This window comes from Anas platyrhynchos, chromosome 2 (genome assembly GCF_047663525.1).
Source record: "Anas platyrhynchos isolate ZD024472 breed Pekin duck chromosome 2, IASCAAS_PekinDuck_T2T, whole genome shotgun sequence".
In the NCBI taxonomy this organism is placed as follows: Eukaryota; Metazoa; Chordata; class Aves; order Anseriformes; family Anatidae; genus Anas; species Anas platyrhynchos.
Window position 1 is genome coordinate 69,268,621 of NC_092588.1, and position 144,179 is coordinate 69,412,799.

The window sequence follows — 144,179 nt, forward strand, 5'->3', positions numbered from 1 at the left end:
TAAAGAATAAATTCACAGCAATATAAACGTCCTCTGGAATTCATTAGCAGAGCAGGAGCTGAAGTCTCTGAATAAATTGTTCACAGGAATTAGCTCACACACATCTCTGTTTGTTAGAGCAAGCCTTCCAGTGTCCTAGCACTTCTAGTTCGATAGTATAACATTGCATTTGCTGGTATAGCAAGGCTGTGGTGCTTTTATTGCTAGTAGGATATAAATTTAAATAAGTTAATATTGCCAACAGTAAGTGTTAGTGGGCAGTCTGTGAATGGTATTTGCTTTGTACACTTACCAATATTTTTGTAGTATCCACCCCCCAAAAAACAACAACAACAACAACAAAAAAAAAAAAACAACTAAACAAACCAAACCACCAAACCAAGAAAACAAACAAGGAAAAACAGAACAAAAGCGGAAGATGGCATCTGCTTGATAACATCTTGTTTTGGTGGTTGGTTGCTAGTCTTGTTTTTTTTTCTTTTTCTCCAAGTGCAAAGTACGAATTCAAGTGCTAGAAAAAACTGATGGGTCTCATGGGTGTGCAAAGCTACTGGGACTGTACCAAGACACCAAGGTCTGTGAGACTCTGCTGAGTGCTACTGTGCAATGCAGGGGACAGGATAGACTGAAAAATTTTAAAAAATAAAATCTAAATTTGCAGATGATACCAAGCCTAGAGAAGGCTTTTGTTTGTTTGGTTGGTTATTTTGACAAGCACAATCTCATACTTCATTTTGCAGTCAGTGGTTTAAGAGTCCAGCTTGGTAGTGGGAATGCTGCAGGGTCCGTGTGTGGGGTCACCAAGAGAAGCATCAGCGCCGTTTTTGTGAAATTCCTAAAAAAGTCATCTCTCTTTTGGAGGGGAAGAAAAAAGACAGGAAAAAAAAAAATACAACTGACGACGATGGGCACTCCATAAATCATGGGCTGGTGAAAGAGGGAGGATAAGAGTTGCGGCAGAAGGCGCCGCAGAGCCCGGGTGCGCTCTGAGCAGAATGTGAATCGCCGGCATTGCAGCGCCTTGAGGCGCACGACAGGGAGCCTGCGAGGCACAGGCTGTAATCCTTTTGCTTGTCAAAGCTTTGCTGAGGCTCGATTTGAATGCTGTGTCTTGCTTTGGGCATTACACTTCTGGACTCTCTCTCAACCTTTCGTGTCTTTCTTGAAGCGAGGCATGGGATGATCCGAGGTGCAGGGAGCACGGACTGTGAGGAGAGGTGGAGAAGCCAAGTTATGTGTGTGGCGTGAGGAGTGGAGAGGTGGCTGGGGGAGATTTCTGCAGAAAAGGAGGGAGCAAACTGTGCTCTGTGCCCATCAGAGACAGTTTTACTAAGCAGTATAGGCTGTTCTTTTGAGACCAGCCATAATCTGTGTGCTATTTTTACTGGCAATGACCCCACTAGAAGAATCTGTTCTGATTTCCGTGACCGTCCCCTGGCCCAGCCTTGTGCCGTTCCCTGTGCCCTGCTATCGGCGACCAGGAGCAGGGACCGGCACTGCCCTCTGCATCCTCTCCTCAGGACGCTGCAGAGATCCACGGGGGCACCTCTTGGTGTCCTCTTCTCCAGACGGGACAACCCAGATGCCCTCAGCCCCCTCACAGGACAGGCCTTCCAGGCCTTCCACCCGCTGCCTTGCCCTCCGCTGGGCCCATCTCTCTCCATGCCTGCAATGATGAAGAAATAAAGGGATTAACTTTGCAGCGTGGGTTATATTCCAGAGAGCTTTTTCTCAGAGGAGGCCAGCTTCGCCGCAGAATAGCTCACTTTTGAAAGCTTTGAAAAACAGGTGAGACACCTGCCACAAAGGATCAAGCGCAGCCGCTTCTGCCAGGAGACAGGCGGGTTGATTAGATGACCTCTCAAGAATTTGTCCAGCTCGGTTTTCTGCGATTCTGTCAATTCCTTCCTCACCCGTACAAGCATGTGCTTTCCCACCGAGAAGGAGACGTGAGGCTGGCTGCAGGGGTCAGGCTGTTTAACTCCACGCGCCACCCTCAGCGGGAGCTGAAAGCAGATGTGCGGGGAAGGCTGCGAGCAGGGCAACTGCACAGGATGCTGCCTCGTGGTTTTCTCCCAGCCCTCATCCACCTGTGGCTCAGGCTGTCGGTGAGCTGCAGATGATTTCTGGGTACCAAATAGCTCTTGGTAGACTCTGCGAATTCAGTGCCCCTTGAATAAGTCACAGCACCCCACAACCAGAAGTTCTTGCAGCTGAATCTCGTGTGTGAGGACCCACCTCTTTCTCCTTGTTTTGAACCCGACTCCCTTCTAGCTTAATACAATGCTTTTTGATTGCTGTTTTTTGGAGAGACCCACCCTTGCCATTCAATATTAAATATTAAATATTAAATATTTCCTCTTTCTAGACTCAAGAGCTGTAGCTTACTCAGCTATTTCTTACATAGAAGATGGTACTTGGGCTCTCCTTGTTGCCCTGCTTAGATCCTTCCCAGCTCTACTTTATCTTTGGGATGGAGGGCACAAAGTGCACACAGCGTTTAAGATGCAGGCACCCCATAGATTGCAAGGCAATGTTCTCTGTTGTACTGCCAATTCCTTTTCCAATAATTGTTTTTCTTTTTGACTGCTGTTGAGCACTTCAGCTTATGTTTCTATAATCTGTCCATCGTGACCTCAAGGTCTCTCTACCAGGGTAGTACTGGTCAGCTCGCTGTATTTTTGAAATTTGGACGGCTTTGTTCTCCTGTGTATCTTTTTTTTGCTTATCTACATCGAATTTCCTCTTGCCTAATTACTAAGTCACGTAAGGTCTCTATGCAGTTCCTCATTACAAGCCCTCACCTCCACTACCCTAAATCATTATTTAGGAGGGGATGCAGTAACAAGAGCAACTTTTGTTGCCCTTTCTTGTTTATGGACACAATGAGCAGCGTAAGTCCCAGCACAGATCTCTCTGGGTAATATTTACTTTCCTAACTCCTGTAGCCATCTATATAATTTAAAATATATATTTATTTATTTATTTTGACAAGTTACCTGTCTGTGTGAGAACCTTCCTTATATTTTGGCCGGTGCTTAGTTTCTTTAAGCCTTCTGGAAATCCAGATACACTGTATCAATTAGATCTCCACTGTCCACATGCTTGTGGGCATCTTCAAAAAATATGACTGCAGGAGAGAATGATGATTCTCTTTCACATGAGAAACTCTATTTCCTTCACCAAACACATTTTTTTTTTTTAAGTTTAATCGCAGCAATACCTTTCTAGTTCTGACCCACAGATTTGCTGTGCTTTTAGATGTTCAGAATACAATGATTTCATCATCCGTGTCTTCGTTCTTGGAATACTGAAATGAATGCATTTTCCTGCTTGAAAAAAGAGTTTGATGAAGAACATTGTTAACAATGTACTGTTGAGTAAGTCATGTCAGAGAGTAAACATATTTGCAAATGCATTTGAAACTTTTCAATAGGCATGATTAGTATTTAAGCAAACCAGATTCTTTTGCAGCACTGTTTAGTGTTTTATTGCTGAGATTATTGACCAAAAAAGTAGGTTATGTCAGCCTGTTGCCATGCCTTTTTCATCTCCTAATTTGTAGTTGAGTACAGCTCAGCAAACGGGAGCGAGAGCAAAGAGAAAAAGTAGCTGCAAGTCAGAATTGTGCTCGTCTCTGCATTAGGTGGGCATATACAGCCCTTTGCAAACAGGGAATTTTGCAAACGATTTCATCGTGTGAACAGGCCAAGATCTCTGCTCCTCTGAATGAAGAGGAGCCCATCACTGAAAATGCAATGCACGGTATTGTGTAATTAAACATGGTGCATCTGAGTACTTCTCAAGGTTTTTCCCTTCCCCCAATTCCTTCCTTCCTCCACCACACTTCTGGCATGGGGGTGTGTTGCTTCCTGTCGCAAATACTAAGTGCTGATATGAACACAAGATAATGTCTTTATCACCTTTCATCTTTTATGATTGTAAGCAAATGTTTGCTTTACTATTTTGATTTAAAAAAAAAAAAAAAAAAAAAGTAAATCATTTAAATTCCTCTCCTGAAAGGATCTAAGGAATCTGTCTCCTCCACCTAAGGATCTGGGAATGCATACAATTATACCTAATAATTTCACCACTGTCAGATTAGATTGATTTTTAGTCACTTTTGTGCAGATTAGATTCAGCTCAGGTGCGCAGAGTGAAAGAAGGTGCATTAATCCACAGTGGCATTCTGTCTCTCCCAATTAGCGGGTGCTGAGAGACGTCAGATACTGCGAGTTGGATTGCGTGGAGCAGTTCTGTTCTCCCATGGATTTTGGTAAAGTTAAGGAGGTTTAGGCCTTCAAAGGCAACCATCAGCAACCTAAGTGTCTGGCCTTCAAAAAAAAAAAAAAAAAAAAAGCATGAAAAGTTAATGGAAATAAAGAATATTCCCAGGCAGCTTTAAAGGCTGGGGACAAGTGATGGTTTTTAAACTGAGGTTTTGAGGGAGAGTGTTGTTTTTTTTTAATTAAATCTCTGGAATGTAAGCCTGTACTGCACACATCTTTGTGTAATCGAACATGTCTGTCAAAATTGTGATTAGGATTTGTGTGCAAGTTTGCACAGGGTGGTTTCTCTGGTGCTGCATAACCTCCTCTGACGTGTGTGTGTTTCAGTGTTGCGCTGAAGGTCACCCACTATTTTCTTCAAACTGCATGTGGTCAGGCCATAATTTTAATTATTTTCAAAGCAATAGTACATTAGCATTACAGAAGTGAGTAGCGAAGGACAAAGTACTGGAAAATGAAGTGCAAATAAATGACATTGCAATGTGTGCATGTCTTCTGATTTGGCAGAATGAATGCTGGCAAGGCTTTGCTGTAGCTCAAAGTATATGTTTATTGCTTAATTATCTCAGTTACTGAATATGCTCATTGCATAATCTGGGGAAGCAGTAATTGAGTCCATTACTGTAGATAAACAATTGCCAATTTATAGTGCTTCAAATAAAATAATCTTGACTGTAAACAGATGTTACAAAACCTAAAATATTGATGCTATCTTACTTTTACCATGATGAAATCTTAAGTGATTTTCTTAATGTGCACCCTGCCAATATTGAAAATTGCCATTTTTTTTTCTTTTTATTTCTTTGACAAAGGACTCTACTCCAGTTATATTAGAATATTATTGCTTTTCACACTTGTCTTAAATTTTGTCAAGCTATTTTGTTGTTGTTGTTGTTTGTTTAATGTTGGTATTAGCTAATGTCAAGAAGCCAGTTCTTTTTAATAACTTAAGAAGATTGGCTTTTGATTAAATGAGAGCAATTCGGGATGCAGTTTTAACTGGCGGAGCAATGATGATTTCATAGGCATGTAGGCAGTTTTCAATCTCCTACTTAAAAGGTGTAATAGCTCCATCCTCTTTGAGGAATATTTGCATAAACCTCAGTTTAGTGTTAAAACAACCAAAAACAAACAAACAAAAACCCTACCTGGTAGGAGCTCAATGTCAATATCAAAATATAGGTTTGAATACCTAGCCAGACTATTAACCCACCTAATCCTGAAGCAGTAGTCAACGTCAGTTTTCCCACTTTCATAAAGCATTAGCGGGTTAACACTGTACATAGGTTAGCAAGAGGGAATTTTGATAGAGAGAGATTTGAATGTGGATTTATTTAACTGGAAGTCACGTATATGCACGCACAAACATATATATATTTAAAAAAAGAAAGATGAAAGTCCTATATACATTTTTATAGGTGTGTGTGAGTGAGTGTATATGAAAAGTAACCCAGAGGGCTCTCCTGCTACCATTAAAGTTTTGCTGTTGCCTACAGTAAGGCTGGGTACGTGCCTCCTGTTAGGCGGAATTATTCTCCCAGTCTCCAGGGGCAATTTTGTGTCTTGTGTCTGCAGAATGAACTTGATCTCGCAAATACTTAGCCCAGAAGTGTTCATTTAATCTTGGAAGTAGTCCCACTGAATTTAATGATCCCTTAGATGGTAAATTCTTTGGGGCTTTTATTTTCCTTTCTGCCTTATTCAGTGGTAAGCGCAACCTCCATTAGCTTTTACATTAACATCTACTGTTACTTACAGTGAAATGCTTTCAGGTTTTGGCTTCAAAATGATAATTCAAACACATAGGCTCAAAATCCACGTGGCAAAAGACAACTGTTAAATTAGAATTACTCCAAAATTATGTTTGAGTAATCGGAGTTGCCTCTGTGAAATTTTGAGAGGTACTTTTTTGTGTTGCTGCAGGGCTCGTCTGATTTGGAAAAAAAGTCTTAAAGCCACGGGGAGTTTAGAGAGGGGAAGGATTGTGGACCGTGGATAGTAAGTACTCCAACCTGCTGATGAACACCGATAGTCAAGGTAACTCTGGCTTGTGTTGAGAGTAAATGCAGAGAAATGCAGCTTTTGTTAGCTCCAGTGGCGATGACCAAAGGTATCCGACCTTTTCCCACTGGGGTCCCCTGAAATCCGTCCAAGTCACAGAATCACAGAATCACAGAATTTCTAGGTTGGAAGAGACCTCAAGATCATCGAGTCCAACCTCTAACCTAACACTAACAGTCCCCACTAAACCATATCCCTAAGCTCTACATCTAAACGTCTTTTGAAGACTTCCAGGGATGGTGACTCCACCACCTCCCTGGGCAGCCCGTTCCAGTGCCTCACAACCCTTTCAGTAAAGAAATTCTTCCTAACATCTAACCTAAAACTCCCCTGGCATAACTTTAGCCCATTCCCCCTCGTCCTGTCACCAGGCACATGGGAGAACAGGCCAACCCCCACCTCGCTACAGCCTCCTTTAATGTACTTATACAGAGCAATAAGGTCACCCCTGAGCCTCCTCTTCTCTAGGCTGAACAAGCCCAGCTCCTTCAGCCGCTCCTCATAGGACTTGCTCTCCAGGCCCCTCACCAGCTTCGTCGCCCTTCTTTGGACCCGCTCAAGCACCTCGATGTCCTTCTTGTAGCGAGGGGCCCAAAACTGAACACAGTACTCGAGGTGCGGCCTCACCAGAGCCGAGTACAGGGGGACGATCACCTCCCTAGCCCTGCTGGTCACAGTGTTTCTGATACAAGCCAGGATGCCGTTGGCCTTCTTGGCCACCTGAGCACACTGCTGGCTCATATTCAGCAATGGTGTTCTTCCAACTAACTTCACCAGCTTTGGATTGGCCTTGTCTTCTGCATGCTTCCCAAATCGCACTCCTACAATGAGCTTCCTGAAGGCTGGATTTGGTCGGTAGACCTGGTGAAGCCTGACTGTATATTTATTAACGTATGTATACTTGAAGCAAAATCTCATTTCCAGATAACTGAGACATCATTTTTTCTTCCCAGATGGTTTCAATGTTTAGTTTTAGGGCAGAGGACAGTTTAACCTTGCCAGAAGAGAGTTTGTAAACTCTGTAAGTACAGCGATTTAGTCAGAACTGCATTTCTATTCTGGTGCTGTAAAACGATGACCCGCACGGCCCAGAGCTCAGCGTGGGGCCGACACCGCGCGACCGTATCGCTTTAGCAGCACACTTGGGAAGAATCCCTGGGAAATGGTGCATGCTTTTTTAGGTATTTTTATCTTGAGGGTTGCTCTGCTAGCATCTCACCCTCTGATTATTTTCTCTTCTTAGAAAACAAAAAAAGAGAGGGGTAGGAGATGGGAGGAAGAGACAGCAGTAATAAATACAAACGTAGCCAATAAACCCAAGCTGGTCTATTATTGCAACGAGAAAATAAGGTGAGATGAGTTGATTTGTGCATTGGTTTTCACTTTAAAACAGTGTTTGAAAGGCACGTTACCTACTGCATTGGTTTTCATGTTAAAAAAATTGTATTCTGGCTCAGCAGTGCTGTCAAGAAGTACAGTATGTCCCACCTCATTAAGTACCATCTTTTTCCTCTCCATCTGTCTAGAACAGCAGGAAAACTAGTTTTCAAATGGAAAAATAATCAGTTTTGTACATTTCCTTTCTTCACCTCTGAATCTGTATTAATCTAAAAATATAACCACATTTCCAGGGAAGTGCCTCTGGAACAACAACCCCAATCAATGTGCAGTGCAGGACATCGGGAGCTGTTGTTTGGGATGAGCAAGGTGAGCAACCGTGAGAAGTGAGAGCCCAAGCGAAAATATATATTGGCCCCGTTAGGGAAGGAAAAGCTGCTTATTTAGTAAAAATACAAGCTGTGGTTGATTGACAGCAGAAGAAACTTAGAAAGGGAGGCATTTCCTCCTCTCTTCGGATATGTGGGCAGGAGCTTGCTGCTCTTTGCGCGTTAGAAGTGCTGTGCTTTATGCCTTAAAAAGCACGGTCTGTATGGAAGTAAATAACTGTGAAAGAGAAATGCCCTGGAGGTTATTTGATTCATTACAGGCAGCCCTATTCAGATTAAGGGCCTTGTCCACCATAACCAAAGTGTAATATTTGCTTAGCTGAGTAGACAGCACCAAGCTACAGGTGCTCGCTTTTCTGTCAGAACAGAGAACTCCAAAACCCAGGGAAAAAAAGAAGAAAAAAAAAAAGCAGCAATACACTGCCTGTGTTTTCAGGTAAGAGCTTTCATGACCGCTCAGCTTCAGGGAACTCCAACGTCCTTCAGGTTAACGTGGTTCTCCTCGTGGGACACGGAGCGATGCCCTCTCCTTATCCTTTACAGCAGCCACCCAGGGGTCCTGCAAGAAATCAATTTTAAGCCTGCATTGTCTTTCTGGTGAATACTCCCGAAGACTGAATGGGGGGCTCTGATTAAACCTTCCGCTTTCAGAGACCTCAGATCGCACCGATAGGCTTCAGCTAGATGGGGTGGCAATGATAGCGAATGAATAAAACCAGGCAACTTGAAAAGGTCACCCCTCTGCAAAGGCAGAGAGGGTGGCCGTTTGCAGAAGTTGGCTGCACACGAGGCTGAAGTCCCACATCAAAGGTTGAGTGGAAAATTGTATTTTGCAGCTGAGGTAATACCAGAGGATGTGTAACAGTGTGTGAATAAATATTGTTTGCAATATAAAAGAAGCAGCTCTTTTTAAGAGTAAATAAATACAGATTTAGAAAAAAAAAAAGCAAATAGGCTGGCAGGATTTACTGTCTGCATCCTAAAACATTTACACCTTTAGTAGCATTGCAGATACTAAAGGTAAGAGATCTCGGCGTGTGACGAAAGAAATCAGCATGCAAATCAGTTTGACAACAAGCATCAGTTACCAATCTGCCATTAGGTGAAGTTTAACCATCTGAGAGTAATGAAAGCAATGTTCAGGGGGCACAATTTATTGTATTCTGGGCTGTGTGTGTGTGGGGATGATGTCAGGAGCTGAAAGGGTAACCGAGCAGACCACGGGCAGTCCTGCAGTCAGGGAGATTTAACACTCACTCTGCGAGGCAGGAGTGTATCTTAGAGGAAACAGGGTTTCACAGAGCCTTCTCTTTGTCCAAAGAAGGGTATCTATCACTATTTTGGAAACGCTGCTGCTGTGCTTACCCTTCGACCCTGAGGGAAGCAATGAGCAGAGAGGCAATGCCTGGGGTTCAGCAGCGGGCAGGTGAAAGCACGCCACCAGGCACCCCACGCTGGCTCGGTCAGACCCACAGGTCCCTTCTTCATCCCACACTGCTGACATCCCCCAATTGTCTCCTCGCCATAGCTTCAAGGCCCCAGTGGGGCTCGTGGTGTTTGGGTGCTGCATTAAGCACTTTAAGCTCCCTGGAAATGCCGACTTGCCCAGCTCTTTGCTCGCACACATCTGCTGCTCGCGCACGCCGAGAAGCTCATAGGCTTTTCCCTTTTGCATGATGGGAAACCATCTCCGAAATGGCACTCTGGAGAGTTAAACCTTTTTTTAGAGCGGGCTGGAGGAAAAGAAAGGTATGAAAATAGATTCATATCAAATTAAATACATGCATTTACTTTAAATGCTGCCGTGCTTGTCTTAGAGCATACGCTCCAGCTTTTTCTCCTCTGCTCCTAAGGGTATAGCTCCCTGCTTGCACAGTCTCTTTGCTTGCTACATTTGATGAAATAATCTCTCTGTACTGTCCACCTGTGCTGGGTCCTCTGAGCAAACACCTAAAAAAGATCGTGGCTTAGTCTTAATTTAGCATCAAAGGGAGCTGGGGGAAAGGGAGGGGACGTTGCTGTGGCTGTGTAAGAGGGAAGAAAGGTTTTCTCCTGGGTCCACAGCGTTACCACCCAGGCAGAACTATTTGCACGGCATAAAGGAAGGGTTAAAAAAAAAAAAAAAAAAAAAGGTGCAGGCAAGTCACAAGGTGGCAAAGGAGAAGCAGCTCAGCAGCCCAAGCAGCCCTTGCTTGTTTTGTCCCTTCCAAGCGGTGCTGCTCAGGCTGCGGCAGCTGCTGTAGCTCCAGGGCTGAAGCGGCAGCTGCCGAGCACTGCCTTGAGGTGCTGGATTTTGTGCCTCTGATCCCTCCGTGTTGGCCTCATGCTCTGCTCCGGTGCACTCGGCTCCAGTGTGGGATTTAGGAATCGGACAGCGAGCGTTAAAACTGTTCTAGATGGAGCGGTTTTTATCCACTTTGTCTAAAACCAGCGCATCTCTGGAAGGGAAGCAGTGAATGTGCGAGCAGCAGAGATCCTGGCGGCACAGCAAGGCGAGCGAAGACTTGTCCGACTCCCCTTATTACCCAAATATCTGGTGGGTGGGTGGGTGAAGGATTTTATGCTTGCCTGTACTTTGAGACTGGGGTGTAGAAGGGTTTAAGACTAAGAGCAGAGCTGTAAGAACGTTAGATGATCTCATAGTACTTGAAAATCGTGAACAAGAAGCCTGCCCGGTGGATTACTCCTTGGTTTTACAGAAAAGCCTCTGTATACTTCAGATAAATTATTAGACCCCGCACACGTCATCCAGCTGGTTCCAGAAATCAAAACCCTGGGGAAAGTCTACAAATCCATATAGTCTGGACGGGACCATAAGGGAGGAACTGAATTAAGACATAGCGGTGACGCTTGCCTTTTGCTTTTGCCAGCAGCCTGTGTGCCTACAGAGCTCATCTGCAGCAATTATGGCCAGTGCGTTCCTATTAAACACGTGCCTACCTGGAGACCCAGCTGAGAATGGCCTACGGGATTACTGCCTCTGCAGACCTCACAGAAGAGAAGTGAACTGCAAATCACCTCTGTATTGGAAAGAGAAACCAACCCGAAGTTCAGCTGGAAGCAGGGGAGGTGCCACCCTGTGTTTGTCCTGGCCCCTGTAATCTCATCCTGGGCACCCACTGGTGGGGCTGTGGATAGGATACGAGGCTAGAAGGACCTTTGCTCTGACCCAGGCGAGCCAGTCATGCAGGCGAAACTCATTTGTAATGTCCTTTAGGTACGTGGTAAACATGAATAAGTCGTTGAGTTGCAGTGGGCGTTGACCATTTTAAAACCTTAATTGGGCAATAAAACTTGAATCTGGCTTATGGGTGCAGTCCTCTGGCTGGCAGTAATATGTGGAAATGCTAAGTGATGCATACTTTGCTGCAGGAATGCCAGCCTAATGGGAAAACCTACCAGGTACTTATTAAGGGCTTGTTCCACCTGAGAAGTAAGTGGGTAAGTAGTGCGTTTTTACCACATCAATCCACTTCCTTTATCTGCCAGCAATTTCTTCTGAAGCTTGTAACTGAAAAAGAAATGTTGCTGCTCTCTTCTGCTGCTTGTGCTTCACAAGCCATATATATAATAAATAGTGCTTTTTTTTTTTTTAACACAACTGTTTATTAAGTTCCAATCGCTGCCTCCGATAGGAACTCGCTGAAGGCAAATGGTCTATTCAGTTGTCACCGAAGGCATAACTCAGTGATGCAGTGTGTCTCTGCGCTGATGAATTCAGCCTTTTTTATTGTGGTTAATCTACGGTGTGCGGAGGAGACAGCGCCTTCGTTTTGCAGACCTGTCTGTGGGAAGCTCACTTCCCCTCCTTTGCTCTTCTGCATATGGGTCTATTTATTGCAGACACCAACCGGATACAAGGTTGGAGCCTGTCGGTGACACTTTTGCAGTCCTTTTTCACAAGGTCCCCATCTCTATCAAGCAACTGCTTTCAAAGTGGCCTTCGGCACCCCCCACAAATTTGCCCTGTTTCACGTTTAGCAAAAACCAAGATCGCTGACCCACTGTGTTAGCAGTGCTGGAAAATAATGAGAGCTAGATGGAACCAGCTGGGAGATAAACCTGTGACGGGCTCTGATGTGAAAACATTTAGTATCTGCTCTCGCTTTAATCACTTACTGTTTTTCAAGCCAGTGACAAAAACATCCTGCTGAAATAGGAACGCTGGGATCCCATCTGCAGGAAGAACGAATGTTATTAGACAGGCCTTACTATCATGTAGACTCAACAGAGTACCAAGCAAACATATTATTTGCTGGTTTTACTGTTGTTTTTAAGACTGCTTGAGAAAAGTTGCTTTAACTGGGCTTATAAACTTTCTAATGGCTACATAAAATTATATCTCGTCTTTGTTTATCCATAGCATAAAGCTACTCTGATAAAAATAAAATAGGGACTTCATCTTTTAGAGGTTTACTGTACCTTTATGTTGCCCTCAGGCCGCTTCTATTTTTCTTGGAAGAAAGCTCATTCATATTTCTTCCAGCATAAGACCAATCCTTTTCTCTTTGTAAAGGCTGGAGCTGTTTGTGATAAACCCCCAGACCTTCGGGTCACATGTACGTTTGACTGAAATGTAATAGTTGTTTTGTGGTCTAAATGCCCACATTTTGTAGCTGTGGATATTCACATCGGATTAAATATTTTGTAATATACTGAAACATTTCATTGTTGTGCCAGAAATATCCTAGAAACACAGCACTCTTCTTTTTTTTTTTTTTTCTCCTGTAATACAATCTTAGAAGTATCAAAACAAATTATGACATATGGAATAACAGCAGGCTGTGTAAGAACCTGTAAGAATATGCTCCAGTTTTAACATAGATGGAGATGGAAGCACTTTTTAAAAGTTTTTTTTTTTTTTTTTCAGGTATAAAACATTTTGAATATTGCTGTTTAGTCTGTGAAATGTTTCTATTTGGAAGCAACCTTGTTTGTTGGCAAACTTGGTTTAAGTCCTCCTGGATCTCTGATGACCAAACTGACAAGTTCACCAATGCTCTGATGTTGTCCTAAAGCTTGTTTCAATAGGAGAATGAACAAAAGTAAAGGCTGAGGACTGGGATTTGAGAAGCTAACTCACGATGAGGAACTAACACACTGAAAATGGTGGGCTCCAGTGGTTTGCCTCAGTAGGTCAAATAGGGAAAGAATAGTATCAGTCAAGATGGATTTTAGGAATATTAAAAAGAAAAAAGTAAAGTAAAGTTCAAGAGTCACCAACAGCATCCTCTTTTACCAGATGCTTTCCTTAATGGTTCATGGACTGGTGCAACTCCCAACCCTTCTTCTCTGGTACAATAGAGAGCAGTAGCAGTAGCACAGTGTGACTGGTGTTCTGTTTGGACAAACGTAGTACCAAATTCAGTAATTACTAGGTTGTCACACTGGTGGGATATCCATAGGGCTAGGCTTACCCAGTCCAGTCTCACTGTTTTTCTTTCCTTAGCTTTCTCCCCACGTATTTAACAGTGTCCTAGTTCCAGTCTGATACTGGGAAAGGAACAGGGCGAAGGAGAGCAGTTCTTCCTCCCTCTTTTCCAAAGAAATAGAGCAAAGCAGAAAAGAGCATTGCACTCTTGGGCTTCGGGAGAATCTATGGGAAGTGAGTGTGCTGGGATCCTTGTACCCTGAGAAATGACAAGGTGCTCTACTTTCTTCTCTGGGGAACCAGAACAGATCCCAGCCATTCCCGCCTCCCACCCTTACAAGTGAAGTGAGATCACAGCAGCCTTGAGGGTAGAAACTGGTTCTTGAAAGTCAACTTCTTGTGTTTTTCTTTCTTTCTTACTTGCCATTCATCCAAAAGAGCATTTTCATCACTGTCAAGAAAAATTCACCCAGTACAGCTGCAGCTCTTTTGGAGGAAATCGATGGTATAGGTGAGGTGTAGAGAGATTACCTGCTCATGTTTGCTAGGTTTGAGCACATGACCTTTACCCATTTTTACTCGTTTCATGTCATTGGGAGAAATGGAGGACATAAAACACTTTCTTCTTGTCTTGGCTGGAGGAGTAAAAAAAAAAGGAGTTTAATAGTCTTGGATTCTGGAGTGGAAGTCATGTGTGGCTACCGCTCAGATGGCACTTCAGTTCAGGAAAGGTAGTGAAAGTACTTGCGTTGGCAATTGTTTTTTGGGTTATTGAGAGCAGCAAGTTGAAAAAATAGAAGAGAAGAGGATACGGGGGATCCCAGCTGACCATGAGAAATCAAATTGCTTTAAAAGAAAACTGATTACCAGACATATTAAGCTTTAATCTTATTTGCAGTTAGTAGCCCCAAAGAGAATGCTTTGTTGGAGACCTTCCAAGAACAGCTATTGCAGACAGCTTGTAAAACAAAGACAATCTGATGGAAATAATGCAAATACAGTACAATGTTTGCTATAATAAAGTTAGTTTATGACCCTCTTTGTAACAAACTCAACAATAAACACCAGTTTCTTCATTGGCAATTAGTTCTAGAGGGACAAACACTTCCCCAATGTTGACGTGAAGGCCGTGTTTACATTCTTCTTTTTCCAGAGGTGATTGTATCTGGTATGTAAATACACTTTTTATTTCTAAGGTTGTTTTTTAAGAGCACCACTTAAACGCCGAATAAGTGCAAAATGACCTCCATTATGGCAATTTTGGTCACTTGCTTGCATTCAGCTCAAATGGGATGCTGCTTCAGGTTCTGAGGCAGCAAATTGCCAGACCCTGATACAGTTACCCGCTTAAGCTGAGGCACAATTTAATGCCAGTCCTGTCACGATGGCAGCTTCCAGCTGTCATTGTGACACTTGACCACTCTATCAGCATGAATTCCAGTTACATGTACCCTGTCAGTGGTGTCCTGGCCCCAGCTGCCTCCGTTTTCCTTGCAGGTAGCCTGAACTTGAGTTCCTCATCTGCCATCAACCTGGCGGCTCTGGGACTTTCCTAGGAAAGCTCATGGGCCATTTTGTCCCCTTCAGTTCACCTTCCTTCAGCTGCCAGCGGGTTTCCCTCTGCAGCATACAAGCTGTTTGTCCCTGGTCTTTTGCGGTCTTCTGGGCGCACGAGAGGAGTGGCACAGCTCGGCCTTAAGCTGACTCAACAAACACGAAACCAAAGCGAGAAAAATCTAATTTATTTTTTTTCCTCCCCAGGCATTGTGCAGTATGTACGTTACCCAGAATAATTTGCGTCTCATGAAATCAGAAGGATAGCAGTGACTATAATTACAAAACAGCACAAAGATTTTTAAAATCTGTTTATTCGTTCTTGTGACTTGAATTTGTACATATATGAAAAGATCCCTCCAATAATAATTTTACAGAGTTGATTTACTAGTGCTGCACAATCCATAAACCTGAATCTCAATGCACTTCTCTTAACACAAAAGCCATAAACCTAGTCCTTAAATTATAGACTGCATTTTTGAATGTACGCTTACTCCAAAATTACATCTTTTCATCTGCATGGTTTAGTGAATTCATTTCACTTCTCAAAGTGTCTTTGGCTGTATCTAGAGGTTTTGCATCGACTTTTCTTTTTCATGAAGCTGATAACATTTTTGCTGAGGGAGTTTCCCAGACTTGGTCGCAGTGCAATAGCACAGATAATCAGGGTGGCATAAAGACATTCCACCAGAGGGATTTGGGCTACATCCTACGGCATCAGCAGCCATCAAGGAACAAGTGTTAAGCTGCTTGCATATGGTAAACTGCTTGCATACAATAAATCATTCTTGCTAAAACTGTGAGCGTAAATTGGAAACACGCAGTTTTGGCACAGGAAAGCCTGATACTTCTTATATTATCCGGCTGTGTATAAACACACTCAGGCTCATCCCTCAGCCTATAAATGCTAAATGAAGGCAGCTCTATGGCTCTTGCACGGGTGTGCGTTCCCTCTGCGGGGGAAGCGGCCTGTCATAATGCATGGTCCCCAGTGGATGTGTGTGCCTCTTCGTCCCGCTTGGTATTTTCTACATGCGTGTTGCCTCTGTCACCTGACTGCAGTTTTAAGCATTTGTCGAAACACACTTTATCTTACCACAAATAGGCAAACTGTTTCAACCAACGTTCGGCAAAGCTGCTCCTGGTGTAATGCCCGGCTTATCTGGGCAAGACATTTCCCCCATTTCCCCTCCTCAGGAACCCTCCGTCTGTGTCTGTCTCTGAAGAATCGTGTCACTGGTTTTGTCTTGGAGAAAGAGTATCCCAGATGGGTGCCTGAGAAGTCTGAGTGCCTTTATAAAGGCTCAAGCCAGGGGAGTTTTAGGTCTGGATGTTAGGAAGAACTTCTTTACTGAGAGGGTTGTGAGGCATTGGAACGGGCTGCCCAGGGAAAAGGTGGAGTCGCCATCCCTGGAGGTCTTTAAAAGATGTTTAGGTGTAGAGCTTAGGGATATGGTTTAGTGGAGGACTGGTTAGTGTTAGGTCAGAGGTTGGACTCGATGATCGTGAGGTCTCTTCCAACATAGACAATTCTGTGATTCTGTGAAGGTGTTTTCAGGGGTGGCGAGAGCAAGTAGCATGTATGCAAGGAGAGCTGGTAATAAATCTTGTGGTTAGATATAAAAAATCCTGTATGCATGGTGGCTGCTGTAAATGCTTTTTGGGTGAAGGACGAGAACCAGTCAGTGGCTGAAGAGAAGGATCCCAAAGGGGAGCAATCGGTGAGGGCATCAGCCCCGTTCCCTGCAGGGCCATGGCAGCAGCGCGGCAGTGTTCAGCTCTCAGCTATGTGTTTGCCTGCACACCTTCGCTTTTTTCCTTTCTCGGTTTAAATTGTACCTACAACACATGGTTGGGTTTGTTTGTGAGGAGCACAGCGTGGTTCCTGGGCTCTGTGAGCAAGTCTTTAAGGATGTGACAGTGACACCTCAGAGATGGAGTTTGCTTGTGGAGGAGACCCAGCGGAAACTCTTGCCGGCCAAGGCACACCAACTTTGACCTATAAACCTTACGATTTGCGACAACACACCCCACACAACTCCAGCCTCAAAAGATTTTATTACTGCCGCTTCCAAACCCGCCTCCCAGCGGCATTACACACCCGGGGGGGGGATGCTCCCCCCACACGGGGCCCGGCGCCTCATGGCCCCGCGGGGCTCCAGCCTCCCTCCCTGCCTCCCTCCCTCTCCCTCCGCCACATCCGGGCCCGGCGGCGGGGCGGAGCGGGGCCGGGCGGGCTCCTCCTGCCGGCCGCCCCCTTCCCTGCCGCCGGTGATGGAGGCGCGGCGCTGAGCGGGGCTCGGCCACGGGCACCGCCGCCGCTGCTGCTGCTTCTGCTGCGCGCAGGGCTCGGGGGATGCGGAGCGGGCGCCGCCGGGGGACCGCAGCTGCCGGCTCCGGGGTGCTGAGGGAGGACGAGGAGGAGGCGGCGGTGGCTGCTGCTGCTGCTTCTTCTCCTCCTCCTCTTGCTGCTGCTGCTCCGCCGGGCTCCGTCTGACCGCGCCGCAGGAAGAGCGGGGCCGAGGCGGCCCCAGCCCCAGCTCCAGCCCCAGCCCCGGCTGCGCCACGGCGGCGGCGGCGCCTCCCCCACGCCGCCGCCGCCGCCGCCGCCGCCGCTGCTGCTGCTGCTGCCCGCAGGCAGGGCAGCGCCGGGCAACCCGCGTCCCTCCCGCCTCGCCGAGGTGAGTTCCTGCCCCAAAAACACCCTAAAAGCCCTCCGCTATCCCCCCCGCGTCCCGCATCCCCGGGGGTGTGCCCCCGGCCCCCTCCTTCCCTGCCTGGGGTCGTGCCCCAGGAGCTGTCAGGCTGTGGGCTTGTGGAGTGCGGGTGTGGGAGCACAAAGCGGGTTTGGGGCGGCAGCTGCCGGGAGAAATAACTTTTATGGCGAGCGAGCCGGCACCTGGTGCCTGTGGGAGCGGTGCTGGCACCGCAGGAGCTGTGCAAAACCCAAGCCGTGCGCCCGCTGCAGCGGCGGAGGGGACCGTGCACGCCTGGAGCACCTCAGGACTCGTCTTTCTGCCAGATACAAAGGGCTGCTTATGCTGGAGAAAGCCTTGGGCTTTGCTGGTGCCAGCCTCGTCGCTTTCCGTGGCTTGGAATTGGGTTCCTGTCCTCCCCGGAGTGGTACGGGTAGCGCCGAGCTCGCTGCGTCTCCTCAGGCTTCCCACCGTGTTGGTGGGAGCACGTCGGGGAGAAATCTCCCTGAGGTGAGTGTCGGCAGGGAGCTGGTGCGCTGTGAGCGTCTCCAGGAGGTGATCCAGCTGGCACCTGGCAAGGACGCCGCAGACGAGCCACCCTTGAGATCAAGGTGATAACACCCAGGCTGTTACAGGACGCTGCCTGGCTTTTCCCAACTGTGGCTCTGTGAAGGAAGACGCCTTCTTCCTTAATTTGGAGCGTGCCGGTTCAAAAACTGGCGTGGAAATGTTTTACGAGCAGCATGTGACAGCCATTGCCTGCCTGGTGCTGCTCCCGGACAAACATCTAGCTCCCTTCTTCCCCCTGCCCTCAGTCATCGCGGGCTGGGTTTGTTAGAGCTCGTTCAGCAATCAGCTATCAGCTGTATATCAGCTATACGGGGGAAGAACGGAGGTGCTTCAGCGTGAATTTGAGTGCCAAGCTGCTGCCTGGGTAAAATAGTACCCTGCTGTCTTCTTGCTGGAAGAACTTCCTTCCTCGTCTCTGCTGCCGTCCTTTCTTTGTTGCATGCGTGTTGGTCAAGCTGCACGCCGGCTGTAAACTCGTGAAATATTTTTCTTTCTTCTGTCACAGAAATAGCGTGGTGTTTATCTTTGGGTTGAGAACAAAAAGTAGCTCCAGGGACACTCGCCTAAAAATAGGATCCTTCCAAACACTTAGCTCGGTTGAATGTAATTTAAATTAAGTGTAGCTCAAGAGACAAGAGATTCTTGCAAGATCTTGCATTTTGTATTTTTAGAGATCTCAAGTGCACGTGGTAAGTCCCAGAATATCCACCTGGGACAGAAGTTTGATTCACCGGACTGAAACGTTATGGTCTTGGTGCTGCTGCCATCCTCAGCCTGTTTCTTTCAGTGTGGCCTACAAAACAGAAGGCACTTTTTGGGGGATGAAAACACCTTTTAGCACCTGGAGTGGTGCTGCTGGGCATGGGGCTCTTTCATGCTTATGAGCCATTTGCTTTGAACAAGAATTCCTGAGTGTTTTTGTTTTTTTTTTAATTTTATTTTATTTGTGTTAAACTGTGAACTGAAATCGGGAGCAGTGCTGAGCAATTCTGTTGTGGTAGGGCCTTACGCTGATACCTGACAGCAGCAGAGGTGAATCCTTACTTGGTGCTCCCCACACCTTAGTGCCTTTCTTTCCCTGCTGGCAGATTCTGGGTTACAAAGGCACACTGTAGAAATCACTTCGGAAATTTATGCATTGTCTATCCCAGAATCATAGCTCTGACCTGCCTCTTAGTCTTTCAGGTGTAAATTTCCAGTCTGTTTGTTGCTTAGTCTGCTAATAACTACTTATATTTTCATGTCTTGCTTCATTATTCTTTATATTACCAGTACTAATTTCTAATCTCTTCATAAAAGTTTTCTTCAGCCACACAATCTAAAACTAGAGCAGCCTTTCTGAGACACTGAGGCTGACCCACTACTTTTCTGAAGATATCCCAGTTTTGCTAGCACTTGCTAGCTCCTCTGGAGTCCTGACGTTTTTCATTTCCAACAGCTCCACTCTAATATCGAGCACAGGTCTTTCTCGCTTTCCACAGGGATGCTCATAATCCTCTTGTTTATGCTAGGTCTACTTAATTTATAAGTTGCTGACCATACTGGTTATTCCGTCTTCAATTTTCAGGGCCACTTCTTCTGCATTTATTACCACCGAATTTTATCTGCTGCCGTGTTGCTTGTACATTGTGGTTGATTAGCTCCCAGTTAGTTACATTTTCGTTCTTCTGTGCTTGCCTGAGCTCCCATCACTGTGAACGTTTTTAACTTCTCAGGTCATTAATAACTGCCTTTACGTGCAGCTTGCTTTATGGATCCTTGAGGCATCCTGTTAACCTTTTGCTGTGCTGAGCTTTGACGATGTGCTTGTAGTCCAAGCTTTCTGCTTCGTAGCTATGAATAAAAGAATAAAGATAGAACTTAATTTCCAGATTTCCGTGATATTTTGCTTTATCTCTGCAGAGTTGTGATCGTGGCTTTTACTCGACTTGAGCACCAAACCTGTTCTTGACAGTAGTATTCTAAATTTAACATCCCCAAATAAAATGTTTTAACTGTATGCGTGTCTTAAAAGCATTTTGACGCCACCTCCCACTAATTCTAGCAAAGCATTTTTCCCCTTTTACAGTCTTTCTAGCCAGCTTAGTCCATTATGTGAAATCAGCCCATCATAAAAATCAATGCAATTGATATACTTTTAGCTAATGTATTAAAGAGCTGGCTAACTGCTCTATTATTCACTTTTTGATCGCTTAAATACGTTTTTGCGCCATGAAATACGGATACTCTTAAGGGGCATTTACTTTCAGTTGAATTAGAGGCTTGTGACTTTGAGCACTGCATAAATACCTCGCGTGTGTGTTGTGCTAACTCCCCCCCAGCTCCTCGAGGCGTGATCTGCCAAGGAGAAGGAACTTGAATTGTTAAAGCTCTGCGGATCACCCAGCGGTGGTTCCTACTTTCTTGTGGGAAATGTGACTCGGGTTTCTTGTGCCTTTGTCTGAAGGGCCTGTGGAGCCAGTGTAAGAAGTTGCATTTAGCTGATAAAACCTCAGGTGTCACTGAAAGCAAGCGCGCAAGGAGATTTGACCTGGCTGGTTAAGAAAAGGCACCCTAGGCAAGGCCATCTCCAAAGGGGGTCTCCGGGTGTCACCTGTCACCATTGCTCCTGTTACCCAGAGCTTTATTTTGAAGCATTAAAAGAATATATTTGTTCTCTTTTCTGCCTTTAAATGGTAGGTATGGAACTATGTTAATCCAACATGACTGTGAAGTGGCTTCAAAACTTTTTTTTGCCAAGGTATTTGATTTTGGTAGTAGAGTGTTTCGCTTTATTTCTGGGGAAATGAAAGTTATCCTGAATAGTCAGAGCTCTATAATGGTGCTTTCTCACTGAAATTCGAGTTTAATGACCGCTGCTACTCTCATTGATGGTTTCAGCTTGTGTATTCTTCCTTTGCTATCAGCTCTCTTCCAGCACTTTGAAGATATACGCAGGTAGGGGTTTTGAGCGCTATCTGTGTTGCAGGCTGCTGTCCTGCCTAATCTGATGCTCCTCGAGCCTGTGCTTATTCCTCCGTGAGAAGTTAAGGTCAGTGAAGAGCAGATAAAGCAGCAGCAGCAGACAGTGTGCTGCTGTGGAAGTTCAGGCTGTAGGATCAGCTGATGGGAAACTCATCCCTAGGTAAGGGGGGAAGTGTTTTCCCATGTTTTCCTCTGCCATGCTGGCATCAACTCTCAGAAACCTCGCTGAGTTAGAAAACTTACTCAGTATTCCTCTGTAACAGGATGCAGTGCTGTTTTCACGCTAAGTTCCAGCAGTTCCCAAATTGCTGCTGAAGTCACGCAACAGAGTTTGTCATCGCAGTTTTGTGGAACAACCGAATCGGGATGATACACAGCATCCGAGTTCCCCGTGGAAAACTTGTTGCAGGCAAGCAAGAGACTGTGTCCTGGTCTTTGATTCTTCTTGTGCTGCATCAGAAAAGGCTCCGGAGCTTCAGCTGGTGCCTCCCAGCAGCCGCGGGAGTTATGGAAATATCACAGCGCATAAATACCTCGTGTTAAGGACTGCTACATGAGAAGGCAATGCTAGCCTCATTTTACAGGCACAGCATGGTCGAGGCCAGCAGAGCCTGCAGAATTTGAATCCGAGTCTGTTTACTTTTCCACAGCCACAGGTCTTCATTATCTTATCTTTCTTCATGCCATCTGAGATTGCACACATGCTAGCAATACCGCGGTGCAGGCTGTAAATGACAACCAGAATTACACGGGGAATTAGAAAGGGTGTGTTAATACCAGGCTTCTCGCAGGGAGAGGGAAGCAAGGCTTAGGTTTTTTGGAAGGTCGTGTGAGGAGCAAACTGGGGAGGAGAGTATTGGCAACAGGTTGGATTTGACTGCCAGCAGGTAAAGAGAGGTTTGGAAGTGCTCATGAGCGAAGGGGCTGACTGAGAAGCAGAATGAAAAATTAATCAAATGTCCACGGAGCTATACGAAGAGAAAGAGGTATCTATTACTGGTCTTAATCAGGTGTCTCCACAAAGGATTCTGAAATGAGTATACCCGCAGTGGCCAGGATGCGCAATGACTAAGACTGACCAGAAAGTCATCTCCCACCCCTGCCAAAAGTGGATGACAAACTGATGCAATCTCATCTGGTCATTTCTTAGCTTTGCTAGCTAATGGTGCATGCGTTTTGTTTTTCTTTTTTCTTCTTACAAGTACGATAGACTTCTGAGTCTTGCGAGGGTTCAAGTGCAAATTAGTTGTGATTGGTCAGAGTTGTGCTTTCACTCTGATGTTCAAGGGTTTGATTGCCATGATGAATAATTTAGCATTCAGAACAACCTGGGATCTTACGCCCATATCCTGCTCGTGACACTTCTGGATTAAATACATCAAAGAGCGAGCATTCAGTATAGAGGCATTTTTTAAGCATCTTTAAGGACTCATTTAGGTTAAGATTAAGCTAATGGATTTATTTAATTTTCTGTTCATTATGTACTCAGAGTAATTGGGATTGATACACTTCTCAAACGCAGAAGCTGAATCCTAATTCGAAGCGCAAAGCTCAGCTTTGACTCCTGTCTCCAGACAGTACTTCTGCAAGAAATTACTGCAATTTGTGCTGACTGGAATGCTGCTTTGCGTGTCCAGTTTGTGAGGTAGTGACTGGTGTTAAAATATTAAGGGCACGCGTCCACAGAACTTTTTTAAAAAAGGCCATTTAGTGGTTTTAAACTCTAATGTCGTGTGAGGGAAGTGAACGTCTGCTATCTTTATCTCTTAAAAATGGTTGAAGGCTGCATACCACAACAGTCCTGTACCGAAGAAGTGTTTGAAATAATAGATAGATGTAGAATAGCCAAAAAAAATGATGGAAACCGTTGTCTTTGTTCATGCCTTTTCCAATACACTCTTACACTTTTTTCTTAAAGAGCTCCCAGACCTTAAGTTTACTAATTGAAGTACCTGCATTTTTTAATAGCTTAGTAAACCTCTTTTATTTTCAGTTTCCAAATTCTGGAGATAGCACGATGTACGCATGTCCACGCTAGAAGATATTAAACTCCTTAAAGTGCGGCAGAGGTACTACAGTTTAAGTACATTTATTTGAAACAAACGTTTTGAGGAAAAATGGATCTGCCACTGAAAGCTCTTTGCCCGCAAAGAAAAGCTCTGAAGTTGGAGCCCTTTGTCAGACTGACATTTCTGAGCGTTTGATTTTGTGGAAAATTTCCTGAAGTGAAGCTCTTGGGAACAGCATGCGGAGGGCTAAGTCGTGCAGCTGGTAACGTTAGGGAGTGGGAAGGGACAGTGCTACCTTCAGGAGCCCTAATGCGGGCCAAAATGGTGTATGCTTTGTATCTTTCTCCAAACTTTAGCAAACCTTTAGGTTCTTATCACAACTTGCTCCAGTGCTAAGCACTTTCTACGTTATCATTTCATGTGTAAAAAGGGTTACAGGTGGGATAGAGAAGTACACTACGTAAAGCTTTCATTTGCTTGGGGTTCGGCTTCATTCTGCCTGTTTGTGGCCTCTTTAAAGAACAGGCTGAGGAAAACAGCTCCAAGCTGCTCCGTGGTCTCTTCTTCAACTTCTGCTGCAGTGTGTTTGGGCACTGGAGTGAACAGGGAGAGCAACATGGTAGGAAGGATGCGCAGGACTTCTTGATTCATTGTAAGAGCTCAGGCTCCATGCTAAAGCACCACGAAATGGAATAGCTGCTGACACATGAGACAGCATACTCATCAGAAATGCTTTTCTTTTTTTTTTTTTTTTTCCACCTTCAATTTAATTTGAACATGACATCAGTGATTTCATGAATGTTGGGCTAAAATATTTTGAAAGAGTATAGATCCACTTCAGGGCTCCTGTGACTGAGCAGAGTCCCAAAGCGAATGGCTGGTAATCTAGCCTTCGGAGTAATTCTGATGGGCTCAGGGCTGAAGGAGCATTGGTCATATGGCGTTAGAAAAACTAGTGTTCATTAGGGGTTTTACATGCTCTAAAATCTGTGTTTGATGTTCAGCTGTGAATAGATTCATTGAATTGCTGGGAACTGCATTAATATTTTATCAATTCTAAAACCATTTGTATGTTCTAGTTGAAGTACTTGCAGAAAAATGTTAGCTTAAAGAGTGAGACCGAATTTGTACTGAGACTGTCCAGCAGCGCCAGCAGACTACCACAGAAAATTTGTGAAGTCTTTTTAGAAAGCAACCCCATAATGTTTCTTTCTTTTAGTTGCTTTTGAATTTTGCAGAGTTGTCAAATCACATCCTCTATTTTGTCTTCCCATGTCCAGGAAAACTAATCACTTTGCTGCAACCAGTTGATGCTTGAAATCTGCTGTGTGAGAGAAACCAATTGTCCCAGTCTCAGCTGTGATCTGATTCACAGAAGTACAATAATGTGTAATTTTCTTGCTCTGGATTATATCAAAGCTTTCTTACACAGCGTTAGACTTTCATGACTATTCCTTTTTTCCCCCAAATTGTGCTTTTCCAAACACAGTAAGAACTCAGGGCTGAAACAATGGTTTCTCTACATTTCATGAGCGTTATGTATATTTGAAAGACATCTAGAGACTTTTGTTTTAACCACATTTTCCTCTTTGTTGAAAATGCCATAAAACATCGCAACTTCTGCTGGGAAAACAATGCCTTTTATTTTTATTTTTTTTTTTGCAGCATACCTCATGTTATTGGAGTTAATGAGTAGCGCGGAGCTGCAGTCGCTAGTCTTTGCTAATCCACTAGTTTGGATTACTAGTGTTTTTAAACAAAGAAACCACAATGGGATGTTTATTTAAACGAACAGGCTTTCTGTATTGCCACTTCCACGCAGAAGAGCCCAGACTTCAATAGCATGCGAGTCAGGCACTGATTTCTAAATCAAATGTTTGACCTTGGGATCTTCCGAGCCGAATTTGCAACATGGAGGCTGTAAATATGTTTGATGCCTAATTTCTTATAATCAAACCATCTTTTGTTGTGGAGGCTAATGAAATTATGATTCACCACCACTTGCGTTTGCAGGGATGAGCTGTGCAATCTATTTCTATGGAGCAGAAACGAGAACAATTTCTTGTTATTCTAAGAGACTGCTTGCTGCTGCGTCCAACACTTGTAACCCATGCTGGCTAATTGGTAGTTTAAAACAGCTCTTATCAATTACTGTTGTGGCATGCCAGCTTAACAGTTTTAGATTCCCATAAGTTGTTATTTCTCCACTTCTTCCGTTTGTATGGGTCTGTAATGTGTGGTTGGATGTGTCACTAGTTTTTATTCAGAAAGATGTGGGTTCAAGATTGGCAGCGGAGAAATGCATCTGAAAGAAGTCAAAATAATAAAAATGGTGTTTTATATATATATGTATATATATATATAGTTTTATGCATCTTAGACCTGGCTATCTGAAACTGAGCTCATCCTTTTTTGGAAAAACCATCACTTTTTTAGAATGACTTGAGATTTTCACTGGGGAGAAAGAAAGGAAATTACCTTACAGTCAAGTTAGGGAGAATGTCCATCTTACTATGCTGGTCGCCCTTGGAGAGTATTCAGAAAATGCCTTACATTTTCCTTTGTATACGAGTTCTTGACATGATTTAATTTACTGGAGATATTTCAGCGTATTTTGAATGACTTAATGAGTTCTTTTGTGTCTTAACAATGTATTAAGCCATTACATAAAAGATAAACAAAGATATGCCAGGGGAGGAAGCCAATACTCACTTAAGGGAGAAGTGATGACCAGTATCACTTGAAGTAAATTGAAATCAACTGCGACTGCTGCTTTGGCATCATGAAACTTGTTGTGGGCTGAGCAGTCTCTTTCAGGCACAAGAAGGAGAAAGTTTAGCCAGTCTTACGCAAATAGTTGTTGAATAATGATCTTCCTTTTCCAAAGGGGATATTTGTTCCAAGGGAGAGGGGGAGGGAAGTATTTATAAATAAAAGCTTGAATGCTTATAGAAGAACACTACTGAAAAAACTCAACATTCAGGGAGTCAAATGCGTATAGGTTAGGAAAATAAATCTGAAGGGGCTTCTGACTGTCTTAAAACTCTGCGTCTGAAAATCTTTATCTGCTGTACATGAAGCTTTCTGGAGAAAGTACATTGGTACTTTCAGGAGAGAGCAGAATTGCAGAAGAAGAACTTTATACAGAGAGTTTTAAAGGATGTTTGGGAAAACGTGAAGGCATTAAAATGGCAACTCTTCTTGTGCCAAAGCCATTTGATACAGTGTGATCTGCTCTGTTCACCTTTGGTCCTCCATCACTCTTCCCCCATGGGCTGTCTCCTCACCCCCAGTTTGTTAGGATGCTTTTAGTCATGTTAATTGACAAAAATATTAAGTTGCCAGAGGTGTGCAGAAAATTGTTGCTTCAGCAGAAGAAAACCATGTTTCGCACTCTCTACGGAGGCTGTAGGGTGAGCTCAACAGTTGCCTGTTCTCTTCTGGTCTGCAAGTTCACCAATTTTGTTTCATATTATTTTGTTTTGACTGACCAGATGGCGCACACAAACCTTGGAACAAACCATAGCATGCGGTACCTCCTGCCGAGCTGGTAATTAAGCGACACATGAGAGAGATGACAGCATCACGTGGGGAACGGAGGTCTGGGGAGCTGAGGAGTGGAGGAAGAGCTCACAAGGGGCTGAGGTTATCATTGGAGGCTGCAGTCTGTGGGAGATCAGGTCACTAATTCTGTGTTTCACAAGGCAGGATAGCTTTTTTTTTTTTTTTTTTTTTTTTTTTTAGCAAGGGCTGCTTGTGGATACACTAATTTATTTCTGAGCATCAGCATTCCACAAGATACTTTTTCAGCATGCTGCTGCTCTTTTTGCAGCTGGTCCTTTTAAATTATTTTTTTTAAAAAAGGGCCAGCCAGCTGTTGCTACAGGGAACTTTTTTAGAAGATCACAGTGCTACAAGTTAACGCACTGCTTGGTTTAATGAATAGTTGGTCCTGTTTCTTCTCCCCAACACAAAGCTTCCATAGTTTGCTTATGAACCTTTAAACCTGAATTTATTGCAGACATACATGTTTAAATGGGAATAGTTTGCTCTTTGAAGAGGTAATTGGTGTATAATCTGGCTATTTGGTGGGTACACTATCTCCTGTTCTGCTTTTGAGAGGGGAAAAAAAAAGGCAGGAAAGCAGACTGTAGCAAGATGAAGACAAGATTAATGTACTGTTCATACGTGAACGAACATAAGGTGATGCGGTTAGGGATCGTGATAACCTAGATTACTTACTTTCTGAATACCACGAGGAAAACAAATGTTTGAAGCTCAATTCACCATCTTTGTACGAGTATTTCCTTCATTAAGAGTAAACAGGGTACCTTACAGCATTAGGAGAACTGAGGTTGACTTTTTAACTGGGGGAGCTACTTGCACAGAAAGGAGGCATGAGAAAATGAATAAAGAAACTGCTTGGACTTTCTTTAAATTCAATTATTAGATATTTAATTATGAACTAGTTTCTCTGGTGGGTGTATAGTCTGCACATCGGTGTCCCAGAAACTATTAGGGAACACTTTTACGTCCCATATTACAAATAAGTTTAACTGTTTATAATGTTCTCTCACTTTCCTGAAAGAGTGTGGCTAAATGATGTGATTTTTAGGGGCTTCTTTGGTAGTGAGAAACCCAATGTTAACATAAGAGCGGGCATATTTTTAAGTGTTCTTACCCTTACTTTCTGTTTTTACCTGAATTCTTTGCTATTTCTACATATACTACATAACATAACATCCTTGTCGTCAAAAAGCTTATCACCAAAGGAGTTGGTAGTTTCAAGCCATGAAATAAGCAAATCATAAGGAAAAGCATAGGTTGTCTTAAGGTGTTCATACATTGTTACGTTCAAACTTCCCTTCATTCTGGTAGTCTTTGTGGTTTGTTAACACGCTTTTCGGGGCCTTGTAAAGTATATGACGGGGTCACAGGATACTGAAATATTGATGTTGGCTCCTCCTCAGCTTGTGATAATTTCAGTGAGTGTGCAAGCTGTAAATGGTCAAATGCTGGAACTCCGGTCAAAAAAATATATATATATAAAAAGGAAGATTGCACTGATGAGACTAAAACCATGATCTCCAGGCTTCCTTGGATGACTGCAGTGAGCAATGTGAAAGGAGCAATGACATCTCCCTTCTCGTCGTCTGAAGTTGCAGGCTCCAACTGCAGCTGAACAGGAGGCAGGCAGCAGAAAACCAGGCAGAGGAGGAAACAGAAGAACTGAAAGGAAATAAAATGTAAATCTCCTGCTCTAGAGGATACCACAAGTACTTAAATGGCTAAATAGGATGTCAATAGCTGTTTTGTCAAAGAGCAACAGCTATCGTTGTATAGCAAACTAATTAGTAAAAGAGAATTTGCAAATCCCCAAACTATTAAGAGACTGTAGGCAGTGGGGAGAATCTCCCCGTTGGCAGATGAAAGTTTTGACTGGTATAATTAACCTGTCTGGACAATGTCAGGTAGAAAAAAAAACACTTTGACCTCCTTTCTCACCCCTCCTGACTCACTGACAAAAGTCCAAAATTTACTAGCTGGAGGACTTGGTTTCCTTTTAGTGCTTGCTCGTGCTTTCTGGAAATGCAACAAAAAGTAGAGGTAATTACTCTAAATGCTAGAGAATTTGATATAATTCCAGCCCAAGATGGTGAGCTGTGATATTGAGGAAAATATCAGCGGGATCTTTGCAAAAAATGGGAGGAACTTGTACACTCCAGTGAAATGCGGTACAGGGATCATACCGTCTGCCTTCATTTACAGCACAGGGCACATCGTTACAGCCCTGGGGTAGGTTGGAGTAGTCTTTGAGGAGATGGGTGAGAGAGGTGATCTGTTTGGATAAGAGATGATGTCTCCTTAGCAAAAAATTACACGTTAGTCCCAACCAGACAGACAAGGTAATTATGTAAGAAGTGAAACGTTCGTGCTCTCTAAATAATTGGAGTTTTCTGTCTCATACACGTGCTGAAGATATCACTGAATTTCAGCCTTTTGCGATCTTATTTGCTGTGTCCCTTCTTGATAAGCAGAATATTGTTGAAATAGTATGAAAAACAGAATAGAAATTTCTAGTCTGTATGCCATTTTCCCATGAGTATGAAAGGTGCTCAAGGGTATTGCTGAAAGGGATTATATTTAATTCATCTTTTTATTTAGAGTCTGTTTATAATTCAGTTTCTGGAAGCTGAAGTGTTGTGTAGCAGGAATACCTACTTATCAAATAAAATGTTCAGATCTTATTTTTGTGGTAGTTCTCACTGTCCTTGCCTCTCCTTACAAAATAGCAGGTACCTATCCTAGCTGAGGCGCTGGTTCTTTTAGCTTTAGGATCTTTATTTTTAGGGGTTGATTTGAAACTTAAACGTTCTGCATTCACGTTACAACTTTAACTTTTGGTGTACCTTAGGGCAGGTTTCTGTATTGAAGGAGCCTGTTTAATCCCTTTCTAGAGCATTCAAACCCAAATCATTCCTTACCCTTGAACAAGCCCAGGTGTTTTGGTGAAGTGGGCGTTGATAAAACTGGCGTCTTTCCAGCTGTGGAAAATGCTAAATGGTTGGAGTTGTCAGAATAGTTGATGAGGATTGCCAACAGGGGAAGTTTCTCAGAGCCTGAAGCAGCCTACCAGGTATCAGATTAATGGTGCTTCCCTCTCGCTGTTAGGATCTAATTCACAGCCTGCCTCGCCCACAGCAGCTGCTGAAGAGCATCTGAAAGAAGATGAGCTCAGATACAGAATAACTGAAGAAAGAAACGTTTAGAGAAGACAGAATCACCAAGCAACAAGTGTGCTGAAATTTAGTGAAAGAAACAGTGGGAGATCACAAAATTGAAGATGTTGCTTCATGAGCATGTCACTTGGGCACTGCTGCTGAATCACAGAATCAGTCAGGTTGGAAGAGACCTCCAAGATCACCTGGTCCAACCATCCCTACCACCAGTGTCACCCACTAAGCCATATCCCCAAGCACCACGTCCAACCTCTCCTTGAGCACCCCCAGGGATGGTGACTCCACCACCTCCCTGGGCAACCCGTCCCAAGTGAACAGAGAAATGGACGTGGCCACTCTTTCCCTTCCCAAAGCCTGTATGGTGACAGAGATGGTGGGGGTTTCTGGATTACAGGTCATTTCCGTGTTAAATTACCTTTAACCTGTATCCAGAGGGGGCGTTTCCAGAAAGGAGGAAGCATTGTGGGGACAATAAACAAATGCTGAGGGGCTGCGGGACATTACAGTGCTTTCCTTGAGCCGCACTGCTGATTTTCTTTTTTTTTTTTAAACTTAATTTTAGGCATGATGTGTATATAAACTGCACGCCTTCCTTCCTGGATACTGAAATATCTTTCGGGTTTGTGTGTGTGAAATAGAAATGCACTGCGAACAGCTGGCTGCCTGGCTCAGCAACTAGTAAGCTCAGTGAAAATAGGGTATTTCTAGGAAGAAACCTTAAGATTTGCAGCATGATTTGGGAAACTATAGCCTGTGTTGCTGCGTTGCCAAAGGCTACGTTCAAACAGCAGGGATTTTTTTTTTCTTTCTTCTTTTTTGTAGGAGAGCTAATTCACTGCTTTGTTGTTACAGTTTCCTCATCCTTGTTATGACAGCGCTAATAGCTCCAAGTCTTCTGTTTCAACTGCCTGCTCCTGATTTTATAGAAAAGGGCGAGAAAGGAGCTGGGATGGGTATTACCGAGCGAATCCATTGTTTCTGGAACTTGATAACGTAACGCTTCCTGTGTTCCTTTGCAGCAAACACAGCTTCCTGACATAGGGACCATTATCTCACCTGAAGCCAGAACACGTTTGCCTGCCTGCCTGCACTTAGAGGAACGGAGGAGCGTTTTTAAAGTGATCTCCCTGCTCTCGCAAATGAGAAATGATAGCCATTTGTCAGCTCAGCCAAATTTCCCATCCCGTCGCAGGCAGCAGGGCTTTGCCGGGAGACAGATGAAGATATCCCAAACTAGAGTTTCTGTGGGAGGGTTAGTATTTATGTGTCTGAAGACATATGCTCGCTTAAGCAGTTTGTTGTTTTAGGGCATGCAGGCTGCTGTTGACACTGACAGACGGCCCTACTGAAATTTTTAAAATCCGACAGAAGGCAGCAAACCATTCCTTCTCCACTCCCATGGATTTCCCTCCCACAAATTGTTTCGCTGAAGCATCAATCTTTTCAAAGAGCTGGATCCATAGCCCAGACTTTTTTTTGGTAGTGGAGATTCTAGATATTATTTTTGTGTTCTGTGCCAAGTTTTATTTTTTTTTGAGGTTTACTTTCATGTTCTGTAAGCTTACCATTCACTGAGTTAAAGTCCTTCTAACAAACAGTAAATTATTTTGGACTTCGGAGTTATGATCTGCTTGTTCACCTCTTGGACAGCTGACTCTAGTCCCCCAGTATGTAATGGAAATATTAATGCTCCAACCTGTGATAATTTAGGGCTTCATAAAAGCTTCTGGACAAGAATACTATTTTCTCCTTTTCCTCTTGATTAACAACTGCTAATTATACCTTCCAAGAGAATACTTCCTATTTTATATACGAGTCTTTTATGGTTAGATTTAGTTCCTAAGTTAGTAAATATGTAAGCAGCCTTTCTTAGCTCTGTACACAGCCATAAATTATATAGTTTGGAATGAGCACTCTCTGCTATTAATATTTCTTTCGCAATTAAGGTAGAGAGCTGAATAGAAAGTAGTGACTTTTATGCCCGTGTGCTGGGGGAAATGATTTCTCAGCATCTAAGCAGACAATTAGATGTGTGGAGCAGTGGCTTTACATTGGGGACTTTATACCACTTAGCGCTCCGTTTATGATCTTCATGACAAAATATTATGTTGTCGAGATCCTTTGTAAATGTTGAGAAGCGTTGTGTAAATCTGACATTTGCTTGTACGAGATGAGCAGTCGATTTATCTCAAGTGCTGATTGTTGTGAGTGCTAAGTCTTAGGGTCTCGCGTAGGTATCCCCTCCTCCCACTCTTTTTTGCGTTCATTAGTGTGCTATAGTCTACACTAAAATTGGATTGGGGGGGATTTTGGAAAAATAAGCTTTTGGTTAGAAGTAGAACAGCTCAGTTGTTCCCTTTCCCTACTGATAAGACAGAATTGATACCATTTTATTATCCCATTATTGCCTGTTGCTAATGCAAGCTGACTTCTTGGTCTGTGGAAGGCTGGGGCTGTGATCTCTCAGGCAGCATGTTGTGACATAGTTGGTTGAACTTCTGTAATTTTGCATCCCCCCTGTCATCACTGACGTAACAGGAAATGTTTGTAGTTACCTCATTCTCTCTAGTTCAATTTAAAAAAAAAAAAATCATCAGTGGGAATGGAGAACTTGGGTATGACAACAACTAGGGTACATTTTTTTTTTCCCCAAAGCTATTCTCCCACATCATTCCCCTGTAGCTTTTTATTCTGTTGGTTTTGTTTGCGTGTTCTTCACTTGGATCGGATCGGAATACAAGGCGTTACAAATTATTTGGTTGGTTATTCAACCTGAGAAGAGAGCACACGGCTTTCCTGAAGCTCTGCTGGGCGTTGCACAAAGCACCGATCACCACAGGACACGCAATTTTGCGAGGTTGGCCGCGAGTGATTTTAATACAGCTGGCATGCAGGAAGGGGTTGAGGTTCTCCCTGGTTGCTGCTGCTTGGTTTAATGCCGTTGCCATTCTGGCTTTTCTGGCTTTTTCCCCCCCCCCCTGCTGGAAGGGGACTTCTTGCTTACTTCCTCACTCCTCCGGCCTGTCCTCGCGGCCGCTGTGTCAGCTGGAGGGACCGAGAGGTGCCGGTTGCGTTTTGCTCTGTGGCTCACGTCCTCCATATGAATCCGGGCTGGTTGTTTTGCCTGCTGGCGGAACAATGCGGGCAGTGTTTCCTGGTGGCTGAAGAAAAGGTGCAGGGGGTGTCTGCCAGCTCCCGGCAGCCAACACACAGCTCTTTGTTGATGGCCCTGCTGAGAGCAGGCAGGCCGGGGCCCTCGATGCTCCAGGCTCGTGCTTCAGGCTCATATACGTTAGTGCTATCAAAACAAACTGGTTATGCTCATTGCTTTGCTCGCCTTTTTGTGTCCTGAGAGTTGAGAAAGCCTCTCCTGACCTGCAAATAATTCGGATTTTTTTTTTTTGGAGAGCGGTTGTGGGGTTTGGAAAGATACCTTTTATCATTTTAATTGTTGTGCAATTCTGCCTGCGTACTGTTGCAGTTTAGAAAATAGGTATTTCCCAAGAGATTTGCTAGTAATGATGGTGAATGTGATAGCAGATGCCTTAATGCTGAGAATAGTAGATTGTCTGGTGTGTTTTTTGTTTTTTTTTTTCTTGTGCTTTCCAGGAGCGTAGTACTCTCAGCAGCGTGAAAATGAGCTTTGCTCTAGTCCTGATTGGGGATGGGGGAGTATTTTACAGTTGACTTCTAAAAAATAATATTTACTTACAGAGGAATCTGTGGGTTGGCTTGTGTTGCTTTGAGTCAGTGTCCCCAGACAACAGGAGAAGGCAGGAGGCCTGTGAGAGGAAGGCGCTGCTGCGCTCTGCGCGGCTCTGCTTGCCCAAATTCTTGCTTTCTTGGTGACCAACCTACTGAGGATGGCCAAGAGAAGTAAGGGCATATGCTTCAGATATCAGCCTGAGTAAAATGACTGTTACCTTGACAGTTTTGTACAAGTTTGGGGGAGGTAGCGTGATAGCAGCATGTACTTTACATCTCCTAAAAAACACACCAGTATTTATGATTTGTTGATTGTAATTTAAACGATGCCTCTAAATCTTTACTTTTTTTTTTTCTGACAAACTGCATGCAAAATAAGTGCTTGTGTTGTCTCCGCTAAGAAAGGCTTACTCAGCTGATTATTTTCCTTGCCCTCTTTCTATATAAGATGAAGCCACGGAGAATTATGGAAGTAAACCACAGTTTGCGCTGTACGTTCTGCTTTTATTTGTATTGTCGGTCACTTCTAGACCAACAGGTAGAAGACGCAATTTTCTCAGCGTTATAAATCTGGTCCCTCTCTGGAGTTTCATGGCAGGCTAATAATTTTTCTCTTTTTGTACTTTCCTTTTCACTCCCTTGCTCTGGTATTTCGGACTGTGTGCAGGGCAGTGCCACTGGCCTGAGCCTGTAGAAAAATAAGCTGATAAAATAGACTTGGTTATGTTCTTCATGGCAGGTGTGTGATTATTTTTTTTTGGGGGGGGAAAATGTCATTGAATAAACATAAATTGACTGTACTGACTGCAAGGATAATGGAGTGCCTGTGTTTTTTAGTGATGCGTATTGTGTTTAGGCAGAGGTGAAAGTGGGATAACGAGGGATGGTTAGGAACAGACATCTCGTTGTGCAGAAGTAGCTCGGCATGATTGTTGCTGTTATTAACTTCCTTCTGGCACGGTTAATGTTTTCTGAATAATAGCAATGCAAATATTGAGGCTGTGTAGTATAGAGGCTTGAATGGGAGACAATTATTTCTTGTGGTCTGCAAACACCGTGCCTTCTGCTGTCTGCATCAGGCCAGCGCATTGAAATGTCTGGCTGAAATTTGTTGAGGCTTAAATAAAAGCTCCAAGTACTGGATTCCCTGACACACCAATTCTCGTTGCCCAAAATAACCTTTCGTCAGAGATGGGTGCCCTTTCCAGCGGGTGCCTCAGCTGTTCTGCAGAGGGGCTTGTGCATGGGCTGGCAGAAGGTTTAGCTGGTAGTAATGGGGTATAAAACAGGGCAGTAAACGTGACTGGTAAGGGAGATCGCTGCCACAAGTCATCCTTATGTAATTTTCATTCTGCCAAGCACTTGGACCCCATGTGGGAACTTCTTACAAGCAGAAGCTGCTCGGGTGCCATCTTTCCAGATTCTAACATCCCAGCTCCAAAAACTTGGTTTTATTCTGTAGACTGCTTTTAAGCACAGTTTGAAGAGCAAGAAGTCTTCACTTTGAATGGTGCAGCAGTGTAACATGGTACAGAGCATTGAAAACTTGTGCTTACGGGTAACCCTAGCGTAAGTACTCGTGACTGCTGTGGCAGTAGGAGCTTTATTCTTTTTGCTCACCTGTATATTCTCACTTCCCGGTCTCCAAAGCCACTTGCCTGCCTACATCAACAGTGGGTATAGGTTGTGACTATTTTCTGGGTTACTTAAGTTTTACATCAAAGAAATGGAAAGTCACAGTGCAGCTTCTTCAGACTGGTTTCTTTTTACCCATTTCGGGCTGAGATTGCTTTTGTTTTAAGCCTGAACCATGAGAAAATTATCAGCTAGTTCTACTGTGCCTTAATTTTTGTTCTTGGCAGAATGTGTTGGAAAATCCAGAGAGATAGGGAAGAGGCGTAGTGGCAGGTAAGACAGTCTTCTCTTTGACTGTGCAGTTTGGGGAAGCAAACTTGGAAGCCTTATTGTGAGTCTCAGAGACACATGATCAAACCAATCTGACTTCCTCCACAGCAGGAAGCTTGTGGACTGGAGAAAGCCACATGTGATGCTCTTACAGAGCAAGCTAAGGAAACATGGCCTAGATAAAAAAAAGGCTATTTTAGGATGTGTGCAAAATCGTTCAGTTAGCAGTAGCCGGGGTTCTTTCTCAGTGGTTCGCTTTCAGAGGGGGAAAGGATTTTCTGTGGGGGGTTGTGTAGCTCTTGCAGTTCATTGTTGTTGGTGGTGAACTGGGTAACAAAACTTGAGAACTGGCCTTTGGGAATAAATTCGGGTACATCTGAAGTCAAGATGACAATTCAGAAGAATCTCAAGTGTTGGAAAGATGGCCTGAAAGAATAGGATGTGGTTTAGTAGAATAAGTGAACTGTTTCAGTTTTAGGTAAAAATAACATAAAAGTAGAAGACGGGAAACGACTGTTGAAGTAGTTCCTGCCACTACATCATCTACCCCAGCCTAGGACAACCCGTGGATTAAGAATTAATGAGTGTTAACAATGCAGTGTTGCTCAGGAGGAGAGGTGTGTGTGTGTGTATTAGTACGAATATAGGGCGGTATAATCTGTAGGACACGTGTAGCTGGATCTTCTGCTCTGTAGTTTATTGCAAGGTTAAAGTGCTGTATGAGTTTGGGCCATTGTACTTGAGGAAGGTTGGAGGCACGGTTAATTTGCCTCAGGAGACCAAAGCTAATGACTGGAGATTTAGAAAAGATAGCGTGCGGAAGGAATGATTGAACTGGTATTTTTGTAACTCAAGGAGAAGATCAAGGGAAACTAAGCTTTTAAGCACGTGGAAGTTCACTGCAAGAAGGCAAACATTTGCCCTGGTAGGTGTGCCGTGCTTGGTAATGCCGACACAACCCTTTCTTTGTGTGTTCTGCTCTCCTTGCTAGCTTCTTGTGTGCTTGCTTGTTTTGTAAGAGCTGTTTCTGTCCAGTTATTGATGGGCTGACACCTGACAGCACTGAACAAAGAGCGTGTCATCTTCAGATCCTCTGAACAAATATATAAATCAGCCATGTCCCTAAAAGATGAATATTCATCTAACCAGATAGACATATAGGTAAATATTTAGGTTAAAACTTCTGACCAGAGAGAAAGCTTGATCCCAGCACGGCCAAAGGCTTATCCTGTAATGGACAGCAGCTAATATCTCTTCCCAGTTTCCCCATCTCTAAGGATGGATCATATTCTCCACCTGTGTAAGGCACCTAAGTTTTACTGCAAAAAGTGATATAAAAAAGCTAACTTACTGTGAATGACACTGATTTTTGTATTGTATATGTTGCGGTTTAACCTGGCTGGTGGCAAAGCACCACACTGCTGTTCGCTCACCCTCCTCCCTCCCTCTCTGGGATGGGGGAGAGAATCAGGAAAATGAAGCCTGTGGGTTGAGATAGAGGCAGTTTATTAGGACAGAAAAGAAAATAATAATAATAATGATAGTAGTACTACTACTAATAATGTGCACAAAACAAGTGATGCACAGTGCAATTGCTCACCACCCGCTGACCGATGCCCAGCCTAACCCTGAGCAGTCTGGCCCCCTCCCCCGGCTAGCCACCCCTATATATTGTTTAGCATGACGTCAGATGGTATGGAATACCCCTTTGGCCAGTTTGGGTCACCTGTCCTGGATCTGTCCCCTCCCAGCTCCTGCTGCACCCCCAGCCTGCCCGCTGGCAGGACAGAGCAAGAAGCTGAAACGTCCTTGGCTTGGTGTAAGCACTGCTCTGTGACAATTAAAGCATCGGGGTGTTATCAGCACTCTTCTCATCCTAAATCCCAAACATAGCACCCTACCAGCTACTAGGAGGAAAATTAACTCCAACCTAACTGAAAGCAGGGCGTAAATTATAGTGATGTATAGAACCTAGTCTTTGTATTTAACCTTCTTGAAGGCTGTGACTAATTTGCTTTAACAAAGATGGTTAAGTCTCTTTGGATTTATGTCATGATCTCTTAAAGCAAACGCTTTCAGAAAGGCACCAGTTGTTATTGATTGTCCTGTTGGGTGTGCCTTGTGCCATCTTGGGAAGCTTATTCTTCTGGCTCTTTGAATTATTATTTTTCTTTAAAGGATTGTTGGTATTCTTTTTACTCCCAGAAGATCTGGAATCAGTTCTTTTGAAACTCGGACTGCAAGCTATTTCTGTGAATGTAGATCTGCTTAATGCATGCAGATAGAATAGGAATAGTACCGATATTGGGGTAATTTATTCTGAAATGCAGCAAAAATTTGAGTTGATACATTTGCCTTTTCTTCTTTGATACGCAAAAAAATAGGAAACTGTCAAGTATTATAGTTGTCCCTATACTGAGGCAGGTAAAGTAATAATTTGTTTTGGAATAAGCAGTTGACAAACACCTTTTCTTTCACTGCCAATCTTACCTTTGCTTACCATGTATTTCATCCATGCTGTTATGTTATCATAGTGCTTACAGCATCTTTATTTTTTTTTTCCGTCTCACCTGTTTTTTTATCTGGCAGGGAATACAGAAAATTATCAGTTTAAACAGATATTAAGTTATTCAAGTTTATTCTTCTGTGTTCACATATACAACAAACACAGATAAGCTCATAACACATGGCTAGTATTACCTAAGTGTAGGCAAGTTACGCTTGTATTAAAAATTGAAAAATCTGCTTTCTTGCCTCTGTTAAGATGTTTTGTTTCCTTTTCAGCTGCTTAGAATTTCCTTCAGGTGTTGGCGCATTAACCGAGCAAAGGAAGAGATTAGAAAGAATTGCTTCATGCGATGTTGCTAAAATTTTAACAGCTTACACTTGGAGAGCCTCAGAGATCATTTTTCAGGTGTCACATTTTTAGATTTGAAAAATCATCAGCTCTTAAGCATCACGTCGGGGTTAGCTTAATAACGCTTTCCCCCCGAGCTGCCATTATGAATGCTAATGTTTAAACTGTGGGTGAGAGATGAAAGAACGTGGGAAAATACATCTGCAGACTACAATACATATGGAAAAATGTAGCCCAAAAGAATGATCTTCTAGAGAGCCGCTCGTGTGCATGTGTGCCATGAAGAGGCTGTTTTCTAGCCTTATGGGGAACAGTTCCCAGTTTGTTGTGCTAAGTGCTCATGATTGGATAGAGGGCGACATATATAGAACTCAAAAATAGATAACTGCTTATTTAGGAGGACAGGCAGTCCTCCTACTCAAATCATATAATCTGAAAGGCTACAAAATGTTGATGACTTGTTCTACCTCTCTACTCTACCCTGCATATGTTGTTTTCCTCACAGGCTCTTTTTAGCAGCAGTCTTTTGGCTCCTTCTCCCTTGCACAGTAGTCAGGATTTTGCAGTCTTAAATAGTTGGGAAACTTTCCCGACCTTCCCCTTTCACCTCAAGGTTTGCCAGAGTTGAATTTGGAACTTATCTGAATTTCTGTTCTTCTTTTAGGACAGCCTTAAGACATTGTGGATGGAAGACCTCTGTGGCTTCTCTGTTGATGGCAGAATGGCCTAGACCAGTCTGTTGCTCTATGGTTCCTACCACGGGTGCTCTACGGCAATGCAGTGGGATTTCACCACCAGTGCTTGTGGACCATCCAGATGGCTGTAAATCTGCAGAGGAGGTTAGTGCAAAATGTAATCCAGGATTTTTATTTTTTTTTATACTTTGGTCAGGTTTTTCTGCTTTGGATGAACCTTAGAGAGAAGGAGGCACTTAGAGAACACATGTATGCTGCTGGTTTGCTGTTCCATATTCCGTAGTTCTGTTCATTCAGGGTCCTGGTGGACCCGTTCAGTTGTCTGAACTTAGATAATAGATAATTAGATAATTGCACAAACCTAATTTATCGGTTACTGCAGTTGTCTGCTGGTAGAGGAAAATTCCATGTCCAAGTGAGTCCAAGCACCCCATTTTTAGCTCTCCTAAACTCTACTCCCACAGTATGGTATCATCTTGAAAAGCAATCTAGGCCAGTGAGCCAGCATTCAGATCAGTCCTCCAGACAGAGAACTGCGCTGTAGCTTCTAACAGAAACATACTTCTCTGGGAATAGCAACTAAACCTTTGTTTGTTGTCGTGTTTTGTTTTGTTTTTTTTTTTTCTACATAAGCACAGTTTTCCTTAAAGCATCCTTGTTGTACAAGAGATGAGTTATTAAAGTACAGCTGTGCAGTTGCTGCCTGCCCGATGCAGCGTTTAACAGAGACGTTCTTGCCAATCCTTCTGTCTATGTGCATTTTCCTCTTGCTACTGCTTTTTTAATCTCGATTGAAACAAGATGAAGAACCAAAATTTAAAAGAGCAAACAGGCAAAACTGTGATGAGACAGCTCTGTTTCCTTGGCAGAAAAAAATGAACTAGTTGACTTGGATTTAGTGCATCAAATGTCTTCCATTGCTCTCCTTGGTATTAACGTTTTGTATTTATTCGTTTCGCCTTGATTTTTTTTTTCTTCTTGCAAACCTGTTAGTGTTTTTCATAAGGGTAATTTTCACCGACTTAGCCTGAAGAACTTATCTGGGCCAACTTTGAAGTTCAGGTTCAGTGGGGGCAAAAAGTAAAAGTCCCGTTTCAGGTCTAAGTGGATCCTTTTCCAGACAACTTCAAAATACCATGATCCGACATGTCCTCCTAATGCTTAAAAAGTATCGCTTGAACAGGCATCACTTTAGAAGAGAGGGAAAAATTTGTCCAAAGTTACTTCCTGATTCTGTTGAATATTAGTAGCTACATAGAATAAAAATTTAGCATAAAAAATAAAAAAGCAGAGTACGTTTCTTATCTCTGGATTTATTGCTTATTGTGTCTCAAGAGGTGTCTCCACTGCTGTTTCTTTCCCTGTAGCCTAGCCACTTGTTCTGTGGTTGTTGACTCTAATGGTGTGTTCAGTTGGGTAAGAGGAATGAGTGGAAGTTGCTGCTGGTGGGAGATACTCGATCAGTCTGTGTTCCTTGGTCATTCTGCTGCTGTGTCAGTTCCTTGATTGACTTTGTTGCATTGCTGCATGTGTGTTTGTTGGCCAGCATGCTATGATGAGATAAAAGACAGAGTTGCAACAACTTACTTGAAATAAGTCTTGAAATTTGACATGTAAGTGAATCTGCTCTTTTTATTCTGGACAATTAAGACAAAAAAAAAATCAGAAATATTAGAAAAATGTTTATTACAGAATGCTGAAGATGTAGTTGTCTTCAAAGCCTCAGAAAATGGCTTTGATTAAATACTTTCCCAGGTTTATGTCCAAATTAATGTTTTGCACTAGCAAAAATTTTTCTAGCACTTCCTTTCTCAAAGGAGTTCAAAATATGAGGGTTTTGTTCCCATTTAAAAACAACAACAAAAAACATATTTTTGAAGCAGTTAACAAATCAGATTTGCTATTTTCCTTAAAACTCAACATTTCCATGCTACTGCTTTCAATCAATTGTGACCTTGAATGCTAACTTTTTGTATTTTTTGATGAAATAAAAGTCGGAAAGTCTGCTCAGTGGATCAGTTTAACCTTTGGATTTCCAAACTGGAATTCCCTCCACAAACGCAATTGCAATGACTTAGTCGTGCTACCCAAGAGTTTCTTTAAATATAACATCCACTTTTGATGCAGACCTCTTTCCTTCTTGTTACGTTTTCCCTCATCAACAAAGGTATGCTTTTTATGATGGGGTGTCCAGAGTGCAGAAGAACGTTCATTCTGACAATGAAAAAATGCATTTTTTATCATACTTGTCTGATTTTTAAATGCAGCATGCTCTTGTTCTCAATGTTAATCCTTCATGCTTTTAAATTTCAGCAAATCAAGTTTAACTGGTGGATATTTTTGATTAATTATTTGGAAACACTGCTGTAATGAATATAAAGAGGTTTAAAATATTTACTGTGGTATTGGAGATGTCTAAGAAGAGTCTTCAGTGTAGCCAGCATTTAGCTTGTCTGGAAGGACCAGCAAATGAAATCTTGCTGTCTTTTTTTTTTTTTTTTTTTTTTTCCTGAGGTTATCTAATAAATCAGGCTGATCGGAGGAGGAAAGACAAAGCAGTTCATGATGAAATTAGCAGGCTGGATTTCTTGTCCTTCTTAGTCTGAGTTTATTTCCTATGTAGTCTCTGTATTCCCCAATTAAAAGTGGTTTGATGCTGCTGGCTGGCCACACATCGCCTCTTATTTGCCATCAAGCTTCTGCCAGCCTTTGTGGCTATTCTGTTGGGCTTTGTTTTTTTGTCTACCAGTTCAGCTCTTCACATGTTCATGTTTGTAGGGACTACTAATGTAAAAACTGTTGATTTATTAACATTAGCATATGACCTGGCCTAAAGCAAGTTCTCTCCCTTCCGCTTAAGGGAACACAGAAGCTGTGCCTGCTAATTTATGACCTTCCATCATTTAAAATTACCTCTTTAAGCCCTTACAGAAAGGCATATTCAATGGATAGGTGAATACTGCATGGTTAGGGCTTTTTGAATCACATGGGAAGCTGTGTATTTCTTAGATGGGTGGCATCTAAACTCCTTTCTTCCCATTCTCCCTTCCTCTTTCTCACGTTAAACAGTCCTAGTTCTGGCAGCAACAGAAGGGCACTTTTTCATCTGGACTCTACTTTGCCTGTTATCTTCATACTTTTTTTGTATGGTAGCAACCTAGATGGAAGAGCAGAGGTGAAAGGAGAGCATCAGCTTGCATGAAATAGCGTTGGTCAGAGCTGCTGCCTGCCTGAGAGTTAGGGGTAGATTGCTTGAATGTCCAAGGAGAAAATGCTCAGGAATGGAAAGGAAGAGTAGACTCGTAGTGAATGTCCCCATACTTCAAAGTAGCCTTTGCAACTGTTCAAAATGATGCTGATACTTCTGTAAACTCCTTTGTACTGTTAGGGATCACAAGTGCTTCAGCATGTAAGCCTGTTTTGCTCATCTGAAGTCTGAATTCTGGAGTTTAAGCTCTGGTCCTGTAGAAATGTCAGTCCCTGTGCTGAAGACCAGGGTGTCATGGGGACAAAAAAGTATCCAGGACTCTAGTCCTGAACACAACCCATTGCTGTATCAGGCTGTTTGCAAACTATTCTAGCTACTTCTCCCTTTCAGTTTCTTTTTTTTTTTGCTTGTCCAAATTTACAAACGATTCTAAATTTTAAAGGACTTCCATAACTCTGCTTTATCAATCTGCCTGTTTTGCTTTTCATCTGACAGTTCTTTCCTTGTTTAACTATCCAAGGTAAAACCCCTTGATACAAAGACTGCCTACCTCAGAGACAGACTTTCTGTGGACAATTTCAGGAGTCCTTGAAGAAAATCTTGTGGCTGTTCTTTTTATACCACGTGCACGTCCTCTTGGGTTGACAGACGAAATGAAGAACTTAATCCGGAGGAATATCATGCTGTGTTTTGCCAGAGATGCCTGGGAAGACAGAATTAGGAGAAATTAAATCTAAAGCCACTATGAATAAGAGGGAAAGAGAAGGGCAGATGAGAAGAACCTTGACCTTAGTGCAATACTGTGCTTGTAAAAAAAAAGTATAAAATTATAAAATAGTTGTTGTCAGCAGAAGTTACCTGCTGAGTGGACAGCTTTATGATGTGAAAATTGATTTCCACGTGTTAATATATGCTTAAAAGCTGTATGGCCTGTCTGCATAAGTGCAGCCATTTGCTTTCTATGTAGAATTTACATTTGCATGTGGATGTAGCAAAGGATAACAGGCTTAGTGAGAAACACTGCAAGGATTGCATGAATCTATCATGAAACTGGAAAATGATTGCTTTTTTTTTTTTTTTTTTTTGCCATGTGCGATCAGGCTTTGTCTCTGGAGAGAAAAAAAATCTTTAAAAATTTTTCTTCAGATTTTTTCTTTGGTATGGAGAACTGTTTTCTCTATATTTCAAAAAATGTTCAGCCCTGCAATACTGCTGAACTACTTTATTAGAACTCTGGTGTTTTTTCTAGGCGTAAATGTGTAGGGTTTTTTTGTTAGAGTATCTCTGGCGTCACTGTTAAAAGGGTGGGAAGTAAAATGTTAACAAAACATTTGAATTTTGTACCATTCTTCATTTTATTTAAGATAATCTAATCTACTGTATTTTAAATGATTGTTTTTTGGCAAATTATATCTCCTAATTCTTTAAATCCTGATGCCTAGTCACTTGCATCATACTATTCATCACTTATTAACTTGATATCTGCATGCATGTGATTTGTTAGTAAGTTCTGCAGTTACTCTAAGCAGAATTCAGCTAGCTTCTCTAGGATGAACACTGTTGACCCCATGTGTAATATCAATTTTTATTTATCTGTGTTGTTTTCAAATCTTCATTTATTTTATAACACTTGCGTATTTTTGTGTATTTTCCACAAATATTACGTGCAGAGGGAAAATGTTCAAGTATATTTTGTATTTTTTCAGGTTCCCCTTCAGGATTATTAGTCTACAATAGAAACTTTTCAGGGTTAAAGGTTTCTACAGTTAGTCACATAAAGACACTTGGTTCTGTTCTCTGCATTTTACCCTATCTTTCCAGAAATCTCCTCGATAATCTTTTCTTCTAATCAGCTGACTCTGCTTTTCTTTCACTCGAATTCTTGGCCATTAGTGATTCATCCTTAATGACTATTTGCCAATGTAATTTTATGCTATCTTTAAAAGCTTTTGAAGAATTAATGAACAATTTTATTCCACTCTAGCTTTGTTTTCGATACATATCTAAATAATCGTAAGCCTTATAGAGGCTGGATATTTTAAACCATTTGAGACTTGTAAGATTTAACACTTTCTCTTAACATGCGAGGGTGATTTCAAGGTCTTGTAAAAGCTTTGCTCACTTGATTTTTCATAGTCTGCTTAGGTCTTTGACCATCTTTTAAACATGTATAGCTAGCTTGGTGACAGTGAGCTCTTCTGACCTGAGAGCAGTCAAAAATTTCCCCTTGAAATTTGTGATTCTTCACTGCTAACGGCTGAGTTGAGTGTTTTAGTTTTCTTCCCTTACAACTTTTATCTTAATAGCAGAATATAGAGTAAATAACACCCTGCTTTGTGTTTGTCAGTGTTGAGAAGAATCTGCGTATTTCCTCAAAATACTTCAGAAGCGAATATTACCTGGCATTTGTAACTGTTGACATCCGCAGACTGAAGAAAATCATCTGCAGAAAATTGTTGAGTATTTGACACATCTGTACGAAGAGTGATCTATTGAAGAGGAGAGTATTCACTTTAGCTCAGTCCCGGCTGGTAAAAAAATGAATTTTCAGATTGACGCTTTAACGTTGAACTTTAAAAAAATTTTTGAATACAATTTGATTTTTCCAGACTGCAGAACCACTGTAAAGGAAAATGGAAGATATGAGCATTGAGAATGCGGAACAGCTTTCTGTGTTTTTTCCTGCTACATAGTCTAATCTTGTGCATGTGACTTCTTAAAGAAGGTTGTTTTCAATAGAAAATCTCATTTTTTAAGCAGGAGTTTCAACTTTTTAAAAAGTCCTGTTGGCTAGTTCTACTTTATAGCTCATCGTGCACCTGTCGGATGATTTAAAATAGTTTCTTTGGAATGTGTGACTCGACTTCTCAATTCTTAGAAATCCCCGAGTGCTTGCATACATTTGGTCTTAATGAACATACTCTCTGTAAGGCCAAGTGATGCTTCTTTTGGCTAGAAGCCTTCATGCTGTGATTACATTGTGTCACAAGTCTGAGGATCTAAAATAGGTAGAAGGATTTACAAACTTTTGTAGCAGACAGCAAATGGTGACTATACTAATGGCCTCATCTCTACCTACTACTGTGAGACTACAGCTTTGTACGATCAATTCTGGATAGTGAAGCTTTTTTCTTCAAAGAACCTTGAAGCCTGCATTTGTCAGAGAATCACAGAATCATCTAGGTTGGAAGAGCCCTCCAAGATCACCGAGTCCAACCTCTGACCTAACACTAACCAGTCCTCCACTAAACCATATCACTAAGCTCTACATCTAAACGTCTTTTGAAGACCTCCAGGGACTCTGATAGTGAAACTAAAATTACTTTCTTTTAAGTAATTCTGTCTTCTGACTAATGGTAAACTTGCAATGTCTGTACCCCACAGACAAGATTCATTTTCTTGAGGAAATGGAGGTGGTCACCTGTAACACCTGAGGTAATGGGAACTGGATTTTCCTCTGTTAGTTCTGCAGTTTCGGGGTAGGAATACCATCCACTGCAGCTCTCTAGGGATTTCTCAAAGGCTGGAGTCAGTTTATAGCTCTGGGATGCCAATCAGGAGGGGTGTTGCTTTAGTGGAAAAGCCAAGTACGAGGTAAAGCAGAAGGCTCGGACAGGTAGATAAATCTCACTGATGCATCTTCAGGCACTGACTGGTGTGTGCCAGGGATTTATGAGCTCTGTGCCTTCCTAGCGCTGACGTGAAAATCCTCACTTGCTGCTGCTAACAAAAGCTTTTCACTGGTGAATTACTTATTGTCTTCGTGCTGCCTGCGGTACTCACTGATGAAGACACTGCCCGTATTCTCTGGCTGGCTGTTACTCCAAGTCAAGCGCACTCAGTAGCCCTCCCAGAGCGTGCATGCGAAGGAGCTCCGGCTCTGACGAGGCACGTTGCCTCTCTGTTAGCATCTGAGCTGTCAGTAGCCCAATTTAAGACTGTGGTTGTTGCAGGGAAAGGAAACAACTGTCTGTTGGCTTATAAATCTGCTTTCCTAAAAGGATTGCCTATTCTGTAGCTGTCAGGACAGGCTGTGTTCGACCTAGGAAGGAAAAGCTTTGAATGATGGTGGTTTGAATTTACCTGCCAGTACCTAAGAGCTGAACGCCTGTGCAAAAAGTTACTGTTATTAGCTTCAAGGTATTACAGATCTTTGTATTCAAGTTGTTATGTGTTGTAATTAAATTGGACTAATTATGTGCTCCTGATGCTTGAAGCTGTACTGTAAAAAGATTTATATGTGTAATTTTTTTTTGTGTGTAGGATTGGCATATGAAGTAATGTATACTGATTGTTCACTGGGCATAATAGAAGCACATTTTAAATCACAAAGCAGTTGAGGAGAGAATGGAAATGTCTGAAGGGTTCCTGAATAAATCTGTCTATTTTTAGTTAATTTTCCTTCAACCTGGAGAGCAGACAGAAAAATTAGAGCAATTGTTGGCTCAGTCATTTGAAAGCTACTTTAAAATCATAGGAGTCTAGTGAATCTCAGCTGTTCGTATGACAGCAGTAGTCTTTGTACTTTTATTGCATTCTTGATTTCCAAATTCTAGCAATCCTCTTGAGCTCTTGTAATATTTACAGTGATGTTCTGATAGGGAATATTTTGTCTCCCCATTGGGTTCTATTCTTTTTTTTCTGGTGTAGCAAAGTTTGTTGTAGAAGAGAATGCAACTCCAAAGTTGAATAAATTGGTTATGAACCTTTATCTGATTAAAATATTGTTCATGCAGTCCTTAGAAACCTCGCCTGTTGCACTTTCTTTCTGTAAGCAAGATGGAGCTTTCTTGAAGTCAGTCTAACAAATATCTGTTGGCATGGGGAAAAGAAGTAACTTTAAGAAAGCCTTTCAAAGACTTTAGTTTGAGGAGTTCTGTAAACAACCTTTTATGCTCAAAAAAAAAACCATCTATTGGGATCATCTGGTATTAGGGGAATACACGAGTGTGGTTATGTGGGAGCGTGCTGTTTCTTTTTTTTCCATTTTAAATGACTAAGAAAAAAATAAACGCCCCACAAACAATGATCTGGTATGGAAGAGCCTTATGACAAAGATCCAGCATCTGCTTTGCTACTGGCAGCAATTGATACAGGCCTTTTCATTTCTGTTCATAATTGTTCTATGAATTCCAGGCTGGAAGACTGGGAGGGGAAAGAATTACCTGGTTCACTGTGTCCAATCCCTTGCAGTGGTCCCTTATAGAGCCACTGCGTTCTACTTTGCAACATCTACTTCATAATTCACCTTCCCTTCCCTTCCAAAATACTGGTGCTTATACAGTGGTTTGGTCAAGTTTGGTTTGTTTATTTTTTTTTTTTTGAAAGAGAATAATTTACATGATACATCCAGGAATCTTGTTTCTCTTTTATATGTGGCTGGGTGACAGTGGCAGCTCACAGTGTCCCTCTTGACTCTTACCTTTATTGAAACTCCATCTGAAAGCAGAGTTACTGTGGTTCATACACAAATACATGCTATTTTATTACACACGTTTTATTAAATGTCATTTTGATTCATTTACTCCAATTCACAAGATCATCTCTTTCTTCCTACCTTATCACTTGTCATTTTTAACAGTAGCAAGTGTCAAGACTGTCCATCTAGATCTAGGACCAAGGTTACTCAATAGTTTTTCCCCAGATTGTCTGAGCAACATTCTCATCAGCCTAATAAGTCCTTTAATAAACCTTTACAGCTTTTCTTGTGATCACCTTATCAACATCAGTTCCTTTATTAATGCTCATCATCCTCACCTTAAATAGAATTATCTCTCAGAAATAAAATTGTTAATGCAGTATTAATATACACTGTATGTTATTAAACTGTATGCCTGGACAACTTGCTGTCCTTTTAGATATTCTTGCATTTATGCCTGTTTCAGATCATTTGGTTATTACATCTTATATTCATGTACTATGAGACTTTTCTGCTATCACGCTTTAAAATTTCACAAAGTGGTTGTTTCAGAATGCTACAGAAGGGATTACAGAGGCCATCCTGGCTTTATTAGATTAGGTAATCACAGTTGTTCTTATTCCATTTGGCATTTGATCACTTCTATTTCCCTACCCTTGTTGGAAATTCATTTTCACGTATTTCATCTTTCTTAAAGAGGTAAACTATATTTCTTGCATAATTAATACTTAGGCTATACCATATTATTCCTAATCTGCAAATGGTATTTTTATTTGAATAGCACTGATTAGGAAGAGAATCAGGAGGATCTGTTATAGTGCTGTGAGCTACTTGGAAGTGTTGACCAAATGCTTGCTTGATTTCTCAAATACCGAGCTTTAATCAAGATAATATGTGCTGCTTACAAACTTATCTGAGAAACTGTTAAGTGCTCTAATTTGCAAAACCATAAACTCTTTTCAGAAGGAAAATAATTGTAAGACATTTCTGAAAAGGATAAGTACCACAATAGTTATGTCTTTTAAATGATTTTTCTTGTAACTGAAAGAGCTTGGTTTTGAAAACTTTCTATTCAGTCTAGGAATGTTATTTCCATATATATATTTCTGGAAGCCTTTTGAACTAATCATAAAGGTTTAGAGGTGAGGTAAAGACTCTTTAGATAATTTAGAGAATTAGAGTTCAAGTACACAGTGACTTAGTTGCAAACTTTGACAAACTGTGGATTGCATGCATTATCTGTTGCTACATTTATGACATTGCTTTTCTATGTGATGAGTTGGATCTTCATCTCTTGAGAGCATCTATTTTTATAAGCATATTAGTACCTTCTAATTTATTTGTAGAAAAGCCTTTTTGAAATAGTAACTTCTGCCTTTGTGTATTAAGTTCATTCTTGGCAAAAGTGTAATCGCCTACTCCTATGTTTCCTTTTTATTCTTCCTTCAGTCCAAGCACTGCCAGTTTTAGAAACTGTTTTTATGCAAATGGCTAATTTAAAAAAATTGACTTCTGAATTGAAAATTCTTGTCTGAATTAAATGTAATCTTTCTACACAAAGCAAAGACAAATTGATTTTACACAGACCTACGTTTCTCAGACTTTTCTGAAGACTAGGTTTGTTTTTAAAGAATGTTTCTCTTACTGCTCAGACTAGTATGATCTGTTTTCTCTCATCACTTCTTCAAAACTTGCTGTTGCTGAATTGTACAGAACAGATGACTTGAATACTAAAAGCTTTCAAAATCCATCAAATGAGTATAGCCCACTGATCAGTAGCTCTTTGTATGAGCAGAAGGGAGTTCTGGCATACAGTATCATTTTTTTTTATTATTTTCTGATTAAATTCACTTATGTTTCTGTGAAGATGACACTTCACGTAAATACACCTGTTTTCCACAGGTGATGGGCTGCCCCTTTGATCTGAATGTTTTTTACCTTTGCTTTTTATAGTATTGCCACTAACACTTTGTGCATGGAACAGTAACAAAGAAAAAAATGTATTGGCACGGGAGATAAAATTCTAAAACTTGAGGCTCTTGTTGGCATTGCTTCTGTTCCCAAATATAGATGCACTCAAGTGGATAGACCTCATTAATAGTTCAGATGCATGGAATTTTAGACAATCATGCTGCCAATTTGCACTTGGTTCATTTTTTAAATTTTGCTTAAAAACCTGTACATAAGCCTACTATATGTTACCTAGAGTATGTCAGTCTTTTCTACCACATTACTAAATATATTTAAAAACTGAGCATTCAGTTTTGTGTAGCTATCAATCTTATAAGGAAAATTATTTCAGTTAATCACTTTCCATGTGGTTTGAATCAATACTGATGCCTTATGTGATTTGAAATATCAAATATTGTGTCACAATTTTGACGAGCCCTTACTTTGTGCCAACTTCTGTTTATTCGTGTCTGAAAGTTTGGAATACAAACTTTAGATCAGCTTTGTTTTGGCTTAGATGCTGCATCTAGTGCAGAATCCTGACTTAGTTCAAAAAAGGCAATGAAGTCCTTTGTCAAGTCTTTGTTACCAAGAGTAGTGTTGAAGACTGATCACTAGTATAAACAAAAATGAAGATGGTCTGAAGCTAAAAATACATGACTATGCAGCAGTCATTATACTGAGAAGAGTAAGCATTTCCTCTCATGCCAACTGTGTTGGAAAAAAATAGGTGGCAATGTGAAACAATGCACTTCTTGTGAACATTATCCAGTGTTTCAAAGGGAGGAAAAATACCTGCTTTTGCAAAATTCTTCCATTTATTGGATCACACAGTAGCAAATGCAGTTATTAAACTTAAACAGTTTGGTATTATTGATGTGGTAATTTGTTTAAATTGTTTAAGCCAGCATTTTTTTTTTTTTTTGACAAAAAGAATGATTTTGAGTTATTAAGCTTGTAAATCATTTCCCTGTCACTTCTTGACAGAATTGCTGTGTAGAGTGCATAGTGAACCCAACAAAGTAAAAAGTTAAAAACTTCAGGAAACTTAAAACTATTCTGGGGGGGGGAGATTATATTTAATCCACTTCAGTTCCTCAATCCGCTTTGTCATATGATAGCACAATTTTTTCCACCAGCTACATCTTAAATCCTGTGTCCACCCTCCCCTTCCCCCAGCTATTCTTAACATAAAGGGATTCAGGCAAAGGCCGTTGAGATGGCTGAGGCTTGGACTGAGGGTGCTGAGCAGAGTTTGAGGGAATTGGGCTTTTTTAGTCTGGAGAAGAGCTCATTTCAGGAGGACTTAATCTTCTCCTAGGTATTAGAAGGGTGTTGGGAAAGCACAGCCTAGCACTTCTCTGAGGTGTGTGGCAGGGGAATGAGACAGCAATTATAAACTAAAACAAGGGAGGTTCCACCTTGTCCTAAAGGACCAATGTTTCACCACAAGGTCGGTCAAACACTGGAAAGTTATGCGGAGAAGCTATCGACTCTGATTCTCTGGGGGTTTTCATGCCTTTATGACCCTGATTAACCTCGTTAGAATCATGGAATAATTGGGTTTGGAAGGGATGACTGGAGGTTATCTCGTCCAGCCTTCTGCTTAAAGCAGGTCCAGTGGGATCAGGCATCTTCCCTTTCCCTTGACAAAGAATTTTTCTGTATTTCCCATGTTCCAGCTTGTGGTCGTTGTCTGCAGTTTCACGAAGTCTGCATTCATTTTCTCTGCATCCTCCTGCTGGGTAGCTGTGGACCTTCAGAACCTTTAAATACCTGCTTTAGTCTTCTCCTTTGAAAGTATAAAAAAAGAAAACTCGCTCTATCAACCTTCTACTACATCATTTAACCCCATCTAATAGTCTCCGTGGCTCACTGCCAAACTTGCAAGAGAGGTAAATTACACTGCAGGATTGCCTGGGGAGCCCCAGATGGGCACAGTACTTCGCTTCCAGCTCACACGTGCCAAACAGAGGGGAGGAGGCACTTTTCCCAACCTGCTAGTTTTATTCTTGCTTAAAATAGCCATCGATGCAGTTGGCTACCTTTGCTGTGAGGGTGCAATTCTGATATGTGTTAAAGTTGCTGTCTGCTGGGCTATCCCTCCAGGGTCCTAGGACACCCTGTTGGGTGTCACCAGCGGCCTTGCTGAGGGGACACTGTCCCACCCCAAAGCCTTGTGGTGAAGGCATTAACCAGTCTTAGCTCCAGTTCTGATCCTTGAAGGACACCAGGAGTGAGTGTTTGTCATCTGGACTTCATACTGCTGGTCAAAACCCCCAGGGCCTGGTGGTCCGGCCTGCAGTTCATCCACCTGACAGTCTGCTTCTTCAGGTCATGCTGCAGCCTGCTCCTTCAGCGTTCCCAGATACCACCCATCTGGTGCCACGTGTCCAAAATGAGGACCCATAAGCACTGTGCACTTGCCCATTTTATACTTTTCCTTTGTAGCCTAATATCTTTTTATAGTCTGAGACTATAAGAATGTATTTTCTTTAAAGTGCGTTAGTTTAATTAGCATTTTTTTCTTTAGGTGTAAGTAGGGTAATAGTATAACTTGATTCTTCTTCCAGACTATTTCTGTGGTGTCCCAAATTAGAGCTAAAGAAGAAACCCGTCCCATGGAGAGTTTAACTGCAGTCATATCGTGTCAGACAGATTTGTCTGTATATACAGTATTTTGTTTCTGACAGTGATTGATAGTGTCTGTCTAGGGAAGAAACAGGGGAACTTGTACTGTTATTTCCTCACTGCAGTCTCCTAGTGTGCAGTGATGTGAAGTCAGGGAGCCCCTCAACCAGGGGTGAAGATTTGGTATTTATCAGCTGAGGAATAGACTTGCAGCACTGGCAGGGAACTGCTGCAGGGAGTTCCACTGGATACCTTCTTGGTTTTTAGCCTCTTGCTGCTAAACTCACCTGACTCATCCTCCTCCTTGTTCTCAAAGAAATGGGTAACAGATTTCTCTGTGTACCATCTCTATACGGCTTTGGATCTTATAGACTTGTTACCTGTTTAGGTTTACTTCTTTTCCATCCAGGTCTCTCCACTTACATCTTGTAATGCAACTATTTCTTGTGGTCGTTGCCTTTTTGCTCTTCTTGTTTGTCTTTTCTATATTCTTTTTGATTTTACAAGACTGGATGTTCATACAGTGCTCAAGATGAGAAGACATACTATATAATGGCATGATGGTTTTGGGTTCTGCTTTCTTACTAACAGAACAGTTTTGATTTCACTGCTGCTAATTACCATGCTGATGATTTTATAGAACTTGATAGTGCAACTCTGTAATCCAGAGTTTAGGCCCATCATTGCATCTGCAAAAAAGTATATATCTTTTTTCTTAACGTAATCGAAACATTAAATGATATATTTCATCTACTCTTTATCATCAAGCTATTATTTGCAGATACATCCACTTTAAGTAGCCCTCCCAGTATTACAGTGTAGTGTATTAAGTATTACAGTGTAGATGTCAATGAAGATTATCCCAAACAATTGAGATTATCCCAAACAGAACCCTTTTTTGGTGTTCACACATCTGTGCAGGAAGAAAAGGGATACATGCCTTTGTATTCTTGCAAAAGACTAGATGCTCCTACATTGCTATGACATTGAAATTTATGCCATTTAAGAGTATAGGGATGGATGTAGACATGGATATGTATGCAGCCAATAAAAGGAGAATATAAATGATCTAGAAAAGAGTTATCATAGCACTGACATGAGGAAGAAGAGGGGGTGGGAGGGAACAGGAACCAAATCATGATCATGAAATACTAAAGGAAGGGTATTCTTGATACAGATTTTTTGGTGAGGTATTTCCATGATTATGGCTTACATTTAAAGTTCTTCTTTCTGATAAATTATTCAGTTTATGCTGAAAGAATATGAGAAACTATGTGCTTATGTTAATAAGCTTAACTTCTAGTCTATTTTTGAAGACTTACTTTCAGTTTATTATTCCACAAGTTAAGAATATCTGTAATTCAGGGTTTAACTAGTAAAGTATTCCCAGTGGAAATAACTTTGGGAGTACTTTATATTGAAACATCTCAGCACCGATATGGAACCTCCCAGTTTAAAAAACAATAACAATGTTGATTGAAAAAAACAATCATAATAAAAAAAACATACTTATTCACTTACATAAATAGAAATCATGTATAAAGTTGTTCTTTATTTTCCTCCCAGAAAAGTCACTTATGGAAATAAGCAGTTTTTTGTAACAAAATATTGTTGTAATTCAAGTTGGACAAAGCAATTTCCGAGGTTGAATTCTAAAATTTTAATGTCTTGAAAAATGCATAGCAGTTTGGTCTATACTTGAGCATTAAAGTAATTTTAATTGTCAAAACTACCAGCTGAAGTCTTTAGCTTTGAACATCTAGTAAGTGAACACAGCAGCTGGTGGGTACTCTCTTCACTTTACTTACTGTTCATTTTACTAAAAAGGAGGTTTGTTTTTGGCTTGCTGAAAGCAAAGCATTTGTCTTCACATTTAAGGTCCAATGTGCCATGGGGCTGTATGTAAAATACTGACGTTTGTAGACAAGAATTCCTAGTTAAGGGCACAGAAAGTCAGCACGTACTACATTAGGGAAGCACCAGAGATTTTAGCTCAGCCCTGATTGGTACGTTGCTTCCTAAGGTGTGCCTAGTTTTCATTCATTCATCTTGTTCAGATTTCTGAAGAGTCCAGAGGGTTCATTTTAATTTTCTTTGGATGGTTACTCTCCTTTTCAGTGACTCAGCAGAGCACTTTGTTTTGAATACTCATTTTAATGGTTTGTGCTCTGAGTGTTGCCATAGTAAAAGACTGGAGCATTATTGCCTTCGTTGTCCCAAAGCATTCATTTTGATACATACAGCATTTGGTAATTAACTTAGGTTACCTCTAAAATGTAGTTTAAATTTCTGCTTTTAGCTTCTGTCCTCAGGTAACATTTTGTGACTTACTTCTTTTTTTTCTTTTTTTTCCTTTCCAGATATAGAACGTGGTCTCTCAAACTGGATTAAAGCAACCTGTTGATATTTTTATTTATACTTTTTTTTTTTTTTTTAATTTTTGTATTTGACTTAAAGTGCCATGAAAAAATTTGCATATTGCAAGGTGGTCCTTGCCACCTCTTTGGTTTGGGTCCTTCTGGATATGTTCCTATTGCTCTACTTCAGCGAATGCAACAAATGTGATGAGAAAAAAGAACGAGGGCTGCCTGCTGGAGATGGTAAGTTTTCTGCTGAAGTAATCTTTAAAATATGATTGTTACATTCATTTTAAACATTTTATGTTTGTCTCACCGATATAGTATCATAAGCATTTAGGTGTTGCAGAACATTCAGTGTTTTTCTAACGACTGGGGAAACAAGCACATTTTGTCTCAGGTTTAGATTGCAGACTCAAATTCTTACTTAAGATGTAAAATTTTAAGCATAAAGGTACGTGAAAAGTAATAATGAAACTAAGCAACAAGCAGTTCAGAAATACCAGCTAATGTTAACATAATAAAAAGCATGTTCCACATTTCTATGAGTGAAACAAAGCTTTGTTAACTGCACTAGACTTGGTGGTAAACCAATAAAACAAATCACCTTCCCCACCTCAAAAGCAAATGAACAAAACAAAAACACACAGAAAAAAAATAAAAATATGGTCAGTAAAGGTAGTAATAAAGGACAGTGATCCTCTGACCAAATTATGTTGTAATGAAAAAGAATTTATTACGCAACTAGAATAAAAGTGGATATAAAAGTGATAAATATGAGGGGAGCTTGTGTGTGTATATATGCATGTACAAACGTACATTCATGCTTTTTTTTTTTTTTTTGGAAGTGAGCTGTGTTACTCACTACTAAAGCTCTTCATATCAGTTTTCTGTTTTGCGCCTGTCATCTTGGTTTTCAGGTACCAGCTGTGTGTTTTGTTTTGTTTTGTTTTGAATACCAGTGCCATTCATCTTGCCAACTTTGTTTTAGGGATGTCATTGTTGATTATGTAGGGTAAAAGGGTTTGTGCAGGCAGATTTCACCTCTGCAATGTCTTAGCATAGCCATTTAGAACTGCAGGCAGCTACCACCTCCAGTTTATTTGTGAAACATCTGCATTTGTAGTATGGTCTCTCTTCCACTGGAAAGGCTATGTCTGTATGTCTCACCGCAGCTATAGGAACTGATGCGGTGATGCTGAATGTTTAGTCTAGTCAGCCAAGTGTATTAAAGATTAATTAGTGATTTCTGCCACAAAAGCTTTTTCCACCGTTGTCGTCTGGTATGGACAACTTTGACCTCCCTGTGAAATTTTCTGAAATATTTTAAATACAATGTTTCTCTATTACAGAATAACATTAGGGAAATGTTAAGGAAATGTTCTTCTTCCCTACTCCCCCATGTTCAAAAGAGGCTGGTAAATGTCCACAGAGAATAGTAATGTATAGGAATGTAGAATTTCCGTGCTTAGTAACGCTGAACTGTTGTTTCCACAACTGCATGCAAACATTTCAGAGGTTTTAGTTCATCCAGCTTTTGCAGAAGGGACTTACTGCTTATGCTGTATCTTTTGGATTTCTTTTTCAGTAAATGAATTAGGGATATGTAGAAAGCATGTCCTTTTTTGGAACTCAGTCATTGCTTTGGGAAGTTGGGAAATTTTCTTGAGAACAAGACTGATACTGTGTTTTTAAGGAATTGATCCACATCTTGGATTCACACACAGTTTCTATGTGATGCTAAGCATATAAATTTTACCAGGGTTCTTTAGAGTTGTCATGCAAACAGGATTTTTTCTGTCTGTTGACCAGCAGCAGTTGAAGTTGATGTATATCATCAGACTTGTTTTTGATATATTGATGATGATGAAAGTTCAGATGAGTTTATCCATTGGGGCTATATGTATATAATATAAATTCAAGTCTTCCAGTAAGTATTCCATCATCAGTAGTAAAATAAAGATACCTTGGCTTCAGGTTAAACATCTAGTGAATCCTGAGCTAGGTTTGAGCAGTATGCACCAGATGACACACTGAGAATCTAACAATTCCAGAGCATATTTTTCTACTAGTGAATTAAAAGGAATCCATCAGATGAGGGAAAAATCTGCAGTTTTTAAAGCGACTTTACCTATGCAATGTTAATTTTACTTAGTTGAGTAAAGTCTTCATTCTGGCCTTTCCCTAACTTTCGTATGTTAGAGTTCTTCATATCTTTGTATTTTCTTAGATTGCCTTGTGAAAAAAATGTTTCTTTGTTTTTTTTTTTTCATTTTTCTTTTTCTTTTTTTTTAACAACTAAATTTTACTAAGTTATGTGCAGAAATAAGTCTGCTGGAAATGGTGGTTGCAGTTGATACTGTGACACTTCTATTTTACCTACTTGCATGCTTGATCTTTGATACTCTTATGTTCCAGTAGGTTACTGACTTAGAGTCTAGTGGATTTATTCTCACTCAATGCCTAGAAGATCCTCGAATAATGCTAGAACTACTTCTTCTGTGAAGTTTTTATAAAAATCTACTTTCTCACTATTTTTTTTATCCTATTAATTTCCATAGTGGATTTAGTTTTCTTGATTCAGCATAAATTACTGAAGTGTTCTGAATTTGATAGTCTTGTTGTTTATGCCTACGACATAGTTTCTTTTAGCAGTTTGTGGAAGAATTGTATGGCATTTAATGAACCTACAGAACATATGAGTAAGTTCTTCTGAAGAGAGCGTAGGTTTATTTTAAGCTGTGCTTGCTTCGTTGGAAAATTTAATCTCTAGATATTTCAGAAGGAGCAGGGGATTTTGAGGATAATTTTGGCCAGCTCAGGCTTTCACGAAGTTAGAAGGATGTTTTCCTTTGGTTTCTAATGCAGAAAATTGAAAGAGTTTATTTTCCTGAATAAGGCTTAAAAACATGCTCTAAGTTGTCATTGAGGAACAAACTTTCCCCTTGGTACTGATGGCATAAGATATTAGCATCTTAAATTATGAGCTTCACCTGGTGTGTCTAATACTGGGTCATATGTATACCACTGGTATATTTTGCAAACTGCTCAAAATAAGAAGCATTAAATGAACGTGGGTATTTTTGTCGGTAACTGCAGTTGTTGCTGGTCAGAAGAGCAGATGAATTGAGGTGATTTAGTGAGATGACCCTGCCTGCTTTCCTTCTCAGTCTGTCAGAGTCAAAGGGCGACCGAGAACGTGTCTGTAGTGTCGCTGGATATATCGCCTTGGGCTCTGGGGTGCTGACTGGCAGGTCTGTGGAAAGTCAGTGCAGATGGTTACGGGGACCTGCAAGGTGGCTGTAGACCATGTAGTGGTCTACGTGACTGGAGGCACGAAGGGCTGGTAGTTGAAATGGTGCCGATGTGGAGATGAGGGCCCAAAAGGCGAAGCCCAATGGGGACGGGCCCTTGCCAGGCTGTGAGAGGGGCGTGTGGAGATGCTGAGGGGAAGGGGAGCTGGGGTGGGTCTGGGGTGTACTGGGAGCTACTTTGCTCCTGCAGGAGGGCATCTATGACTGGAATAGGGTGGGATGACTTAGTCGTAGGTTTAAGCCTTTGCTCATCCCCTCCACCATGGCTGAAACTTAATGGTCTGTTGGCAGTATGTCATTAGTATGTGTCTGTATTCCTTTGAAGGAAAGGCTTTTTTCATCGTTAACTGACAAAAGAGCCCTGCAGTTTGGAAATTTTTTTTAACAACACCTGTTAGTCATTGTGGGAGAATGTTGCTGGCTTGTATTTATACGTACTGCATGCTTTTGTAAGAAAACGGGTGGCTGTAAATGCAGAAACATGAAAGAGCCCATGGCTAGCTCTCCTTGGAAAGTCATCTCCACGCTTGCACGCCGTGGTGCTGGCTTTTTCTCCAGGGAAAGAAAAGGGAAAAATTTTTAGGTAAAATATGTCGTTCAGTTGTATGTATTCGCTAATGAAACTTAAGAATTGGACTGAAGAATTTGACAGATTTGTGCGCCTGGATCCAGGTCACTGAAGTGTTAAATTAGCATCTGACTGCAAGATCTGCAGATGTGAGAGATCAGAGGTCTCAGTTAAGCTAGCTGCTCAGTTGGGCTGGTTTAGTCAAAGTTAAGAAACAAGTGAAAGTGTAAATGAAACAAGATTTTGTTTTATTTTTATTTTTCTAATACTAAATCACAGATGTGCTAAGATAAGGTTCACTCCTGAGAATGCTGAACGATACTGTTGGTACTTTAAAACATATTTTTATGTAACAGTACTTAAAATGATTAAACAAAAGCTAACAGGGTGTGTTAAGCACTCAGTATATAGGTTCATCTGAACAGGAAATAAAGTTCTGTAGATTTAATAAAAATACAATTATGACAACATAATTGCCTAATATTTACATAATAAAAAAGCTGAGTACATAAACTTAAGTCCAACTAATTGCCTAATTGTATATTATTTTATCTTAATTGCCACCTAAGAAAGCATAAATTCTAGTTTAAAAGTTTATACAATTGCAAATGAGCAAGTTTAGATGTTTTTGAAGCAATGAAGTTAAACCTGTACTTTCTTAAGAAGTAACAAGACAAAACAAGCTGCTTGTTCAGGTTAGACCATGGTTAAAGCCCATGCCTAAATCCAGTCTTCTCAGGATATACTCGGACATACTGACTCCATCAATTTTCAGTGTACAACTGGATAGCTGGCAACTTCCAGCATTGTATAGCTCAACTCACAGTCAAAGGGAGTATGGTAGAAAAAAATCACCATTGCGGTCAGAGGACTTTCTCTGCTAAATGCTACTGCTTCAGTGTAGTTGCTTAAGAGACTTGAAAATTTCTCATATGGAACACATTATGGCTTAACTGATTAATGCTAAATGCAAACCAGCAACGTGTTTCACTAGTGTGTGTGCATGTTTTAACTATTGGCATGTTTATATTTCAATTCTTCAGTGTTTCAGCAAGGATGGAAGCCTTGGGCTTTTACTTTATTTATTATTTTTTTATATTTTTATCCTTTACATGCTTGTTTGCTCTTGGCATAAGGTATAATTTTAGTGTGCTGTCCTAGCAACTAATTGAAGATAATTTCAAGCTAGGCCCATTACTGATGGCTTGGGTGACTTAATTTTTAAAATATTTCCTGCTCTTCTGTTTAGGTTTTAACTTACTATTTTTTAAATTAAAGCTTGTGCTGAACTTGTAAGGTAGTAATATATCTCAAATCCAGTATTTGAACATTTAAAGTATTTTAGTTCATGAGAAAAGTGAATGAATACTTAAAAAGAAAAATTAACAAATAGTTGTTTTAAATGTTTGTTGGTGGTTTTTTAATTAGAAAAAAAAAAGACAAACCAAACAAAAACAATAAAACAATGTATTTTAAAAGTTTGGTTTCCTTTCCTCCTCCTCCCTTTCTTCCAGCTTGGTCAGATGTTTGATATTAAATTTTCTATGTTTTAAACATGTCAAGTGTTATAGACTCTGAAGATTGAATACTTACTTCCATAAATGTCTGTTGTTCCAGAATATGTTGATAGATTGACATAAACCCTTACTTTTTTTTTTTTTTTAATTAATTGTGGTTTCTGAGTTGCATCTAACTCCATCTGTTAAACTCCCATACACAAAGATTTGTTTTCACTTTCAAAACCTGGTGTTTTTACAACTCCATTTCAAAACAAGAACAGTCTACAGTGTGGAATAAAAAATGTAAAGAAATATAAAAGTAGCTACCAGTGTTTTATTTGTTTTTAGTTCCAGAACCCATACAAAAACCACATGAAGGACCTGGAGAGATGGGGAAGCCTGTGGTCATTCCAAAAGAGGAGCAAGAAAAAATGAAAGAAATGTTTAAAATAAATCAATTTAACTTAATGGCAAGTGAAATGATTGCACTCAACAGATCTTTACCTGATGTCCGGTTAGAAGGGTAAGTGCTTTATGTTATGTTAAAAATATACTCTGCTGTAATGGAGAAGGTGCAAACAAGTGATCCAAACCAAGATTTCAGTTCTGTAAGATATTAACACTGAAAAGTAGGAGGATTTCCTGTGTGTATGGTACTTAGTTGCAAAATAAGTTTGAACAGCAGAGACCAGTTTTTTTCCAGTGTTATTTAAGTATGAATCTGATTACAAGTATCAACCCCATTCAGGGAATAGAAACTAACTTTGTTTTCCCTCAACCAGATTAGTTTAAGATTTGGTGTTTCAAGGAAAAAATGACTTATTTGAAAAATTCATGCTTTGCTTTTAATGAGGCAGACTAAAATTCTGCATTATATGAAATTGAAAAGATCTGATGATGAGAAATAAGTACTTTAAACATTTCTTACCTAATGAAATGTGCAAAGCCTCATTTAGATTGCATTATAATGTTTTCTCATATCCATCTGGTTTATTTTTGATCTTGCATCTGAAATATTGATTCTTTCAAAGCTATTTGAGTAATTAAAAAGAAAATTGTAGCCTTGTTTTAAATAAAGCTAAGATTGCTTTACTCTCCTGGGGATACTCTCTACGGGTAGCTGATGACTTCCCCCCACCTCTAACCTGCCTTAGTTAGGAAAGGAACTCTCAAGGTAAATAGAGCTCATAAATAAGATTTTCCCAATCAATTATCTGTAGTCTTCTGCAAAAATCAGATGCTAGAGAAACTCTTTTTCTGTAGAAGCTCAGCTCTTGCTTCTGTGTGCACAAAACCAAACTGCTGGATTAATTTGCTTATCATTTCCTGCCTTGCAAGGTGATATTGGGAGTGACTTGAAGCTCTAACTGATTCTCATTTTTAATGGGTGATAAATAGCTGTGTTGTATGTACTTTCACCTATAGTAATGAATGTGGTTCTGTGTAGCATACGAGTTACTGGTAGTACTGATGATTTTATTAATTAAGCTATTTTTAAATAAGATTTCCTAAGTTTGAACTTACCTAACTTTTCAATTGATTTTCAATTATATTATTGGTCAGGTTTTATGGTCATCAATTGTCTGTTTCTCAGTATAGCGGAAGAATGCAAAGCATGAACTTGCAGGTTCTCCTTTTGAAACTGGCTTTTTCTTTCTTTATTTATTTGTGGGGGTGATATCCGTTTCTTTTGTCACTTTATTGCTCTAATCATGGTTTGAACTTGCCAGTGGATCTCTCTTGGTGTTCACACAGTTTCATATGTGGTGTATGAGCCTTATATCACACCTACTATCAGAAAAGACATTGTCTCTTTGTGAAGCAGTAAGTAACTCTGGTTAAGAACTCCTGGTTAACATTCTAAACTGATTTTAGCTGCAAGGAAAATCATGAGTTTCTCTGGAGATTTTTGTCACAGCTGGAATGCTAGTTTGGTGTGACTTCAGTATGTTTTTGGTTTTACTGTTTTTTTCTGGAAGAACAGAATAGAAGGAATTAACAAAACTTTGGGGAAATAAATAAAAAACCAGTTGGTTAATTTAGAAGTTAAACATTGGCAATTTTAGCATTACTACCATGGAATTAAGGAGAAAATTCAGCAACATCTTCTGTTACCAGGATTCATATTGGAAAACTTGCTTACATATTGGAAAACTTGCTTATATATATTCTACCATTTTTATAGTGTAAGTACAAAGTTAAGAAAAAAATCCCTTCCATGTGGATCTAAAAAGAATCGACTTGATTGTAAGTTTTGAAGTCTAGACTTCGAATTAACAAAAAATGGAAAGAGAAATTGTGAATAAACTAATATGGTACCTTCTGCTTCTTACATAAGCATCATTCAACCTTTTGCAGAGAAGTAAAATTACAATTTTAAAATCAAGTTCAGCTATAAAAGTGTTTTTTATATGCTTGGCCATGCTCTGTAGTTACAGTGTTTTGCAGTAAGATATGCATTATAAACTTAGTCGTGTTGCCTGGTCATTTGTTCACCTTTTACATTTTGATGGTCAAAAAAAACCCACACCCTACTGCAACACTTTGTGTGTGAGAGTGAAATCTTAGTAGGCAGGGTCTCAGAACAGAGCTGTACTTTTCTGTTTTCATAAATTGCTAATATTCACTTGATGTGTGAGTAGCTTTTGACAGAAAAATGGTCCCTCAAAACTCTTCCTTTTGTGATCTTTTCAGAATGTACTCTATAAGGTCAAGCTAGATAAGAAGTTGGGGAGTGTTCAAATTTTTTGAGCAAAGTTTGGAACATTGTGTTTGCAGTGCAAGGGCATCTTAATCCACGTGTGTGTGTAATACTAATTTTAAAGAACACGAGCCACTTTCAGAATTGAGAATGCTGTAACTATGCACAGATGTTACATGTATGTCTTGTAAAAGTATTTGTCTTATAAAAGTGTTTATCTGTTCAATCAGAACATTCACACGGTCAGGAATGCTTTCTGCTGTGTTGGTGGAGTTGCTTCTGCTGTAACTCGTTCTGTCTATATCCCCGCTATTACGGAGATAGTTTGGGGAGAAGGAAAGAGTGTAATTTCTAACCATGCCTTGCCACATTTGTGTGCTTACAGAACAGCTGTTAATAATACTTTTAATCAAGGTTTTGAAAATGTGGGATATGTTCAAATTGAGCTGTTCATGTAATTTGCTTATTCACAGGTTTTGTGGGTTGCTTCCTTTAATGTGGTATGTGGGGAAGATGCGACCATTTCAAGTCCTATAATTCTCTGGCCATGTCAGTTCTTCTGAAATACAGAAATCTCTAAAGGATTGCCTAACAGTTAATCATTGAAAAGCTGGTGAGATTAGGTGTGCCGCGACCAATTTACTGTATGAATTTAATGGCGTACCCTATCAGCCAGAGCACAGCTTAACCTATCAGGCAGAGAGCAGCTTCTGCACAAATCTACATTAGCATTTACATTAATTTCTAGTTCTGCCAACCCCCCCTGTACTGTGTACAAAGGCAAGCATGGCTTATATATATCTATATATCCCTATATCTATACCTGCCCTGTCCCCTGGTGCCTTGAGGCATCTCGTACCCAAATGGGCTCCGTGTTCTGTCTTGCAATTCTGCGTCTGCGTGTTGATCGTTTCATCTCTGTACAGGACCCACTGGGGGCACCTTGTTTGTGTTTTGGCAAAGACATTTTGAAGAGAGAAAATGTGGGCTCCCTTAATAACGTCTAGGCACTCAGCCAGCTCAAGGGAACTCCTCGGTATCAGATGCCTACAGAAATTAAAATCTGTGTTCTGCTGAGCTGCGCCCCAGTCATATTAATAGGCTGATATTTACTTTTACTACTTGGCCCCAAATTACTGAGGCGCAGAGATAAAATCTTTAAATTATAAGATAATTAAGATATGCCTGAATCAGTAGTCGTCTTATGTCTGCAAGAGGGAACGTTTTTCTACTTATTCTTCTCATTGACCCAACTAAAGGAGTTGGTGAAGGGGGCAGGAGGTAAATGAAAAGTCATCTTTATTAACCTGGGTATTTCCATGACTCTGCACCGGAGCACGTTAGTTTGGCGAACTGATGTAACCAGCAGGGCCGCAGCCTCTGGAGGGATGTTGTGGGGGAACAAGCAGCTGGGGTGGGCAGATTGGTTTTAAGTTAATAGAATATTTCTTGTAAGCATGTCTTATTCGGGTCTGTGAATCAGTCATCAAAGTGGGAGTTGGTTCACACTTGCCAGGAAATCACGCAGCTGTGGGCTTGACATGACAGCAAAGAGTGAAATGATGGGTGATGAGGAACACCGGAGCCTTGCCTTGGTTTTGCTGCAGATTAGGGAGGCAACAGCTAAAATAGGTGGCGATGACTAAAGCAGGCGTTCAGCTGTGCCTGCGTGTTTTAGATGGGTGTTCTGGCTGGAAAGCAGTGCGGTTAGATGCATGCAGTGTGTGTCCTGTGACTCGGTTTTGGTCTCAGTTCTGTTTGAGGTGGTTTTGAAGCTGCTTTGTAAACTGAAAAATGAGTACTGTGTTCTAAGGCTGAGGTTTCCAGGCCTGCAGTCGTTTATTTAAAGGTTTGTGGAGTGTATAAAGCTTTTACGGAGACACTTGTGTCCCTGGCTTGAGAGTTTAATCCCAGTTCTGACCTCTTTGCTCTAGAAATGAGCATCCATAAAACTCCCTTCTTTTCCAGGTGCAAGTGGTCCAGGCTGGCAGCAGTGGAGGCATAGCTGGGCAGAATGATGTTGTGTAGTTTCATTAAGCTCTGGTCCCCCTGGAGATGACACTGCGGTGCTAGAAGGGTGTCATATTGTGCAGCTTGAGGTTTCCTGGAAAGATGATGGGCTCCCTCAGGCACACCGGCAGCAAGGAGAGGAGTGTGGATAGCCTTGGGCACTTTAGCACCCTTTCCTACAAAATTTTTTCCTTAATTTATTTGTTTTAGAAAATTAAGATGCAGATCTCTTAAGACCTTAATGTTTAATTAGTACACTTCTGTGGTGAGTAAGTTACTATTGAAGGCCATTTTTGCTCAAACTACCCTGCTCAGTTCCTGCTTTCAAGCTTTACTTTTACAAACTGGAGGAAGTTGACTCTTTTTTTCCACCGTAGTTAAAAACTGCTCTTCTAAATCTAACTTGCATGAATGTTGTGGAGTTCATAGCAATTATGTTGGGCTCACTTCTGAGCAAGTCGCTCTTACAGCTAATTTTTGTCCTTCATCTCTCTGCCTGGAAAGACCTGTATATATCTAGGCTTTCGGGTGCAGCAGGTCCTGGTTATTGTGTGATGCAATATAATGCTTTCAGTTATGAGACTGCGGTCTGGTTTTCATACATATGCTTTAAAAATTTGTCGATTTGCAGGCTGAAACAGACATTTGAGAATATACCAGTGCTTAGTTTTTTAACTTCTCAAAACACGAATTGGCCTGACTACAGGGCTTTGCTGTATACTTTGAGTTGCTCTAGTTGACTCATAGCAGGACACAAGTTCTTAAACTTACACAATCATCGTGAGAGGAAAACAGTTTATTTGATTACACCTATTTCTGGTAAAACCAGTAAAGGCATACATGCAATAGTATGCTCTTGGAAGTCACGTGTATTAAGTTTTATGTGTTTGAGTATTGACTATGTGAGGCTTGTGAAGGTGTGCTCTCTTTTAATTCTTTCAGTTGAGGAGGAGAGCTAAGGGAGTAGCTTTATATTCTATATAATCGGGTGTAAACGTGGATTGTGGCCAAAAGAAGTCTTCTCACTGCTTCTCTTGATACCGATCCAGCAATTGTGTGGCCTAACAATTCACTGACTGAATGGAGGCCTGAACTCCAGCGGGGGCGGTGTGTGTGTGCGTGTGTGTTTGTTGGTCAGCAAACTGCAGCAACACGCCCAGCCCCTGTAGGGTTGCCAGATCCCTTGCAAAGAAGGGGATGGGATGGAGCTGTGATGAAGAAAAGGGGGATTACTGCTTTAGCTGCAGCCTAGAATTCCACCTTTTTAGGCGGAACACGGAGGAAGTAAAATTAAAAAATGTGTATTAAAATGGGGATTTAAGTAGGCTCATAAATTATATGCTTTGTGAATTTTCGGTATTCGTTTAACTCAGGTAATACTGACATAAAAGGGAATCAAAAAGAGGAAAGTTGTGAAGATAGGTGGTGGAAAACTTCAGAAACTTGCCCTATGTTTTGTTACAAGCTAGAAATCCGGACTGTTAATTAACCTGGCGTCTGCAAAGGAAATCTGCTGATCTGTTGAAAAATTGTGTAAGTTTCAGCAAAGTGATGCTGAAACTCTGAAAGCATGTGAGGCATTAAAGACTTAACAGTTGTCTTTCAAAGCAGGGACAATTTTCATCTGGCTCTTGCGTTGCTGTTAGTTTGTTACTGGCCTAGTGCAGAATCAACATTTGGAAATGTTCTTGTTCACATTGTCTTAATGAGTTAATTGGACAAATTACCTATAAATCTTTTTCTTAGATGAAGTTTAAAAAAAATGCTAAAAATGTGCTTGCATTGTGTGAACTCTTGTTTATATCCATAGACATAAACATATGCACACACATTTATGCAGGTGCATGCTTATCTATGCAAACTTGACAATCTCATTCATAGTTACAGGTGTCTTCCATTTGTGGATTACAATTGTGAGCTTTATGCCAGTGGATAGGTTAAGTACAAAAAATAACTTGGCTAGGGAATTTAAGGTTTAATTTCAGTCTTTGAGGACAGAACTCTTTTTTTTTTCTTATTTGAAAAAGTGCTTTCCTGTGGTCACTTCAAGATCAGAAAAAAATAGTCACTTGCAGGTAATTCTTTTTGTGAACTTCTGCTTGAATTCTGTAACCACAATGGTTTTAAGGACCATTTTGGATTTTGTTTCCAGGGTCTAAAGAAGATTTCTACTTGAATCATGAGATAATGCGACCTTTCTTATATCCAAATCTTTGAAATCAGAAGAAAGGAAAATTTCATACTCTTGATGTCAGGTAAATTATGTAATACTATTGAAGGCAGACACTTAAGCAGGCTGGATAGAAATGCTTAAATAAGAGTAAGGGATTTGCCTGCATTCAAGGCACCTATTAAGAGAGACTAATTGGAGTCGTGATATGAATTACAGAAATTAACGATCTAATTTTAAAACAAATTGTTCTGATTTAATTGGAAGAAGCAGCTTTCTTCGGGAGAAGTGAGAAGATTTGTTGCAAGCCTGTCTGCAGTGCTTTTTCTTTGTGCAGCCACAAGTTAAAGCTGTGGTTATATGCAAACTCTATGTTGAAAAGAGGTGTGGTGTCTTCTGATAGTGATTTCTTTTAACCCTTCTAGCTGCGTTGCCTCTGTGTGAAAATTAGACCTTTATCCAACTCAGTTCTCTGTAGTCTGGGGACTTGGGGTATTCGTAAAATTTATGTTGGAAGCAGATTTATTAATGCCCTTGGTTTTGGTGATGTCATGAGGCTGCTGCTTATATTCAGGAAAGACTAAGTCATTGTTTACCAGAAACAGGACTCTCGATCTCTGTAGTGTTTTGGCACTTCTGCTGCTGCCTCTGCTCGCAGGGGTGTTATTCTCTGCTGGAAATGTAGGTCAGTATCAGCAGCTTCAGGGTGAGGCCGAATCTTTTTTCAAACCGGTTTTCACCTGTGATTTAAGCAGGTATTCTTTGCATTGTGCAGAGCTGTGCCTCGGCTTTGTTACCTTAACTTGTTGCAGAGCATAACTTAAGGCAAATGGACCGATAAACAACTGAGCGTTGATATTTTTATGGCACTGCAGCAAGATGGGGTGGATATTAATTAAAGCCTGGGGTTTTATGACAGGAACTCATATTTTCTTCTCTAGTGATCTGTCGTTAACTTTGGTAACCTCAATAGAAAAGAAATGCATTTTAAAGCCTAAGGATACTGATGTTTACTTCCCAGAGATTCCAGTTTATTTCAATACTAAAGATTATGCTCTTCATACTGCAGCAGTAATATTAAATAGATTTATTCTAGGGGCTGTATTGTGTAGCATTTCCTCAAAAACTCTGCTCTAACGTGATTTTCAGCACAAGATGTTTGCAAATTTTGGCCTTTAGCATAAGGCTTACCATTTGGTCAGGCATTGGAATGGGCTGCCCAGGGAACGTAAGGTGGAATCCCCATCCCTGGAGGTGTTTAAGGGGTCTGGGGACATGTGATTAAGGGATATGGTTTAGTGACGGGACTCAGTAGGCTGGGCTGAAGGGTGGACTTGGTGATCTTGAAGGTATTTTCCAACTCAGATGATTGTTTGATTCTGTTCCTTTGTCAAATTTAAGTTCTGAGAGACAATTGGTTTCAAACCACAGTTTTTATTCATAACTGTTACTTGTAGTGTGCAAGATAAAAGATAGCACTAAGTCCGTAGGATGACTAAATAAATCTCCCCCTAATTCCCTCTTTTTTTTCTAGTGCAACTTGCAAAAACGCTTTGGCACTGCCTTAGCACAGTGCACATGAGAGCTCTGCTCTGAGCTCTAGTAGGGGCTGCTCAGTGTGCAACAGATACTTTTGCTTGCATCCCATCTCTGTCCTTCGTCAGCATGCTCTGGGTTGTGTGTGCTAGGTTTGGAAAACAAGGATTGCACAAGTGTTTTAACTGCTGTTAATGTTTCGGACCCACTGAAAATTATCTTATCGGTCATGTCTTTTTCTAATGGAAAGATGGTGAAATCTGGGCATAAAATTGATACTGGGTATAGAAAATAGCAGCTCGGGTAACATCTGAGTCTATGACCTTCTTTGTTTCTAGTTAATTTTTGACATTTCCAAATTAAAAAAAATATATATTCTGTTGTTATTTGCCCTCTCTTTGCTCTTCTGTGTAGAATAGCATATTGGCAGGTCAGAAGAGGTAGAGATCTGACCTGTAGTATTTAACATGCATTTCTAATTAGAACAGAGGTATGATATCTGTCTAGAAAATGACCAAAAACTGTAATGTTTTGCCTCTCTGAAGGAGGCTTTCTTCATTGCCTCTTAATCCGTCATAGTAGTACATAACTGATTCCATAAAAGACCATGTTTGTAGCTTTTTTTTTTGGCTGCAATTCTTTAGTCTATGAAACACAAACACATAAGTTCAATTAGGATATTAAATTCCTTTTTATTGCATTACTTTCTGAAAAGATTTGGCATGACTTTCAAGGGTATACAAGCAGATCATTGCTAATGTCGTAAATATTTGTCTTTTGAGATATGACAGTATAGCACATTTAGAACTCAATCTTGAGGTTTAGGGATAATTTCTAGATAAATTGTCCAATTTTATAGTATTGATAAAATGCCAAGTGTTATCGCATAAGGAGATGGTTGCAGAGTTGTATTGCTAAGATAATATTTGAAGTATTTGTGAAAGTCCCAACAGTAACATGAAAGAGGTGGCATTAGGACAGCACAGGCCTTGTTGATCTTGGGGTCAGGCACTGAGCAGAGCAGGATATAGTTATCAGAGGAATTTAATCTTCCTAGGAATGCGAATGAAGGATTGTTTAAGATCCTCGAGTAGATTTCTTCTGACCCAGTGGTGAAGTATGTTCTCCTCATTTATTCAGTGGCATCAGAGAAGAGGTAACGATGAGATGCTTCAGTCTGTAATCTGACAGGCGCAGATTGGAAGATTGGATACTGTGGAAAACCTGCATTTTATAGGGTCTTGAACTATTCTGAATAGTCCTTTTTACATTTAATTGAAGGTAGAAATAAGTTGTGGATTTTTTTTTTTGTGGTTGTTGTTTGTTTGTCTTACCTTTTATCCCATAGAAGTGGGCATGGAGCACACAAATACTTCTCTGAGTTGAGAGGATGTTTTTGTTGATGGATTAGATGTTAGTAAACTGTAGATTTAGTATACTGAATATTTGTTAGTATAGAATGAAAAGCTAAAACAAACAAAAATCTTCCAAAGCTTTGCACCATTGATACTTTTTAACAGAAATGTCCTCGTTGGCTGTTATTTTTAACCATCAAGTAGACGTTTCAATTGTAGTCCTGGGTTATACAGTTTCTCAAAGTGTTGTGATGGACACTTAGTCCTTGACCAAAGTTCTTTTGGCAGGTGGAACGGGAAATTTATTTCAATTAATAGGACTTGTCTTTTCTTTCCTTGGAAGATTATGCCAAAACAGCCTTTAAGTTCTGAGATTTAACAACTACAGTGAGGCAATTCTGTCCAAATAAAATTGATGGCACTTTGAGGCTATTTTTGTCATGTCTCCTGCAGACTATTTGTAGCTTGAACTGAAAGAGAAAAGAGGAAAGTGGCATATTCAGAAGCTCTTCAGATGCATTTGGAATAGTATCAGGTTGTTATCAAGTGGCTACACACAATCTACTAAATAAACATTTTCTAGGATTTTTTTAGATACATCTCCCTATCTAAAGCGTGTATCTTCTATGTATGACTCAACACCTTCACAAAACGTTGTGGCAATAGAGAAGAATAACACAACTGATAGTTGTGTTCAGTCTTCCACTATGAAAACTTGCATAATGGGTTTAAAATTTTTGAAATCATGCTACAGGGTGTTAGGGACAACCTTTATTTCTATGTCATTCTTGCTCTTTAGCAATGTTGTACACACATGCACTATGGTCTGTCTTCCTTCCTTTGCTTTTAGTATGTTAAACTTCAAGTTAACGAGGGATATGGATCTGTTGCACTGCCTTGTGCTCTTGAGGAGATACAGACCTAAGAGTAACCAACTAATTAAAAGGGACCAGACCAAAGAATTGTAATATATGGCACAAAATTGCAAAAAGTTCAATGAACAATGCTTATGTGTATGCATCTTTCAGGGGTCAGAGCTGAGTCATGTCTAGTATTGTCCTGTGGCTTCTTTGTAAAAACAACTTTAAAAAGTGTAGCTTGTAAGCTTTTTATTATTATTATTATTTCAAATCTGATTTTGATGTGGACATTAAAGACCTTGGATAATTCTCATTTTGTTTTCTAATAAATTTTCTCCTTTTTACTAATTACACAAGAGCAACAAACCAAACATTGGGGAGGAATATGAGACCTAGTGCAGCTGAAGTTGGGGATTCTAGCTCTGAGAAAGAGCCTAGATGTGGAATAAAGAACATCTTTACTATTTTGAGCGTTGGAATGTGTATGTCAACAAATGAGATTGATCAGGATATTCGTCTTGATCATGTTGTAGTAGTCTGGCCTACTCTTTTTGTGGTTTTGGGTGATACGGTGGTAAGTCACTGCTTGCATTTAAAATATCTGGCATTTTGAGGGAGTTTCCACACCCTAAATAATGTATGGAGTTGCATTAGCCAGGAGCTTGCATGGTGCATGCCACAGATTAAGGAAAGGAGGATGCGTTTCATATGAAGTAGACATTCTCAGCTGCTGTTTGAATTCTTCATTAAATTGCTGGAGATGGCATGCCTTTCTAACATTATGCACTCAATTTTAAAATTATTTGAGGAATGATCTGACGAAAGGAATGTAATGTATTAGTAGTGAATTAAAATTCAGATTTCCCTTGTTTCATTCCCTATGTGTCACACCCTTGATGGTTAGTAATATTGCTTAACAGTTGGTTGAAACTAACGCTGTACTTTAAAATCTGTAGTAATCCCTTTCTGGGGTAATTTGTTTTTAAATGAGAGACAAAAGGGATTCTTAATTTAAATGTTAGTAAGGAGAAGATGTGAGTTTTGCATAGAAGGCTAATGCTCTAATCACAGGTGTCAACTGTTCTATTTCTGTCTTATGTTCTGCAGCAAGATGTTCCCGCAGGGAAGCAGTGTATGACAATATTTTCAAAATTAAAAGCAGGCTTTAATTGTTCTGAATACATACAAATACGTACAAATATATAGAAAAAGCGTATATATAGGAAAGTGGGCGAAAGAAGTATTAAAAACCAGATGCCACACTATTTGTTCTTTCCTTTATCCTGCTCGCGTTAATGAATCATCTCAGAATAGCTTTAACCCAAACACAATGTATTTAAACTAGCAAGCAAAAACTTCCAAACCAGTTTTTATGAAACGTGCTTGTGTTGCCACCTGTGCTAGTGTTTTTAACTATTGGTAGACAAAGCAGTCTAGGTCACTCTGAAAGTGTTATTCAGAAAGGGCTGATCTCTGGCTGAGGATAGGGGCAGTGAGGGTGTTCGCCTTCTGCACTTCTCGGGCAATGGGGCTGCCTGAGAGCGTGTTCTTGTAAACCTCCTCCACACCTTTCAGGCCTGTTGGTGCTAAAAGGTTTCCCTTCAAGGATGGCTCTTAAATGTTTCAATACATTTATTCTGAAAAAATGATGGACTGGCTTATTAGCATGGTAATGCCTCATCACTCGGCTAGTTTCTATTATACGAATTCATTGGTCTGGAGCTCAGTAAAATAAAATCTTCTGTAAAAGCAAATTAGGCAAGGCTGAAGATTTGAGATTTAATATGAGTATTGCAATGGCAGATCCTGTGCCCACCCCGGGAGGGTAGTCCTGTTGAATGAGACATTGTTATGCTTTTTCAAAGAGAAGAGCCAACAGATTTCTCTCAACTTTTCTACAAATATTCTGTCAAAAGCTACAGGAACAACTGGCAGATTTGCATTTCTACTGAGGCTGAAGGTCTACAATTGGAAACTTAATTTTCTGGTCTAGGGAACAATGCTGCAGAAGGAATAAAACATTGAGAATTTGGTTTTAGAGTAGCAAAATAGGGTGAAGAAGTGAAAAAGACAAAAAAAAAAAAAAAAGTCCTATGTATTGAATTTTTCATCTGAAAGTCATAGCATCTTTGCCAAAAGCTATTGTACTTCTCAAGTGATACTAAAGAAATGATACTTTATCTGTCCCAGTACTTCACAAATTTTCTTAATACATGAATTAAATTGAGAATCACAGGGATCTGAGAGTGCTTTCTCTAAAGATTTTGACACTCACTTCAATGTGATGAATAATTAAATTCGGCGGTGATTGTAGACAAGTATAATATTGAGGACAGTGGCTGTTTCAAAGATACTGCTTCCCTTCTGAGAACTGAAACAGCATAATTCCACAGAGGATCTTCCAGATACTTTCAAAATTACACCTGGACTTATTAATCTTTTCTGGGATCTTGGCTCACACTGGGGTTTTGTCAGTACCTCAGAGCTGAAATGCCTGTGTGTTACGAAAGCTGCTCTTGCTTAGAGCTCTCTGGCTAACGAAGTTATCCAGCAAATAAAATATTAATGCTGGGAGCTTGCTTTTGGCTGACATTCATGGTGTCACCGGTTTTTCCAAAGAGTGGGGATAGGTGCTGATACCGTGATCCTGTGCTGACAGGCTACTCCTTCGGTTTGAGATTTGTATGCGTCTCTAACTTTGAATCTTAAAGGAGTCAGTAGCATCGCATCTTGAGTGTCTGTCTGATTTTGAATAGGCGGGGAGAACAGGTCTGTGCAAAGAACCCATAAATTGGAGTGGTTATTTTGTAGAGCAGAATCATGCCTCCAGAATTGTTACAAGCGCTTTATGTTCAAATTGTGTTTTTTTTTTTTTTCTATGAGATACTGAAAATATCACTTACAGTAATGTTGCAGTGTGTAAAATACTGACTGCATGCGAGGTTACCTTGAGTGTGTATGTTTTGCATGTCCTATGTATGCTTTTTAGGAGAGTTCAACCTGTGGTCTCCCATGCTAACTTTACAACATGAATATAATTCTTTAATTTGATCAACCTTTATAGCATTCTTAACATGTGTAAGAAGGGGAAGGGAAAAAAAGCACTCTTTGTGTAATATATATATATATATACCCATTAAATCACATAATATACTTCAGTCACCAGTATTATAGGTAGCATGCATGTACTCTTGCCTTTCCCAAACATCGAGCTTGTCCACAATTCTTTACCTCTTTTAGTTGTGAATCACCTGGGTTTTGTTCAGTTTCTACTCTTTCTTTCATAATTTCTTAAGTTTGCCATTTCTCATCTCGTGTATTTCTCTCCCTTTTCGCTTCTATCCCCGTAATAGTACTAGAGTTTCTCTCTTGCCCTCTAAGGGAATGCAGGCCTAAATTAGTGGCCTGAATTAGCATTTGGACATGCTACTCTTCACAAAATAGAGGTAGTGGAAATAAGTAGTAGGAAATAAATACTTTGCTGTCATCTGTGCGTGTTAGTAGTATGGATATCCCTTTCATTTCCAGTATTGGTTATTGTATGAAGGTTCTCTTTTCTGAGTGATAAGATAGAATACATAAATATATAGACATAAATAAATAAAGGAGGTTTTAACGTGTAAATATTAATTTGTGTACCACTTCTTCCTTTGTCATGCTTTGCATGCATAATGTTATTGTTGTTACTTAGAAGCTAACATCAAACTTGCAGTTCTAACTGAAGGCTTGACCTTTACAAAATACACTTTTTTTTTTTTTTGGCTTACAGGTGTAAAACAAAGGTGTATGCAGACAACCTTCCCACAACAAGTGTTGTCATTGTTTTTCACAATGAGGCTTGGAGCACACTTCTACGAACTGTTCATAGTGTGATAAACCGGTCACCGCGGCACATGCTGGAAGAAATTGTACTCGTCGATGATGCCAGTGAAAGAGGTAAGGACAAATGTTGGTACCTTACAGATATTGTAGCTTGCATTTCCTTTTACTTCAAAAATTGAAGCTGGCTTTCTACGGGCTTACCTCTGCTCAACAAAAAACTATAGTGAGGTGGAACGGGGTGGAGAGATGGTAAGCAATGCCTGTTCTCAGTTGTAGGGGAGTCATTCTGCTCTGAAAACTAATGCAAATTTATCTGTCTGTTATCTTTTCTGTTGGCATTGTAGAGTTTGTGGTTTCCAGTGGGTTTGTCCCGTTTACAGCTTCCATGTTTTGCATTTGGACTTTTAACACATTCCGAAGGCTGGAGGGCATTGAAAACTTGAGTCACCGGATGAATAATAGCAAAGACAATTGTATTCTTCACACGTACCCAGATTTCCTATCAGTACCACCATCAAACTTGGTGCTCAGAGTGATCAATCTTGATTTTTCAGTTCGTGGGAAACTGCATTTCAGTTTCTAGGCTATGAGAGATTTCACTTTTCATCTGTAGCACTGGCTATTGAAAACTCCATGCAGAATAGAACTTTACATATGTTAATGAAATTAATGGACAAAACTTGAAGCTGATTTTCTTACAATAGTTTCATTTAGATTTTGCTTTTCAATTATTTTTGTAAATTCCAGTATAGTAGAAATGAAACGAATGTTCTAGACGTTAGTTGATAGTTCATCTTGTTTTATAGTTGTTTTGTTTCTTGATTGATTTTTCTTGGGGTGGATTATAAAGTGTAACTTGAGGGATATTGTTTTCTTGTGTTAACATATGGGAACGAGAGGGTATTATGTCTTTCTAAAGTATTTCTGTATTTATATGCTAAAGTCATTGTTTTCAAATAGATTTCCATGTTGAAAGCTGGTAGGCCCTAGAAAAATCTTGGCAGCCACCAGTTATAGGCTGTTACCTGTATCAGCAATAATTCCCCTGCCTTCGTTGGAGAACTTAGAGGTGTTTTGCACCCAGTATGCTGACATCTCAGCTTGATGCTTCTGATTCCGATACTGCAAAATCCATGTTCTGCTTATTATGTTAATTGCAACTTTATAAAAAGATGGGTGACTGTCTGAACACATGTCCAAATGATATGTGTATGAAAAGAGGCACTGGATTGCAGGTCATATGGTATAAGTAGCATTATGGTGCACGGATTGCAATAGTTAATGAGGGTTTTAGTGCATGTTTAGCTGAAGAACTTAATAAATTAGGCAGAATTTATGGGCTGGAGTTTGGCACTTCTTACCTGATATACTTTCTACTATGAGTTTTTTCTTCAGGTTGCATGTATTTAAGTATGTACGATGCCTTAGCATATTGACTGACCTATTCCAGGCCACGTAGCTCTAGAGTCGAACTGGTTGTGGAGCTGAGCAAAGAAAGATCATACCAGTTAACTGAGCTGTGACCAACCTGTTTACCTAAGGAGCTCATGCGCTCAGGTTGTGTTTGCACTTGTATTAGCACATGTTCCTTTCTTCTCACTCACACTCACTCTTGGTCTCTCACCTGATACCAACTTTAACCTCTTTAGCCAATATCAGTGCCATTTGGAAAAAGGAGCAGGGGCCTGAAAAGCAATTGCAATCTGGTGGAAGGAGAGGAATGCCCATGCAAAGGGCAAGGTACCCCATGAATGTGTTCCGGATGAGATGAGAGTTGTGATTAGCTTTTTTTAGAAAGGTCAAATTTCCACTGTTTTCATTTGCGGGAAATTTGCAACCATGCCCTTCAATTTCTTGTAGTTAATCAAGCCTTATGTAAAAGTTCTAGATTTCTTCGCTTCTAATACATGTGAAACTGCTCACCTCTCTTAGTTGTTCCTGGGGAACAATCCTATTTTTAACACAGATGCAGATATTTGGATTCTGAGTACCCACATCAGGTTATTGCAAAGGTGTAGATTTCCTTAATAAAATAGAGGTTGCACATTTGTTTTGATTGGTGAGCTTTTGTGTACAGATTTTTATTTTTATTTTTTTGCTAGGAAAACAAAGCTTATTGCAAATCTGCTCTGTTTCATTTTTCTAGAGTCCTTGGCAGTTGATTCAGATCACCGCTAATGATTAATTGTGACAGGTCAGCTTTCAATGTGATCTAGAAATAGAATAAGCTAATATTCAAATAACGTAGGGAAATATTTCTAATGTTTTGAATCTTTAATTTCTTTTTAAAAATAAAATCAAATGGTTTTATCATAGGACTAGTTATGTCTTCATTATGAAGTAGAATTATAGTCCACTTAAAAATATGTGTGGCTTTTTAAAGATATATTTTCTGTTTCTGGATTGTTTGAGGTAGGTAATAAAATTAAGGTAGCTGCATTCTAAACTGAACGACATAACATTTCAGATTTTCTTCTTTCTGGTATTATTGAATGCATTCCTATATTTAGTTTTGAAGGCTGTGATCACTCAGGCATCTTTTACTTGTAGTTATTTTCATCAGTTACTTGAAAGCTGTTTTTTTATGCTTTGTTTTCCAAAAACTTATGTTTCCAGTAAACGTGCTTTTACATTAAACAGAACTGAAGGGTGTGATGCCTGAAAATATGAAGGCTTTAGCATATGCTACTTAAGTATTCTGTTTGTGTTGAATTAAAACAGCAGACTTTTTTTTTTTTGCAGAAAAATAAAATGTTCAGCCTGAGTAGTGTATTTTGAATTCCAGCATCAGAGTGGATTTAATTGGAATAAAGTAAGCATTCAGTCTGCCTGAAGCACACTTTGTACCTGCCAGTGTCATGCTCTTAGAAGAGTGAATTTACATAATATCACACACTTATTTACACTGCAAAGAAAAGCTTTGGAGAAACAAGGCATGACTCTAACATTTCTTCTCTAGTTACTGATCAGAATTGCATGTTTTGTTTTCAAATGTTAATCTGTTAGCTACTTCACAAAAGAAGGTTAAAGGAAGAAATCAGAATTAGTCAGGACTTCAAACTAGGTCAAGCATCGAATGGCCAAGTGTGGTAGGCAGATCACTTCAGGACAGAATATACCCAGAGAAGTTAGTTATACAGATGCACGTCAAAACAATATATGTAAAACTAAATTTCTGAAAGTAATGTCTTCCCAAACAATTCACATTTCTTATATATGTGTATGCATGGTTATATATGGTAAATCTGTATTTTATTGCAGCTTAATAAAGATGCTTTGAAACTTAATGTTTCATTTCTAATAATGCAAGTGCGACTCAGGAATAGAATTGTCCAGTTATTTTTCAACTTACACGCTTACTTGACTTTTACTGGTTGTATTTGAAAGTTTATGAGAGGAATAACCAGCAGAAAGAGTTAAATGAAAGCTATTTCTCTGAAAATATATGAATTGTTATGGAAGTAGAAGGCTTTTTTCTTTTTCTTTTTTTTTTTTTAAGTTTCATCAGAATTATCAGAATTTTGCTCTCTGAAGTGCATGAGGCAATGCTAAAAACTTACTTAGACACTCAGCTGGCACTGAAAGGCCACTGTCGAACATCTGACACTGTCATGCATAAAACTTTTCATTTAAGCATTTAACATAGGATTTGGTATAAATATAGCCAGTTGCTTTGCATGGAAAATAGGTAATCTCTAAAGCTTAATTCTGGCATTTCTAGTAGGCCAAACTGTTACATGCATTAAAAGACTTTAAATGCTTCTTTGATAAGCAAAAAAAAAGAAAACAAAAACAAGTCTTCCCTTAAAAGAAACTTACCAGTTTAAATGAGTAATCTTATTAACAGAACTGCTTTGAACAAGGTGCTAGTTCATAATCTTTCTATGGACATGGGTAAAAATTGGGCATGGACTGTTCTTAAACCTATTTCCACCACAGTTAGTACGCTTCACACATTTTCCTGATTGCTTTTGAAAGAAAATTTTCTGAGAAGTACTTGAAAGGATTAATAAAAGCATTAAATACTTCTGCTCTACAGAAAAAAATGTAGGCAGGACTGAAGACTTTTATATGCATTGTGTTGAGCATGACTTCCAGTGGTGTAATTAAAACATTTTTTTTTTTCATGCTCGTTCTTGATTGACAGCAGTTGTATTGCTGAAATCTCTCTCTTCCTCCTGGCAGAATGTTACCATTGTTCCGTTAATGTAACTGTGTTCAAGGACCAATGTCACAGCTCATACTCATTCATCTTCAAGCCGAGACTGTTTTAAAATATGCAGTACTACACCTGAGGTGTGCAGAGGAACATGTAGATCTCTGTGACTTGGTGAGGTTAGCACAGAGAGAAAAGCTTCACCTTTGTATTCAGTGCAATCACGGAGGCCATACACATTAAGCTACAAACGTTACCATGATGCTAGTTCTTTTAAATTGGGGACTTTGGAAAGCTGTGTAATAAGCAGGTGAGGCTATATTTGCTGCAGACTCAGTCAACCAAATGAACTCTGCTAAACCCCAGAAGGCCTGCAAAATTTTCAGGCAAGAAAATTGGTTTGTACTACTACCATTTGTTTGCGACTGTGCTAATATGCACAACAAAAATTAACTCGTTTTGAGTTTCTCTGGAAACAAACATTTAAGATCTATCAAACTGTTAGGCTCTTTCAGCACAGTTCAGCTTCCAAGATGTGTCACAACTTATTTCTGTGGGTTTTACTGACAGCCCAAGAATGCAAAGTTAAAAATGAGGGGGGAATTAGCTTGTTCAACCAGAGCAATAGTAAGGAATGGTAATCACCCTCAGGTCAGCTCTGCCTCTTGAGATTTACAAGACAGCCACTAAGAGTTCATGCCATGCTTCTTTCCCTCTGGTGTCATACATTTTCTTGCATGAGGGACTTATTCTTAGATTAAATCCTACTATAGGCTGTGCGCTGTTGTACAACTCTTGTGTGCTTTGAGCGTATCGTGTAATACATTCAGTAGCTGTGTTTATAAGAGTATTTATTTTGCCTTTATGATTACTGATTTCAAATCTGTACTATGTTATTACACAAGCTTATGTGACAAGCTTATACAAACATACACAATATCAATTGCGTCAATTGGATTCACTCTCAATTGTTCTTTGTTTAGTGTTACTTATCTTTTTTTTTGTGATGGACAAAGGCTGTACTAAGTGGTTGGAAATTTTGTTAATTGTCACCTGTTTGTACTGCAACTAATTATGAGTATAGGCATTTGGTAGTCATTAGTTATGGCTATTGTATTTTGATTAACTTGATCATCAAATAAGCAGGTTTGTTTGTGATACAGGTGTAATTTTACATAAAGCTGATTATGTCTATTTTTGGTTTTGGGTGTTATAGTGATAACTTAATAAGAAAGATTTTAGCCAGACAAATGTAGAGAAATCAGAATTGAAAAATGGATTTGGTCAGGTTTTAAACTCTGCTTGCAAAGAAATTATCTGTAAGTTACATTACTGTAGGAGTTAATTCATTCTGTTCAGCTAGTCAGCTCATTATCATTACTTTCATGGTAGATAATTATATGCCCAAGAATGTTTATGCATAGGTTTTTGAAAGTAAGAGTCATATCTACTCCATAATAAAATCTTGTCTTATCTCATCAAGTTTCTATGTAAGCATCCTACACTCTTCATTTTTGTTTCCCTAATGAAGAAATGTAGAGGAGAAGGAAGAACTTCTCCTCTAGCAAGAGAAACACAGAGGTGTAAAAGGGCATAGTATGAAATGAAGAATAAGCAGTAGAGGAAACTAGCTGAGAAAAGAGGAAAGAGGTAGAAAAGCGAGGAATTATCTTTTAATTCAAGTCTCACCAAACACAAAAGCTGTATTTTGTAACTGAGAGTTTCCACGCATTTGATCCTTCTTTGCAGACTTTTTGAAAAGACCACTGGAGAGTTATGTGAAAAAATTAAAAGTTCCTGTTCATGTGATTCGAATGGAACAGCGTTCTGGATTGATCAGAGCCAGATTAAAGGGGGCTGCTGCTTCTAAAGGCCAGGTCATCACCTTCTTAGATGCTCATTGTGAATGTACGGTAGGCTGGCTTGAACCGCTGCTGGCAAGGATCAAAGCTGACAGGTAATTATCTATTGGTCCGTGTTCGTCTTATTTAAGGTTATTGAGAAGTTTCTAAGTATTACGATGTAGCCTACAAGGAAGGTATCTACTTTCTGAAGGGATAGATAAGTCCCATACTTCTCATTGGTGTAAGGATAAAAGGCTAAGTCAGTACAGTTTTTAAAAAGTAAATAATTTAAAATTAAACCTATATTAGAATGCACAAGAGAGCTGAGTAAGAATGGGGTTAAGAGTGGAGGAATTAGAGCTCTTCTGCCTGATCTCCTTCATGAAATTGGGAAGATATCCTTAAGAAATAAATGGAGCCCTTATCTCAAAAATAAATAAGGTAAACAGGAACGGTCAAATTTTACTGTTTTCAGGTTTTCCATGTGATTTCTTTATTTTGTAATATATTCGTGCTGTGGATTACTTGTCAGTGGGTGTATTTCTATGATATGACTTTGGTCCTCAAGGTTGTGTTTTCCAAAGTTAGAAAAAGAGTAGTTACTGGACTCACACTGACGTACACTGCACTAACATAGCTTTGTATTTCTAAAGTCTATACTCACAACACGTCCATGTTAGCATGATGGAAACTGTATTCAGAGTTTTGAGGAAAAAAAAAAGAGAATTGTTTTGCTTTATAAAACATTCGTATATCTGAGCAGTAATTCTGTAGTTGCAGACTAGTCTGTTAATAAGCAGTATATTAAACAGGCTGGCTGCTAAGCACAGTGTTACAGATCTGTTTTGTTCTTGGGGCTATAGGTGAAAATCACTTACATGCTAATGTCATGAAATACAACATCATGACAAAGCTGCAGCTAATGAATCTGTACAGAACTGTGCAAAGACACAATGGTAACCTTTAAGTTGTTATCATCAGTAGAAATTTTTGTCAGACACTGTAAATTATTGTTACAATTTCTGCAAATAACCCAACAAAATAAAACCTTTGAATTTAGTTTTAATCCTTGAATCTTTACTGAGCTTTCCGTGAGAGGAAGCCTGCTTGAGGACAGTTATTTAAGTGTCTTTAAGATGATTAGAATTATTATCTCTGAGTATATGCCTTAATGATGTCAGGACAGTGAACAAGGAAACCTCTTCCTTGCTGCAGCAGCTATACTTTGTTAGTGATGGCCATTGTCTCTTAGTCCTGATGGCATGTTGGAGTACTTCCCCTGGGCTAATGTCAGCCTCTTAATTTCAAAATGTTACTTCAAATATTTACTTTGAGCACTTAAATAGAAAATAAAACCTCTTCTCTTTTACATTCAATTGCTATGTGACATTGAGATATGCTATGATCACATTTTCCATCTGCAGGAGGATGATTATTTATTACTGATAATAGTTCAAATACTGTTTTTAAAAAAAAAAGTAGTAGTGCCAAAATTGGGTCAGAAAAAGACATTTTATTATTTCTAATTAGCAAGATAGAGCTTGATATCTTTTGTGGTAACAGTCTGAGTGCATGTTGAGTAAGGTTGTTAAAAGATAGCATTTGAAATTTTAAACTCTGTACTTGTTAAAAATGGAAAATAACATTTTTTTTTTCCTAACACTTGAATTAATAAGATTTGGTTCTTTCCTCTTTCTAGGAGAACAGTAGTGTGTCCCATCATCGACGTAATTAGCGATGACACCTTTGAATACATGGCAGGTTCTGATATGACCTATGGTGGGTTCAACTGGAAGTTGAATTTTCGCTGGTATCCAGTTCCTCAGAGAGAGATGGATCGACGGAAAGGAGATCGAACCCTTCCTGTTAGGTAATGATTAAATTGGGTGAAATGTTCACCTGGTGTTTACACGTCTTTTCTAGGTTACTCTTGTCTATAAGTAATTAATGAATTGCGTTGTAGCATTATTTTGGTCTGTATGAAGAAATAGCATGAAGATTATTTTACATGGATTAGTTGCTGGTAACTTCCGGAAACAGGGAAGGAAGCTAGCAGTATGTCACTGTGGAAATATTTCTGTGTGTTATGCTAGTTACCAGCTAGCTGCTAGCTCTTTGCTAGTTTTTATATGATGCACAGATTTTTACTGAAGCATGCCTCATTTTTATTTTTTGTTCTAAGAAAGTAAACACTATTTTGAATATGAGTCATTTTTTTTGCGTGTGTGTATATATATATTTCTGTGTGCATACATAAACTTAATGTCTTCAAAATGCATGGATGGGAGGCAAATTTATTTTAGCATGTCATGTAGATGTTATAATGAATATAATGAGAAACGCAGGTAAGTTGTCTGTAATATGTACTCTTTAACAATCCCAAATGTACATTTTTCTGGCCTTACCTTTCTGAAAAGAAAGATACTAACGAAAAAGGTGAGGATGTGGTTCAGTATTATTGTTTATTTGTTTTTCCATTATGGAGATTGAAATTGAGGGGTTAAGAAGTTAAGCACATTCTCAGGGTGGTGCTTAAAGGAGTATTATTTTCCAGTATCCATTTTAGGGAAAAAACACACAGGTTTTTAGTTAAAGACTGTTACCACTCTAGCTTATATATTACATTTTTCCAGGAAAAGCTTAAAGTGTTTCAGAAAAATGGTTGGTCATTAAAAAAAGAAAAAAAGTTGGAAAAACAGTTTGTAGACATGAAATACAAAATTGTATCAACAGATGAATTTGTAGTTCGCTGTTTGTTTGTTTTTTTTAAGTGAATTTGGGAGGTGTTGCTGTGAGAAACTAGGTGTTGCTAGTTAGGAGAAACTAGCAGTCTTACTTTACTTCCTACCAATAAGGAAGTTGTAAAGAAAATCTGGTTGTAACTCCGATTGTACAATTTTCTTGTGTTAAGCAATAATAGTGAAAGCAAGCAGGCCACTTCACGGCCTTTTGTAATTTTTCAAGAGTAGTTGACAGAAGTACAAATTTCCTGTAAGAAACTTTTCCCTTTTATGAGAGTTACCATCATTGGAGGCAGAAGTCTCCTTTTCCAGGAACGGTAGCAGCTTACTGGGGCTGTTTTTCTATACAGAGTCAAACCTAAGTGAGAAAACAAGAACAACTGTCACTAGCTGTTCCTCCTCTGGAAAATTTTGAGCTAGCAAATGCATCAATGGTAACTGAATTTGGACAGAAACCTACTGAGAAGGAACAAATTACCTACTGGAGAAATAAAAAGCCATTTTGTCAGTGTAAGCATGAAATGTATTTAATTATGTCTTCATAGTGACTGATGCTTATTTTTTATTTTTTTTTTGTCTTTCTTTCAGGACACCAACAATGGCAGGAGGTCTTTTTTCAATAGACAGAGATTACTTTCAGGAAATTGGAACATATGATGCTGGAATGGATATTTGGGGTGGAGAAAACTTAGAAATTTCTTTCAGGGTAGGTAAAAATTCATCTCTGTTCATTGTTTTATGACTGTCAGGGAATCTTGAGTTCTGCAAAATACAGATATGATGCCTGCAACATGGTTCTTTCGTTTTGCTGTTAGTGGTATGCTTCTGTCAAGTTCCTCCAGTGGAGATGGGCAAAAACTGTACCCATCAGTGAGGAAAAGTGTATGATGAGCAGTTGAAAGGCTTATGACAGAAATGGAATCAGAGTGTTCATCCTGAATAAATACATGTGCTTTTTTTTTCAAGAAGGAATTCACTTAGAAAATCCACTTGGCAAGCATAAGTTAAGAATAATATTGTCAGTGATGTTTAGCACATCAGTGCAGCAGCTTTGTTATTCTCTTCTTGTTGTGCTCTACCTTAGTGATTTCATGTTTTCGTTTGGATGTGGACCTAACCGCTGTTGTTTCACTTTCATTGCTACCAAATAGAAACTGTTTTTTGCTTGTCATCTCAGAGTATACAGATGGGCGCTTCTGTAAAAGTTTCTGAATCTGACATTTCTGAATGTGAGGTCCAAAATAAAACTGAAAATACTTTCCAAGTAAAATTTTTCAGAATGTATCTTCTTTTTACATGGAGACTCTATTTTATTGTAGACAGTGTGGACAAATTACTACCTGTTGCTTCCCTGTGATTCATGTGAGCCTTTTCCTTCCTTTGCTGTCAGCTTGCCCAGTTCTCTAAAGTAATTCCATGCTGTGAGGCCTGATAAACTATTTCTTATGCTATCCTACTCACACTTGTGAACATTCTTACCTGTGGAGCAGGAAACAGACTTATTTTTCCTCTTCCATGCAGTATGTATATGTTTTAGACGTTACCTAATATTTCTCCAATTTGAACAAAAGCAAATAATTACAATTTTAAATATCTATCTTTTATCCATTTGCAGCTATGCAGTAACTGTTCTTTCACTTTCAGATTTGGCAGTGTGGTGGCACTTTGGAAATTGTAACTTGTTCACATGTTGGGCATGTGTTCAGAAAAGCAACACCGTACACTTTTCCAGGAGGTACGGGGCAAATAATCAACAAAAATAACAGACGGCTTGCAGAAGTTTGGATGGATGAATTCAAAAACTTTTTTTATATCATTTCCCCAGGTGAGAAAACCCTTGGTTATGAGAAATAATCTATTAAGAATTTAAGAGAATTACTACTGGGAAAGAACATGAGTATTATGAGCATTTAGATAAAAATGTTATCGCTTTGAAGTTTGTAAGACAAAGCTCATGTAAGATGTACAAAAAGGAAGACCTTAATTAAAAAATAATTTTGTTAGCCTAACCAGAGATGTGCCCTGAAGTCTTTGAAGTCTTTTTTTTTTTTTATTTTTTAAATATGAACATAACTTATGAATGAGCTTCCTGTGCAAGGGAATTAAAGCTCAGTAGAACGTCAAGAGTTCAATTGTGGCGCTGAAAGCTAGCCATCCGAATGCATCTCATAATGTGCTGGTGTTTGGCCTCTGGCTTCTGTGTTGTAGGCATTCGAGGCTGAATCGATCAGAAATGATTTAAGTGAATTGCTGTAGCAGGAGTGGCAAAACTTAACGTCATTTGCTTGGTAGCATTTGCGCTTCGCTATCCAGAGCGTAGGATAGTTGCCAATATATTTGACTGTGGTGTTATTTATGATGTTTCTGGAAAATGGATGTTAACAAAACATGAAAATGGAATATATGAAAGCAGATTTCCCATAAACTCAAACTTTGTGCAAAGAAGGTTTTAGTAAAGGAAAGGAAGCCTGGGAAATACTGAATTATTACCTTCCTCTACACGTTATATTTTGTTGTTTAAAAAGCCAGCAAACGAGAGACAAACTTTGGGGAGCAGCAGACACCCATAACTACCTGAGATATGTAGAGACTTTCCACTTCAAACACTATGCAGTAGTTTTATATGCTGAATCTGCTTTTCCAAATAAGTACTTTTAAAAACTAGTATTCCCTTATGACTTGCTTATTAAACCTGCATAAATGTTGAAATTTAAAACCTATAATACCATGTAGCATGAGTCTGAACAATGTCAAATTTAGATTACAGGTTTTGAGAATACTCATGAGAACAAATGACCATGCTTCTCTATACTGTTTTTTTTCTTAAGAGAACACGTTACTTAAGACATGTAAGATTTTTTTTTTAAATAATAAAAAAAATAATCTTGGTACTACTCAAAGCCTTTGAGGTGAAATCAAAAGCTTAATAGCTAATGGTTACCGCCCTGTGTTTTTATTAATGAAGCATTATGAGTTCAAACATCACGTGTATAAATATATCATTGAGGTAAGTTGTATATAAGTAGCTGCAATTATTTTTGGCTAAGATTGCCTTTATAGATCCATGTCAAGCTAGATTTTTGGATGTACTAAGCAGCTAGGAACACCTGACTATAAAAATAAGCTCTTGAAAACAAACCTGAATTACTCAACACGGTGGTAAGGCTGTGTTACTTTATATATATATAACCTTTGTAGTGCTCCCATTTCATGTGGTAACCATAAGCTACAAAAGGAAGTTAGTGTTTTCGTTTTGTAGAATTACTGTTTTGATAGGGCTTGCTTTCATGGGTTTGCAGCATTGTGGAATATAAATGCATCCTCCTGTTGGAGAAAAGGAGCGTAAGAATTTAACTTAGAAAATCAGTAAAAGTTGAAATGGGGAAAGTAACTTAAGCAATTAGCTGTAATTGCACTGTACATTCTCTTCCCTTTTGAAAGATGCACATCTACATAGGTTGCTGTATGCTAATAGCCTGGACATTCGTGGATATGGATGTTTTCTTGCCAAGAGCTCTAAGCTGCTCTTAGAGCATCTGCACCTGCCAACTGGCGCTCAGTCTCATCTGTGTACCCATATCCATACTGATGCTGTGCTAAAGTTTGATGCTAGAATTTCCAAGTGTTTTAAGAACCATAGGATCATACAGAACCTGAATAAGTTGGGTTATTCTGAAACTGGCTGGTTGCTGGGAGCTGTGAAAAAAAATGGTTAGTACTGTGGCTCTCTTTTAGCTATAGTATTTGTTTGAGAATGAACTTATACTCGGTGCTGCTCATTCTTTCTTCCAAATCCATGTGAACCATTAGAGCCAGTAGGTATTATCTAGAATGAATTATTATTTGGGGAAGTCCCCAGATCCCTGACTGTTATCATTCTGGTATCTCCAGGCTTACGAGGTGTGCAAACTGCTGATTTTTACCTGTTGACAGCAAATATCATTGTAACTTTTCAGTACGTCTTTCTGAGCCAGCTCAGTGAGTCTCTGCTGCATTGACTCACTTAGCCATGTTGTGGTTTTCCAAGCCATCCTTCTAATGTAAAAATTAAATGTTTAGCTCTTGCAGGATGATGGTGTAGCGACCCTCTGGCAGACTACAGCATGTGAAACTCTTTACTAGTGCAGTGTGTACTTTCAGTATTACTGTGACAGTGTCACAACTTCTTGCAAAGAGCAAGGTGAGAGTTTTTAAGCTGATGCTGGTTTGCAAGCCTGGGTGCAGATGAGAAAGGAAAACAGGCAATCCTCCGTGCATCCATGTTTTTTCTCCTTACTTGACATGGATGAGGAAATTGGATTTTGAAGGAGCTAATATACTGACAGGCGCCATTGAGCCAAGCTAACAAGAAATGTTTTTCCTCCTTTATATCCTTTCTCTTCTGCTCCCCTAAGATAGTGAACTACAGAGGGATTGGTCCGGGAAAGCAAACCTAAGATTCTCAGGTAGCTTTTCCCACCTCATATAATCTGAATTGTCTGAAAAAAATGGCTTACTGTTTGACTGATAAGAACTCAAGAGACTTTTTACTATCGATGTAATGTAGTTAAATGGAAAGCCGCGCTCTTGAAAAGTAAGCCTGTAATCCTTTTTTCCTCTAATAAGTACAACCTAGTAGGAATTATTTGTCTCTTTTAAGCTTTCATGCGTTTTAGAAGCCGTCGTTCTGCTTAGAAATAGATAGGTACAGCAGGAAGCTGGGCAGGGCAATTTTTGCAGCAGGTTGTGCTCAGCCAAAATCAAACCGATCTCATTGCACACAACAGCTGTTCTCCACGATGGTAATGGCACTAGCTGTCGTCTTTCTGCATTACTCTACAGTTTTCCTCACAGTTGTGTGTTTCAGCAGGGTGCTGTTTCCCAGACCATTTCCTGCTGGAATCCGGCACAGGCAGGTGAATAGCCTGGCTCCTGTTAGCTTGTTCTGCAGGCTTTGCCGCTGCTTTATGATTTTTAGTGTAGCTCTTTCCTCTCCTTCTGCAGTCTAAAATACTGCGACGGGATTGTCTGAGGTGAGATGGTGTCAATCGAAGAGTCTGCTGCAAGGAGAGCACCCTGCCCGTCATGCCAGGGGCTGGGGTCCTCCCCTCACTTGTTGATTGTCCATTTATCAAGTCAAAGCAGCTGAGATAAACTCCTGGGGATGTTTTATTCTCTGGGCTGGCCTTCTACTGGTTAAGCGAGCACCTGTGTCAGCACAGGAAGCGCAGCAGGAATCTGAAGCTGAGCAAGGGAAACTGCCCCTTTCCGCAGCAGCAGCTGCAGAGCATGAGGTCGGCTTACCACAGCTCCCTCCCCCGCACCTTCCTATAACTACTAATTAATGGTAAACTGACCCTAGCGGCGTTTTCTACTATCTCCCATCTAAATGTGAAGCAAAGATGCTTTAAACGCTGTGGTTTCCTCGTGCTGCACGTGAGTCTGGGTTGCAGCTCCTTCGTGCAGCCTCCTGTTCCGGGGCCAGCCTGCATGGCCCTCATTCAGCTGCCTCTCCTATCCCAGCTGGTACGCTCCAGGCATCCCAAAAAGCAGCTCTAATGAGCTTGGGTAGAGCCTCGTCTAGTGTGTATGGAAATTAATTATATTGTTGATCAAAAGTTTTACCCAGAATGTATCTTTGATTGCACTGGAGCTGAACTGAAGAGGTAGAAGGCCTGAAAAGACAGACAGCACTGTAGTGTTATCTAAGCAAAAACCACCGAGACAGACAGAGGTGTGTTATCCTGAGAACTGGATCAGTAAGCCTAGGTTCTTAGCACCGCAGGTGCCCGTCTCTAGCCAAGCATGGTAAGTCTGGGATAACGTTTCTATTTCTGGGTGGTGGGGAGGACAGAGAAGGCACTGAGTAGTTGATCTTGGTAGTTGATCTTGCGATGTAGCAAAACCTATCCTCAAAATATATATGGAGAGATTCCAGACAGTCTTGTTTCAGCTAGCACTCCCTGTAAGCATTAACTGGAGATATGAATACATAACTGCTTGAATTTATTTTAATGATTATTACTTACCGAGTGTCATAATACTGAATAAAAACAAGTTCTATGATTTTTTTTTAACAGAAGACCAGTTTTGGATGAAACAGCTTTCATGCAGCGCTTTTGAAAAATGATTGAGTGGCTTATAATCATGATGAAAACATCATGCTTCTCCTTTTTCAAAGCAGTTTAGCATAAATATATTGCCACACTGAACTTGGCAAGCAAGTCTTCAGCTCTTTGGAAATTTCGAGGACAGTAAAACTGTTGCAACATGGCCACTGGGAAGCCTAATAAATAATAATTTAATAATTAAACCCCTGAAGGAGTATTCTACTGATAGACATTATTTGCATGCGAAAGCAGTGGGCTATTTGTACTGTAATAGCAAAAAGAGTGGAGAATTTAGTAATTTTGAAATGGTTCCTTCCCAGTCTAATAGAACTATCTCTCAAAAATAGAGGAATAATTTTTTCAGAAAATAGTGATAGCATTGAATAGCTTCTAAACATTTCTTCTGATGCTGAGTAGCCAAATTGCAGAAATGGCTGCTTGGGTGAGAAGTATGCATTTGTCAAATTAAAGAATTGGATTACTTTCGAGTAAAAGTGTAAGTATAACTGAGAGATCTGATTGATTAGTAGTATGTAATGGTCTTTCCTGTTAAGCATAGCCTGGTACTACATGCCAGATTTCTTTAAGAACAGTGACATTACCAGCAAGTGCTGAGATGAATCTTAGATGAATCTTAAATTTGTACAAAAGATTGGTGATGGTGTGCTGGGTTTATTTGATATGAGTTTGCATTATCAGGATTTTGAGTACTTTTTTTTTTTTTCTTTTTAACAAATGCACTTAAAAAATGCATGCAATTGTCACACAGCAAACAGCAAGCCATGTGACAAGAAGAATCATCAGGAAGATGCAGGTGTTTAATGTAATTAAAATAGGGTTTGTATTTTTTGCTGTTTTTGTTTTGGGGAGGAAAAAAATGTGGATGAGTATGGACAACAGTAGCCAGTGCTGTTAAAACTGTTTCTGATTTTCATGAACAAAACCCAAGTATTAAAACAAATAACTGGTGGACATGATTGTCCTCATTGTACACCTACCTGTGCAATCTGGCATAATAGCTACCTGGGAGGAAGACCTGATCTAATTTATTTATTTATTTATTTTATCTGAACCTTTAAAACCAAGTATAAAAACACTGGAAGACATACCTAAGACTTCAGTGCCTACATCATTTTTTACTACTGTGTGCAGAAAATGTTTCAGATATGTCTTTAAATGTTTGTATGTTTTCTATTTTGCAGTTTTCCTAGTTTGCTTCTATTTCTACCCCAAACTGTTACCTATTAGTAACCGTGCCTGCATGGTGTAGTGCAAAAGTATAGGGATACTCAAGCTATTTTTGAGTAATATAGCAGAAGCAGTGAAGAGATTGACTTGCTTACCTGGAAAACAGAGTAACTTAGCCTTGTTAAAGAATACCACTAAGTCAAACTGTACTCTTTCTGCTCTCCAGTCCAGCTGCAAAGCTGATGCTAACTCTAATCTGTGTGCCAGTATATGGTTTGGAGCAGACATGACTTCAGAGGGGTTTTGTTTTTTCAGGTCTGTCACGCTCAGAATGGTTATGTGGATATAATGTACACCTTTTATTTCAGTGTAATGGAGTGAAAATCAGCTGGCACGTTTCTTGTACATGGTGACATTTAAAACTACTTTAAGGAATAACACATTTGTACACCATTAAGTGTCACTTGGTATTTAATTCTGTATGGTTGAGACTTCAATTCTTATGCCATTCAGTAAAATGGCAAAACCTATTTCTTCTTTTTCTGAAAGTCAGTGTAGCAAATTCTGTTGATGAATGAGTTTTGAATGCCATAAGGTTGTTGCAAGGATGGCATGATAACTTTTATCCATCAGCTTCATTTTCATGACTCTGTGCTTCAGCTCTGGTTGGCTCAGCAAGGCAGCCTGTCTTCTCTTCATCATTTCTTGAGAGAGCATTCTTTTTGATGTACATAAATCTTTGCTCTGGTGAAGAAAAGGTAGTGGTTTTGCTTTTTTTTTTGTTGTTGTTGTATATTTATTTTTATTCACGTTATTGAGAATGTTACCAAAACAGAAAAGCTTTCATTTGCTTTTATTCACTTCCTAGTATAGTTCTCCAGAATAGCTTTTCAAAAGTCAAAAAAGTTTAAAGAAATATAGAAAAATACTAGTCGGATTTGTTTTTGTTCTAGAATATTGAAATTACAAATGATTTTATTGATATTTACAAACAGCTGAAGTAATGCAGTCATCTGTCTTAATTGAGTAGAAATACACCATCTACTGGCAGTTCTACTTAATAACACAGGATACCAACTTCAAAATATCTCAAACTCAATTTCAAAAGGTGAACAATTTTAGAAGTAACTTACCATCCTCTAAGTGCAGGGATTTCTGAAAAATGCATGTAACTGCAGGTCTTTAGCTGTAGTGGCCAGCTGAACTATCTGTGAAGGGAATTTAAATTGAGTGGTTTTTGGGTTTTGTGTATGTGTGCGTGTGGTAATGTATTTCTTTGGCCTATGGGATTTGAAGTATAGTATGGATAGTAAAATGTGATGCCTGAAAACTGGAAATTATCCTACCTTTAATTAATGTTATTGGAATATTAATGAGTGCTTAATTCTAGTGAATTAAAAATACCTACTGGTCGTGCATATCTTTCACATCCCATTTCCAGATGGGATTTGAACCATTTAATGTTCGGAAGAAATTAAAACCACCATAAAGGGGTGGGAAGATCCAGGAAGAATATAGCACTTCAATAAATAAGGAACAAAAGAGAATAAAAAGGCAGGCAAAATACCACAAAAAATGTAACTGGCCTAATGGTGAACACAGTTCCTGCAACTGCTGCCGTTATATTGAACAAACACTGAATTATTAAATGCTTAGTTCCCTGTGTGATGGCTGCATTTTGTCTGTTTCTTTATGCAGTTAGATGGATGATGAAAGGTTCAGCAGGTGGTATCTGGCTTAGAGAAATAAATTAAAATGCAGTTTTTACTCCACAGAAGGAGATTGCTGTGTTATGCTGCATAGTGCATATACACTCCAGTTGGCACTGGGGATAGAATGGGGTTAGTGAATGTAACAGTTTCAGCCTTTTTCTCCAACTTAGTAAGCAATTGCATTCATATTCTTCCACAAGCCATAGCTCAGAAGTTGTCATGTATACTATAGATGGCCTGATTCAACCTTTTGTATAGTTATCAGGAGAAAATGTCAGGGGTACTGATCAACTTGTCCACGGTGAGTATAAAAAGCATAATGCTAGACTTATTTAAAAAAAATAATAATAATAAAAAGGTTTTTTGTGTGTAGGGATGATTGCAAGCAACGTATTATACAGATCACCTTTGTATTAAATGGAATTATATACAAATCCTCTGCTAACAATTAAATAAAACTTTTTATTCTTTATCTCTAGGAGTTACTAAAGTTGATTATGGGGACATATCATCACGACTTGGACTGAGACGCAAGCTCCAGTGCAAGCCTTTTTCCTGGTACCTGGAGAACGTTTATCCTGATTCCCAAATTCCACGCCATTACTTTTCTCTGGGGGAGGTAAGATTTTACCCTACATATTTGTCTACTGTTTGTAAAAGTATGTTGCACAGCAAGTTGTTTGTATTCTGAATGGAATAGTATAAACAAGTTAACCTCCAGCAAAGTTCAAGTAACTTGCACATATATTCCCATCATCTGTAAAATGATACATCTGGCTTCTCAGACAGAAGACCAACATTTGTTATACAATACTGTAATTGAAAGGTTTTCCCTTCTTTATTACAGTGCTAAATTTCACATAAAAGGCCTTTAGAAGCAGTCCTTCAGAAATTCATAGTTATGGATAACTTTGTGCATAAATTTCTCTACATATAGTTTTGCTTAACAAAACTAGACCAGATCAAGCAAGGACTTTGTTTTAAAAAAACAAATCAAACATTACTCTGAACTTTACCCCCAGAATCTTCTTCAGTGACCAGCAAATTCCAGTGATCCCTAAGCTTTGCTGGACATTTCTGTCTTCCTTTTATTTTCAGTGACTGTAGAGGTAGCACACATGATGCTGTCCTTAATAAGCAGGCCTTACTCCCTGCTACAAGTCATGCTGAGCCAAATATCTCACCTCTTGTAGGGTGATTTTATACTGTGTTTGTTTGTAAAAGAAAAACATTTTTAACGAAACAGGGCAGGTGTTCAGGCTGCTGCATGGATATCAGCAGACCGATATTCATGCTGTTTACTGTGTAGTAATATGGGGATTAAGGCTGTAACTCAAGAAGTGAGGAAATTGAACCCAATCTCCCCTGACTTCAAAGGGAATTAAACCTACTGTGCCTAGGAGAGTGTTTTGAAACTGCTGGTAGTTTGGGGCTGGAGACAGAGTTGTGTCCATTCTGTTGTAGCTGAGTCTTTGCGGAACTAGGGTCCGCAATATGGGAAGATCCCCAAATGAAAGCAAAGAAACATCTTTAACCTAGTAGCTTGAACAGTTGCCTGGGAATTTGAGCCTCAGATAGTGTGTTTTTCATTGTAGTACCGTTCATGCATTTTACAATTCATTCAAATAAGCCCTGCATGTATAAAAGAGAATTGTTGCCAGTGTGGTTTGATATGGGCCTAGTTCTTTTCTAACAATAACAGCTTTTTGTGATGTGCTCTTTTTCAATCCAAGATAAGAAACGTGGAGACAAACCAATGTCTGGATAACATGGCAAGAAAAGAAAATGAGAAAGTTGGAATCTTTAACTGTCATGGAATGGGTGGAAATCAGGTGACTTTTCTTAATGATGTTAATGAATTGAGTTACTTGGAATGCTACTCATCAGGACATCTTTTCAGTTCTTCCAGTAGTGATCATTACATTTTACTTGAACAGTAAAGTTTAGGGAAACCTTATTGAAGAAGAAGCCCGTAAAAGGGAGTGCATGAGTTGGTTTCTCATTCGTAAGTTTTGAGGACTGATTGCAACGTGTTTCAGGTAAACTACAAAGTCAAAAATGAAATGAGGAGAGAAGACTGTGGTGAGCCACACTTTACCTCCTGTAGATTCTCTGGAACCATCTCCTGTTTAGACCTGCTGGTTCGCATTGTTAGTTAAACAAAAACAAAACAACATGCCTCCTCCTGAGATGTTGTTTTTAATGCGCATGACTGTATGCCAATTCTGGCTTTGTTTACATGTGTTTTTTCATTTTGTTAATTCTTGATTAACTCTTCCAGTATACAAAGTTTACCTGTGTTGAGGATCATATTGTTCCTGTCTGCAGTTTGAAAACATCACTTTTGTTTGAAGAACTTGGGTAGTGTTTGTACCCCTAAACTATAAAAAAGTTCAGTGGCTATTAATGAAGTAATGTGTGCAAATATTCCCCTTAACTCTCACTCCTCACTTCTTTCCCCCTGCCTCCTGACACTACTACCCCCTACACTGTCCCATTCCTAGGAATTCTTTGGTTGAATGCTTTTTTTTTTTCTCAATTTCTCTCATTCTTTCTCTGTCTAGGTTTTCTCATATACTGCCAACAAAGAAATTCGAACAGATGATTTGTGTTTAGATGTCTCCAAACTTAATGGCCCAGTAACAATGCTCAAGTGCCATCATCTAAAAGGAAATCAGCTTTGGGAATATGACCCAGTGGTAAGTCTTCTAATAACTTGTGACATTAAAATAAGATGTTTGTGTTTTTATGCGAGCCTACACAGCAACAAAATCCTTCGTGGGACCACTATTTGGCAGTTGAATAAGCAAGGAAATAAGTCAGGATTATGTTCCCTCTGTCATTAATTCATGGTCACTTGATGGGCATCTGCATCGATTTAATTACCTAGTAACTTTTTGGGGAGCCCTAAAAAAAAAAAAAAAGAATATTTTCAGTGCACTTCCAGATCCTCGGAAGGACTGTCTGCTAGTGCAATATTCTGTTAAGGTGCGACTGGCACAAGATCCTTAGCAAGCACTATCTCTTATTGGTCCTGTAGATACCTGGAATAATTTTCTTTCTTCAATTCCAGCATCTGATGTCTTGTGTCTCAAAAGATTAAAAAGAAATACTGTTGTAACTAAAAACTCAGCATCCTAAAATCATAAGAAAAGTTTTACTTTTCTAATCTGGGTATGTTTAAGTTAGAGATGCTTCAAAGAGCTTTATTTTCATCATCTTTTCCATAACATTCAAACTGATTTTGAAATGTTGCACTCCAGATCTAGAAATCATTGGCCATTGATCAATGGTTTGATCTGCAAGCTCTTTACAGTATTGTGATTGGGTAGAAATGTTAATGGAAATGCTTAAATTTGAGTCTTAGAAACCATTCGTTCTTTTTTGATGTGGTCAGTTTAACTGACTTAAGTAAATATGATGAGTAGTATTACTCACTATATGCAGTGATCTACGCATACCAAGAGTAAGTGTTTTTTATTGTTTGTTTTTTGAAGGAGAAGATGGTATCTCGATAAAAAATCACTAGCATTTCCCAGGAGTTCCAGGTCAGGGTGTGGGGTTTTTTGTTTGGTTGGTTTGTTTGTTTTCCCTCTCCGTGTCTCAAGAGGGGAATGCTTTTTAACACTTATCTATTAGATTATAGATTAGATTTAGATCCAAACAAAACTAGCAGGGCTTGTCAGATTCTGCAGAGAATACAGAAGTATGTATCCTTCAGCTGAAGGAACCAAGTAGTCTCTCTTGCAAAGATTGCTGCAGCCCATAAAAGAAACTTCTCCTGTGCCTAACCCTAGCCATAAATGTGACTGTATGCGTTTTCTCTCTTTGTACCTAGGCTTTCCGCTGATAAAATAATCTTCAGAACTTTACTGAAAGCTAGCTAATGATGCACAAAAATAAGTTAGAGAATACTTAACAAGAACACATGCCCATGTAGTTGGGTGATTTGTCTATATTTTTTTCTTCTGCCTCTGTTCAGGAGGTGTTTATACTACAGAGGAAAAAAAAAAAACAAAAAACAAGTTGTGTTTTAGTCATTTGTCTGCTTAAATGTGTTCCAGGTCCCATCATTCTCCAGCTGCTGCATGAGTGCAGCACACTGAACTGCTCTTTTTTTAAACTTCTTGCTGCTTGTGCACGTAGGGGCATGTTTTATCATTTTTTGTCAGTGCAGTGTCCTGGCTGTGCTACTGAGAAAAAGAAGCAGTACCAATACTAATGCCAGCCAGTGCCATACACATGCTGATTAACTAATGAGTATACAGAGTACAGTGGCAGGAGATGCAACTTCCAGAATACCTCCTCTTTCCCATAAGAACAGCACTGAGGTAGATGGGGTCTTGTATGGAAGGTTGCATAAGGAAGATCAGGAGATACTGGAAAAGATATGTATCCATATATATATGCATTTTGTACATACATGTACACTTGTACACATACATGTTTTTAAAAGGAACATTGTTCTAAAAGAACATAATTTTAGGTTAGTTTTGTCCCTGACTAAGGAAAAAAAGGTTCAACATGAGTTGAATTCATTCTGATCTCTTGAAAACTACTTTTGTAACTAGTAATCAAAGTTGTACATCTTAACAGACTTTAATTGCAAACTCCTTGAAAATCCCCAGCAGTGCAGTCCTATTTGTGGAATAGTGGATATTGCTTAAGAAAGTATGTCATTTAAAAGGTTCAGGCCATTCTGTTTTTTTTGTGAAGCTTAGTGTGTTTAGTACCCACAGTACAGAACAACATATTTACATACTCTTTAGAATGGGGATCTGGAGCTGATAACCAAGGGGGTCTTGTCTAGTTCCCATTTGCTTACAGAGGAATTATAACAGCTATTAATAAAAGGTTATCTTCTGCCTGAAACTCATTTCTTTTTATTTTGCCTTCCAGAAATTAACCCTGTTGCATGTGAACAGTAACCAGTGCCTGGACAAAGCCACCGAAGAGGACAGCCAGGTACCCAGCATCAGAGACTGCAACGGCAGCCGCTCCCAGCAGTGGCTACTTCGCAATGTCACCCTTCCAGAAATATTCTGAGAGGTTCTGAAGAAAAGAAAGGATTGACTGGGCTACCTCGGCTAATATTTTGGCTACACTGTTAAAGTAGCAACAGAAGGAAACTTCTCTGCAGAATCCACAGTTCATCAGCTGTTAGAACTCCTGCAGCTTTTCAGTAGCTGTGAAGCAGCCTTCCTGTATAAGGATGTGAAACTACCACACATACTAGTGAAACTGCGCCCACTGATGTTTACAGGATTGAACGAGTTTCTTCCAGCAAATAATTCAGAGAACATTGGGACAGTGGAAACATAATCAATGAAATACTCTTTCTGAAGAGCTGCATATCATTGTAGTTTGCTTGCACATCAGTAAGCTCTGCTGAAAGTGCTGTTGAGATGAAGAAAGTTCCAAGACTGTTTTTTTTTTTTTCCTGGTTAGTAGTGGTAACCAGGCTACTAAATATAGATCCACAAATAAACAGAGAGCTGGAAAACGGATTCAATAACATGAAATAAGAATTATGTGGTTTAAAAAGGAAAAAGTAAACAGGGTTTAATGGAAACTAAATCAGAACTACGAGAAGTACAATTTGTTATAGTGAAGTATCAAATTTATATGTAGATTTTATACCTCAGTGGGGGAAAAATAACCAAGTCAAAACACAATTGTTTCTCTTTTTCAATTGTGTGATAGTCCATAAATACTATTTTTTTTTCCTGGTGGGTCTAAAATTATTTTGGGTGCAAATAAAATGAGCGTAAGAATAAACTTAGCTCTTGAATGTCAGATCAACGTTTTTTTATTTTAATTTCTTGGCTGTTGGAATTGTATCTTTTTATTACTGTCTGAAAACTGGAGGTTAACATGCTGTCTAACTCTTTTTGTCCAGACCTGACATTTCAGTTTATACCTGGGTCAGTCAGCTTATGGACTTTCATGGCCAAACAAAAGATTTAAGTACATTTTGAAATTCCTAAGTTAACTTGACAGAATATGCTTAGCACCCAGAACTCATACTACTGTACTATGGTTTTGTTTTCATAGCAATAAATCTTTTGTTCCTTGTTTGATTTCAGTCATCAGAAAGCCAGAAGAAAAGATAGGATGATCTGGGTAGCAGGAGATTGGCAAAACTGAAGGTTTTCTGGAATCCTTTTTCACTCCATATTCAGATGTGCTTCATTGTCAAGTGCATATTTAGATTAGACTCTGAATTGTAATGTTGATCTGCTGCTTTTTTCTAATAAAACCTAAAGAAAGATAGCTAAATTGGCATGTTTTTTAAAGTTAACATAGCCAAAAGCAATATGACTGTGTCATTACATTGGTCTGCATTTTTTTAAGCTGGATTGTTTTGTTTTGTTAAGAAAAATCTGTGTGGGCTGATGTTGAAAATGAGCTACTGAATGCTCAGAGTATATGCTGAATTTTCTTTTGGAAAGAAAAATGAGATTTACTTAATGGAGAGGATATTTTTATGATAAATGTCATTGTTTGGCCAACTGTCCTGTAAAGCAAATTAAATCTAGACTCCTGCAAAAGTTGTGTGGAATTATGTTTGACTGTTACTGCCAGTTTATATTTGCTACTCCAAGCTACTCCAAATTGCTTTAGGCAGTGTTATCTCCATTATTTCTGCAGCAGTACACAGGAGTTTTCATATGCAAAGCAGGGGATTTTTTTTTTTTTAAAGCAGTTTTTTTTTGTTGTATTGATACATCTATCCATAGGGTGAGATGATGTGGAGCTAATCAGGTAATCATCGAGATATATAGGTATTTTTCATAAATTCCTTTTTGGAAAGCTGTGCAAATGTCATGAGCTAGAAGAAGATTTATGAAAGTAATTGCATGGTACGGTTATTAGAAAGATATTGAACTGCGCCCAGAGGACTAAAACAAAAAATTCTGTCGTAATGGTTGTATGAGGGGACTTATTCCTTTGGTGAAGAGGATGGGATGGGTAGCTGACTTGTAGCTGACCCTTTTTCTTGCTCCTTAAATTCTCTGTGGTCCCTCATGGTTTTATACTGCTTCTGAAGTACAGTTTGTGTTCAGCTGAGACTGCATGACAGCCCACCAAAATACTGTTTGCAGTCTTCTGCTGTGTTATTAGTGTGTGATGTTGTGGATTTCAGTTTAGTTTATCTTACCAAAGAAGCCTGGGGGGGTGAGCATGGGAGGGGTGTAAAAACAAGGTTATGTATTTGTTCAGAAACAATTTCCCAAGCTCAAAACACATCCCTTTAAAAAACATTGCTAGAAAAGAGGTTCCAAATGACCCTCATTAATTCAACAAGTCATGTGTTGGTTAATAATACTGTGATAAAAAATCATTGCACAACAAAAAGCCCATGTATCAAGCTGTCATGTTTGGAAAGCTGAAAGAGCAGTCCTGCTTTCCAGCCTATACCCTCCTGATGCTTCCCTGCTGAACACAGGGAGGGAAGCAGCCAGCTGGAGCGCACCTGCAGCCTCTGGGTGCTTGCTTCAAAGCACTTGGCTCTGCCAGGCCCATGGTGGGGCTGGCTAGCGAGTGGCTGGTTGTGCCTAGGAAATGGCCTGTGGGAAGTTTTAGAACCTCTGTAAGTATTTAAGGTTGAACTAGATGATCTTAGAGGCCTTTTCCAACCTGAATGTTTCTGTGATTCTGTTTGTATTTAACCTGTTCTGAAAAGTAGCATTGTGTTCGTTCTTACTGTGTTACGTACCTGTGTTATTAGGGACATGGGTAATTTCTGGCAGATTTTCCACTCTGGTCTCTAGCACCTCTGCAATTACGATGGCTTTGTTGAAATCAAATATGGAAGGAAAAAAAGACCACTGATGTCTTATTTGACATTGACAGCAAATACAGAGTGAGTGAAAAGATCAGTAGCCAGATGTTGGAGAGAATCAGTAAATTATTATTTTTTGCTTTTTCTGTACTGCTCTTGGTGTGTTTAGTGTACGTTTCGATGTATGCTGTAAAGATCGTGTTCTGTTCTCCATCTTTTCTCATTTGGCTCTTGGAAGACATTTATTGAGGAACACCAGTGCCTTTTAACTGAGTTGAAATGTATTGCATATTACGGTATGACCTTTGGATAGCTGTGCTGTGCCAGATCTTATTAGATTGTATTCAATATGTTCAGATACTGGAAGTCACAAAATAGTTATCTGCATGTACATAAGGCTGTGAATGTTTTTGTCAGCCAAAGTTGCCTCATTCTGCCAGTTTTTCCAGGCTGAAATTAAGTTGTATTTCAGTGGCTTTATTTTTATGGTCGTACTATACAAAAGGGCTTAACAGTCACTTTTCATATCATCACAGCAGGGGACAAAATCTGAGACATACATCGTTAACAAAAGAAAGACTCTCTGTTACAAGCTAGCTGCAAAAGCAAGATAATCATTCGAATTCTCTCTCTGAAGAATGCTTCTTTGTTCCTGTATTTGTTCAAGTAATGTAATTCATTCACAGGGATGAGCAAACCCTTGGCAGCGTTCTTCTGATGTATTTCCCCTTCCAGGTAAGGAGAGGCGAGTATCCTTCATAACTTTTACTGGGAAATAGTTGCTCAACTTTCTTAATTTGAAAGCATGGAAGAATTGTTAATGTGGTAGGAAAAAAATGCTGGAAATTTTTAACAGCCACCGAATATTTTTGTTTTTAATAACTTTGGCTACCTCATATCTCATTTAACTTCAATTGTAAAGTAGAGACTTCGGGTCCGACAGGAATATGTGAGGTTAAAATGGTCAGCCTCAGAGTGCTGTTGGTTTTCAGGCCTATAACAATATTTCTTATAAGTATCTTCAGGCAAATAGGTTGCTAGGTTTATGTCTGACCCTTAAATACCCTGATAATTGAGAACTGTTTGGCCAAACATAATTGTGGCATTCTGTGCAGGTTATACATGTGTTGTGCAGTCCTTTTGAATAATAAAACAGCATTTATATATGTTTAAAAAATAATATAGGAAACAAAATGGAACAAGAGCTAATAAGTTATCTTGAGACTCAAAATGCAGACATAGAGATGAAAATCTAACTCACTACACTGTTGCATTCTACATACAATTCATGCCATATCAACTGGTCCTTACCATGCTGAGCCGTTCAGCAAGGCGGTGCTAGTCCATGTCAAAAGCAACCTTTGAGATGAAAGCAAGCTGCTCCTTCTGACAATAAACCAAATAATTGCAATAGCATCATTTCAGGATATAGATGGTAACCTGCCCCTGAAATAATTGTGACTGGTTTCCTTGTCTCTGCCTCTAAAGCATCTCATAAAGGACAAGTACTTCCTTTCATTCTGACTTAAATGCATCATCTCCCCCCCAGTGGATGGTTGTCTTTTCGAGTTTCAAATAACCTTGGTGATATTCATATTTTCTATTTCTTCGTATTCTCTTCATTCTCTGTTTTCTATTTCTTCGTATTTTCTTCAAACAAAACTTCCTGATTTCACCTCGTGGAGTTCTGTCTCCATATTAACACCTTTCTCCAAGTGTTTTATATGTTTTTATAAAGATTAGGTGATGGTATTCAAGGTGCTATATATATTGCCATTAAAGATGTACACTATTTCTGTTATCCATTATGCTCTCTGACAGTGCATTAAGTAAATGTTTCCATGAAGTGATAGTGGTATTTTAGGCTTCTGAATATTCCACTTATAACTCTAGACTGTAGAGTTAATTCATTGTCCTATTTTGCATTAAGATGAATTTATAGATTTTTACTTTCTTTCCTTGCAATGTTGTCTAATCACCTAGCTTTGGTATCTTAAATAACATTGACTTCTTCAGTACTAAACGATACTGGTTAACTAATGGATTTCTGATGAGCCCACTGTTACGTGTCTCTGAAACTCATACCTGTGGTTGGAGTGGGCCTCTGCAGGTCATCTGGTCCAAACACCTGTGTAAAATTGACTTCAAAGTTGGAGCAGGTTGCTTCTGGCCCACCTGTTTATATTCGACATAGCTAATGGTGAAGATTTTTCCCTGATACCTGATGGGAATCTCCTGTCCTGCAATTTCTGTTGCTTCTTATTGTTACACTGTTCATTTCTGAGAAGAGTTTTGCTCAGTATCACTTTGGTTTCTTTACTTTTTAACCCTCAGCCAGCCTCTGAAGCTGCATGGGATTTATTATGGACACAGGACATTGCACATGCTTTTGTTAAATTTCAGGAAGTTTATCAGGGCATTTTTCAAACTTGTTGAGATCTCTAAGTGACAACCTTGGCCTTGAGCATATTTTTCCTACTCTTTCCCCAGGTTTGTTGTTATCTACAAATTTATTGGAGGTGTATTCCATGCCACTGCCTTGGTCACTAGTGAAGCTGTTAAATGGTATTGACCCTAGTATTGACCCCTGAAGAGTGCTGCTTTTAACAAAACAGAGGGACTTCAAACTAGTCTTCTCTACGTCTTTAAACCTGGAAGACCAGCTAGTTGTCCTACCCAACCAGTTAGTGTGGCTCCATTTCTTCTATGAAATCACTTCATCTTTTCACACACAATATTTTTCATTGCAGGCTAATTTATCAAATAACTTCTAACAAAAATGAGTACCTACTTCCTTTTCTTTACTCACTAATTCATGGACCCACTTCAGGGACATTGTGTTTTTTTTTTTCCCCCGTAAGAGCTCTGGGGAGGAGAGGGCGAAGAAAAAACAACCTAACTTTTTTCTATAAGAATCCAACTTTAGCTTCAGATCTAGCCCAAATTCATGATTCAAATTATTCATTAATCTTTACTGTTCAGATACTGTGTGCTATGTCACTTCCCTGTTTCTGGGCAAGAACCACTTGGCCATGTATGGTTTGCATACTGGAAGTGAACTACTGATAGAAATGAGATTAAACCATTGTTTTTCTTTTAAGAAACTCCACCACTGCTTCCTCTAAACTCTAGAAATAAGTTTTTCCTCTAGAAATAAACCTTAATTTTGGCAAAGAAAGGCACCTATGCTGTTAAGTGGTCCAAGAAAAACTGTTGGGTTTGCGTCCAGTCCACGGGAAGTGGGAAGGAAGCCCAGTCCTCACTGGTGTGGCAACTTCAGAACTGGAAATATTCAGACCAAGGAATTTGAGAACAAGCTTTGTAGTTGCCTTGGCTGCATAATGGGGAGATGTGGGTTGTTTCAGAACAGAAATCGTGTTTCAAATTCTGCGAAAATGGGAGGAATTTTCTAGCTGCTGTTTTTTGTCATGGTTTTGATGTACGTGAATTGATTAATTGGGGCATCTGGGTCTCTAATGGATCTTTTTGGTCGTCTTAGCTTTCAAGAAGCTAACTGTGTGATAGACTAGCAAAGTGCTCTATGCCAGTTGGATGGACACAGCTCAAATGACCTGTTCTGATGGTAAATATTCTAGGATCTCAGGATATAACAGCTGTCACAACAGGTAAACTGGTGTGATATGGTAACTGATAACCTGTTGAATGCTGATGAACTCATCACCACTTTTCCTGTAGCCTTTTAAGTCAGGGAAGTGGTGGGAATGGAAAGTGTCATTTCCATTACCAGAGCAGAGAATCTCTCCCTATGTGAAATGAAATTAAATCAATGAAAGAAATGTATCCCTGAGACAGTGAGATCAAGTTGCACAAGTAATTCCATTCAGATGTGGCTGTATTAATATGGTGAATGAACAAGAGATGAATCTTAAAACCCCAGATTTTCTCTCTCCTTCCCAGATGCTGAAAACCACAGGAACCAATTCTGTACTGACCATATTTATGGCTTGCTTGAATGGAGCAGCTCTCAAAAATTACCCTTTGTAGTCAAAGCCAATCATTCTTCTGATCTGGTCTAGGCTTTTTTTTGTGATCTTGAATGTGAATTACTAAAAGAAAAAGCAAAGAATTATTTAATTGCAGACTGGTGCATATTTATGTGAAGTAGTTTAGAGAAAGGACACCAAACCAGCTCAGCTATTTAATACTGAAGTTCAGTCCCAAAGCAGGAGACTGGGCTCCCTATCACTCGAGAGGCTGGTTTACTTCTGCATTATCTGTTGCAGGCATGCTTGGCCCTGACTGTCGTGCTTGGTGCCTATGATGGAGGCAGTGCCATCTCAAGCCTGCTCAGCCAAGTCCCTGTTGAGTTGAAATGCTTCATTGTTCTAGCTCCTTTTCATGGTTTTGGGCTGCTAGGAGTCATTGTATGACATTTCCACTTTTCTGTGTGGGTTTCTTGCCTTGAAAAATGCATTTTGGCCCTGTGCCACTGTGCTGAAACACCTCTTGAAGGAAATTGTAATATTTTAGTCTGATTCATGGGTTTTGTAAAACACCAGGCCCCTAAAGTCTGTTTTGTTTCTGGCTAAGGGCTTGCCCACTGCACGTCTTGAATGTGTCAAGATCTGTCCCCTAAAATAAGCTGTGGTTCTCTGGAGCTTCATTCCTCTGGATCTGTGATCTTCCAGTCTCATGGATGTGTAAATGCTATTTGGATGTAATCTATGTAATCCAATTCACTCATTTGGTTCACACAGATTTGTGAAAAATGTTAGGGTTGATCTTAAGTAATCCCTGATATCACTTAAAAAAAAAATAATAAAAAATAAATAAAATCCATTATTTTCCTTAGGGTCCCCAAAATCTACCCACTACCCTTTTTCAATAAAGAAGGGATTTTTATTTTTTTTTCTTTCTCAGGACTGTAATGAGAGAACTCAGAGTGGCTCAGAGTGGATCGTAGAGCTGCCAGATCACTCCAGCACTCCCAGTCTCCTCTGTAATTGGTGTTGGAAGCTGCCTGCCTACAAGTGCCTCTCTGCTGCTGCCACCACTGTGCTGCCACCATGCAACAATTCGTGGGCATGTGGCAGTGCCCACCTTTGCCTCATCCCAGGACAGAGGCCTGAGGTTTGCAGACCTGGCTTGTGATAGCTTGGCTGGAAGATTTCATTTTGAAGGTCACAAATAGATGACCAAATGTTACCTTTTGTGGTTGAACTGGTTTAGTACTTGGTAAAGTGAGAGCCTCTGTCCCATGTTTGCCTGGGTAGCTAGTTAAAGATGCTCCCATGTGAAGCGTTTGCTTAGAGGAGAACCAGTTCATAGATTAATGAAGGCAGAGGAGAGTCTGCATTATTCTGAATGGTGAACAGGTGATGGCTTTTGCACAGTTCTTCATCAGTATCTTCTGGGATGTTACACGCAGCTGACTGCAATCTACCCAGCTGGTATAACAGCCAAAAGACAGCAAAATGCTCTGTGTGCAGAAGCAATTGACCGATGATACTGATGCATGGAGCCTTAAATTTGTTTGTGGTTCATTTACTTTGTGCTCTGAATATCCTGGCATGTGGGCTGATTGGGTTCAAGTTCTCATATATCGTTTAAGAAGAATGGGCTTTCTCCCAGAAATAGGGGCATGCTTGTTAATTGTTTGAGTTGGACATCAACAAGACACATTCGTTTTAATCCTGTTGGTGATGTGTGGGAAATTTATAAGAGGTTCATTAAATGTGATTCTGGTTGTAGGACCAGGAAGAATGATGTCCAACTTCCCTGCATTTGTTGAAGAGGTGACAGAACTAGACTCACAGGAATGCTGGCGCTACTAAAAATCAATGTGATTTGGTGGAGAGTGTATTGATAGCTCTTAGAGCTCTCTCAAAGCTGTTCAGTGATGTCCCTTCTCACAGACCTCTTAGTGGAAAACCGTGGTACACTGTGCCTAGCAATTCTCCTGGGCTTGATCTTGGGCACAGGTGCAAGACAGCTCTTTTAGTGGTGTACATCTCTTCCTCCTGCAGGATGCTCTCATCAATGGGGAAAAAAGGATGATACAGTGTGCATCTCTGTATGATTTTCAGACTGTTGCTGCTACAGTCCTTAATGTTGCTTGTTAAAGCTGTAGGAACTGCTTTGTCCTTCAGTTTCATGGACATCGGTGCTATAAGGGGGTTTGTTTGCTTGCTTTGTTTCTCTATCCTTTGTTATATTCACGTTCTGTAATACTAAAGCTTCACAAGGAATTTAGGTGAATCCTACCCATTCCTTGATGTGACTTGTCTGTGAAGTTGTTTATAAAAATGACAAATTCTGCCAGAAAGGTAGAGAAGATAAAAATACAGCTTACATTTCTTACTGTAATAATTTGAGTAATATAATTTTGAGATAAAGGTGCCTGGGATTTTCATTAAACCACCCACCTTGGAAGTTGTGCTTCAGTGTTACCACTTTGGTTTTGTCTTTGCCAATGGTATATGACTCTTTAAACGAGCCCATCCAAGGTAGTAATATCAACTGAAAAGGCTAAGGGAACGATCACCTCTGGTTGTTTTGAGAGTGAGAAGTATCCTCCTCCTCTGCAGAGTTTTCACTACAGTTGAAGCCTTCCTGTCACTTCCCATGCAGATGATGTGAGCACCTAGGGCTACTACAGCACTGGTAAGGAATTTGTGAAGTTGCTGTTTGTGAGAAGAAACCCTCCTACAAGTAATTTATTGGCGTGGAGCGCTTTGTGTTAACACCGTCACTAGATGATTCTGTACATCTCTCTTTTGATAACAGAGCAGTTAGAAACCCAGAACTGGAATTACTCCAGACATGTGCGCTGGCGTTCCTTGCATCCTTCCATTTCCATAAGAGTCCTTACGTTTTGTGATTTATCAGCAAAGTGGCTCAGAGGGATCTTAGATGGTGCTACAAAGACAGTGAAGGGCCTAGAGGTCAAGGTGTTTGAGGAGTGGCTGAGATCCCCTGGTTTGCTCGGCCCCGAGCAGAGCAGGCCGAGGGGAGGCCTCATGGTGGCCTGCAGCTCCCTCACGAGGGGAGCAGAGGGGCAGGCGCTGAGCTCTGCTCTCTGGGGACAGCGACAGGACCCGAGGGGACGGCATGGAGCTGGGACAGGGGAGGGTCAGGCTGGGGGTTAGGGAAAGGGTCTGCATCCAGAGGGTGATTGGGCACTGGGACAGGCCCCACAGGACAGTGGTCATGGCACCAGGTCTACCAGAGTTCAAGAAGTGGTTGGGCAACGCTCTCAGATGTCGGGTTTGGTTTTTGGGTATTCCTGTGTGAAACCAGGAACTGGGCTCGATGATCTTTGTCGCTCCCTTCCAACTCAGGATATTCTGTGATTCTATGATTCTAGTCACATCTGCACCACAAATACAAAGAGTGAAAGTTATTTTCCCCGCTATGGATACTAGAAGTAAAGAACTGGTGTATGTACAAACAAGATGTAAATCTAACATAGGCTATGCCACTTGGGTAACTCCAGTTAGAGGTAATCTCACTTTAATGCAAACTTGTGTATGATTTTCCTTTTTTTTTTTTTTTTAGAATGATGAAGTGAGCCTTGACTTCTGAGCATTTTGATTATTCAGAGCATGAAGCTTATTGAAAATGAAGCTGTTGCAAAAGGCTAATGAAGTGATTGTTCCTGCATCCTGTGATGTAGCTTGATGATTGTAAATTTCTGCTCAGTTTCTTTTAGGATGTGCCTGGACTTGGAATGTTAACTAGCTAAAATGGATTTAAGACAGCTGTATATAATCAAGGAGAGAAGGAATAGGAGCTCATGTTCTACCTGATGGGGCTTGGATCGAAAGGTAATAGGGTAAATATGACTTAGAACAGACTTGTTCCTTGCTGGCACATCAAAAAAAAAGACCAGGCAAGAAAAAAACAGCCCTGCTAGTGACCAGATCATGTTTTAAAAACTTGTCACAGTTAGGGGAGAGGAAAATACTTGATGAACAATAAAATATGTTGCTTCTCTGGATTTCTCAAAGACTAGTTTTTAATGTTTCTCTTCTTACTGAAAGCAGGATTTTTTCTTTTAAAGCCCAAGACAGAATATCTTCTTAACCAATTCTTGTTGTATATGCTACTACCCTAAATTGGAAATATTTAGGCTTAGCACAGGGGCAAGTTACACTTCCCTAGGATTCATTCTGTTGGTTACTTACAATAGATATATCCAAGTCCTAGGAAAGACAAACTATTTTTCCTTTAAGGTAGGAGAGCCAAAAAAGGCATATGTGAATCACTACTGGAATAAGGTATGTCTTTACAGGTTTAATCTAAACTTAAACCTATTGCTTTTGAACACTTCCTCTGAAACAGGGTACTGAGCTCACATGCTGCTTACAGGCAAGTAAAGCCTGTCACCCCTGTGAGCAATAATCTGCTCAGTGAAAAAGACCAGCTCTGCGTTGTTGCCACACACACAGGACGCTTTTGCTTTGGGCTGCTGCTGAGCCCAGCCCAGGCATCTGGGCTCCAGAGTGCTCCTGCAGGCACCAGGGCAGGTGATTGTCCTGAGAGGACACGATGACAACTGGAAATGAGCAGGAAACACTGTGAACTGAAGAGACATCCCACTGAAGATTTGCTCCTTGTGACTCCTTGCCACTCCCATGGCATCATTTGTGTCTGTGGGTTATCCTCATAGAGGTGGACACACCAATGCTGGGAGTGTGTACCACTAGGGTCAAAGCACACAAGCTCCAGAACTGAAGTTATGGTATTTCATTTATTTCCTAAAGGGATTTGCTCCAGAACAGCTATGGTCATTGCTCATTCCTAGTCGATTTTCATCAGCAGAAGGGAAAATGTCCCCCAAAGCCATCTTTCTCTAATGCTCTTCTTTCTCTTGATGGAGTTTACCAATATAAAATCCCTTTTTCCCTCATGCATAGAGTGGGTTCGTAGGTTTGCTTAACAGTCAAAGGAAAAACATCGTGTAGGAAGGGAAGTACAGGTATGGGAAGAAGAAAGTCTGAGACACTGTTTAGTCTTAAATGTCTCCACTGATCTGGACAGAAATCCTAGCTAGTCAGGATTCTGCAGCTGTCAGCATGAATATCTAGCATGGGAAGAAAAAAAATACATAGAGCAGCTTTTTAAAAGAAAAAAAAAAAAAGGCCTTTATGGCTGAGTATTTAGAAATGTTTACCCTTAAAGAAGAATATATAACACCTCATTTTGTAAAGAATCAGCAAAGCATTTTGAAGATGATGACAACTGAACTTTTTCCTTTTTGGGTCCAGCCCAGTTTTGTGGGCATTGCAACATGTCTTTTCTTCCCACTCCTCCCTTCCCCCCTTGTCTTGAATGCCAAAAATGTAGCTCTGTGGTTACATCAGAGGATTAATCCCAGGGCAGAGCAGGAGGTAAGCAGGTGTGGTGTCCTGCTGCTCTTCCACTGCTCTGCGCTTTCCTCACTTGTAATTACTCCGGCAGTTCTGCCTCCTGCTGTTTGCGCCATTACAGACGGTTGCTTCATGTGGTTTGCACTCAGCAAATCGGAGCAGCCGCCCACCCTCTCCTTCTGACTTCCAGCCAGGAACCAACGGCACCATTGCATTTCTAAACCTCACCTACGCTGGCCATGCATCCCCGACATGGGCTCCCCACCTTCCCTCCTTGCTGCAGCGACAAGCGTCGTGTATCCACCACAGGAGTCCTGCACGTGCCACGTGGCTGCTCCTTCTTGGTGTGAGCTGGCTCTGCTGTGCCTGCCTGTGGCACATGTTGCTTCCCAAAGCAACAGCTTGCAGCAAAGGGGCGGTAGGTCAAGGCCAGCACTGGATACAGACGGGGTGTTACGTGCCTTGAGAGAGTTTCAAATGAAAAAAAAAAAAAAAGTGCCCTTTTGGTTTGGTGCTCGTAAGGGTGATAGTGATCTCACTGATGACCAGCAGCATACTTTTTGTCCAGCTAATAGTGCCTGTAAAGAGCAAACTCAAAAATTGGCCAATGTGGACCAGTCAAACCCCTGTCTCTAGCAGTTTCCTAAGAGAAATGTGGGTCTCTCCCAAGATGCACACTCTATTTTTCTCTGTGTAATGAAAACCTTTCTGAAAACTCCTGGGCACCGCAAGCGAAACCTTCTGCAAAGCAACAAGTGGTCCCATCTCAGAGAAAACTATTTTACAGTTTTAAACAGGTTGGAAGGGGTTGTGTTGGAGAGATTTTTGGCTTCCCCCCTCTTTTTTTTTTTTTTTTTTTTTTTTTTTTTTGTCGTTATAGCCAGGTGCATCTGTTACTGTGAGTACAACCAAGCGAGGCCAGAGGCAGCCATAAAAACATACACAAGAAATTACGGCCTCTTTCCTGTGCCTAATAACATTGTGAGTTCTGTGATATGAAATTTTAGGATCTTGTTGGCTTAGAAGCAACTACCAGTTGTCCTGTCAACATTGTCATAGCTGCCTTAAAGTGCTGGGGTGAGTACGAGACCAGCGTTGTCCAAAGAACTCAGCTCCATTCCCTGTCCAAAACGCAGAGGAATACAAACAACGAGGAAGCAGGTCTTTCAAGCTTGTATCAAGCAGCTGTCCAGGTGACACCGAAACCTTTGCATCTGGCTACACAAAACCAGCCTGCAACTGGCCCCGTGTTTTGATTGAGAACACAAAACTTCCAAGATGGCAATTTTGACTTTTAGCTAGTTTGCAGATTTTGCCTGGCAAGTGCCCTAATTTAAAGAGCGGAGCTGGTTCCAGGTTTAATTTGTGCTGTGGACAAGCAGTCAAGCAGTCTCTCCTCTGCTTGTGTGGATAAGTAAATTAGAAGCATCACTGTTGGTCTTCTGTACATCAGGAACTGGCCTAAAATTGACGTGACCTTTTGTATCTCTGAGCTGAAGGCAAGTACATTTCCAGTTATTTCTGATGAACCAAGAATGCTGAATATATTTTGAGAGAGAGGGAGAAGGATTTGAATAAAATAGCATGGTTCACTGCTAACCCAGAAATAATAATACTGCTACGAAGTCGTAAGCTAAGACTAAATGGCTGTAAATGCTATCATTTGTCAGTGGTGCATTTGTGCCAAGGAGCTGAGACAGGAGGAGCTGTTCCAGATCATGACTTGGACTTTTTAAGTTCAATATGGCTTTTGTTGCAAGAAGTTCCTGACCTACGTTTGTATGATGCCAAAGTTCACACGGGAGAGGTGAGGAGCAGAGCACGTGCCCCCAGTGCATTGGATGTGGCGGTGTGACCACCACACTGAGGAGTGTGAGTGTTCAGCCTTCATCCTTCCCTTCCTTAAGCTCACATGTGTGGATTTAGTAGGCTAGCTGTTATTTAAGTAGGTTGTTTAAAATAATTAGATTTCAGAGTCCATTACTCAGGATTTTTACCCTTGTTTGCTTCACATAACGACCATCATCTGTTTGAAATTAAGCTTTCATATGGAAATAATCTAGAGTGTAATGGCTGTGCTCTTACTGGATTTTTTTTAAAGCAAGCCTGGATGTCTAATATTTTAAAAAGAGAGAGAAAGAGAGAGAAGACTTATGGGAGTGCTTGGGGTATTTGGTCGCAAGCCACTCAGAGTAGCTAACTTCCCAGAAGAGGTCTTAGCACCAGCTACCACATGAACTTGCATTTTTGTTCCTCTGTTTACGAGCAGTGCTTTCGCTTAGCTTCTTCATCTGTTGGTGTTATGCTGATACCAGCAGTGTGCTCCCCGTGAGCCTCCCACTGTCAGGCAGTGCTGTCATCGGGCTATCGATGGTTGTGCATGAGGGATTTGGTGAGGGAGTTGTCTTTTTCTAACAGGCAGGATGCGCTTGCTGACTCTTTTCTCCTCCCTTGCCCTATTTCCCATATTTTATTACAGGGGAGACAGCAGTGTACGATGCAGAGGCGAAATGCAAACAGCGCTGTTATCTCAGGGCCCTGAAGCAGGTGCCCAGGCTCCCCAGGACAGTGTTCACATAGCACACATCTCTTCCCAGCTAAACCCAGCCCTGCAGGCTGCTGTGGTACGACACAAGCTCCTGACCGTGAATTTAAATCTGCCATCTGTGTTCAAATAAGCTGGGGATGGCTCCCTCTCACTGCCTCTCTGGGGTGGCAAGCTCACGTGCTGACCTCTGTCTGAAGCCACCGATACCTCCAGTGCTGGAAACCGGAGGCAGGACCCGGAGCCAAAAATCAGAGAGCTTTCCATGAGGTTTTATCTACCTCTCACATATCCATAAAACCTCATTTCCTCTCATATCAGCTTCCAGCATCACGGCCACCACAGACCTTCATCTGAAAGTGCTCTGCTTACCAGAAACCAGAGTTATATTGTAGATCCACTCCAAATTTAGCTGTACCTAACACGGTTTAGCCTAACACACATTATCAGTTGCTGCCTCGTTATTTAATGCAGTTCCTGTCATATGAAACTTGCCTTGGTTTTTGTGTGTTCTGGCTCTTTCCGGAGGTGCTGATTGTCACTGCTTGTGCTTTCCAATGTCTTTAACTGAGTCAAGTGGTCATCCTAGTAGGGAAATACTTGGAGGGTAAAGCTTTGTAAGATGTAATTTTGTAGCCGTCGTTTTGTAACTCGATCAGGTATTTGGGGCCTCTATCTTCAAGCACTTGGCGTTTGGCTTCCTTTTTGCCTTGATGAGCAAGCATTCCTATCCTTACTTTAAGCCAGTAAAGATAAGGTACTGTTTTCCCAAGCACAGTTACAGATATTTTCTGCTTTGTTAATGTTCATGGTGGTTCACTCAGCACCGTGTCAAGTTTCCTTTCTCCTTTTACAGGACAGACTCCTGACAATAAACCCTGGGCTCCCTGATAAATTTTCAGTGCTTGAAACTTCCCCCCGCAACTTACTAGTGTTGTTTCTGGCATCCAACTCGTAATTGTGTAACAGTGTCCAACTGAAAGTTAATCTTATTTGCTTTTCATATTTCTTTGCAGCAGGCTACGGACAGATTGTCAATTCCCCTTAGCTAGCAGGGCTTGAGACGATCATTTCTGTCCACTCTACATTTGCCAAAAAATGAAGTAAGCCTTTGCATGCACTTTTTTTTTTTTTTATTCTTCCCTCCCCCCCTCCATATGGTAAAATTGTCTTGACCTGTGGAGCTCACTGTAGCTTGCTTGACTTGTTTTAAGCTCAGCACAACTTTCTGATGCTGGATTTTGGAGGCAGACAGCCCTGATTGCAGCGCTGGAGCCTAAGCTTCATTTGGGGTCGTGGGCAGCCTCCAAAAATTTAATCAAGCTACCAAGGGATAAACACATCCTCCTGGAGGATGCTCCTGCTGCAGCCTCGTTGCTTTCCAGGCCCTGGCAGTTTCAGGGAGGCTGGTAAAGATCAGCCCCAGACCAGTCACAAACTCAACATAACATTGTTCTTCTCATCTTCTCCTTGTGGAGACTTCCTTCCTATCATATTCTTTTCCCCAAGCCATCTGACAGTGGTCAAATGCCCCACATACACAAAAGAATGTCATTTGCTTGGCCAAATTAGGCCATTCCTTGTTGCTAGCATGTTCTCGTTTCATATGGGGTGAAACCCTGCTTAAACACTTCTGTTCCAGAGGGACCCAACACCAGAGGGACATTCAACTCCTTCATTTTTCCCAGGCTGTCCAAGCCCAAGCTGTTCCTGTCATCAGCTCTTGTTAGCGTCTGATGTTTGAGAACAGCATGGGGCACAAGGTGCTTGGAAAAGTGTCTCTTGTGCGAGTTACAAAGCTGTTATTTTGTGCACAGGAAAGCCTGAAGAGTAATTGTGATGGTGAACAGCTTGAGGACACGTAGTATAAGCTTTTTCTGTGTGCATATTATATATATATATATAGCATTTGTATGTGTGTATATATATATATATAAAACACATTAAAAAACAATATAATGTGTGTCTATATGGTATGAATGGTGAGTATTTTTACAGATGGATTAGTATCACATGGAACATCTTTTCTGTGCAGAAAAAGAAAATTGAATCACTGTTCATATTTATTGATGGGAACTGTATGTTTGCAAATAGGGTTATTATAAGGGTGTAGATTAATAGCCTGTAAAATGAAATATATCCAAACTGGCAGATTGTTCTATTAACTGAATGCATTTGACACGTTTACTTGCAACCCTTGTTAGTCCACTTGTATCTGTTGCCCTGATTAAACGGGAGCTGTGTTTGGTTGCTGTTCACACACATGCAAGTGAACACGCATGCATGCAAATGGATCAAGAATAATCTTTTCACCATTTACTTTGCCACTTTCCTTTGCTAACCAATGCATAGGTTTTTAGCAGTGACTTTTTATGCATTGGGCAGAGTGAGGTGTGCTGCTCTGAGGAGCCAGCTGTCCTCTGTGGTCAGTGGCTGGGCACTGCAGAGCCAGCAGTGAGGCTGAGGAGCGAGCAGCCCTCTGATTGTGTGGCCGACTCACCCAGCACAGACCTTTATCTCCAGAGCATATACCAAGTTTGATGGATTTTGTTGTTTTTTTTTGGCCAAGTACATCTATGTTTTCTCAAGAAGATAATGAGTCGGTACATTTTGGTCTGTTGTACATTGAGGAATATGGGGCAGGAACCTCATTTTGCAAAGTTTAGGTTAAGACGGTGTGATGTCAGTGGTAAGCTCTGAAATATCACTATTTATATATATATATATATATATATATATACGTATCTGCTATATTTTGCACAGACACTGAGAAGTAAAAGGTGAGGGAGTTTGGCAGGTCCTCTGGGGTCCAGCAACAATGAAAGATTTCATAAATTAACAGGCTTTTTTTTTTTTTTTTTTTTTTTTTTTCAGTGTTGAAGTCCTATGTGTGTTCCCCGATCTCCGCTTTAAGATTGTGTGCAACTGGGCAATAATTGATTTGCCTTACCAAGGGACAACTGTGTGTCTCTTGGTAGACTCCATAGTTAGTCCCTGTCATTAAACGGCTCTGGGAACCTTCTTGCTCCAACGCCTTCACCCTGCCCTTATTCCCCTTCATCCTGCCCTGGAATTTGCAGCTGCTGCCACACAATTTTTTGGTGGGGTATAAGGGAATCTGGATGTGAGAGAATCGTGGAGTGAAGGCTAAGGGATGGCCTGCAGGCTTAATTCTTTCCTTGTCCTGGACCTTGTAACTCATGTTTTGTTTTTTTTTTTTTTTTCTGTTTCTCTTGAATTAATGCTAAGTCAGAAATGGTGTTAGCTTTGTCAGATTTATAAGTAGCCCTTAAAAATCGGAAAAACAAACTACTGGATTAAATCAGGTGTCATCTGGATATTAGTTTCTCTGTGTTTGTTCTCTTTGTCTATAGGTTTGTGTTCAGATGTTCACTACATTGAGCCAAAATCAAATCTTTCCTTTGATTGCTGCCTTTCCTCCAATTTCCTCCCTTACATCACTATCAGAGCCTCAGAAAAAATGCTGCCTATTGGAGGTAGGCACTAGTCCTGGATGCCTTTTCCTATTTATTGTGCCCCAAAGCCCTGGAGCTGCAGTTTCTCCTTCTGGTTACGTGCCAGAGACAAGTGCACTTGTCATACATTGCATTGCCATGGCTATGGTATTACCCAGCAGAAAGACTGCCAGCTCAGCGAGCAGTTGTTGAAAGCTACAGGGGACAAAATTAAAAGGAGAGAATCACCTGGTGTCTTCAATATTTTGTGATCACAGGAATGTGGAAAGAGGATGAATCCTTAATTAAATGCTTTCAGAAGTCCTAATGAAATCAGATGGCTAGTTCTGGAGGTAGATCATCTTTTAACTAGATGAGGCATCTTGGCTTGACATGAAGAGAATGAAGTCGCTTCACAATCAGCTCTGGCCTCCCGTTAAATGAAAGTGTCCAGAGATGGCACAGGTTTTGAATAATAAGAACACTGAAGGTTATCAATAGCTTTATGAGAGCAGAGTTGTTTTATTAAAAGGCAATTTGGGTTATATCACCTCCATGAAGGCAAGTAGGAGGGTATGCACGTCAACGCATGCCAGCAGGTGAAGCATGTGGTTGTCTCAAATACACATCATCTGCCTGGTGCAGACCGTGTGTGTGAATGTATGTGGCTGTCAGCATGCATCTGTTTAGACAACGTTCAACCCCCACATCTTTTCTCCCATCCTCTTCCTTGGAGAGCGTCCATGAATCTCCATGAGTTTTGTTCTTTGAATGTTGGTAACAGTAAGTTATTGAGGGAAAATGGAACTTCTTTGCATGGTCTTCCTTTTACCCTCCTCTCCAAGGCCTTTTTCTGTATTTTGCAAATTCTTCACCTTTTTGGGGATTTTCTTTTCTTGGCACGCTGATATGTAGCCTGTCCAGGTATTTGGGCAAGTCCTTTAGAAGGCAAGATGCATAAAGGGAGAAAGGAAGCTTAACAGGCTGGCAAAAAAATGCTTGTGGAAATAGAAAAAAAGGATGGACATCCTTGAGAGCAGTTGCCATGCTCTGAGGTCAGTGTTGTTTAAACAAACCAGCGTGTTTTCTGAACCAGCACTGTGCATCATGCTGGAGGTAATTTGGTGTTTGTATATCATGTGGATATTTACACCAGCCAATTGTGCCCATGTGCTTATGGATGAAAGTGAGTGTTTAATGCAGGATTAGTGCATTTTGGCTTTTCTCAGCTCAAATAGTCCAGAATTTGTTTCGGAAGGGTCCTGTTTCTCCAGAGGGTGATGTGCTAATACAGGCTGCTAAAAAAGGTTGTTAATCAGAGCTAATCTGTTCAAGAAAGTGGCTTGTGGATAGAAAATATCTGTTGCTATAGATGTATTTTTTATTTATTTATTTTTTAATTTAACAATTCATACTCTTTTGGCCCCAAACACAACCCATAGATCCAAATTTCCATCAAAGGAGCAGGAGGTTGCAGCTCAGCCTCACGGCTTCTGAGGCTTTGAAATAGAAAGTGTGTTAAGGATGCTGTAGTGCACAACCACATCAAACAGCCGCGATGATACAAACAGATCTTTTCTGCCTAGGTTTCTAGGTAAGAATGTGCAGAAGGGTTTAACTCGGATAGCATTGGACAGCAGCCTGTTTTGACCTGTTCATTCATCTCTGAAGAAATTCCTCAGAAAACATTTTGGCGGCTGAGTAAAGGAGAGTTTGTGTAATTTGAAGCTTAAAGAGGAATCACGATATTGCTCCCACACAAATGCATCATTGTGGGATGGAGGTGAGGTGTTTTGTTAGACAATCATTAACGCTAATTAACTTGTGCAAAGAAGGTTGTTGGAATGAAGCAAACAGGTTTTGTTATTTTTTTTCAGAAGTCACAAGTTCAAATGGAGTAAAAGGTGTCTTTGTGAAAGGTTATTGCTTCTGGAACTAAACATCAATACGATTTTACGTGTATTCAGTACCTGTGATTGCCATGCCAGATAACTGTGAAGTAACTATTGTTATCGCTACCGCTCTAAAAGAAAGTTGATCTGTAGGAATCTAAACAGATTTGATGGCACAAGATGTTAACTGGGACAGTCAATTTAACAGGATCGTGGAGGTGTTTATTTCTGTTTATTTGTGTTGCAATTAGAAACAAGCTTTTTAAGTGGAGTAAACTTATAATTTTAGTTCTGATTCTTGAGATACAGTGCTTACGTGCTTCCTTCAAGCTTCCTCACAGATCTTCTCACCAATACATATATGTTGGTGACAAATTATAGACCAGCATCTATCATTTATACCTGCAACCCCTACAGGCTCTGGGATAGCAAAATTGAAGTCAGGAGTTTCCAGGTAACTACTGTGAATTACAGAAGGCTCAAAGTGGCCCAGCAGGTACCAGAGTGAGACACCTTGGTGAGCAGAGAATAACTTACCCTGGTCCTTTTGCTTTGTCACCAAGAAGTTCTTTGAGGTTTTATTGGTGGTATTTCTCAGTGGCCAGACACCTCTCTTCCAGTCAGTAACCTGGGACTTCTGTCTCACCACTAGTTACAAGCATCACTTTTCCTTGTATGTTATCTTTGACAACACAGGCTGATATACAGAGCATGATTTAGGCTGTTTACTATGACTAGTACTATCCTTCCAACTAAAAATTTCCTAGGAAACATATAGTAAACCATCGTGGATGGCCCCATCCTTCATATTCGTTCATTCTTTGTGACAGGCTCAACTCGAACCAGATAAATAAGCTATAACATGACCTGGGGTTTTCCTGGATGAACTGAGCGCACAAGCTTTTTTTTTTTTATTGTAGTCTAGATTTCCCATTCTTTAAAAACATGTGATATAAAGGTGGATATAAAGGTGCATATATTACAGATTCTTACAAACGAGAACATTGACCTTGAGAGTGTCCTTACGGTACACACCCAAGCAATCTTCTAAATTGAGAGAACAACAAGCTCAGATAGACCTTGATGCAGCTGAAGGAATCCCAGTTTATTTATGGCTGTTTCCTGGATGATGAGTTTGTTTTGCCTGTGCCCATCTTAAAATGTGAAGGCCAAGACATTGTACCTTCAAGATGTTGACAGAAAAACGTGCTGCTTTGTAGTATTCACTCACAATTAATGGCATTGTGGAGTGTTAACAACATATTTCTTGCATTTTGGTAAGCAGTAGGTAGTAGTATTTGCACTCAAATTTTGCCTAAGATGATCTGATGAGACCCCCTCTGTGCTGTGAATGATGGAACTGGATTATCCAGTCAAAACTGTAAAAGTTCTTGAGCCTGAAAGTAAGCCTCCTTACCAAACAGAGTTTAATCTATTGGTCTTCAGATACTGGATTGCCAATGAGTCCAGTTCCTTATAGGAGACCTTACCCTCACTTGTCCTCTGGTATGCTGGTAGCTGGAATAAGAACAAGGAACAAGAGAAACACCCAGAACAATCAATGCCACTGATCCGTCAGTCTGTGTTCATGAGTGGAGGTGATGTTTAAGGAGATTACACAAGCCCTGCCACTTGTGCTGGTCCATACCCTTTGCACTTCTCCAGCATCTGCGATCACGTTCATCAAAATTATCCAAACATAGCTTTGTCCAGTCCTTCCATAATTAGTTTTTGGATTATTTGTGAATTTGTTTAAGATAAATAACCTATGGATACCATCAACATCCACAGTCTCCCGTGGCAGCAAGTCCCAGAAGTTCATCTGCCTACTATGTAAGGAATTGTTTTCTTTTACATTTTTAACCTGATTTCCAGCCAGTTTACTTGAGCATTCCCTAGTCCTTGCAGCGTAGGATCTGATGAACAACAGTTTGGCATTCAGCACGGCCAACACCTTTGTGATATTATGTCATGGTATCAGGATCGTGTTATGGGATATCCTTCAGCCTTATCCTCTGAAAGCTCAAGAGCCCCTGTCTCTTACAATCTCTTCTCATAGATCAGCCGCACTGTCCTCTTGATCACTTTAGCTGTCCTTCTCTGTAGCTTTTTTTAATTTCACGATGCCCTTCTTGAGATGCAGAGACACAAGCCAACACGCCATTTTCAAGGCGTAGATTGTCAGCTTCTTAAGTGGTGGCACAATGGTCCTTTCTGTCTTGCTCCCCTTACCCTTCCTGACGATGATGCTCAGTGCGTGTCAACATTTTCTTTTTGCCTGCTTCTGCATGCTGATCTGGCAGTTTCTGAGAGCTATCAGTGATGACTCTAAGATCTTTCCTGAATTGTAACTGCCTCTTCCAAGTTTCGCATCACGTAGACACAGGTAGGCTAATTTTTCCCTAGATGTGTTTCCTGGCTTAAATTGGCACCAAAGCTCACCTGGTGCCTGTCTGCCTGCTCAGTTCTATTTGGATCCTTCTGAATTTTTTGGCATCGACAAATGAAAAAGGAGCTCGATATTGTGTGAAAAGGTGGCTGTTCCACTATTTGCTCCCTTTTTTGAGAAAGATGTTGTCTATGACTACTTTCAGCACCGATTCCTGGGAAACCTCTCTGCTGACTTTTCTCTGTCTTCAAAACTGACAGCGAAGACCTACCCTTTCCTTCCCAGCCCTTCATCTGTTTTCATACCAGAGCCTTTTTCCCAGTTTCAGGTGAACTCTCATTCTTTAGGAGGCTTTGTTGTGGATCATTACATCTGGAAATCCGGTGAAGGTAATCAGCACAATCTCCCCTGCTGAGATAGAGGGAGGGATGTGCCGCTTCCCATGCTGTGTCTGACCACTGTGGTCAGCACCACCATCTGCAGGAAGCCTGGAGGCTCCCTTGCACAGGAGGTCTGTGCAGCCCTTTCAAGCACCAGAACATCAGTACCGCGTTTTGTTCTGCTGAGCTAAGACAGAGTCAAAGCAGCCAGCTGGTGTTCAAAACAGCACCACCAGAACAACCAGCGGTAAGAAATGCGTGGCAGTAAACTTGTCTTGACTTGATACATCCAAGTCTATAAACAAGAGGAGCTCTGCTGATGAAGTGTGTAGATAAAGGGATTGCAAAATCTTAGTTTTGAAGGTTGAGAAACTTGCCAGCTATGCCAGTGCCTCAGCCATGCTTGAGAAACAAATGTCCTGTGAAGGTCCCCAGCCCTGATGTCTGGGGACTGCACCCAAGTTTGTCACCCGCACAGAGGCCAAGCACAAATGACTCTGGCCAACAGGCAAAGGAACAGGGATCCAAAGTCAAGACATACAAGAGGTCCCAGGCCACATCTGGCATGCCAGTCCATAATGAATCTTTAAGAAAACAGGATGATTTTTTAAAAATAATTGACCTAAAAGCACTTGCAATACATTTGCAAATCTACCTGCTTCTAAAACTTGGCCTGTTAGGCTGCAATAAGAGCTGCACCATTAATTTTGGAGCTAGCTGCAAACTAATAAGGTCAATTTTCCAGTAGATCTCATGTCTGCAGGGACCACCCTGTCCCAGTAGTACCCCTGACTTCCCTGGTAACCATATGATACCCAAACGAGACTTTCCAGCTCTGGTATTGGTATCTTTGCATTGCACAGTCTGTAGTAAGACACTGTGTGTATTGATGTGTCTTCACAAAGCAGACTGAAGTTAAAACTTATGCGATGAATCATACAAAAGCTAATTATGCAAATATGTCAAATATATCATATGCTGTTTAAAGAAAAACGCTATATATTGGCACTTGGGATAAGTTGTTTTCTCTACATACATACTCTAATGCCAATTGTTACAATGTGGTAGTCTATGTATGAATTTCCTTTAAAACTGTGTGTTACCCAACAAACAGCAGGTGATTGGGCAAGATACGTGGTACATGAAGAAAAATAAAGATTTTGCTTACGGTTGCTACCATGCTTAGAATCACAGACTTGGTGATGACTAAAAGAACATACCCCAGAACTGAGATTTTCATTGCCAAAACTTAAAATCAGTATCATTGTACATGAAGAGCTTCTTTCTTTATAGGAGAGTTGAAATCCCTGTTGTAAGCTCCCTCAATAAAAGAGGTTTTAGAGGGCATCCTGGGAACTACAGCCTGGTGGGTCTGACTCCCAGCAGTGGTAAGATGGTAGAGTTGATAGTAAAGAAGATCATTGGGCACATAGATATAAACACAGCCTGTGGGAAGCAGTCAGCACAGGTTTTTTAAAGGGAAACCCTACCTGACTTGCCTCCTGGAGTCCCATGGAGTGCCAGTAAGTACATGGGTAAGGAGGGTCCAGTAGAGGGGATGTGTGTGGGTTTCCAAGCAGCACCATGCAGGGCTCCACACCAGAGTTTATTAAAGAAATTGGGTTGTTGTGGGGCTGGAGGATTTTTTTTTTTAAATGTACTGAAAGCTGTTTAAAAGATGAGATGCTCTGATGCACTCACCATTCACATTTCAGAGGCTTTGAAAATGGAGTCTGGCCCAAGTCCACAACGAGAATTCACATTTTAGCTTCCCTGCGAGACAAAATACTTAATGAACATTGTCTTGGACAAAATTCTGAGTGAACAACTGCTGTGTTCTACATCACTGATAATGAGCCTGTAGCCAGCCCCTCCCAGGGCTTGAAATGGCACACATAGTCAGCTGGAAATTGGTGGCCCATGGGCATGCAGAAACCATGTATGTGGAAAGAATCATTTTAGGTTGTTGGCACCTCACAGCTGACACTGATTAAGCCAACCCAGCTCAACCTACCTGTGAAACAGAGAAATGAGACACTTACAACTGAGATACCAATTAAAAAGAAGAAGGAGAACACAATTTCCTTTCTTCTACTTCTCCTTTCTCTATATCCTTGAAAAAAACTGCCTGACCGTTATCTAGACTCCATGTTCCTGCAACTAACATTAATTAATATTTTTTTAAGGTAGGAAAAGGTGTTTGAAGCTTTAGCTCTGAAGAAAGATATATGCAAACTGAAATTACTTTTTGCATTGGAAATGTTTGTTCAGTTTTAATGGCAGTCGCTAGTCCTGTGAAACACAGAGGGGGGAAAAGAACAAAGCTGAGTGAATCCAGTGCAAGGTTTGCCTATAGTGTTGTTTTTTTCCCCTTTACTCAGAGTTGAATTTGATCAGTTTTCTTTTATTTGCTCTAGAATAACAATGATCCTCCGCTCCCCCAGCAGTAAACATTGCAGCCTGCGAACATCAGGCTTCAGCAAGCAAACCCTCAAAAATCCCCTCGCAGGGTAAATGTCAGGCTGTTGTTCAATTAATTATTTTTAAAAAGTGAATTCGCATGCAGCAGTGACCTTTAGCTGTGCTGCACACACATGGCTGCTTTTTACGATCTCATTTGGTGTTTCATGTGGTGGCCTAATATGAGGAACTAATATTGAGAATAACAGCAAAGGAGACACCTGCAGTACAGTGCCGTGTGGGGGAGAGGGGACTTCTTCATGCCAAGGTTTTTTGAGTGGGGAGGGAGGTCAGCGAGGGCCCTAGAGCTGGGAGGGAGGAACCTGCTCTCCCTCCCCAGATTTATGGGCCTTAGCAGGATGCTTTCTGGTCCATCCAGGCTGCACTGCTGCCACCTTCCAGGTCTGGTAGCTGTCTGTAAGACTGCAAACCCAACCACCATGAAGGGGATGTGGCTTTTTTTGGCATGTTCCTCTGTGGCTGAGATGAGTTGTGCTCATGGCCTTTCTGGTGGTTTGGCCTTGGAAAGTTTCCTGATCCACAAGGACAGAAAATTGCTGATACCCTAGCTCTCCGTAAGCGGCCCCACCTGCTCAGATTTCCCTCACAGCTATCAGGAGCAAACACAGAAGCTTGCAGGGAAGGATTGCCAGCCTGCAGAGAAGCCCTGGGGGAAGAAAAGCAGCACTGCTCCTCAGGCCTCATCTCCTGAGACCTGCCATGAGGCCTTGGTCAGAGTCGGCTGGGCTCAGGGGGATGAAATGGCTGATCCCACCGTGGCATCTTGCTCCCCTTCTCGATGCCGGTGTGCTCCCTCCTCAGCAAACGGGGCACACCTTGTTCTTGTGCTGAAAGGAGATGACAAATCTGAGTGTGGTTAAGATGGACTGAAATTAGTGTAAAACACTAGTGATGGGGACTTCAGTAATTGCAGAGATATTCAGTTCTTTTGCTCCTCAAGAAAAAAAAAATAAAATATAATAGCCACTCTGCCTTGCAGCTGCTGTCCTGAACTCAGAAATTTAAGGAAAATCATTGGAAGGAAAAAATGGTATTTATTAGTCCTGTAATACTACTTCAGTAGCTGTAAACATTTTAAAAGTACATCCTCTCAGATGTGTGGAAGACCACGAACCAATGCAGGAAAGTGCAGTGGCTGCCTCAGAAATGCAGGACCAGGGAGAGCAGGGAGCTCCGTGCTGCTGCCACGTGCTGGCTGGAGACCCAGCAGCCTCCAGTATTGTGTTAAGTCTGAACTCAAATCCTTGCCAGGTTTGTTGAACTTTCCAGCTGCTACCAGCTTCACGGTTTAGTTTTCTTTCACCACTGTACCGTACTTCTTGTCTAGGTACCACACTTCAGAAAACAGTTAAATGTTACGAAAACCCTCACCTTCTGCTTTCTGGGGGATTGTTGTGCTTCCTCAGAAGAACTGAAATGTGAGAGTTGATATAAAACAATTTCTATTTGTCTTCCCCATTTTACTTTCCATAATGCCCATGGTCTATGTTGTTTGTTATTGGCAGGAATCCTAGTGTTTTTTTGTACAAGGAAAAATCAGCTAAAGGAAACATTCAGATGCATATATGCTCTTGATCAGTCTTACTACTTAGTTGTTCTTTGCTTGTTACTGCTTAATCCACTTAAAAACAAACAAACAAACACACAAGCCACAAATAGTGTAAATGTGACTGTTTTACCAGTTATGGTGGAGTATGTTTGTGACCAGTACTTCCTCTGAATATTATTTAATGGAAAAGCTGAGGAGATCCTTACAATAAGAGCTTCTCTATATGCAAAGCATCATTGCTTGGGCCCATTTCCTGTCATTAGTCTTCCTGGAAGCACTTTCTGTGACTAAAGTGGCCCTATCTGAAGGGGGAGGTGGTCGTGGATTTTGTACCCTGGGGGAGAAAGACCTGGTGTCTGAAGTGATGCAGCAGCAGCTGCTGTAAGTGTGATGAAGGAGGGCTGAGGTGGCACGGGTGAAGGGATGAAGGGCTAATCTCTCCAAAAAAGAAACCCACGAGCAGTTGCAACAAGACAAGGGTGCCCATTTATATCTACATTTGTGGAAACAGGACACGTGTTCTAGAAGCTTTACAAGGGCTCTGATACCAGCAGGAAGACAAAATGTGACTCAGCCTCAAAGACAAGACCCGGCTCCCCTCTCACCCAGATGAACACACCTGTAAGGGTATTTGACTGCTGAAACATGCTGGCAAGAAAAGACAAGCTCCCATTGTCTGCCTTTTGTTTAATCTAGAGATTAGTACAATATTTTATTTTTATATAGTCTCGAGGCAATACTTAAAGCCTACATTGCCCTCAAGACAGCACATAGACCTTGAGTTAACACCCCAACACACAATTCCCTGGTGTTTTTATACCTCAAACAAATAGTACAGTGTAATCTTTAGCCTCAGACCTCTCCCTGAATGGGACTGCTTCACTTCAGAAACATTGTTAGAAACGTCCATTTAAATGCAGTGAGATTCCCTCCTGTTTTCCCTTGTTGAAGCTAACAGGAAAGCACAGCCCTGCCATGATGGTACGTAGGCTTGAAAGGAGATCTTCTGCCTGCATTACTTCTCTTGGGTGCTAAAGATTCATGACCCAGGTGTTAGATCTGGCTGTTGATATAAGTCTTTCAGTCAGTGACAGTGAGAGCGATTTTCTTCAGGCCAAACCCCATAAGAATTCAACTTCATTAGGTGGTCACTGGGGTTGTGCTTGATTAAAGATTAAATACTGTTGTGGATGTGAAAAAAGGAGAGACTCTGGACAGAATAAAGCTGATCATAGAGTGAACACTGAACATCTACAATGCCTGGCTTGCCCTATGGGGCTTTTCTGAAAACCATCTTCAGCACAGAGCCTCTGACTATTCCACCTCAGTCTGGAGGCAGGGAGTGATATTGCTCCAGGTTAACCACGCAGACGTGGAGAAGACAGACGAGAAGCCAGACATGACATCATGATACACTGAATGTAATAAGGGATTCCGCTGGTATTAATATTAGACAATAATGTCTAAGAGCAGCTGGTAATTAGACAGGACAGCTGCTGAGGCCAGTCATTAGTAATGTTGATCTATCCTCTCTTGAAAAAGAAAAGTATTGCAGATGTTTCTCTGTCAATTTTGTTTTGGCTCTAATAGACACAATAGCTCTTCTCCTCCATTGAGGGTAAAAAGTTCACCTCCCTGCATAATAGACTCGGATTGTTTGAGTTGCCACAGGATGTTCTTATTTCTTCTTGTGTTTAGCCTAGGGCTGTAAATCACAAATTCCAGGCTGTGTAATTCTGACTTTTATTACGTTAATGTATTTTAAGAGCAGGAAATCTATAGGCTCTTGGCTCGGCACAGCAGAAGCGAGGCACGGGGGGGGACTCTGTGGTCAGGGGCATTCTCAGAAATGTGCCTCCGGCTGCAAAGGTGACCTCGTGATAGAGCTCAGCCCTTGCTTAGCTTCTGGGCTGGGGAAGGAAGGAGATCTCCACTGCTTAGCCAGGTGTGAGCTGGGCCATAAGCTCTGGGAGGAGGGACTCATTTTATGAGGGCGGTGAGGGAGGGATGAGGGTTGAGTGGGAGAACTGGTGTGAACCTCAGTCTTTGCAGCTCTTCAGCTTCACAGTTGCAGGATCCTGCTTGCCAATCATTGCACAGCAGTAATGGCACAGCTGAGATGGCAATTGAAGGCTCCTAACTCCCAAACCCGGGGCCTTTTCCACTGGGCCCAGGTGGCAAATAAGCTCTTCACAATCTCCTAAGGAAAAAAAATAAATCACCCAAGTGCAGGTGCTGGTAGCCTGGCTTAGCGAGGCAGCCCCAGTTTTCTCCTGATCTGCTTCTCAGGGAATATTCCCATCCACACATAGTTCATGCAGCACAAATTGGGATGCCTTGTGCTGCTGCAGATCACACAGGTGGGCTGGGGACAGGCTTGAATTTGGAGGTATGAAAAAAAAAACACACAAGCAAATAGCTGAAGATCACCTCTGTCTTGTTTGTTCTGCTATAGCACTCTAATTTCTGCTTGTTTGTGCACGTGTGACCGCTTTTTGGATGTTAGCAGGGACCCAGGACACATAACTGCAGCTGGTCTTCAAATGGAAAGTCTTCTGTGGAGGTGAGACCTTCAGGATCAACACCCCAGGAGGCTCTTCCTTGGTGTCCCTTTGCAATGAGATAGAGGGAGTAAGTGTAGAGAGAGCGTCCATCTCTGCTTCTGTGCCAGAAGCTATGTTTAAAGTGGAGGTGATCCAGGAAGCTCCACTCAAGCCCCACTGAGCATCAGTGATGTCCTGGCGTGCAAAACTGGTTTTCACTTGTAATGGAAACAGCTTGTAGGATTGTGGCTGACAGTCACAAAATCCTGTGTTGGGTGGGCATAACGTTAGTGAACTCTTGCGTTACCACAAGCTTCTCCATGAGCTTGTCATTTTCCCCTCTGTTTTTGCCCAGCTCAAGTTTTCTTAGTTTGGAGGGAGGGAAGGCTGAGAAATCGGATTGATGAGCACTTGGTCTGCAGAGGTTCTTGGCTCCTGAATCCATTTAGGTTGGTCTCTAGGCTAACAAACTCTGTGTGGAGAGAAAACAACTCCATGTAAATGTCTTAACCCGAAAGAGGGGCCTCAGTGGAGTCCAGTGGGTTATGATATATGCATAAAGGTACTGGTGAGTACTAATATTTGAAGGACTAACATTTAACAAGTATCCATCCTCTCAAAGGCATAAAAAATGTGTTGATCCAGAAGAATTGCCCTGAGCATACTACTCTCCTTCAGTTGTGGATGTGTGCTGCAGAGCCCTGAACTTAAGAGTATTTTTATTGCTCTTGATCCTTCTCCTTGGTAAGGATTCTGCCTGTTCAGGAGTGCCTCAGGTAAGCAGTGCTGAGCAGCTGTGACAATTATATCACAAGGGTGTCTCTTAACCTTTCCCTTAGCTATTGTGTGCTGGGAGAATTAGACTGAGCCGGCTCATGATAGAAACGTTGTGAAATGGAAGTTGAGATGAGAGACCTGCTCCAGTAAAAGCAGGAGTGGAGAGGAAAGGTTGCATGCGAGAGCGAGATTTGAACTAAATCTCCAGATCCAGCCTCTAAAGAGGAAAGGTAGTGGAAGCTAATGCAGTGAAATGAGCTGTAACAAAGCCATGCCAGGAATTATTCAGCTGTTCACAAGAATTTAGAAGAACTGTAATTGGGAAATGATGTGAATATCAAACAAAATGTCACTTGACTGGAAGCCTCACGAGGAGGGGGAAATAAAAGAAAATGATGAAAAAGCTGCATTACATGTCACCCTCTTAGGCACGCTCTGAAAGAGTTGCCCGCACCCCAGTTAGGCCCTTTGACATGCTATTGTGTGGCATTGTGTGTTTCTAAGCGGGGTGGTTCGCCATGAAAGAAATTAAAATGATGGGAAAGCTGGCTTGTCATGCTGAATAACATCACATGCTTTTCTGCTGGGGAGAAAGAGAAAGAAATACTCTGCTGAGTTCCAGGAAAATAGCTGCTGAGGAAATGAGTGCAGCAACTCCAATCCCTCACCTGGAAAGTAACAATTGTGCCAGCACGGGGAAACACTGACAGGGCTGATGGCTGGCCTGGGTTTCTTCTGCCTCTTGTTTGCTGCAGACTTGATGCTCCATGTCAGATCTCTCTGGCTGTCCATAATGATTTTCCATTTCAAATGTCAGTTTCTTATTTTACTTTAGTAATTTTTTCTTTTATTTTGAAGTATATTTCAAAATGTTGGGACCGTTTGCCACCGGTAATTCCTGCTGCTGTTGGTTGGTTTCTGCTTTTTCTTCAGGTTCCCTGCCTGCCCTTCTTTGGAAACCTGTCCTCCTGGAAGCACCTTGCCAATCTCACTTTGTGACTGAAGAGCACCACGGAGTCCTCTGGGTCCCTTACCCTTCTTCTTGGCACTTGCAGGGGTATTTCCATTCAGACATCCCGCAGGTTCTTGGTCACTTTTATTTAATGTAAGTCTTTCTGCAGAAACATTGAGGAGCTACACGCTGCACGTGGGAACATAGGGACCGGGGGGTGTTCAGCCCTCTGGGTTTGGGGAAGAGGCATGGGGAAGATTAGCTGGGGAAAAGGGTATCTTGAGAAACCTCAATAAAACAATGAGTTGTCAGAAGTAACGTACACATTATCGCAGTGACAACCTAAACATTGTCATACGTCCATCGTGACGTTAGGTGATTTTATAGGGAACTCTAGAGGCAAACAATCTGAAGGGCCTGATGGAACAGACATGCCAATTTCTATCCACAAACCATAGTAACTTTGAAAATGTCCCAAATTTTTTCTTAAGATAATGTTTCATATGCAGTAAACATAAGAAAAATCCCACCCTCGAGCATCACAGTCAACCAACAAAACACTCAAAGTCCTCTTGCATTTTGGCCTCACTTCCATGTCTTTATGGTAGAGCTGGAAGTTGCTTGCCAGATTTAAAAGAAGGAAAAAAATAAGGAAGACCACTGTCTTGCTGCAAGTTGAAGAGTTTGAGCTCCCACAGTAAGGTTTTGAGATTTCTGGCTGGTATTTCTTAACTCTGTCTTTTGAAGGTTTGATTTTGTTTGTTTGTTTGTTTGTTTTGTTTTGTTTGTTATATAATAAATATATAAAAGTATTATATAGAAAAACATATAATAATATTTTTTTTTATGCTGTTTGTAGTCAGAAAACTATCTCTGAACATATGACCCTTGCCAGGCTGCATAGGGGCACAGTTACCCATAAAATGCCTGTGCAAGCCCAGGACCAGAGGTGGACGAGGCTCCTGGTGTTGGTTCATGTGGCAGCCAGTGTACTTACAGCATCGAGGTAAGGGTGATGGAGCATTCTGCGTGGTTAAACCCAAGATACAATTCCCAGCTGCAGTGTCAGAGGAGGGCTGTCAGGTGTCCTTGTACCCTTCTAAAAAAGAGGGAGGATGCAGAAGCTATGGAAAATTAATTGTTCCAGCATCACTGTGACATGGGAGGGTCAGGCTGGGTGTGAGGGAAAGCTTCTGCACCCAGAGGGTGGTCGGGCACTGGGACAGACTCCCCAGGGCAGTGGTCATGGCCTGACAGAGTTCAAGAAGTGTTTGCACAATGCTCTTAGACATAGAGTTTTATTTTTGGGTAGTCCTGTGTGGAGCCAGAAGCTGGCCCTGATGACCCTTGTGGGTCCCTTCCACCTCAGGATATTCTGTGATTCCATGATTACTGTTGACACTTGGCTCCCAAAGGCAGAAGCCAAGTCTAAGGTGCTGAAGAATAAATGCAGGTGTAATAGATCCGAAGACATAACTCATTTGGCCAAGAGTGCACTGGGAAAAAGAAAAGGCCATGGCCCAGGTCAGCAGTAGCAGGCAGCTTCGTGTCTCCTGTGTCCTCCCTTCACATGGCTCCGCTGTGCTTCTGCCCCTGCTCAGTGAGCTCACAGAAGCAGTCCCTGGGTGTTTGGGGGCTTTTACCGCCAGGCTAAATTATCAATGGTTCCAATAGTTAACACTCTTCTGGATGAGGCCTTATTAATCAGAGGCTGTCTGCCCCAGTAAAGAGCTGATGGCATCGTGAAGCTCTTCTTCCTTGAGCAGGGCTGTCCCTGAACAGTTAACCAAGGCTCTCCCTGCATGCTCCAATGTGTAGCTGCACGCTGCTGCTTTCCAAGGCAAGGCTGGCTGCTTTTTGGCTGATCTGAGATGCAAAGGGCATAATCAAGCTAAAATATCTGCTCTGCACTTAACAGCGGTGCTGCTGTTATTCTGACTTCGGTAGCTTTCCCCGAAATAATTTCCTTGGAAAGGGCTTGGCAGACTTTGCTTTCCAGCTCAGACAAGTATGAGCTGTTCTTGCTGCCTCAGTGGGATTGCACAGAGGAGTTTGCATGCTGGGGTGTGCTTTTGATTTCCTTTTCACTTTGTCCTGGAGGTTTTGTTGTATTTTTTTTTTTCTTCCAAAAATGTTATAGAACATTCTGAATCCCCCTGAAAAGCGCTGTGGTTTCTCTTTTTTCTTTTCTTTCCTTTTTTTTTTTTTTTTTTTTTTTTTTTTTTTTGAATACTCCATTACACTACACTAAGCTACACCAGTAAACGCTGTCCTTCAGTGGGACTCTTTCTTAGCCAGCTGTGTGGCAATGCAACGGAGAGCTGGCATATGGCAGCAAGGGACACCTGGCGTCACCGCAATGCTCTGTATCAGGACACCAATAGTTCCCCATTTAACTACAACACAAAGAGAGAAAAAAAAATATAGATATGTGATGAAGCTGTTTCAGGTGGCTGTGTTTGTGTTGCTCTGCACATGCTGGGGATGGGGGCAGAAGCTGGGCGGATTTCGATGCTGCTGGGATGGCTCCCTCTAGCAAGGCAAGGCCTGTGGTTTGCAGAGCCAGGAGCAGCACTTGTGCTGGATTCAGCTGCCTTGTAATATTTCTGGATAAGTATTTATCTGAGGTATGAAAAGAGGCAATATTTAATTAATTAACCTGGACAAAGAAGCAACCCGAGGAAGCTGCAGCCGATGAGGAGCAGCAGGTCCCAGCGCCTTTCCCTTTGGTTATGCCGTGCTGATGCCTGCCAGGGGCTTTGCAGGCAAACACGAGGCAGAACCCTGGTGCAAACAGCAAGCAGTCAGAGGCGAGACCAAGCAGGGCGTGCTTGCCAGCAGCAGTGTGTGCGTTTGCCAGCAGCAGTCTGCAGGTTGGGAAAGGGGGAGAGAAGATTAGAGAGATAATCTGCATGCAGGCACAGGGGTTGACTGGATCAGAGAGCTTGGCTATGGCAATACATCTCTGAGCTGACCATATCTGGGTTTACATGTGCGTTTTTGGAACCATTTTGGATCCCTCTTGCGGGATGCTGGGGAGGGTGGGTTGTGCCCTGCACTTCTCTGCACGTCTTGATGAGAAAATGCTGTAGACACAGGGCCTGGAGCAGAGTGGATAAGTCCAAAATCTCAACACCAAATCTCTGATTTGGAAACACTTCCTTTTTCTGTGGTTTTGGAACAATGCTTGCACTAAACCCAGTCTCACGTTAACCTTGTTTGTCGCGGGATGCAGAGCAGTGGTGATATAGCTGCACTTACAAACACGCTGGCAAATCACCAGCCAGGATCTTTGCCTGGATGGTGCCCATATTTCTACCTATTAGCTTTATATTCCCGGTGTTTTTTATGATTTTTAATTGCAGTGCTTTTTCTCGTGGCTGAAAGCAATCTTCTCAGGATTTTTAGGCAGGGTCTCAAGCGACCCGTGGAGTGGGGCCATCCAGGCGGGTGGCAGACGGGACAATGCTGCCTGTGTTCAGCTGGCCTGGTGCAACGGGGCGAGCACTGACCTGTGAGGCACCCTCAGCATTTTGCAGCAGAGGAGCTTTTACACAGGGGCAGCTAAACCAAAACACTTGGTAGGCTGGGCTGGAGCAAATATTTTTAATCATAGTCCCCACAGTTAGCCTCCGAGGTCCAGTGTCTCATCAGAGCTACAAACTATTCAGAGGAATATTCTTTGCAGATAGACTTATGTGTAATCAATAACTCGGGGCATGTGTGCACAAATACTCATTTGGTTATTCTGGCCCCTGAATGCATGCATTAACCTGGCTGCCTGGTACTACCCCAGCCTCCCTCCCTCTTTGTGAACAGGAAGAAGGAATGCGTGCATTGATTTCACTGCTCTGATTTATTTGCCCGGCTCTAATCTCTGTGCGAGATAAGGCTGCTGAGGATCGCCAAATTGCAGCTTTGGAGAATCGAAGAGGCCATTTCCTCTCTATTTCCTATGTTATATGATAATGCGAGATGCATGGTAGCGCTTCCCCCCCTCCCCGCAAACCATCCCTTAATGGATTTAGCTTTTAGTGTCACTGTTTCGTGCCAGTACGTCCCATCATTTATGCCCCGAGAAGATGAAGAAGTATTTAACACTGGTGGAGGACAACTGAACTTCGAGTAAACAACCGGAGTGCATTACCTCCTGGCCCATCTCCTCGCGAGAGGCTGGCCCTGGCTGCACAAAAGCATCCTGGCCTTTTCTGATGCTGAAGGTTATTTAACCAGTGCTTTTGGTTCTGCCTCCTGTGAGCTGCTGCTCTCTTTCCCCACCCCAGCCCTTAGTCCAACATTGCCCCTCAGTGACAGATTGCTCAAAGTGCCAGTTACTTGGGACACCAGCAAAATATCTGCAGCCGCCTTGTGTGCCAGCTGGTGTTGGAGGGGGGCTCTGCTGTCAAACATCACAGGAGGTGTTGGTTAAGCATCTGCTGGCTTTCACTTGGAGCAGGGTTTCGTTTGGTTTCAGCGGAGGGGAAGGGACTCAGGGTACTGCCAGGGCAGCAGGTGCAGAGCTGCCAGCATGTATTGATCCAGCCTTTTGCTAGGCTTGGTGGCCTCACAGTGATGATGGTACAGCCAGAGCAACCCAAGGTGGAAGGCAAGGAGGATGAGTATGGGAAAGGGACACAGTGCAAGAGGGAAATGTCACTAAAAAGGAGAGGAAGGGATGGGAATGAAGCAGAGAGGGGAGGAGAGGGAATCCTGCACCAGCTCAGCATTCCCAGCAGCATGGGTTATGCCCATCAGTGTGCTGACCTTGGCACTGAAGTGGCTCTGGGCACTTAAGGCAGAGCTGGAAATGGACCCTGAATAGTCCTAGCTGGAGTCTGTAAGGGGTTTGATGTTCCCTTGCCTGATTTTCTGACCACTCCTTGTAGGTGCTTCCCAGCATTGGACTTGGGCTTTTGCCCAAAAGAATCTGAAGTGCAGGTGGTGGAGCAGAGTGCTGAATTTCCCCTTCCTCTGAGTTGGCCAACCCAGCCCAAATTGGCAACGAATGAAACTTATAGCCCAGCTGCTTTGGTTTCTCCATAGAAAGAGCTGTGGGGCAGGCTGTTTCTGAAGCAGTGGAGCAGTGTTGCAGGAGGGAACTGGGAGTCTTTGATCTGGGAGGTCCATCTGGAGAGCTAAATGGGAGGGCCTGTGTAACTGTGTGCCCAAGGGAAGGGCCTGTCTGTGCTGAAATTGGGAGGAAAAAGGGTGAGGATGCTGAAGTGCCCACAGGACCTTCTGCCTTATCTCATAAGTACTGAACTGTGCAGGGTTTGGGCCAGCTGTGGGGTATTGTGCTTGATTGACTTCAGTGCTTGGAGAACACCTACACACAGAGAGATGCTAAGCTACTAGGAGCTGGGGGGGTTTCTGTCAAAAGACTGTCCTGGATATTTCTCATCAACACTAAGGTCACATCAACAGCACCAAAGTTGCTGGGTTTTTATCCATCTATCCATCTATCTATCTATCTATTTATCTATCTATTTTAGGGGAAAAAACAAACCAACGCAGATATAATATTTTCTTATTGGGAAAAGGAGAGGAGGAGTGTTACAAACACCACTGACATATCTTGGGGGTGAGCTCATCCTCTTTTGTGCGTCTGGGAATTGAGAGGATTCATTCAAAAGTTGCTTTGTCATTTGGGAAAGGTAGAGAAAGCACTGGTCTCCCCTGGTGATGGGCTTGGAGGAGGAGGAGGAAGAGGCAGCATTGCAGACCCCTTGTGTGCTGCCCAGGAGGTGCAGGTTAGGTTTCAATCCTTCCTTAGGTGCCTTCTGCAAGTCTGCTCTGCAAATTGACAAACATCCCCCTGCTTTGGTGCCTGCTTCTTTTAAACCAAACCCTACAAAATCGCCCCACTGCCAAGTTTCTAGCCTCCTGGCCCTCCCTGTGTGACTTCTGCTGGGCAGTTTCCAATGCTTTTTATATGACAGGTAGCACCTACAGCTGGGAGCCAGCACCACCCACCAGCACCTAGACACTTACCCCAGGAAGGAAAATGTTTAGTCTATGAAGTGACCCTCTATTTCCCTCTAATTGCAGCAACCGTATGTGGACAGCCAGCCAGCTCCCTGCGTTGTGTCAGGGAGGTTCTGCCTACTTGTCCGTGCGCTCAGATTTATGGCAGCACTTCCAGACACATTTATTTTGAGTTACTTTAGGCAGACACATTTATTTTGAGTTACTTGAGGAGGCTCTGGAGCTGCATCAGAATAAGACACAGCTTCCCAGCAGCACCTTCTGCTCGCTCGCCCTGCCTGGGAATGCCTTCCTGCTGCTTCTCGGGCAGACTTAGCTCGATGTTTTACTCCCATCTAGTGCTTTTTATTAAAACTGCGGGCACTCTGCATCTCATGCAGGACTAGGCTGGACTGGGCAAACGCCACCTTGTCTCTAACCCAGGCGGTGCCTGCTCAGCCTGTATAAACTTTGATAAACACCTGAGACAAAAAGTCATTGGCATGGAAACAAGGGAAACTCGTCCCTCTGTCCCCGTCTTCATGGCACTTAAAAAATCCCAGGCAGGTTCTTCCAAACATTGTTCACACTGGTGAGCTTTTAGTGTTGTGCAGCCCAAAAAGCAACGTTATCGGGTGTTGTTAAGAGCATGCAGTTATTGGTGATGGAAACTCCAGGTAAAACACAGCCAGTTTCCCCTGGCTGCCCCAGGGAGGCTCTGCTGTGGTCCAGCCCTGGCAGAAGGAAAGCTTGCATGTTGCCCAGGCACCTGTTTAAATCCTCCCTTATATTCCTTGCACAGCCCCCTAAGAAGTCACTTCTGGAGTCTTACAGGCTGGAGATGGGTGGCCGTGGACCCCTGGAGCCCTCCCCAGCCACCGTGCATTGTAGTGCACCAGCACTAGTGCTCGGGGCAAACCGTGTCACGGAGGAAGACTCTGGTCTAGTGGGACCAGCTCCCATGGATTTACAGTGAAACTAAGCCTCCTGACCGTGTCAACACCCTAGGAAACACAGGCACTTCTGGAAGTTTTATTCCATGACTTTACTTTTGCTTTCCTGCTGTTTTGGTACCAGCCTGTGATTTATTTATTTTTTTATTTTTATTTTTTTTTTGCAATTGACTTTACGTTTCTGTTCCCTCTAATTGAAATTCTGACCAAGCCTTCTCTTTAAGCTAATTTATACGATGAATGTTTTAGGAGTGTGATGAGGAAGTATGGATAATCTTAGGCTTGTGATTGAATATTTACAGGTGTAATGCAGGTTTCAAGCCAGCTTTGAGTCTTTGACAGCCCATGCCTGACCGAGGAAATGAGCACTCAGGTAAGATGATTCTCATTAAAATTTAGTGAAGGTCATTAGCTTGATTTTGCCTTATGAAGTTTCCCTGGGTGGCACATTGCCCAGCGTGGTAGGACCGTGTAGGTGTGGAGTTTTAACACGTGGCTTTTGGGGGTGTGCAAAGCAGGCAAATGGAAAATTTGGTCCTTATCATAACCCTGGCTTGCTCTCCTGGTAGAACCATTAGCACATTAACTGAAATGACATTAGAGGAGGAGATCATGGAGTGGGAGAAGTGGGCTGAAATCAAGCCAGAGTCATCAGCCGGAGGTGTGAGTTTGCCAGCAGAGCAGCCTACTTGCAGGCAGGTGCTCCTCTGGTGGGGTTCCTGCACAGATCCCGTCTCAGCTGCACTGCTGAGGTGTTGGTGTCTCTCTGGTCCAAACACCTCTCTGCTCTGCCCTCCCCTGAGTTCCTGTATCCTTTTCCTCCCGATGGGATGCACCCTGCACTGTTTTTCTCCCCCCTCGGTCCAAACCCCAGTGAATACCTATGCAGAGCTGTTCTCCTCTCTCCGCAGGAGGACATGGCTTGCTTTCTTTTGCTTTTTCATTTCTTTCCCTCTCTTCACGGTCAGTTTAACCACATACACGAAACCTCAACTGTGTTCCATTTAGGAGCAGAGATCACATTGCCTGAAACCGCTGAAAAACCTATAAAGCTCTGTGTTTGTTTAGCAGTAACAAAGGCGATTTTTGCAAGAAGGTGATGAAACTGCAAAGTTAGGGTTCTTCCAACAGGAGAAAATGCAGAGAGACCGGCAACGTTTACAGGGAGATAAATATCAAATGCAGTGCACTGATTAATATTCCAGCAGGATGGACTTTTATGAACTGGCATGTCATTCCGCAGGGTTTATTTTTAACAGATGGGAAAGAAAAACAACATTTGGTCTAAAGCCTCTGTCTGTCTGAATGAGGTTTTGCTCATTTTGGGGGCTGCAGCTATTCTCAACATGGCAACCTGATTTAATTAGCTGACTAGGATCCTGCTTCGTCAGGGTTTATTTTTTGTGGCTAAATGCACTCTAGCAAAACTGACAGTGCTCAGAGCTCCCAGACTGCTCTGGCCAAGTTTCCATCTGAAATGTGCAAACAGAATAGCTGATGAAATAATAGACATGTTCATGCTGGAAACCTTTCTCTTCCCTTTTTCAGGGCAAATTGAATATCTATTGATTTATCGTTTCTACCAGATGGAGAGCACAGCAGTAGCTCCTCTGTGTTTTGAAAAGCAGTAGCTTTCACAGAGTTTGCTTTGGTTGACAAGTTATTTTCCCTCTGATTTGAATCTGTCTCTAATGTGGGCTTTTGGGGTATTGATTGCACCAGCAGACAAGCTCTGATTATGGCTCTCGCATGGCTGCCGAGGTGCAGGGAGACTCTTTGAGCCTCTTCCCCCTGAAAGCCTGAGGCTTCGTAGGGCTAGGACAAAAAGCATGAGGCCCATTAAGCGAAGATGCCAACCCTGATGCCTGGGAGAGATGCAAAGGCTGTCAGACTAAACAGTGGTGCCAAGTCCTTTGTGCATCTTTGATTTAGGGACTGCCTCCCCGAAAAAAGTCTGTCATCTTAAGTATGAGTTCCAATTACAGCAAAAACCTAGCATTAAGGGGGTTTGTTTTCAACAGTGTTGTGCTGGGCTAAGTTTATAGGCGAGAAGAGGAGGGAATTAACCTAGGTTTATTAATTTTATGCAGATATTAATAGCTGCAGTGTCAGCATCTCCCTGATTCAGCCATGCGGGTACCACATGCAGTGTTGAACCGAAGGCATGCTTCTGGGATTTGAGAGCTGGCCAGTTTTTCAGTCTGGCCTCCCAAGGCTTATATGACACGTCCCTGACTGACTGTCCTTGTTGGCTGGTTTCAGCCTCATTTGAAAGGGACATAAGTCCTGAAAAAGTCGAGTCTCCATTGAGGTCCTAGGGAGAACCAATGAGAAAAAGAGAAGAAAGTGCCAGATCTTACTGAACATCCTTGCCAACAGTTGTCAGGGCCTTGGGGTGGGGGCTGGCTTGCCAACCTGCTTACAAGTATCTCTGGACCAGCCACCACAGCTGTTCTTGGTGCTATCAAAGACAAATGAGAGTAGGCTGTAGGAGCTATTGCACCTAGGAGAAGAGAGTTTATGGGAGGTCTGACACATCCACAGGAAAGAAATACTAGTTCTGCTGCTCAGATATTTAGCTTTCTCATTTGCTTTTGTTATTGTCGTTGTTGGTTGTCTTTTTGTCCTCTCAGGAAAAAAAAGTAAATCTGAATTTTTGATTCTTTATTTCACCAGTTTTCCCCTCTGCATATTTCAGCTAGCTCAAGTCTTCCCCAGACTGTTCATGGTAGAAGAAACAAGTCAATGGGTCAGTGGCTAAGGAAGAGGTCTTCTGCAGGGCATGGAGCCACGAATGTGAAGTTACAACACTGTTGAACTGGGGAAGAAGATCACGGTGGTCCCAGGGCCATGCAGTTGCTCATCTAGTAATTGAAAATGCTGCTTTCTGCCCACCATGCCAGTTTTTAAATGTGTTTGAAAATTATCATTCCCTGCATTTATATATACTTGCACACTTACATAGGTTTATGCCTTGTTTCCTGAACAGGGGGGCATTTATTGCCTGGACTCGTGTTTTTGACAGCAAAGGCATCAGGAATCCAGTGCCAGCTTCTGCACATGGGTCGTTTCCTTCTGATAGGACACCGTGTAATCCACAACCTGTGCAGTGGCAGAGCTACTCCCCTAGCTCTGGCACAAAATCCTCTCTGCAGAGCAGCTTTTTGCAGGCTGAGGGGCCACACATGTGCTAACATACTCCTACATAACCAAACTCCTGGTTTCCAGTCATTTTAGAAAGCTGAAGGTCTCCTACCTTAGGATGGGAAGAATGCTTTGTGCTCAAGTCCTAACTCCCAGGAGCTAGGGCAGAGCAATGCAATATAACTGTAGCTTTGTCTTTTGTGTGCATAGCAATGCAGACTTTAATTAAAAATATCACGTTCTGTTATTTTTCCTGCAGATGGCTGCCTGAGTCAGTGCCCAAGAGGACAGCAGAAGAAACTAATGAAATAGAGCAGGGCTGTAATACTGAAGTCATTTGTTGACTGGAGGACTCTCTTTTCTTGCTGGAGAAGGCTGGAAATGCATAATGAATGAGGCAGGATACTCCAGAAAGTTGTAAAATGGTCTCAGAGGGGCGGCTCGACGCCTTTGTGGAGAGCTAGGTTCTGTCTCTCGCTCGGCCACAGACTTGGTTTCTATCCCTTAAACGGAAAAGTTGACCACAAAGTGCATGCTTCTCGTTTTCTGCATGTCCGAGGTAAGGCAGACGGGACTTGTTTTTAGAGAAAAGCCACCTGCAGATGGCACGGTGGGAGCTTGGTCTATGTGATGCTCTGGGAGAAGGATCAGTGCTCTGGAAAATGAACCAGGATCTCAGCCTGGGTATTCAAAATTCACGGACGCTTTCCAAAGGCCTGTTCTGAAGTTTCCCCATCTCTTGGCCTTTTGTTAGCAGCGTGAGGGAAGCAATCCCTATGTATCTCAGCCACACTGTAAGGAATCCTTAGTACTTTCAGGGTACGAGATGCTGCCGTGGAAACAGCTGGGAGGAAAACACCAATTTTATGCTTGAGGCAGGCTTTGGAAGACATGAGGTAAATAAGGATAAGGGATGTACATTATAGTAGCAGGCTAAAAATAAACAGAAACATTTAGCAATTCACAGAGGAAGACAAGGGCTCTGTATAAAAATATGGCCTACGATCGTGTAATTAAAGCCTACATTTCAACTCAAAGGAGCTGAAGTAAGAGAATTGTGTGGGTGGTTTTAGCTCTGATATGTCTTAGTCGCCAAGTTTCTGCTTTAATAGGTGGCTTGTCAGAGGTAGTTGTGTACGTAACGACGTGGTAATAACTTCCACAACATAAGCCTAACACTGCACTAAAAGCAAACATCTTGCTTTAAAACAGCCGCATTTCACCAGGCACAATTTTCTCTCTCACCTTGTAACACTCATCTTCCCCCGTTCCTCTGGGTGGCACCTCTGTGGGACACCACACGTGGACCAGCATCAGTGGGTTTGCTCCAGCTCCTTCTAACACCTGGGACCTGGGAGTTGTGGACCTGGACCTCCTGGAGCAGGCTGTGATGTACAAGACAACAGGCCTTTTCCCAGTGGTACCTGTGGCCAGCAATACTCTTCCCTGAGCTTTTGAAGCCTCTGTGATACCCAGGGGTTTCACAGGCACGTATTTGCAGAGCACAAAACATATCAAGTCAGCACTGAGCAACGGGATTGATTTAATTGCTTTCCTTGGCTTTGCCTCAAATGCTCCCAGATTCTCCCGTTTAATCTCACTTGAATTGGGGTTTTTGTGTGTTCGTTTCCTCTGTATGCATAGCTTTGTTTTGCTACAGTGATACATGATTTCTCTTCCTTCCTCCTGCAGGGAATAAGGTGTGATGAGGAAGCAGTGCTGGGCACCCCATTACCACACTTTCCATAGCCACAGAGCCGTGTTCGGCTGCAGGAGCTGAACAGAGGAAACCTGACGCTGGGATATATTTTACAGCATGGCAGCTGTAATGCAGGATCATAAGAAATGTTTGCATTTTTAAATGTTTTATCTTCTGTTTAAGGGGTAGTGTTTCTGGCAGGGAAAGAATATATAAGGGTATTAAATGGCTTTCTTTGCAGGCAATTAAACAATGAAGCTGATCTAAGGCATTTAAATAATTGTAACAGATGTTTATTGCCTTAGTGCAGTTTACTGCGTCCTATTATTCCCATTACATACAGGAGAGAAGAACACATGGCAAACTGTACCGTAAGAGAAATTCTTTACTGCCTCGTGAGCTGTGCGGCTGCTTCTTTGACTTCTTAATTGAATCACCTTGGGAACGAGTCAGTAATAAATAGTATTTGAAGAGCAGATAAGTAACTAGCTGCCTGGAGGAGCAGCAGCAACTGGTATGCGAAGGCACGGGGCTGGTGGTAAACACCTTCAAGCAAACAAACTGCGGTGGGATTACTCCAAGAGTGATGCTTGCCTCACTCTCATTTAGGATTTCAGTGTCTCCTGAGGTTATACCGGGTGTTTCTGGAGACTCTTGTTTCCTGAAATCCACGTTTTGTGATACATTGAGGGGGGGGAGAGAGAACTTGGAGCCTTGTGTGGATGTTAGACAGGTCATTTGTAGTTCCAGTTTGCCACAGATTTGCCATGCGGCTTTGTTTCTTATCCCTTATCTGAGTGAGATGGGGTGGCAGCAGTTTCTGCGCTGCTCAGGGTGCTGCATATAGCATGGGGAGGGATGCCTTGGGTCAGGCTGAAAGTGCAGGTAGCCCCATGTCCTCCTGTAACCTCTGGCAATGGCCTCTGGTGGGTGACCAGGCATCAGTGAAGGACAAGCATACATGGTATTTCCCCCAAATACTCTCCAACCACTTTTGTTGCAGGGCCAAATGCATTTTCTTTGACTTTAATAATGTATTTTAGCACCATGTATTTAGTTCTGTGTATTTAATAATAGATTTTTCTGTCTGTTCTTCCCTTGAATTTAAGCATTCAGAACAGCCCATGTAGGACAGCAAGTACCCTAGAGGAACCCAGAAGCTTTTCATCACCTGGCTAATTTTATTTATTTATTCTTTAAAGGGGCATTTGCTTCCTACAAACAAACAAACAAAACAAACAAACAAACAAACAAAAAAAAACAACACAGAATTCCAAAAACCACACCCCCCACAAAATCCTATTAACTTTAAATCCTATAAAAGCAAATCCCCCCACAAAAGCCTATAAACTTTCAAACTCTAGCCTAGTATCCCTCCACTTGTCTTGGCTTTGACTAAAATTTGAGGCTTTTTCAGCGAACATCTCATCTTTTCAACCTCAATAAAGATTTCATATGCCCTAATAATGGAGGGGAAAAAAAGGAAAAAATAAAAAGCTTACTGCCATCACTTCAGAACACAACTGTAATATTCAATATTCCACATCTCCCTTGTGCCCTTTTGATGAAAGAGGAAGATTCTGAGGAGACTGTCTTCCTCAGAAGTAATAACAATTATTTGACTTGTTATCATTTCCCCACAGCTCACCCCTTCCATGTGGGGCAGATCTTTTCCCCTCCTTGTGTGTCTGCTGACAGTATACTAGGCAGCAAAGTTTGCATTAAGGACAAGGGGAGATGATGCAGGAATCACACAGAGGTGCTTCCCTCATGGAGGCATGAGATCCTGAAAAAGCCAAGAACCATGGCTGAAGCCACTGCCAATAATTGTATTTAAGTGCTACTCTGTTGGGAACATCTACACTGAGGTGATACCTGCATGATGATAGTGTACCCCAAATTACCAGGGTGACCACATAATGTCAGTCACAAGGAAAACTATGCTGTGGGTCTCACCGTTGGTCCCAAGTCTCTGTATGTTAAGATGGTTTCCTTCCCGTCGTGAGTGCTCAGTGTCTGGTGGGTCTCTGGCCACGTGGACTCTCAACAGGCATGGCATGTCTTGGAGGCTATTGCTTGGAGAAAATGAACCAATTTTGTTTAGTTCGGTTTGGTTTTGTTCATTTGTGTGTTTCAGGGAACTGAGCCCAATAAGACCCATAATGTCCCACTGCAGCTTCCCTGAGCACAAACTAGCCTCTTTCATGTGCTACAGTATTTGATCTTTAGTATTGTTGTCAGTCAGAAGAATACCAGGTTTCCCCTCACATTGCCTTGTCACATTTGTGGTCAGAGAAACAAGAGAAAGGGAGTCATGGTGAGTATGACTTCTTCCAATGTGGTCTTTGGGTCTACATCAGAAACGTTACATTGTGTTTGTAGTTAGAAAACTCACTCCAGGCAATTTTTTTGTTATTTGCCTTCAAATAGCTTATCATCTGAAACAGAAGACTCTATTTAGCCAAAGCTATTTTGTGGATTTTGAATTTGACAAAATTTAGAAATTATTCAAAAGAAAAGTCTAAAGCTGTTTTTATATATATATATATATATATATATATGTTTTTTTTTTTTTTTTTTTTTTTTTTTTTTTTTTTTTTCCCTTTCAGGAAATGTTTCAATATCTTTAGCTTGAAGCAGCATTTGGAGACCAAGTTTTGCTGGTGGTAAAACATAAACAACAATGCAGAAAGAGAAACAAAACATGCGTTTGCTCAGCTCTAGCGACGCAGCGCCGAGGCATGCCTGCAGGTATGCTTGTACTGTAATTGCTGCAGCTGTTACTCTGAACTCAAGACTTTCTTTTGCTCATTTCTCTTTCCCTCCTTGCACTGTAGTTTTATAAAGCTCATGTTGCCCTAGCTCTGTGCAGGATGGTTTTGGCGTGCTGGCTTGTAGCACCATCTTTTATAGCTACCTTCCCCCTCTGTCAGAACCAAGCCTAGGACATGATTCCTGCTCCTTCTTGCTATGCTCAAAGTGTTGTTTGTGGGTGAAAAGGAAACACAACTTGTAGATGAAAACAAGAATTTCTTAGTAGTATAATTGAAATCTTAACTGACTAATCCAATAATTATTACTCTGCCTCTGCCCCTCAAGGTCCTCTACAATGCATCATTATGTTAGATTAGTAAATATCCATTATTTATTTTTTACAGAATAACTGCTTGTTACTGCGGTCTATATAAAATTATCTTTGCATGATCCAGCCATAAACAAAAGTAAAGCAAATTACCCATAGCCACCTCGTCATCAGAAAAAATAGCTGTTACAGCCAAACCAAATAAAACAAGCAGGTCATAAGAAGTTTGGGCAGAGCAGGCCTGGCAAGGCTCAGTCCTGAGGCCTTGCAAGCTCAGTACAAAGGCCATGGCTTGTCACTGATTTTGGCAGTACCACGTTCCTGGGCTACCGGGTTGTGCTCTCATGAGCTTCCATTTTAGCTCTGCTGATGCCTCTGAGTTGCTCTGACCTGGTGGTACCTGCCCTCTCCCTGTGTGGTGTTTCTTCCTCTTCTTTCTACCATGTGTGATCTCTGTAGGGGTCTGCAGACCACTGGGTGGAAGGATGGGTAGGGTGAGGAGGAGGGAGAGCCGAGGAGAAGCAGTCAGCCCCAGCAGTGGGATCGGGATCAGTGTCTCTGCTTCTCCACATAAGCAGGAGATTTTATTAAAAGTCTTGTAAGTTTGCCAAGAACCTTCTAGAAGGCTTTGGCCTACTGCTTGTCCTGGCTATCTGAGAGTGTAGCAAGTAATAGATGAACTGGGAGAGACTAAAATTTCTCTCCTCTGCCTCCTGATTATTCAAGGCAGCCTTCACTGGAAAGGATGCAGCACTTCCCAGACGTTGTAGGGTAGACCATATGCTTTCCTTAAAGCGAAAGAAATCCCAGCATGATTTCTCAGCTCTAAGTGTGGGTCATTCCCTGGCTTCCTCCAGGAACAGAAACCACCCTGCATAAATTGGGATGCCTGAGTGAACATGAGACTGACTAAATTACGTAAAGAAGAGACTTAAATTTAAGGACAAGGATGAACTGAAAGGCCTCCCATTAGGGATTACTTA

The 144,179-nt window shown here is 41.0% G+C and overlaps 1 protein-coding gene and 1 long non-coding RNA gene across 7 annotated transcripts; both read left to right on the forward strand.

Annotated features, from left to right (window-relative positions):
* The first annotated feature begins 17,229 nt into the window (after positions 1 to 17,229).
* GALNT1 (polypeptide N-acetylgalactosaminyltransferase 1) lies at positions 17,230 to 98,546 on the forward strand. 4 transcript variants are annotated; one of them, XM_027451792.3, is made up of 13 exons: positions 17,230 to 17,683; positions 39,113 to 39,287; positions 54,712 to 54,951; positions 60,438 to 60,612; positions 74,491 to 74,657; positions 80,449 to 80,656; positions 82,243 to 82,413; positions 83,873 to 83,990; positions 84,929 to 85,109; positions 92,753 to 92,892; positions 94,007 to 94,105; positions 94,838 to 94,972; positions 97,173 to 98,546. In XM_027451792.3, the coding sequence occupies exons 3-13, from the start codon at positions 54,813 to 54,815 to the stop codon at positions 97,317 to 97,319; spliced, it is 1,680 nt and encodes a 559-aa protein (XP_027307593.1). In that variant the 5' UTR covers positions 17,230 to 17,683; positions 39,113 to 39,287; positions 54,712 to 54,812; the 3' UTR covers positions 97,320 to 98,546. The 4 variants fall into 4 exon arrangements, with proteins under 4 accessions (XP_027307593.1, XP_038030686.1, XP_038030687.1 ...); XM_038174758.2 differs by having other exon boundaries at positions 39,118 to 39,287; XM_038174759.2 differs by lacking the exon at positions 39,113 to 39,287.
* A 27,689-nt stretch (positions 98,547 to 126,235) lies between these two features.
* LOC106019085 (uncharacterized) lies at positions 126,236 to 142,590 on the forward strand. Of its 3 annotated transcripts, XR_005263039.2 has the most exons (8): positions 126,236 to 126,442; positions 126,538 to 126,645; positions 127,248 to 127,401; positions 128,336 to 128,507; positions 129,214 to 129,360; positions 135,574 to 135,644; positions 138,675 to 138,974; positions 140,108 to 142,590. It is a non-coding gene; the product is annotated as an uncharacterized lncRNA (long non-coding RNA). The 3 variants fall into 3 exon arrangements; XR_002405025.4 differs by lacking the exon at positions 140,108 to 142,590 and having other exon boundaries at positions 126,237 to 126,471; positions 126,589 to 126,645; positions 138,675 to 140,065; XR_001193643.5 differs by lacking the exon at positions 140,108 to 142,590 and having other exon boundaries at positions 126,237 to 126,442; positions 138,675 to 140,065.
* Positions 142,591 to 144,179: the final 1,589 nt, after the last annotated feature.

Coding starts and splice junctions, on each gene's coding strand:
- GALNT1 (XM_027451792.3), top strand. CDS start 54,813: ATGAAAAAATTTGCATATTGCAAGGTGGTCCTTGCCACCTCTTTGGTT. Junction 54,952..60,437: donor AGGGCTGCCTGCTGGAGATG/GTAAGTTTTCTG, acceptor ATTTGTTTTTAG/TTCCAGAACCCATACAAAAA. Junction 94,106..94,837: donor ATGGAATGGGTGGAAATCAG/GTGACTTTTCTT, acceptor TTCTCTGTCTAG/GTTTTCTCATATACTGCCAA.